Source organism: Capra hircus, chromosome 26 (assembly GCF_001704415.2).
Source record: "Capra hircus breed San Clemente chromosome 26, ASM170441v1, whole genome shotgun sequence".
In the NCBI taxonomy this organism is placed as follows: domain Eukaryota; kingdom Metazoa; phylum Chordata; class Mammalia; order Artiodactyla; family Bovidae; genus Capra; species Capra hircus.
In genome coordinates, this window is record NC_030833.1 from 31,184,921 (window position 1) to 31,321,132 (window position 136,212).

The 136,212-nt window shown below is 43.9% G+C and overlaps 2 protein-coding genes across 5 annotated transcripts; one reads left to right on the plus strand and one right to left on the minus strand.

The window, feature by feature from the left end:
• Positions 17,512–40,919, plus strand: GOT1 (glutamic-oxaloacetic transaminase 1). Its single transcript, XM_005698316.3, has 9 exons — positions 17,512–17,785; positions 25,786–25,967; positions 33,748–33,871; positions 34,323–34,435; positions 34,660–34,764; positions 35,945–36,095; positions 36,181–36,346; positions 37,069–37,211; positions 40,112–40,919. Exons 1-9 carry the CDS (start codon positions 17,668–17,670, stop codon positions 40,249–40,251), a joined length of 1,242 nt encoding a protein of 413 aa, XP_005698373.1. The 5' UTR covers positions 17,512–17,667; the 3' UTR covers positions 40,252–40,919.
• CNNM1 (cyclin and CBS domain divalent metal cation transport mediator 1) lies at positions 47,117–117,823 on the minus strand. 4 transcript variants are annotated; one of them, XM_018041667.1, is made up of 12 exons: positions 115,076–117,823; positions 86,537–86,680; positions 82,338–82,478; positions 79,653–79,822; positions 77,799–77,898; positions 77,405–77,452; positions 73,902–73,964; positions 63,322–63,485; positions 53,892–54,048; positions 53,201–53,350; positions 50,969–51,070; positions 47,117–49,757 (listed from the first exon to the last, which is right to left on the minus strand). In XM_018041667.1, exons 1-12 carry the CDS (start codon positions 116,637–116,639, stop codon positions 49,678–49,680), a joined length of 2,883 nt encoding a protein of 960 aa, XP_017897156.1. In that variant the 5' UTR covers positions 116,640–117,823; the 3' UTR covers positions 47,117–49,677. The 4 variants fall into 4 exon arrangements, with proteins under 4 accessions (XP_017897156.1, XP_017897155.1, XP_017897158.1 ...); XM_018041666.1 differs by having other exon boundaries at positions 53,877–54,048; XM_018041669.1 differs by lacking the exon at positions 73,902–73,964.

A 136,212-nucleotide genomic window follows, 5' to 3' on the forward strand; every position in this document is an offset into this window, starting at 1 on the left:
CCTTGAACTTTGGACTTTTACAACTATTTGGTCCTCCTGCTGTAGCCTACTGGTGTAGCACCTACCCTGGTGGTTTCCCAGTACTGCACTCTTCACACTGCATTGAATGACCTGTTTATACATCTGGTTCGCTCATCAGATCGTGAGCCCCAGAAAGCTGGAACCATTTTTGTCTTGTTTGTCATTGTATACTTAGAATGTTATGCCACCAATATTGACACCTGATAGTCAAATTATCAGTTCAGTTCAGTTCAGTCGCTCAGCTGTGTCTGACTCTTTGCGACCCCATGAATCACAGCACGCCAGGCCTCCCTGTCCATCACCAACTCCCGTAGTTCACTGAAACTCACTTCCATCAAGTTGGTGATGCCATCCAGCCATCTCATCCTCTGTCATCCCTTCTCCTCCTGCCCCAATCCCTCCCAGCATCAGTCTTTTCCAATGAGTCAACTCTGTGCATAAGGTGGCCAAAGTATGGGAGTTTCAGCTTCAACATCAGTCCTTCAAATGAACACTCAGGACTAATCTCCTTTAGGATGGACTGGTTGGATCTCCTTGCAGTCCAAGGGACTCTCAAGAGTCTTCTCCAACACCACAGTTCAAAAGCATCAATTCTTTGGCGCTCAGCTTTCTTTACAATTCAACTCTCACATCCATACATGACTACTGGAAGAACCATAGCCTTGACTAGACGGACCTTTGTTGGCAAAGTAATGTCTCTGCTTTTGAATATGCTATCTAGGTTGGTCATAACTTTCCTTCCAAGGAGTAAGCGTCTTTTAATTTCATGGCTGCAGTCACCATCTGCAGTGATTTTGGAGCCCCCCAAAAGTAAAGTCTGACACTGTTTCCACTGTTTGCCCATCTATTTGCCATGAAGTGATATGACCAGATGCCATGATCTTCGTTTTCTGAATGTTAAGTTTTAAGCCAACTTTTTCACTCTCCACTTTCACTTTCCTCAAGAGGATTTTTAGTTCCTCTTCACTTTCTGCCATAAGGGTGGTGTCATCTGCATATCTGAGGTTATTGAGATTTCTCCTTGCAATCTTGATTCCAGCTTGTGCTTCCTTCAGCCCAGCGTTTCTCATGATGTACTCTGCATATAAGTTAAATAAGCAGGGTGACAATATACAGCCTTGACGTACTCCTTTTCCTATTTGGAATCGGTTTGTTGTCCCATGTTCAGTTCTAACTGTTGCTTCCTGGCCTGCATATAAGTGTCTCAAGAGAAACCTCTAATTATAGATATTTTAAATAAAGCCCTATTGTTATTAACATGAGCAAGGTAATATAATGGGTAAGAATTGTGAACAAGGTGATATACTCGGTAAGAATCGGGGTCTTGGTTCAAATTTTAATTCTACTGCTTAACAGCTGTGCAACTTTTGGTGAGTGATTAACTTGTCTGTGCCTGTTTCCTGTTACCTTCTGTGACTCCATCTAAAATGTTTAGAGGAAATGAAGGACTAAATGAAATAATTGTTTTCATTACCAAGCAAGTGCTTAGTAAATATCAGATAATTTAACACTTAGAAAATGCTTTGAACAGTTTTCGTAACATAGTAATAACATAATAAATATTATTTATTATTATTACTATAATTTTTGTAATGATAAAAATAATCTCTAGTTTTAAAACTTTAGATTTCTGTGTATAGATTTCACTTCAACCACAGAATATTTGTATTTAGTGAGTTAGGTAGTCTGATATCTTTTCCCCTCTAGGAAGGTTATCTGAATGCTCGAGTGGAAAGTTATTAGGAACTGTAAGACGGAAAGGAGGAGATTCAACTGTGTTTAGTGTTAGCAGTGTAGATTTCAGTTTTTCAATACAGTGGTTGGACTTTAATGTTTCTATGATTGTTCTTTTGTTCTGATGTGTGTTCTCAAGCTTTGGTGTGCATTGGCCTCACCCAGTAGCTTGTTAAATTATCCATCAACTATCTCCATTGCTGGTTCTGGGACAGGGCCTGGGTCCATGGACTTTTACAAAGAGACCCTGGTCATTCTGATGCAAAATGAGGTTTAAGACCCTGTGAGCTAACAAAAAGCAATTAGTTAAAAAACAACTACTCTGTCTGGGTGGCAGCTTCAGGCTCAGCAGGGCTTTGTTGAAGTTGCCTTCTGGGAAGGGCCCTGAGAGACTGGTGTCCCAGAGATGCCTCTGTGGCTGGGCTCGATCATTTCCTCCAGGAGACTCCTGAAGATGGCTGGCTTCACCTCTAACAGGAACAGCTGCCAAGGAACCGCCCTAGGCTTGTTAGGGGAGAGGAAGAGGAGGTCCCCCAGGAGGTGTGCTGGAAGCACCATTGGAAGCCCTTGCGGAGGCGCCATCCTATAGCAGCAGGTAACAGCAGTGCCTCTCAAAGCCAGCCCCCAGGATCACCTGCATCCAGAATCACCTAGAGAGTTTGTTAAAATGTAAGTCCTTTGGTCCTACGCCATACCTACTGAATCAGGATCTGCAATTTAAACAAGCTTCATAGATTTGTCTGAGACATGTTGTTCAGTCACTTAATCATGTCTGACCCATTGAGACCCCATGGACTGCAGCACGCCAGGTTTCCCTGTCCTTCCCTAACTCCCGGAGCTTGCTCAAACTCATGTCCATTGAGTCAGTGAGGCCATCCAACCATTGCGTCCTCTGTCGTCCCCTTCTCCGCCTGCCTTCAATCTTTCCCAGCATCAGGGTCTTTTTGAATGAGTTGGCTCTTTGCATCAGGTGGCCAAAGTAGAGTCAGAGAACTTGAGTTGATCCCAGTGCATCCCAGCCTCTGCCATCTGAAATGGACAGGTGTTTTTGTTTTGTTTTGTTTCGTCACACTGTCCTTCCCAGCAGACTGCACAGAACCTAAAGTGACTTCTCGGATTGTATTTTAAAATTTTATTTACTTATTTATTTTTTGGCTGTGCTGAGTCTTCATTGCTGTGCGAGGGCTTTCTCTACTCTTCATTGCAGTGCACGCTTCTCATTGCGGTGGCTTCTCTTGTGGCGGAGCAGCGCTCTAAGGCCAGGCTTCAGTAGTTGCAATACATGGACTTCAGTCGTTGCAACATGTAGGCTCAGCAGCTGTGGCGCATGGGCTTAGTTTCTCTGTAGCATGTGGGATCTTCTTGGATCAGGGATCAAACTTGTGTCCCCCACACTAAGGCAGATTCTTATCCAGTCTGCCACCAGGGAAGCCCCAGACTTCTCAGATCTTACATGATTACCAGCCCTCAAAGACCAGGTGGAAGGTGTAACCTCAAAAAGACTTTTGTAAACCAAAGCATAACTTTCTTTGAATTTTTAGATGTTATGCCCTTTTCTGAGGGCAACTCAAGTGGGCATTTGGTTTTCAGGGAGTGTCCAGTTAAAAGGATTTTCTGTAGAGAAATCTCAATTGTGGGCCATGTCTGGATTCCTCCTGTGGGTCCTGCAAGGGCGGCAGGGCCATCCTGGTGCACTTGGCTCCGCTGAGTGAAGCATTTTGTAGGTGACATCTATTCTCCTTATCTGTCAAAGAGAGATGAGCTGGGACTGGGTTGCCGCGGGGGATGTTACCGCCTTGGTTTTCCCATCAAACTCTGTCAGGCTTTGTAACTTAAAGGAATGAAAGGGGGGAGTGGGAGAGGGACAGTTTCTAACAAGCTGTCAGCAGGGCCCCACCAGCTTGCCTCTGCCCTGACTTTGTTCCAATGTTATTAGGGTAAAAATCTTTGAGTTTCTCTCAGAGAAAGAGAAATGGCCTGGGGCTGAGAGGCACAGATTCATAAGTAATTTCCCTCATTATACACTTCCAGTGCTTAATCACCATTTCAAAGAGGAAGAGCCATCACAGCAGACTTGGAAACCTTTGCCCGAGACAGGATGCATTGCCCTCGTACTGTAGCTTCATCAGTGTGCCCTTCTCAGCTGCCTAAACTGGGGGAGACCTGGCTTTCAGCAAGGCTGAGATATAGGAAGCCTTCTCTCCCTAGTGATTTTTACGGCTGGGACAAGGCCTAAAAATGCTTCTCCCACTTTTACAAATTGCTCGTGCAGAGATTGCTCCAGAAGTGGGATCTGCTTGCATGGGTGAGTTTTCCAAGGAACAAGAGAGGTGGTCTGAGTCAATGCCAAGTGTAACACTGGATGGGAAGGTATCTGGAAAAGTCAGAGCAACCCAATTTCAGTAATCCCAGAGTTGAAAAGCAGCAGGTTTAATAGCAAAAACCTCAGTACACTAGCTGTTTTTGTTTGGTGTAAGAATTATCGATTTATTTTTGTCAGTCACTCTACTATTTATTATAAAATTACACACTCAAGATTATAATGTTAAAAAATCATAATTATCTTAAGTAATCTGTAATCCAGGATTACAGATGGTATGACAACCGATAGCCCTGGAATGCACTTGGAATATTTACACAAGTAGTACATGGATACATTCTTGTAAAATATTTAGAAGTTTACACAGCAGAAAGTCCCTTTCCCTCCCATTCCTCTTCCCAGAGGTAACCGCTGTCAACAGTTTGGTAAGTATCCTTCAGTCATCTTTCTAAACATTTATATACACATGTATGTATATGTGCACACTCATCTTTTCACATAAATGAGATCATATATCACATATTGTTATGTAACTTAAAAAACCCAAATAGTGTACATATCTTGGGGATATTTTCATGGCTGTACATATGAGTCTTCCTCATTCATTTTCATATCAGCATAGTACTGTATTATAGGGATGAACCCTTCTTAGGGAATCACTCACTAACTGGTGGGCATCAACATTTTTTCCAATGTGTTTGCTATTTTAAACTTTTAAAAACAAAGTATGCCCAAGCTGCACCCAGACCCACTGATTCAGAATCTTTGAGAGTAGGGTGTACATTTTGGATTTTCTTCGGAAAAAACACAACTAAACTAAACTAAATTCTAATGTGAAGCAAGGATTGAGAATCATGATCTATACATCAAACAAAATAGAACTCTAGAGCATTTTAAGGTAGTACAATTACTATGGAAGCAATCAGAGACTATCAAATAGTCAACTGATTAAATCTGAATCATTTACTCTGAAAACAGCTTGAGTGAATCAAGTTATCCAGGTGAAAATAAATTTGATGTTTAATAGCTACATAACATTTTTAATCTTTGGAAATGCTTTCCTTTTTTTAATCTCAGCATCTTGTATTTGAAGCTGTGAGCAAGGTAGGCCAGGAATGAAACAGTCCAGGAAACTGATGGGGGTAAAAATGATGCTTCTCAATTTTAATGTGCTTAGTAAACATCTGGGAATCTTCTAAAAATTCATATTCTCACTTAGTTGGTCAGGAGTGGGGCCTGAGATTTTGTGTTTCCAACAAGCACGTGGGTGACACTGATGCTGCTGACGTGAGGACTATACTCATTATAAGCAAGCACCTGGGTAAAAGGTAGTAAGCTACATACAATGGAGAACCCAATTTAACAGAAGAAACTGAGTGTCAGTCATCAAAATGCTGGACACTTGGCATGACAAAGAAGGAGATGAAAGGAGAAGGGAATACACAGTGCGAAAGGATGAAGGGCAAAGAAGCTCTTCCTCTGCATTAGCTAAACAAGGATACCTTCCATCTTGGAATCCCATGCCCTAGACAGGGGCACATCCTGAATATGGCACTAAAAGCGTTCCAAGACTATTGGCTGTCATAGCAGCTGTAATCCTGGAGCTTGCCCAGTACTGTTTCTTGTCTCTGTAACTTTCCCTTCTGGGGAATCCTGACGGTAGCCCATGGGTCCTGAAGTGCTCATGCCACAGCCTTTCATCTCATTTGCAACCCACTCCTTCCCCTGGGAACCAGAGGCCCTAACTCTGAACTTGACTTGCCTCTACCCATCATTTACTCTCTTGGTCAGTGGTCCTCCAGAGGAGACTTTGCGGCCCAGCACTGGCTGTTATACCCATCAGACATGAAGTAGACACCATAAGTCTCTTGGCAATACCCACTCACTATCTAGGATAGTTCTGTCCTCTTTGGGCAGTGCCTGTCATCAGTTCTCCTCTCACCCTTTAGAGATTCTTGTTCTGTGTAGAATAAAAATAATAAGCATGTAAGTACCTGTTTCTGATCCTTCCTTTTTCTTAATGTTTGTTTTTTTTCTTTAAATTAGTAAAGATCTATGTGATTCACAATACGCTTTTTAACTTGCTTCACACTTCTTAAGTAAGTTACAAAGATAATATACTTGTATCTTACTAATAGAAATTAGATTTTTTCAAATACTATATTTGTGTTTTTATCATTGGAAGCTAGGAGCACTAATACAATGATAAAGGTATTATTTTAATGGGCCACTTTCTCTTGAAAATACGGGCCGCCAAAACAGATTCCAGAAATTCAAGATTAATGTATACAAGCTTTAGGGTCTGAGAGGTGCTACTGGGGTGGGAATTAGAAGGGGAATGCCCTCCATACTGGAGGGGACCTTCTGAGGGGGAAAGAACTGGCCTCAACTAGATGAATTCCTTATTATATGCTGTCAGTTCCTTTTCCATGAAAAGACAAACAGCACTCACTATGGCTGTAATTTTAGTAATTTTATTTGTACATTGCTTTAATTGTCTGTCTTCTCCATTAGATTAGCGAATTCATGAGGACAGGGACTTTGTCTTTTTTTTCACCATGTAATCTCTTTTTGGCCCCGCTAAATGGCTTGTGGGATCTTATTGTTTCTCGACCAGGACTGAACCCAGGCCATGGCAGTGAAAGCACCAGGTCCTAATTACTGGGCTGCCAGGGAATTCCCTCACCAAGTTGTCTTTAGAACCTAGTGAAATGCCTGGCACATAGTATTAACAAAAAGTCAATAAGTATTGATACAATGAATAAGTGAATGGAAAAAATAATGAAGAAAAGAAACAGTGGTACTATGAGATGAAGTTAAACTGGGTTAAAACTAAAATTAAAACTAAAAAAAGGCTCTCAAGTCTACAAAGCTGATAAATGTATTATTGCCTGCCATATTAATAAGCAAAGGACTACACTGTCATCAGTGACTGGGGCCACAGCCTAGGGTGAACTGGTGAACTCTGAGGAAACTCAGGAAGGAAAAGAATACCAGCCATCTACCTGCCATAGGACTGCAGCTACTCTCTATGGTGAGCTCTGAGAAAACTCAGGATGTGAAAACACAGTATTTTGGCCCCAGATAGCTGAGCACATATCAAAGGAATGATTTCAATGAGCCCAGACTCTTGCATCTTCCTATATAGAAGAGCACTAGATTCCTTAATTTGCAATTTCTGTTAGTAATTTTCTTTAATTAACAGTGATCTTTTTTTCCTACTACCTGCCCTTTGTTGTGAAACTCCTATCTATCCTAGCTCCCTGCTTACCTTCTTGGAGCAGTTCTCTCAGGGTTACTAGAGATGCTGCCTCCCTGGCTTGAAGTCCTAAACATTCCCACCGAATGAAGCGTAACACTTGACTTTTAGGTTGTGAATATTTCTTTAGCTGACAAAGCTTAGCTTCGGAAGAAAGATTCCTGATTGGAAAAGTTGGAGACCCATTCCTTCAGTCATGTGGAAGATTGAAACATAGCGTACCCCTTTCAAATAATTTTGACATTGTTATGCCATTCTTTGTAAGTCCTATGTCTCTTCCATTTCTAGAGCACAATATTTCTCTGTTCAGAACTTGGAACTCTTGTATGGAAATTAATATAATGTCAGAAAGCAAATACAGGGATTTCATTACAGGATAAGGACTTCCTGTGGTCTTTTTAAACACAATTAATGAACCAGTAATACATTTAAAATGTTTTTTTTTAAATACAATTTAATTTAAGGGGAATTATCAGATTAATATTTGGTATGCATTAACTTAAAATATTCTTTGCTCCCTGGAATAAAGCACAATATAATATCTAAAATCAGAGCATCTCATTCACCCTTTCATTCAAGAAAATTTTTTGACACCAGAGGCCACACGGCAGAGTGGAGCAGGGACCCTGAAGACAGACTACCTACATGCCTATCCCCACCATTGTATCAGTTCAGTTCAGTTCAGTCATTCAGTCGTGTCTGACTCTTTGCAACCCCATGAACTGCAGCACACCAGGCCTCCCTGTCCATCACCAACTCCTGGAGTTTACTTAAACTCATGTCCATTGAGTCAGTAACGCCATCCAACCATCTCATCCTCTGTCATCCCCTTCTTCTCCTGCCTTCAATCTTTCCCAGTATCAGGGTCTTTTCCAATGAGTCAGTTCTTTGCATCAGGTAGCCAAAGTACTGGAGTTTCATCTTCAGCATCAGTCCTTCCAATGAATATTCAGGATTGATTTCCTTTAGGATGGGCTGGTTGGATCTCTTTGCAGTCCCACGGACTCTCAAGAGTCTTCTCCAAAACCACAGTTCAAAAGCATCAGTTCTTTGGTGCTCAGCTTTCTTTATAGTCCAACTCTCACATCCATACATGACTACTGGAAAAACCATAGCTTTGACTAGATGGACCTTTGTTGGCAAAGTAGTGTCTCTGCTTTTTAATATGCTGTCTAGGTTGGTCATAACTTTTCTTCCAAGGAGAAAGCGTCTTTTAATTTCATGGCTGCAGTCACCATCTGCAGTGATTTTGGAGCCCAGAAAAATAAAGTCTCTCATTGATTTCACTGTTTGCCCACCTATTTACCATGAAGTGATGGGACCAGATGCCATGATCTTAGTTTTCTGAATGTTGAGTTTTAAGCCAATTTTTTCACTCTCCTCTTTCACTTTCATCAAGAGGCTCTTTAGTTCTTCTTCAGTTTCTGCCATAAGGGTGGTGTCACCTGCATATCTGAGGTTATTGATATTTCTCCCGGCAATCTTGATTCCAGCTTGTGCTTCTTCCAGTCCAGTGTTTCTCATGATGTACTCTGCATATAAGTTAAATAAGCAGGGTGACAATATACAGTCTTGACATACTCCTTTCCCAATTTGAAATCAGTCCATTGTTCCATGTCCAGTTCTAACTGTTGCTTCTTGACTTGCATACAGATTTCTCAAGAGGCAGGTCAGGTGGTCTGGTATTCCCATCTCTTTCAGAATTTTCCACAATTTGTTGCGATCCACACAGTCAAAGGCTTTGGCATAGTCAATAAAGAAGTAGATGTTTTTCTGGAACTCTCTTGCTTTTTCTATGCTCCAACAGATGTTGGCAATTTGATCTCTGGTTCCTCTGCCTTTTCTAAAACCAGCTTGAACATTTGGAAGTTCATGGTTCACATATGTTGAAGCCTGGCTTGGAGAATTTTGAACATTACTTTACTAGCGTGTGAGATGAATGCAATTGTGCGGTAGTTTGAGCATTCTTTGGCATTGCCTTTCTTTGGGATTGAAATGAAAACTGACCTTTTCCAGTCCTGTGGCCACTGCTGAGTTTTCCAAATTTGCTGGCATATTGAGTGCAGCACTTTCACAGCATCATCTTTCAGGATTTGAAATAGCACAACTGGAATTCTACTACCTCCACTAGCTTTGTTCATAGTGACGCTTCCTAAGGCCCACTTGACTTCACATTCCAGAATGTCTGGCTCTAGGTGAGTGATCCCACCATCGTGATTATCTGGGTCATGAAGATCTTTTTTGTACAGTTCTTCTGTGTATTCTTGCCACCTCTTCTTAATATCTTCTGCTTCTGTTAGGTCCATAGCATTTCTGTCCTTTATTGTGCCCATCTTTGCATGAAATGTTCCCTTGGTATCTCTAATTTGATTGAAGAGAGTTCAAGTCTTTCCCATTCTATTGTTTCCCTCTATTTCTTTGCATTGATCACTGAGGAAGGCTTTCTTATCTCACCGTTGTATGGATGTGCCTTTTTTGGCAAATTGTTTTAGTGCTTTTTGCCTCAATTTGTTCATCCATTAAATGGAATAATAAGACCACCTACTTCAATTGTTTTTGTAATTTAAATGAACTAGTTTTTATTGAGCTGTTAGGACAGCACCTGGAGTACAATAAGCAATATGTGCATGTGTGTTCATTCACTCAGCAGTGTCTGACTCTTTGCAACCTCATAGACTGTAGCTCACCAACTCCTCTGTCCATGGGATTCTCCAGGCAGAAATACTGGAGTAGGTTGCCGTTTCCTTTCCCAGAGAAATTTTCCTGATGCAGGGATCAAACCTGCGTCTCCTGCATTGCAGATGGATTCTTTACCCACTGAGCAACCTGGGAAGCCTGTAAGCACTATGCACATGATTTTAAATAAACAAACTCCTGTAATGTGCCAAGCAGGTATCAAGCACCAACAGGCTCCTGGGAAGGTTGTGAACTAGTATCTACCGAACACTTGAGATGTATCAAGCACCAATCTGTAGCAGTTTTGCGTCAGTTTTTATGACAATTCTGATGGCGACACCATCCTTCCTCATTCCTTCAGCCAGTACTTACTGAGTGTCCACTAGATGTCAGGGGCTGTTTTCGGTTCTGAGGCACAGCATCTTCGGATTTATGTTTTTAAAAATTATTATTCTACTAACAAATACTTTTCAATAGCGCCCTCAATTTCCAGATCAGCTCTAAATTGTAGTGTATCTCACTAATCTCTATTAAGACATTCTTATAATGTCTGAAGTTTTAAATTACTACATTCCTAGAGCTTTGTAGAACTATTTTCTATGTTCTACTTAATTATCATTGTTAGAGACTGTCTTAATTTTGTATTCTTGTGAAATCACTTTCAAATCTGTTATTTTTCAACAAAAACTTGATTTTTTTTAGGTTATAAAATAATATATTTGTTGGAGAGTATGTCATTTTTCTATTGAAGCAATGCTGTAAGCATAGTTGTATATCTCTATGCCTATCTATCTTTGTAAACTGATATAGAAGTCTTTAGGATAGATTCCTAAGAGGAGAAATTGCTCGGTGAAATGGTATATGCATTTTAATTTTGACTGATATTGCCAAAATACATCCTAATAAGAGGTTTTTATCTATTGACACTCTCACCAATAGTGCACAAAAATGCCTACACCCCTGTACTCTCAACAACATGATTTGACAATATTTATAAATATTTTTGTCAGGCTCATAGGCAATAATGGATAAATTGGTGTGGTTTCAGTTTTATAATGAGAATGACTTTTTGTCCATTTATTGGCTATTTGTATGGATTCTTGGAATTTCTCTATATCCTCAATTCATTTTTATATTGATACAGTGAAGCTCTGAGTAGCTAACACATGTGACTGATAAGCAGGCTGCAAGTATTTTTTCCAAGTCATCATATTTTAATTTATGGTATCTATCATCAATTTTTTCTTTAGGGCTTCTGAGATTATGTCATGATTGGGAGAGTCTATTCCACCCCAGTACTGTTTCAAAAATCTCCACTATCTTCACTATTTTGTTCGTAGTTTAAAATATTTAAATCTCAAAAAATTGCTGCTGTGAAAGCAATAATGATTAACAATAGTACTTAGTTTTCAGTCATTAGCAGAAGTCACATCTTTGGAAATCAAATAATAATAAAGTGAGTTTGTTTTAACGTGGTGAGTTTCCTTCATATAAATGTTTAATTATGTGCTAGACATAAATGACTTGTCAAAGCATTTTATAGAGGCGCCTCTTGTTTCTTGCATATATTCCCATGTTTATAGAAAATGGCTGAGAAAATGGTTGGGGAGAGACCAGGGCAGAACCTCTATGAAGGGAATAAGAGTTTAAAACAGAGTAGAAGTGTTTTGATTACCTTGTTCTTTACATCCTTGTCCACAGAGTGAAAGTCCTGTATTTTTTCCTGTTTTTGCCCAATCAACAAAGACGTGCTTTGGAAAGCAGATGATGTGGAAGATGGTTATTAAGAATTAATTCTGGGTGAAAAAGTTATTGAATCTGTCGCACACAATGTGCATGTAGCTAAATCGACTGTATTAAACATTTTAAAATGGATAAGACGGTCAGTTGTATGTTATTTTGTTTTTTACCATAATTAAAGAGTTAATTCTGTATTATAGTGTATGTTTTTAATCAATCAACTAGTATTTGAGTACCTATTATGTATCAAATATCTTGTTGTGGTGGAGGATACCAGGAAATATGATTTCGGTCCTCAAGGAACTAACAAGCAATCAAGTTGGAGAAAATAGTTGAGTATGCATGAAAATGTACAGTCTCAGGCAGTGTGATGATACCAAATGAGAAGAGAGACACAAATTCTTATAGGGGTTTTAAAAAAGCAGAAATCTGACTACGGTGATAGAAATGTTAGGTACTTAAATGGCTTTCAAAGCACTTTAACATATATTTTCCAAACTAACCCTTTTACCAGATCTAGGAGGCATTATCTCCATTTAACAGATGAGGAAACAAAGCCTCAGAGGTTGTAATTTTTCCGAGTTCACATGGCAGAGCTGGGAACTAGATCCAATGTTTTCCAGTTCTTACTCCTAGTGGGCTTTTTTTAATCTGGCACTGAAGATTTATTGCCCGAAAGTTTTGAGGATTAGAGCAGAATACAAATGTGCTAGGGACACTGTGGTTATGTATTTGTTAGAATTAGGATTATTCTCTCCTCACTGTCATCATGCCAAAGAATATAAAGTAATTTTTATTTATTTATTGGTTATGCTGCACAGCATACGGTGTCTTAATTCTGCTACCAGGGATCAAACCTGGGTCCTCTGCATCGGAAGCTCGGAGTCAACCACCGGACCACCAGGCAAGTCCCTCGAGTAACTTTTAATATAAAGTAAGGAATACTTTTTTTCTTACTATTTACTGCAAAAACTCAAATCAAACTGCAATTGAATGAGGACTAACGTGCAAGTCTGTAGTTTCACCGCTGTATATACACAGTTGTTTGACCAACTGCAGTCCATGATGGACATTCCTTACCCATCACGTCTGACATCATTCTTTAAGGTCATAATACATGTGGTACAGTTAAAATCATTCTGATCTGACCCAGGTGTGACAGAAATGAAAACTAACACAGGTAGCAGAATAAAGTCAGTGAATTCGAATTTAAAAGCAGTTCTCAGGGCTAAGACCACATGAGTTACACACATTTTCTTAAACCACATCCTGCTGGTTCAGTGAACTGACTTCTACCCAGAAAGTGCAGAGCCTTAGGTCTTTTCATACAATAACCCTATCTGATTGCCCAGGGTCAAGCTACTGTTTATCTTTGCCAGACACAACCCATATCCTGAACAGAACCCATATCCTAAAACCTGTTTTTCACCAATTACTTCAGGGCAATACAAGCTCTGACATTCTTTCTACATAATCACCTAAACAAGAGAAATACTCTAATTTTTTGTTTTTTAAGTTTTAGGTAAAAGTAGCTCAGTGGTAAAGAATCTGCCTGTGCAGGAGCCACAGGGGCTGCAGGTTCAATCCCTGGGTCTGGAGGATTCCCTGGAGGAGGAAATGGCAACTCACTCCAGTATTCTTGCCTGGAGAATCTCATGGGCAGAGGAGCCTGGCGGGCTATATAGTCCATGGGGTCGCAAACAGGCAAACACGACTGAGTGACTGAGCACCGACACAAACACACACACAGCGGTCAGAGCTTTGCTTTCCATTTTCTTTCTCGTGAGCGCCCAACATTTTGCAAAAGAAGGGCCGTGCTGCCCTCTACTGCAGGATGTTGAAATATTCACAATACACTTTGATATCTGCCTGCCACCTCCACCACAACCCAGCTATGTGGGATAGAGGAAGACAATCTATTACAATGTTTTACACTATCCCTTTAGGAGGTGTTTAAAAGAAATGTGAACAACAACAAACAGAAAAAAAGAAATGTGCTCTTGGAAAATACATTGAATTTGTTTCCATCATTATTTCTTTATTTACCTTCATTTTGTACCAAAGCGTAGGACTTTAGGACATGATCTAACAACAAAAAAAGGATATTACAACTTGGGCAGGGGGAAGCTTAAGACATTGCTCTAGAGGTAAGAGGCTGTGTTTTGGTGCATTTAGGGAGAAACAAAGCAAAGGGAGGAAATTTAATTCTGACTTTAGGGTCTGCGATCTTTTGGTCTCCTTTCATTTGGAGTGTTGTCATTAGCTTTCTGCTAAGGTGGTCTTACTAAGTGTCCAGTACAATTCTAAGCATTTTAGAGTCAATTGTTTAATAACATTAAATCATTTAATCCTCACAGCAATCCCATGTGGTAGAATTATTATTATCTCTGTGTTAAGGTAAGGGAACTGAGGTATACAGGGGAAATCTAGTCCCAGAGGCCATGCTTTTAACCATTATACTGCACTGCTCCTTTAAATAAAGTACAAAAATTATATAACACAACAATTTTTAAACGGTGCTCAAGAACTTAGTTACATTAACAAGTAGATAAAGCCCAGCCATACTTTTCAGTCTTGTTGATATCTCTGTTATACAAGGGCCTCAGCGGTTTTTAAAAAGTTCTGCCCATGTAGGTGCCTAGTTTAGGAACTAATGTTAGACCATGTCCACCCCAGGCCTCACTGGACACACCCTTCTATGAAACAGGAAACAGCAAGAGACCTTCACTTGGTCTAATCCACGTGTGCAGGTTGGAAGAGAAGTCATACAGAGGGAGGGAGGGACTTCTCTGTGGTCCACTGGCTAGACTCCAAGCTTCCAATGCAGGGTCCTCAGTCTGATCCCTGGTCAGGGAACTAGATCCCATGTGCTGCTATGCAGAGTTCGAATGCCACTGAAGATCCTGTGTGCTGCAGCTACAACCTGGCGCAGCCAAATAAACAAATACTTTAAAAAGTATATGAGAGAGAGGAGAGAAGTGAGGGAGAGATGCAAGGAGATGGTTCCACCAAGACACACCCAGGAAACAAACGAGTTAAGTTGAAGAGAGTGGTTGATAAGCAATCACTTTTCTTAGCAAGAGTAATCTCAATACAGTAGGAGGACAGCATCAGCTTAGGGCCTCTACACTTATCTTCTCGGCCACAATTTAGCCATATGGTGACTACTGACCAGATCTCCTCGTACAGCTTTGATTTTTATTGTTTAGCACACACCTCAGATTCTAAATATCCTACCCTTTATGACAGCATACACCCAAACACAATAATTCCAAAGCGCTTTTGTGCTTGAATGCAAAGTGTGATAAACTCCTCTGTCCCTTGACTTGTTGCTAAGTGTAGATCTGGGCATCAGGAGCAAGATTAACTGTAATAAGCAGGTATAGATTTACTTAGAGATCCATGCAGTGCCCACTGCTGCCCTGGCCTGCCTCTTACACTATGGGGCAGTGCTGTCTAGCCCTGAAGGCTTCAGATTTCTAAGTGAGTATATTGTTAAAGGGATTCATTCCTGATCAAGTTGTTGCTGTATGGTTCCCACCTCTTCCCTTTCAATTCTTTTGAAGAAAAAAGAAAAAGGCAGAAGGGAGATGGTAGGTACAGACGGTCCCTTGAACAGATAATCCTAATGAAGTCAGGAGGCAGGGGGAATACCTGCCAGTCTTCCTTCTGACCCTCACTGCCCTTTTCCTGGGCTCTTTACCCTGGCTGCCTATTTGTCTGGGCAATGTTTGCTTCTCAAGAATCCTTTGAATTATCCATTGGCAGGGAGGCAGTCTTAAATTCATTCTAAGTGTTAAAATTAGCGATGGCCTGGAAAGCATTTTGTTTACTTCAATATACGGAGTTTAGTTAGAGGGGCAGCTTGCAGGGCTCAAGAGAGGAGTACTGAACTTAATCAAAAAAACTTGAGACTTGGATCCCACATAATACATAATCTCCTCCCCTAACACCCAGTAACTGTCCTTTTCTAAAACTCAGAACAGATATTATGAAGACATGAAGAAAAACTGCTTAAGGTACTTTACCCTCATCAGCACTGATTTGGTTATGGGGTTGTTTAGGTTGCCAATCAATATTTATTTGGACTTAGCTAAGCTGATAATGTTGAGGTAACCTAGGGTTGTTTTTCCCCCCAGTGAATGACGTAAATAGTGACCATGATATTTTTGGCCAGTGCTGTGAAGACCATACTTTTAAATCAAACTTTGGGAAGGCTGGGCTATAGAACATCCCACTCAGCAGTTGCCCTTTGCCTCTGCTTAGGGAAGTACGTAAAGTTCATTGTCATTTCACCTTCAGTGTTGAACTTGCAATCTTAAAGGAAAGCGCTGTCAATGAAACACTGTGGACAGTTACCTTTAAAACTAGAGGTTAAATTTCTGAAAAGAAGCAAATGATACAAAGGTTGGCAGCTGTTGCACAAAGGTCTTCTGGCTTTGTTACTTTGAATGAAAGAGTCATTTTGAGATGTGTCATATTATCCAATGAAGCGAGGCTGAAGAACTGTGTTTTTTTCTGAAAAACCAAAAGAACAGGTTCTTCCACCATTTATTGAATACTTACTAAGTGCAAGAAATTAAGGGAGACTAATACTAAGATCTCTAGCCAAGGGTGTGCAGATGTGCAATGATGACAATAGCCAACATTTAGTGAGTGCTTACTATGTGCAACTAAACACTTGATATTTATTAACTCATATAATCCCCACAACAACTCTTAAGGAAAGTACTATTGTCTCCATTTACTGAGAGGTTAAATAACTTGCCTAGACTTGCCCGAGTTGGTAAGTGGTAGGGCTAGACTCTAAACCTAAGTAGTCTGCCTCCAGAGCTGGGTTCTTAACTGGGCTTTTTCTAAAATATTGCCAACAAGATACAGAAGCATAGGAAAGAGAGATGGATTTTAAGCGGAGTGAGGGTTAAAGTAAAGCTTTATGGAAAAGGCATTTGCTCTGGATCTTGAAGGTCAACAGGTGAAGAGAGGGGCTGGGGAGGAAAGAACAGCCTGACTTAAAGAAGACAGTTTGAGTCCGGGCCAGCTGACGACAGCAAGATGTGGTTGAGTGCCCGCTTGGGAGAAAAGCTGGAGGGGGAGGCCGCGCCCGGATCCGGAAGGTCCTTGAGGACCAAGCTCTCAGTAAGGCAAGGGGAGCAAAAATCTCAAACTGTAAGGGTGGCAGAAAGGAATTCCTGGACACTTCTCCTTTTAGTAGGATGGCCCCCTGTCTGAAACCAAGGCAGGTGGCCCACTAATATTTCTCTCTGGGGACAACAGCCGATCGAGATGGTCAAGGTCGTCCACGAGGGCTCCAGAACTGCACGTCCTGGCCGAGGACTCACGTCCCGTGCGCAGAGGCCGGATTTAGCTGCCAGCCGAGCCGGGCCAGGCTGGGTCAGGAATGTGCGTACTCCCGGGCCTGGCAACGAGAACACCAGCTTCGCGGGTACCGGAAGGCCAGTCCTTCAGAATTCCCGTCAGCTACCTCTCTCTGGCCTCTTGGCCCTTGAAGGTCGAGGAGGCCGCCTCCTCGCTACGCAGCTTGGCTCCTCCCTTCAGCCCCGGGAGGGCCAAGGAACAACGGCCTCAGCGATAGGAGCATGCTCTGCCAATCAATCCTATCCCCGCCCCCCCCCAGCCGGCGTACGTTGCATTGGTTGCATCATTACCGGCCTCCGATAAGAGTCTTTTCTTTGATTGGCTAATAGCATCCCCGCCCTCCTGTCCTTTTTGAGTCAGAAGCTCGCGATTGGTTAACCGCGTTGCCAAGCTCCGGACGCGGCTCGACCATTGGAGGCCGCGGGCCCGCCCCCGCCGGCTAGGTGAAGGTGAGAGTCTCCTCCAGTCGCCGGGGTTGGACCAGACCGAGACTCCAGGCGCTGGGTGGAAGCTTTCAGTCGACTCCTGCTTTCTAGCTATGGCGCCTCCATCAGTCTTTGCCGAGGTTCCTCAGGCCCAGCCGGTCCTTGTCTTTAAGCTAACTGCTGACTTCCGGGAGGATCCAGACCCCCGCAAGGTCAATCTGGGTGTGGGAGGTAAGGATGCAGTGCCTAAGAGTGTGAGCAGCGTGGGAGTGGAGCGGGCTGTGGGAGACCGTAGGAGATGCTGAGGTCTAGCTTGGAGACAAGGCAAGATCCCCGAGGCTTAGTTCAACCTGCCCCTTGTATATGGAGTCCCTGGAAAAGGGAGATGTATCTGTTTACACGCAGAATAGGTGTAGCAGTCATGACACAAACTCATGTTTTCTGATTCTGCATTGTGTGTTCATTGTGTATTACACAGCATTCTTTCGCCTCTTAAGAAATGGGGCAGTCAGGGATTGAAAGGAGAAAGAGAAAAATAAGAAGCCTGATAGGCTTGGAGTCCTGACTACTGGGGGATGGATAAAGGAGACTTCTTAGCCCTACAGAGCTCTGTATCAGCCGGGTACTTTATCAAGCTTCAGGAAAGACTGAAGCTTGGTTTTAGCCCCAAGGAGATTAAAATCAGCAGGTGTTAAGTGAAATAATAAAGATCTAAAATGCTTCTGAGACAGGATAATGCTCCCTTGGGATCTGGGAAGAATGTTTTGGCTGTGGTGGAAATGGGTAGAGATGGTGGAAAAGAGAGGAAAGAACGTGGACAGTAGAAGCTTCTTTCCACACATCCTTATCATAATTTCTTGCATGTATTTCTTGGACCTTGGACAGCTGAGAGCACTGGGTTCTTTTTTATTACTACGAAGAAAAAGATCTGGACTGGAGTGCCTCTGAAGTTCCTTTAACTCTTAATCTTCTCTGAATTTGTTATTTCTATCAACGTCGTTGGGATGTTAGCAGCCGCACCAACACTTACCCAAGGACATACAAAGCAAGCCAAGGAAAAGAGCACGAGTAGGATCATGTTCTGTGCTAGGGAACAGACAGAATAGAAGGACCAGAAATTTCAGAAAGAGAAAAATTGAAGTGTTTTGTAGAAGAGAAGCAGTGGCAAGAAGGAGGTTCAGAATCAGGTGTCTCACAGTAATGTCTGTTCATAGGATCTGTTAAAGTTTTCACCAAGGAGTATGGGGGAGGGATGAGGAAAAAACAGGTAAGGGGTACATGGTAATGAAGCAGCAAGTAATGAAGCTGGGTAATGGGTACATGGGCTTCCATTATATTATTCTCACAACTTTTGTATATGTTTGAAATTTTCCACAATAAAGCATAAAAAGCCAGTTGTACATAGTTTCACTCACAGAGGGAAAGTGATGCTTTTAGCAGGCAGCAAAGTGGGGGTGATATTGAAAGATCTTGAATTGAATTGGAATGAGCACTTTTCAAGCTCTTAATTTAAAACCAATCCAGAACCTCCAGGTATTTCTTCAGAGCTGGGTATAACATGATGAACTAGTATTGATGTTAATCTAAATACATCTTTTTAAAACCTCAGATTTTATTTGCTCAGTTACCTTTGAACTATCCTACAGCCTTTTGGTGAGGATTAAATGCATTTAAAATGCTTAGAACAGTGTCTGGCACCTAAGTAGGAATTATGTAAGTACTAGCTATTACTGTGGTTGTTTTGGCATTTCTTTGTGTGGGTCGCATAAAAGATGTTGAGTAAAAATTTTTAGCTCAAGAACTGCAAAATGAAATAACCTTGGTTCAGAAATAAATGCAGAAATTAAGTACCCTGCCAGCTAAGGCTGGAAGTGATTGACTCAGAAGCGCTTTCTGTGGCCCAGATGGGGGTCACTTTAACTGTGAAAATGTCTTTGTCATGTGAGAACTGAGGAATTCTTTCTCTTTATTACAAGCAAATGAATTAAGTGCTCAGGATGATTCTGGACGGTTGTCTCTTACTATTGCTGTTTTAGAGGTAAGAAAGCTGAAGCCCGGATTGATGAAACGTTTTGGCCCAGGTCATAGGCTGTAAGTGGGAGAGCTGGGATTACAGGCCATGTCAAGTACCTGGGTCTCTGTCCGCTTCTCTATTTTGGGTAGCTTCAGGTGGTCCAGATGGAGCCAGTGCACTGTAGTGGGAAGAGTGAGAAGACTTGGGTACAGGCCTGGGTCTGTAGTCCAGTGATGTGACCTTGGGAGTGTTATTTAACATCCCAGGCGGGACTCCGTCTATTAAGTGAGGAGCCAGAAAGGAATGACCTTCCTCTAAAATTCTACTCTTAAGATTCACAAGCATGTTACATGACTATAGTGTAGGATAATAATGTTACTGATCTAATCAGATGACTTTGAAGTAAATAATTACGTGTGAAATGTGACATATAAATGAAAAGTGCTATATAAATGTTATTTTTATTGATCACTGTGACCCATTGTTTTTTTGTGGATTATGGGTGTTCAGATAAGGGTCTCATTAAAGTATAGTATTGTGAGAAGTCTCTTTATGGCTTTCTTATGTTCTAGCTCTGTTTATACACATACCTTTGTGAAGGAAATGTAATTTATATCCTTTGTGAAGGAAATGTAATTAATCTTGCTGACTTTGGGGAAGATGCTTTTTTTTTTTTCTTTCTTTCTAAGTTACGATAAAGCCTAATGGAAGTTATCCAGCTCAAGTTCTAGTGATGCTGGGCATTTAAAATAAGCTGCAACTATAATCTCAGCTCATTCCACTTGCAGATAGTTTCCCCAGGAATTTTCTTCCTGCTGTTACTATTTGCATCATTTCCATGTAGTAGCAGAGCAGAGGATCATATTTTCCAGTGTTGAATATGATGCTAAGTTTCAGACAGTAGCAGAGGATCATATTTTCCAGTGTTGAATATGATGCTAAGTTTCAGACAGTAACTTTAAGGGCAGGGGAAATATGTGTCTAGCCTGGTGCAGCCTGAAGCAAGACATTTCTTCACAGACTCCAGTCCATTTATCATGTAAACTTTCTTTTGTTCCAGATAAACTGTGCTTGCTTTTATATTTGTTGCTTTTAATGTGGTTTCCTAGCATTTTCAAATAAAATTGTGGGTGAGATGTGCTGTATCAAGTGTTTCTGAGTACCCCCAGCCCTTTCCCAGGGACTCTAGTTGGAGAAGGGCCTTAAAGAGGCATATGTTCATGGGCTCTTGGGTGGGGATGGATGAGAAAAGAGGGGGGGTGATGGTTTGATCACTTAATTTTCCATGTTCTTCTGGAAATTGAGACCGCTGTACTGACCTGAAATCTGTGTGACTTCTTAAGAGCTGGTCCTTGGGGAGAAGGCAGCGGTGCATGGAGTTGGGGGGGGGGTGTGCTGGTAGAAAGACCTCATGCACAGTCAGTCCCTTGGGGTCTGCTGTCTTCAGGCTTTCCCTGAACATCTCTTGCTCATTAGAAAAAGCACAGCGATCCATGCACTTAATAGTATGACAGCCTAGCCTTTACCATCCTGTGATCTTGGGGAAACTTCTGGCCTCAGTTTCCAGATCCCTAAAATAGAGATCATAATATTATTTTGTGAGTGGTTATAAGACTTAATGACAGTTTTTTTAAAAAAGGTGAAGTGTTTAGCACAGTGCCCTGTATATACTAAGTATTCAGTAAGTTCTTGTTATGACTATGGCTTCAGCCACTGTCCATGTCTATATATATAAAATGATGTCTATATATATAAAACCTTTTTTCCATCCTGTACTACTTCCCTGAATGCTGGACCCATACTTGCTACAGTTTGCTGGACATGTACAACCATCTCAAATTCAGTGTGTTTAGAACAACACGTGAATTCTACCCTCCCACCCCCATCTTTTCTTTTCCTCTTCTGCTTACTTGGTTGCCCTCTCTCCCACCTCACCCCGACCAGTCTTTATTCAGACTGGAGAGACTTTGGAGGTCGCTGGTGACACTTTCATCAATTCTACATCTATTTATTTGGTCATTAGGTTCTGTCTTTTCTTTTCCTCCTAAGTTTATCATGAATGTCTCCCCTTTTGTTTATCCCTGAGGCTGCTGCCTTAATTTAGGACATCATTATTTCCTTTGTGGATTATTGCAGAAACCTCCTTGCTTAACCATCTACCTCGGTCCTCCTTCCAGTTTGTTTTCCGTCATGTCACTCAAATGATTCTGTTTAAATGTACAGCTGTCCATGTCACTCACTTAAATGCTTTCAGTGGTTTCCCCATTGAGAACAGTGTTCCTTCAAAGAGACTCCCAAGACTCCTTGAGCCATTCCTTGCTGCTTCTCCATGGATCTTATTTCCGAGCCACGAAAATGCAGATCCTCAAAAAACCTCCTCTCTGTAAGCCCCTGGGACCTTGCACAAGTGTTCCCCCTGCCTGGAATGCCCCCTTTCCTTGTCTGTCTTTGAAACTCTTATCATCTGTCATACTCTGTCTTTTGTAAAACCTTCCCGGATCACTTACAGGGGAATTAAGGACTCTGCTGTTTCCTTGGGGGAGACCAGACAGTATCTTGTTTTATGTTACTCATCTCTATGTAGCTGCTTCTAGTCAGTGCCTGCTTTATGGTGGATTCAGTGAGTACCTGTCAAACAAATGAATGAAAGAATGAATGACAAGCTCATAGGTCCAGCAAATAGGAGTAAAATCCCTCTGGCAGAGCAAGAATAGTGGTTGTTGATAGTGCCTCTTCCTCACTGCTCTGATCAACTGAGAGTGACTGCAGGACAGTTAGGACATTCAGTAGGACAGTTAGACAAGGCATTGAGAATAAATCTAGAACTGAATCTGGGGGAAACTGGACAGTGAAGAAGGAAGCAGAGGTGTGAATTGGCCAATTTCTCTTTTGTCACAATATGGACCCAGTGCTTTCCTGCCTCCAGTCATATTACAGGATTTTTTAAAGTTGCACGGAGTATGTTTGTTACTGGTAAGAGCATTCGTACTAGGACTTTTTCTTTATTTTTCATATTTTATTTATTTATAATACATGATTTACAAATGACATAAATCTATGTAGCATAATTATATAATATATTAATAGAAATCTTCTAAATATAGATGGGAAGCATAATAGAATTAGTTTTTCTATGAGCACCCGTATTCTTGTACGTCTAATTAGTATCCCCTCAGTGCTGTAATCTGTGTATACTGCTGTTGCCCGAAGTTTTCTGGAAACCTTTTCTAGAGCATGTTAGACCCACAGAGGAGGCCATCTTTTTATAGCCATTCTCGATTCATATTATTCAGTCCATTCACCCGCCTACTCTGCTGGGCATAATGCAAGTACTGTTTTCAAAGATTAAATTTATGTTCAAAGGATGAAAATATGGGACTATTGAGGATATGCAAAATGATGAGATGTTGCCTCTAAAAACAATTCCAAGAGAATAATTCCAGGAATATTTAGAACAATGGTAGCATTGTGATCATAGATGGGGTGATCTCTTTCAGGGACAGTGATTATTTGAGAGTAAGTTATTTTGGTATCTCTTTGAAAAACCAGACCAAACCTCGCCTGATAAAGCAGGATTTTTGAACTCGTTGAGAGGGAGTTAGTTTGGTGGCCCAGTGGGTCTCATGTGACTGATACGACTGTATTGTGCATCAGATTCACCTACTCAGAGACTGGTTGTTGATTCATGGCTGTGTCCGTCTGGAACTCTGTTCACATTTTTATTACCGGCTTGATATGCTTATCAGTTTTGCAGATGACACATTCCTGGAGGATAGGGTTAGTGGACGGAATAGAAGACAGACGCAAAATCAAAATATCTTATTAAGTCTTATTTGTTGTCTGACTTTTGATCTAGTAATTTTACATCTAGAAGTTTTTCCAAGGAAGCCCTCATGAATGTGTATAAAGATATAAAAACATTCATTACCTTGTTTATATTAGCAAATAATCAAAAGTAACACAAATAGTTACTAAACTATATGTAGAAAGGAATATTGTCTGGCCAGTAAAATTGTGTTATAAATGGCTCATGTGTATGAAAAATGCCCAATTACTTCTATGCTAAAGAAAGGCAAATTTAAACTACCCTGAGATAGCATTTTCACTCTTAAATTGACAAAAATTCACTAAGTGGCTGAGGATGTCGGGAAGCAGACACTCTTATACACTAATGGTAGAAATGTCAACTGATAAAATCCCTAACCTATGGTAGGAATGTGTGACCAGACAGTATAAGAATCTGCCTGCAGTGCAGGAGACCCGGGTTTGATTCCTGGGTCAGGAAGATCCCCTGGAGAAGGGAATGACTACCCACTCTAGTATTCTTGCCTGGGGAATCCCATGGACACAGGAGCCTGGCAGGCTACAGTTTATGGGGTCGGAAAGACTCAGACACAACTGAGCAACTAACACACATGGTAGGAAAGTAAACCTATAAAATCCCCATAAAAAAGCCAAAGTGGTCATATCTATTAAAGCTACAGATAACACAAAGTATGCTTAAAGGTAACATACTTGCGTTTAAAAGGACCATATTCTTTAAACTTTTCATCGATTGCCACCAGTTTCTTCCAGTCAGTTGTCTTAACCATATTTGTCACACAACCATGTGTTGTAAATGAAAATCAGTTGAAAGTAGTAAACTAATGTATACGCTCAAAAACAACAACAAAGCTACAAATACACATACTTCTCAACCTATTCTTCCATTTTCAACCCTGCCTCTTACAGCTATATTTACGTACATGTAAGATGACGTATGTACAAGGCTCACTGAAGAATTGTTTTCTAATAGCCAAGGATTAGAAACAACTCCAGTGTCCGTCAATCAGCAGGAGACTGAATAAACAAACTATGGTGCATTTATCAGTTATGCAGCTCTACAAAGAATATAGACATAGTACAGAGATTTAGGTAGTTAATGATGAAAGATATTCATAATATACATTTAACAAGTGGAAAAAAACATGCTGAAAATTCTATATAAAAATGATACATAATTTATAAAAGAGTATACTCATGTAAAGTTTGGAAGGTTATACACCAAAATTTTTATATTCCTCATCTCTGAGTGCTGGAATTACATGTTAATTATAATGTTTATTATTTTGTTTTTAGGCTTTTCTAAATTTTCTGCAATCAACATGTGTTGTTCAAAAAACATCAACTACGATAAAAAGTGATTAGAAAAAAAAAATGTCAGGGATTAAGGCTGAGCAGAAGTCAAGATAAGACCTATTTTAAAAATTTCAGTTTCACCATCCCTTGCCAAAGTATAGGCTTATTGGAGACCTAAACATTCCAGCAGAAGCAAAGTCCTGTCAGGAATCCTGCTCAGAGAGGTCACTGGCTTGGATACAGGCCAAAGCAGCTGTCCTCTCAAGCTGTAATCTCAGAATGATCATAAAGTACTATAGGGAGAAAAAAGTCAGTGATAGGATAACCCAAAGTAGACTGAAAATAATTGTAGCATAGAAGAAATGCTTAGAAATGTGCTTTAATCACTATTAAACGTTATGAAATAGTTAAACTTACATCAGTGAAAGTGTGAAGCTGAGGAAGTGAGTGGTAAGAACAGTCAAATTGGTAAACACTGGCTGTTATCAAAAATCAGCAAGAGGACAAAGATGTGTTTAAATTGGATGTTGGATGATTGTGTAACCAGTTGGAATCTTCAGTCACAGAGTGTCTCCTTGCCATTTGTCCCATTTCTGCTCTTATAGGACCTCCCTCTAGTGTCCTCTTTCTCCGTGTTTGTGTTTGCAGGTGAGGCGTCCGTCTGAAGTAGCACTGAACCCTTCTCTTGGGGAGATGCAGAAAGAAGGCGGTTGCAGGGCCGGTGGCCTGGAGACCTCAGTGCCCTAGTAATACTGACATAGCTAGCATTTGTACGGTATTTCTAATTTGCCAAGTGCTTTTGCGTGTTCTCTGTCACTCAGTCAGGCTCTGTCATATCCCAGTTTTATTTCAGCATTCTACTTGTCGGAGGTAAGAGCTGTAATTTCCAGAAGGACAGGAATCACATCTGTCCTTCTGCCTGTCCAGCACCTAGGCTGGTGCCTGCCGGAAGCAGGCAGTCAGTGAGTGAAAAAACTTTAATTCCTCTCACAGTTCTGTTTTGATTGGAAGGTAGAACTCCCCCCTGTTCACAGTTCCAGACTCTTCCTTGGATCAAGCCTAAGGCTCCCCCGTCGTATGTCTCTTTCTTGTGTCCTAGCTTATCGCACCGATGATAGCCAGCCCTGGGTTTTGCCAGTCGTGAGGAAGGTGGAGCAGAGGATTGCTAACGACAGCAGCATAAACCATGAGTATCTGCCCATCCTGGGCCTGGCAGAGTTCCGAACCTGTGCTTCCCGCCTGGCCCTTGGGGATGACAGCCCAGCTCTGCAAGAGAAGCGGGTGAGTTTTGGGTAAGGATCTGTTTTCTCTTTAGAAGCTGTGAGGGTAAAAGAGGTTAAAAATTAGATGTCCTGTCTATTGAACTGTCAGTGAATAAGGGTTTAAAGAGCGTGACCTCAGGAACCTGACTGTGGAAGTAACATGCTTTTGTATAATGCATAGGTTCTTTAGTTCACTTTTGCCCAAGAAATGGTCAGATTTCAGCTGTTGGGTTTGAAGCAGTCAGTGGGAGTACCAAGCCAAGGGAGTTTATTTTATTTTATTTTATTTTTCAAGGGAGTTTAATAGAATGATCAGGACATCAGGGTCTGGATCCAGCTCTGCAACTACTTCTGACCAAAGGCAGCCCCTCCAGCCACTACGACTCATCTATGAGCTAGAGAAAGACTATGGTTCATGGTCCCATAAGGAGTATTTGCATAGGGAATCATTTAAGGGACCTCTGAACGCCCCAAATTCTGAATTTCAGAATTCTGTGTGTATGTGTATTCTGTACCTTTTATCAGATTTTCTGAAGGAGCCTGTGGCCCTCCAGAGTCCAAGAGCCACTGGTCTAGATGCTCTCTGAAGATCCTGCCAGTTCTAATATTTGATTCTTCTAGTCTTGGTCTCAGCATCTCTCATTTAAGTGCTTCCTGGTACATAGTCTATGTGTAACTAGAGATACATGGAAGAACACATTTGGCCAGAGGCTGTATGTGACAGAAAGTAGTGTGATAGAGGTTATCAGTGTTACAGGAATTCAGAGAGAGAGACTGGTGGAGGCTGGAGGTGGGGCTTGAGCTGAACCTTGGGGAATGAGGCCAGGGCTCACTCTGGGTCTGTATTCTGACTCTGTTACCTGGGTGGTTTTAAAAGCATACTGGTGCCAGGATCCCATACCAGGTCTGTTAGATCCAAATCTTGGACAGTACCACCCTCCTCTGCCCTTTTATTTCCTTTCCCTCCAATTCCCTTCCTTCAAGGGTATTTTTAAAAAGCTCCTCAGTGTGACTCCAAACGACGGCCAAGGTTGAGAACCACAAAGTGCAGAGGAAGAAAAAGAAATATTTGTCTAGAACACTAGGAGTCCAGGGACAAAGGTTAGAGGCAAACAGGTCTGCTGCTGCTGCGTCACTTCAGTCGTGTCCGACTCTGTGCGACCCCATAGACAGCAGCCCACCAGGCTCCCCCCATCCCTGGGATTCTCTGGGCAAGAACACTGGAGTGGGTTGCCATTTCCTTCTCCAATGCATGAAAGTGAAAAGTGAAAGTGAAGACGTTTAGTGGTGTCCGACTCTTAGCGACCCCATGGACCGCAGCCTACCGGGCTCCTCCGTCTGTGAACATGGGCATAAGATGTACCAGGCAAGAGTACTAGACTGGGGTGCCATCGCCTTCTCTGAAGCAGGTCTAGGTTGTAAAAAGACCTACCTGAGTAGAGCTGGGAACATGTTGGATAGATCAGGCAGGCTGATTTGGCAGCCGGGGCAGGGGAAGCCCCTTGAGGGTTTGCACAGAAGAGTTACCCAATAAGGGTATTTGAAGAAGATAGACCTGGCTGGAGTGCAGGAGGTGGACGAGCTCAGGTTTTTGCAATAGTCCAATTAGGTATTGTGCAATTTAAACCAACTGCCCTATTGCTCTGCTGGGCCAGTGTCAGGCCATTGGAGCAGCCTTCATGTATGAAAGGGACCATGTCTTGGAGTCATTGATTTATTCTCATGCTGTTACCCACACGCCCTGATAAGCACATGGCAGGATAAAATGAACACTGCACACTCTTAGATATGTGAGGAGACAGGGAGGCTCTGGATGAAGATCTTGGAATTCAGATTAATGATTAGGTAAGTATCAATAATTAACTTGATTAGGGTTTTATCTGGATTGGTATGAGAGACTGTGAAGGAATACTGATAGAAATAGGATAGAAATGGTAGAGATTATGGTTAGCATTGGGAAGTTGCTCTGAAAATCCAGGGTTTCCACGGAGGAAGAGAGAGAGTCCTGATGAAGTTTGAAAATAGGGAGCTTTGGTGACTGGGGGTGATCTTTTGAGAGATGGTTGATAAATTAGTTTAAACTCTATTGTTAACAAATGCAAACAGAGATTCTGTGTTGGCAAGCTTCTTCCTCCGAGACTGTGCATTTCTTACGTGCTTGTTAACTCTGCTGGCAGACAGATGCTCGTTCCCCTGCCCAGTGTCACCGTTTTCCTCACTTAATACTCAGGGCTGTTGCTGGTGGAACAGAGCCCTTCCTCTTAGTCTCGTTCATCCTGTGTTGTGTTTTTGATCATAGAACAACTTTGAATGGCAGTCTGTAAACATTCGAAGACTTTTACTCTCTTCTTTTTTTGGTAATGGTTTAGGGTACCCTCTTGGCATCTCCAACACCCTAGGTACCCATTGATACTGAGTTCTGAGTACTTCCTCTTTCCCTGCACCTCCCCCAGGTGACTGTCTTGTTCAGCCCATTGTCATCCGATTGGATTCTCGTAATAGCCTCTGGCCTCTAGTCTCTTCCGCATTCTACTGTATAATGCACAATGCAGCTAGAATGATCTTCCTCAGCAAAAAAAAATAAGCTAATCCCGTCACCTGCTTCCCCTGTCACACACACAGTGCCTCCCCCATTATCTACAGGGTAAAATGCAGACTCTGCCCTGGGCATGCTGCGTGTTTTGTAGCCAGGCTTCATCCTGTTCTTCCAGTTAGTTACTCTTGCTCCCGGGCCCTGCCGTCCGAAGAGCCTGCTGTTTTCTAGACCCGCTGGGCCCTGCCATGACTTGGCACTTTTGCCTCAGCTGTTCCCTCTGCTGGGAATGCCTCCTTCACTCTCCAGTCCCACCTCCAAGTCCTTCAAGGCCTCATCAAGAGTTATTTCCATGTTGAATCCTGAGCTCTCTCAGGGGGAGCTAGCTGTTTGAGTGCTTTGAGTCATCACAGGACTGCATCGCTGGGGAAATAGCAGTGCTTTCTGGATTTAACGTACAGTTAAATTGTCCCTCAATGTCCCTAATGTACAGTTAATCTGTCCCTCCCACAGATCCTACCTTCTTCCAGGGTAGGAGTGATGGCTTATTTGTTGACCTCGCAGATCTTTAGCACTTAGCTCCTAGCCTGGCACCTCAGAGACCTCAGATGTTTGAGTTCCCTCATTCGCTCAGTTAACAGATGAGTGTTCACCACTAGGCACTGTTCTAGATGCTGGAGCACAGTGGTGACCAAAACACCCACCTGGCTTACAGTTTTGTGGGGAGAAACCAAGACTAAACATAATAAATAGCAGCACAATATAGTATATTGAAAGGTGATAAATGCTAAAAAAGAAAAAAAAAATAGGGCAGGGGAAGGTGTATTAGGAGTGCTGAGGGTTGGAGTGAAAGTTTAACTAGGGTGGTTGTAGAAATAGAAATGACATTGGAGCCAAAACTCGTAGGAGTTGAGGCGTGAATGAAAGAATGAACCAGAAAACAAACAGTAATCATGTCTTTTCTTAGACTGTTCTCAAGATTTCACGTTACCATATCCATTAACCACTTTGAGGAGCCCTGTTTTCTAGACTCGTCACCGCCTCCTACTCCTTTTTCCATCTTCAGATCTTAGAATCCAGACTAAATGTCCAGCTTTCATCTCAGCTGATAAACATTTCAGCTTCTGAAATTACTGGGCCCCTGCGGGTAGGAGGTCTTGTGAACCATGAGATGACATCACAGTTTCCTGGCTTGGACCATTGCATTTCGGAGACTTGGGGTTTTCTCTGTGGCTCTCACCTTGTTATTGTTGTTCAGTTGCCCAGTCATGTCTGACTTTTTGTGACCCCATGGACTGCAGTGAGCTAGGCCTCCTGGTCCCTCACCATCTCCCGAAGTTTGCCCAAGTTCATGTCCATTGCTTTGGTAATGCCATCCAGCCATCTCATCCTCTGATGCCCTCTTCTCCTTCTGTCCTCAGTCTTTCCCAGCATCAGGGACTCTTTTCTTCATCTAGTCCAGTCCATGTTTATTTAGTGCCATGTGCCAGATACTGCCCGACTAACTAGGGGCACACAGATCAACACATGATAGCATTGACTACAAGTGGCTCCTAAACGGCTCTCCTGTTCCTCACAGGGAAGTCATCACATCAGCAAATCGTGACTTTGGACAGGCGTTCTAGAACCAAATGGGGATTCCTTCCGGCAGTGTGGCTAAGTTGGGAGTGCAGATTATATATTGGCATAGTTTTCTGCCAAGTCTTAACTGCGTTTCTCTTGTTCTGGATACCCTTGTTTAGCCACTCAGGCCCCATTGCCTGCTCCTTTTGAAGTTTGCATTTATTTTCTTTGCTATTATGGTTTTTCCTTCATCCAAAGTACAAGACTTTCTTGGGCTTTAGAGCAGTTTGCCAAAAATCAGTTCACAGGATGATCAAATTGACATATTATTGATTCACCCAAAGTTTGTTCCTGCTAGTTGTCGATAAGTTTAGAATAACTTGTGTTTCACTGAATTCATCTAGCATACAATATATTTTTAGAGAGAATGATAATTTCTTGAGAATTTGATATGTCACTGTCATATACATCATGAATGTCAAGGATTGGTTAATGTTAGTGAAGTGGGTTTATCTCTTCCAAACGTTTTTAACCTAGTGTACTGACTTTCCAGGGAAGCCCAGGTGGCTCAGTGGTAAAGAATCCACCTGCCAAGCAGGAGTCATGGGTTTGATCCCTGGGTTGGGAAGATCCCCCTGGAGAAGGAAATGGCAACCCACTCCAGTATTCTTGCTTGGGAAATACCATGGACAGAGGAGCCTGGCCGACTACAGTCCATGGGGTGGTAAAGAGTTGCTTATAGCTTAGCGACTAAACAGCAACAATTGACTTTCTGACTTCTTTTAGTTAACAAATTTGCTTTCTGGAGTGAGAAAGGGTAGAGTTGGAAGCTGAGCACAGAAAATAAAACCTATGCCTGAGAATGTTTTCACTGATATCCACATGCACCTGTCACATATCCATGGTAACTTAAAAGCCCTGTTCAAGGGAAACCTTGCTCATTTGTGAAGGAAATAACATGCAAAGTGCTGAGGTGTTTGAAATATGAAATAAGGAATAAAGTTGACATTCAACTTAGTTGATGAGAAATCCATTTAAAAAAAATGTGCATTTGGGTCACATGACCCTTGGTAGCCATTTGCACAAGGAATCCAGGTGGATCACACTGTGAAGGTGACACCTTTAATGGGAAAGTACCGGTGTGCGGGGGCGGGGGTGGGGGCGACTCCTGTGAGGAGCCTCGTCGGATGTGCACTGACCTTTTCCACTCCAGTCGGCGGCCTTTGCTTCTCCTTGCAGTGGACGCCGTGCTCCGTTCCTTGTTTCCCTGAATGTCAGTCTCATTTCTGTTTCATGTTTCAGCGTTCTTTCTCAGATGCTCAAATCTCTGAATAAAAATAGAGCAGTGGGGAATAAGAGCGACAGTTGGTGTCATTGCATGGTTCCAAGCTTACAGGGGATTTCTGCTCATGATTCAGTATTCATCATGACATGTGGCTGAATCAAAATTTTTTCAAGTTGTTTTTAGGATGTCTCCATTGGTTCTTGTTTTACTGAGCATTTATATCAGAAATAGCTCTATTTTTCTCTCCTGTTATGGTGGTCAGTTGGTGATCATTTTCTTTATCTAGCAGTATAACAAACTTAATATTTCTTTTCTCTTTTTTTTTTGAACATGAGAGGATCAAAGTTTAGTGACACATATACATGGGAGAGGCCTAGGAAAACTGACTCACTCCTATATTTGTTAATAATCACATAGTCAAGGGATAAGTCATTTGACCAAGGGGTATTTTTAAATGTGCTGTTGGATGCATAGTGTTTAGTAATATTTATTTGGGACATTAATATCCATATTCGTGAAAGAGAGCTCTCTTTTTTGCTTTGTCATCTTTTCTCATTGGTGTTATGCTAGTTTTTTTTAAAAAGATTTTGGAAGCTTTTTTTCTTTATCTACAAAGATTTGGTTTTTTCCTTTTTTTGTGGAAAATTTCATACATATAGAAAAGTAGATAAAACAATGAACAACCCCCCCCATGGATCCATCAGTTAGCTTCAACAATGCTTTATATTTGGTCACCAAAGTGGAATTATTTTACAGCAAATTGCAGACATCTAAATATACTTTTTTAGTTATTAAAAAATTTCCAACCAATGCATGAATAGATTCTCCTTATCTTAAAAAAAGCCAAACATAGATTAGGCCAAAGTCCCTTTGACTACTGTTCCCACATCCTAGTGACTTAGCAGCAGCAGCTACAGCCCCCTCCCCAGGGGTTGTCACTGTTATTACATTGGGACATGTACTTCTTTTTCGATAGACTTCCTTATGTGATCTTTTTCTCTCTTTTCTTCTTTAGACATTTAAACAATATGTAACTTATGACATTTCTCTAGTTAGAATTGTGAAAGGGCAGGATTAAAGATGTTCAGATAGAACAGCAGAAGTAGGGCCTTGTGACTAGATGCAGAGTGAGGCGATCTGGAAGATGCCCAGCTCTGCTGCTCACCAGCTATAAATCCTCTGGCAAACCACTTCTCTGAATCAGTTTCCTCATGTATGAATTGGGGATCTAGTACTTATTTTATAGGGCTGTATGAAGGTCAAATAAGTATGTATGTGAAGTGAAAATCGCTCAGTCGTGTCCGACTCTTTGTGACCCCATGGACTACACAGTCCATGGAATTCTCTAGGCCAGAACACTGGAGTGGGTAGCCTTTTCCTTCTGCAGGGGATCTACTCAACCCAGGGATCGTTTGCAGGTGGATTCTTTACCCGCTGAGCCATCAGGGAAGCCCACGAATGCTGGAGTGGGTAGCCGATCCCTTCTCCAGCAGATCTTCCCAACCCAGGAATCGAACCGGGGTCTCCTGCATTGCAGGTGGATTCTTTACCAACTGAGCTATCAAGGAAGCCCATGTGTGTGAAGGTATTTTGTCAGAGGCAAAATATAGGACTTTAATTATTGCTCAAGTGAGGCCATTCTAAGATGAGAGGAAGCCTGAGGAGAGAAAAGTAGTGTCTGCATAGCACCTTTGTTCTATTAGGACATTTCCAAGGATTAATAAGCCTTCATTACAGCGATGAGAAGGGGCACTGCAGGTTGATGTTGATGGCAAGCTCAGAACATTATGTGACAGGTTACTGTTGGAGGGCAGTTTTGATCTTAGGATGGGTGCAAAGGAATGAGTTTGCCTTGAAGGGCCCACTTAATGTGGCCTAGGGATGTCCTCTACCTCTGTGTTCAGAGGGATGCTCTCTTGGGAGTCAGACTTCTAGACTTCCTGGGTGAAGACCTGGCCATTCTGCTCAATAGCTGGTAAACTGAGGAAAGTGCTTCACTTCTTAGGCTTTGTTATTGTTCAGTAGGTCAGTTGTGTCTGACTCTTTCCAACCCCATGGATTACAGCACGCCAGGCTTCCCAGTCCTTCACTATCTCCCAGAGTTCGCCCAAACTCATGTCTGTTGAATCGGTAGTGCCATCCAAGCATCTCATCCTCTGTCGTCCCTTTCTCCTCCTGCCCTCAATCTTTCCCAGCATTAGGGTCTTTTCTAATGAGTCAGCTTTTCCCATCAGGTGGCCAAAGCAGCTTAGCCTTAGTTTCCTTATTTGTAAACAAGGGCAAATAATACTTCTTCATGTACTTAAGACATTTTATAGAGATAACACGTTTAAGGAAGTGCTCATCATTACTGTATTTTCCCCAGTGTTATCTGACCTCACCCTTAAGTGACCAGCAACCCTGCTGTTTCTCTTTCAGGTAGGAGGTGTGCAATGCTTGGGGGGAACAGGTGCACTTCGAATTGGAGCTGAGTTCCTAGCGCGCTGGTACAATGGAACAAACAACAAGGACACGCCCGTCTATGTATCCTCACCAACCTGGGGTGAGTCCTATAGCTGTAGTGAGAGGAGAAACAGAGCAGCCAGGGGAATTATCCTCATGAGTCTCACTGCTTACGCTGAAAATGTATCCCAGCCCTGGATCAACTAACAGTGAATGGCTTGAGCAGTGGATTATGGCAGTATATGGGTAACCTGATGCTTAAGTTCAGACTGGCAATACTTTTTCCCAAGACTCTTGGCGAACTTGTGTTTTAGTGAATGTTGAACCTTCCCAGAGGAGGGAGATCCCTCTGCAGTAGGATGTAAATCAGCATGACGACAACTGGTTGAACTTGTTCTTGGTTACAGTCATTCCTCTCAATCTTAACCTCTCACCTCTGTGTCCCCCAGTGGACATGGAGCCTGTGAGGCCCTGGAAGCTGCCTTGTGTCCTTTCCATTTATACCTCCTAGTGTTTGTAAGACATTTAATATTTCACCCCTTTGCTTGCAGAGAATCATAATGGTGTCTTTATTGCCGCTGGATTTAAAGACATTCGGTCCTATCACTATTGGGATGCAGAGAAGAGAGGACTAGACCTCCAGGGTTTCCTGAATGATTTGGAGGTGGGTGATTAGAAGAGAAAAGTGGACAGAATGCCAGGGTTTCAGGCAGAGTGGGGGACAGTCTTTGGATCAGTTGATAAGTGAGAGTCTGATACATCCTCCCCAAGCCAGGTACTTTTTTCTGAAATGGCATGTAAGGAGGGCGTGCCTGTCCTGTGTGCCCCCGACTCTGCCCCGCCATGTCCCTGCTGGTGTCAGAGCTGACATGGCTTCCTTCTCCCCAGAAAGCTCCTGAGTTCTCCATCTTTGTCCTCCACGCCTGTGCGCACAACCCAACTGGGACTGACCCGACTCCGGAGCAGTGGAAGCAGATCGCCTCCGTCATGAAGGTAACTGCCTTTTCAGAGCCACTCTTACAGTGGTGTGTATTAACAGTTGATCTATTCAAAAGAAGTACCTGTTTACTGAAGAATTTGGAAAGTGGAGAAAAGCCCAAAGAAGAAAGTAAGTATTAACTATGAATTCTATTACCCAAGGAAAGCCACTGAGAGCATTCTGACATACAGAGCGTCAGGCTCTTTTCTTTTTTAATATTTTTAGTGTAGTTATACACGCTTAAGTCTGTCACATTACGCATTGATTAAATCAGTGGATGGTTGTTTAGAGCCCAGGTTTCTTATTCTTGTGAATATATGTAATAAACCTTTTTATGATTTCTTTGGGATAACTTTCTACATTGGAGTTTCTAGCTCAGGGTGTGTGTGTGTGTGTGTGTATTCATTAACGTGTTTAAAGAATGCTTCTTGATAAGAGTTTATCAGATGCATTCTCTAAGCACGTTAATGAATACACAGGTACCAGGTGCCATGGGGTGCAACAGTGAACAAAGCAGAGGTGGTCCTACCTTCAGAGCGTATGGCCTGTCTGGGGAGAGAGCTGCGTTGTTGGGGTGCCGTGGAGGCACATATCCCAGACTTTGGGGAGTGTGTGTGTTTTGGGAGGGCTGATGGTAGCAGAAGAAGCTTTCCTGGAAGAAATGATTCCCCTGTTTAACTTTGAAGGATGAGGATAGATTGGGGCTGACAGGGAAGGAAAGTTTCCTACAGAGGGAAGAACACTGTCAAAAGCCCAAGACAGAGGTCTTGGCCTATTTAAGGAAGAGAAAGTAATTCTTGCTATGGGCTAGAGTTCCAGGGGAGGGGGTGAGTGACAGGCCAGGCCCTGTGCTGAAGCCTCAGACTTGATTCTGAGAGCAGTGGGGAGCCCCTGGAAATCTTTGATATCCTGGAGTGACGTGATCAGTTGTACCCTGTTGGCAAAGCAGCGTCATGACATTCTAGGACTATAGACTTAAAGAAATGAGCTTCACTGATGCCATTAGATTTGTCGGTTGGTATTTAGATGAACAGAGAAACAGATGTAAAGTGGAGTTGGATGCAGAAAGGAAAGATGTAGGAGGAATGGACAGAATGAGACGTTCCTTCCAGGCACCAGCTGGGGAAGGAAGGCCTGTGTCTGAGGTTGGTTCCAGGAGCATTTCCTGCCCTGACTCGCTTTGCTTCCTCGCAGCGCCGGTTTCTGTTCCCCTTCTTTGACTCGGCCTATCAGGGCTTCGCATCTGGCAACCTGGAGAAAGACGCCTGGGCCGTTCGCTATTTTGTGTCTGAAGGGTTCGAGCTCTTCTGTGCCCAGTCCTTCTCCAAAAACTTCGGGCTCTACAGTGAGTGCTCTCCTGCATTACAGCCCAGCCACCCGGGCCCTATCCCTACTGGAGCCCCAGGACTGACTCCTGTCCTTCTTTTTAGATGAGCGCGTGGGGAATCTGACTGTGGTTGCCAAAGAACCAGATAGCATCCTGCGGGTCCTTTCCCAGATGGAGAAGATCGTGCGAATCACATGGTCCAATCCACCAGCTCAGGGAGCACGGATCGTGGCACGTACCCTGTCTGATCCTGAGCTCTTTAATGAATGGTAAGGGGCTCACGCCCGATGGGTGAGGGCTAGGGATGCAGAACAGAGATTGTCCCATTACATCTCACTGTCTCTTCCTTTTACTTTGGCAGAGGCACGACAAAGCTGCTTGAGCCTCTTTGAATGTCAGTTATTTCTCTAAAATAGGGCTGGCACCTATTCTGTGTGTAACACAGAATCAGGAATGTAGGAAGGAGGCCTTGGGTGAATAGGAGTTTCCTCTCCTCTCCCGCCTCCCAGGCTGCCTCCTCTTAAAGTCAGGAAATACACGGAGGGATTTCTGTTAGAATAGAATTAAGTTAGTGCAACAGTTTGGGGGCCTGTCGTTCTTACCTAATTTATATGTATTTTATCCTGTTTTGAAATGGAGTAATTTTTGTGTAGTAGCTGAATCTGCAATCTCTACTTAATTAGGCCTGATAAAATATATTATTCTGTCTCAAGCAGCACCTTGCTGAAGTGTGAGTTAAAACATAAGTGGTATTATAGCCAGTCTCCCCGAGACTAGCCATAAACTCCATCAGTGAATATAGTTCTTCCCTTCTGTATAGTAAGTCCGTCTCTCTGGTCTCCTTATCCACCCATCTTGGCATCAGCATACCTTAATAGATAGGTTGTGACTCTGTTTTTAGCTTATAGATTAGATCACATTTGAAAGATATTTACGCTTTTGGGTGCCATCTCCACTGCCTGTGTTGGTATTCACGTTGCTGTCTACTCAGGACAGGTAACGTGAAGACAATGGCAGACCGCATTCAGACCATGAGGTCTGAGCTCAGGGCACGATTAGAAGCCCTCAAGACCCCAGGAACCTGGAACCACATCACAGAGCAGATCGGAATGTTCAGCTTCACCGGGTTGAACCGTAAGTGGCCCCACCACCTGGAATGCTCACCGCTGGACAGGGCACTCCTCACAGGCAGTGTTCTTGGGCTTGGCTCCCTGAGCCGTCGCCCATTTGGTCAGCCATGACTTTGGACTGGAACAAGTTGGATTTTCTCCATGTGTCCCCCCCATCTCCTGGACCCCTGGGGTTTCAGAAGAGCACTGTTGTGGCCCACTGTCCTGATCATAACTCAGATACCTTCATTGTGGTGGGCTCGGGAAGTGGCTCAGGGCTGACTGGGAAGTAATAGGATGTGTACCTTGGAAGCTTGATTTACGAAACATCTTTTATAAATGCTCAAGCACCTTTTGGCTTGTCCTTAATCTTAAGTATAAATATTACATATGATTTTCCAGGGACTTAATTTCTTAACAGGTCTTTCCTAGTCTCCAAGCATTGCCTAGGTTATAACATTCTCTCTTCATAAAAAAGAACTTAGATTTGTAGTTGGAATTAAAAGCCGATTGGAGGTCTAGTAGGCAGCCTTGAGTGATCTTGGTCAGCCATCAGTGGAGCATATCAGCGATGGGCCATCCTGTCTGATGAGAGAGGATGCGTTCATTTAGTAAATTATTCCCAAGTACCTCAAGTCAAGCCACTGTTCACATGGTGCAGATATGACCTCGGTGTGGCACTTGTGTCTGAGTGGCTCTAGAGACAGATACGTGCTTTTGGGTAGTAAATGGACCGTCAGAAGTGCTGGGGGGTCCTTTAAACCAGGGCCATCAGTGCACCTGTTTGAAATGGGCTCAGAAAAAAATGAAAGGTGGTAGAGATTATATATTGTAGACCCACAGAGATACTTTGGGTAAAATGAGGCTACGTAAGAAAGTAAACGGATAGCTTAGTTAACCTTGGGTGTCCTCACCATCCTGGTGTGGGGAATTAGTGTACTGGACTAAGGAAAATCATCCTTATACAATTTTTAAGATATTACGTGTAATGGAAATGGTAGTAGTAGTAAAATGGCAATGGCTTAGTAGTAATATTCTGAAAGCTCACAAGGTGGGGATATCTTCCCATAAAATATCCATATTGTCCTGCTGTCCAGAGTAGGGACTTAGTTTTATTTTGGATTGGAAAATGGTGAGAATAGATGTGGGCTTATAACATAAAGCTATATATATAGAACTTGGCATCATTTACCCACCCCTCCCTTTAAAAAAAACAAGAGAAAGGGTTTTTTTCTTTTGGCTCCTAACATTTTATTAGGAAAAATTTTACACATACAGAAAAGTTGGAGGGATTGTATACAACCTGTGCACGCCACCTAGTTTTTCCCGTTCTCATGTTGCAGAGCTTCCGTTACTACATTTTATCTATCAAAACAGGGGCTTTCATCCTGAAATGATATTTTTAAAATTGTGTATGTTACCCTTTTTCTAGGGAAGGAGTCCCTAACTTTTATTCACTTCTCAAGTGTGGTACTCCCCTCCCCCACAAAAGCAGAGGAGTTTCGTTTCTATTTAAAAAATGAAGGTGGAAGTCCTGTATCCACATCTGTCTCTGGGGCATGGGCTTAACAAGTATGCTCTGTTGGGAGTTACAGTGCCTACCTCAGAATTCCAGATCCAGTGAATAGCTGTGTGGCCTTAGGAAGGTCATGTAGCTTCCATCTATGCCATCTGTAAAAGGGGATGATGACTAAGCTAATATAAAGTGATTGGAACACTGCCTGGCACAAAGTGTTTGCCCCTCTGATGATTATGATTTTATTACCACGTTGGTATGCTTGGGCTGCTGTAGCAAAATGCCGTAGACTAGGTGGTTTGAACAGCAGAGGTTTCTCTCTCTCAGTTCTGGAGACTGGGAAGCCTGAGCTCAGCGTGCCAGCACCGTCGGGTTCTGGTGGGGCTCTCTCCCTAGCTTGTAAATGGCTGTCTTCTTGCTGTGTCCTCTCATGGGGTAGAGGCGGGAGGCAGAGAAGCGGGGAGAGAGAGCGCGTCCGTGAGTAGGCTCTCTGGTCTCCTCTTAGAAGGTCACTGCTCCCATCACACATGCTTACCCTCATGACCTCGTCTAAACCTGACTCCACTTCCTAACACCATCATATTGGGGGTTAGGTTAGGACTTCAACATATGAATTTGGGGGGGGGACACATTCAGTCTATAGCTATTTAATATTATCCTATTCTCTCAAACTGATGGTGTCTTAAGGGTGCTAATTAAGGGGGGAAAATTACCTAAAATCCACTAAATGGCTTTACAATAAAGCAAAAAAGCTCTAGAGATTATGGCAGAAAGGAGGTACAGACAGTCCCTTCCCATTTTGTCCACAAGCGTTTCTGCAGACTCAGGCAAAAGCCCTCCTGCGTGTGTGTGAATGACAGTTGAGATGCGCCAAGCCTGAGAGGTCTGCAGTTTACATCCTGTGAGTTCACATACACAACATTTATCCAGTAGCTCTCATCTCAGGGCCTTGTCCAGTGTACTGTGAAAATGAAGTGTCAAAAGGAAGTTGTTGTAGGTGCTCAGAGTTAAGCAAATACAGTTGAAGAAACATAAATGAAGCGATTCTTAACAGTTTTTCATATTGGTGGGTTGGTCTTGAGTCTGTGGGTTTGGTTGGGTTGATGGGCTATCCCAGTGAATGTACCCTTCAAGGTTTGATGGACAGGTAGTCCCAGATTAAAATTCCCATCAGGAAGAACCATGTTAAGCTTTCTGGGGACTAGAAACTTAGCTCATGAGAGTAGCTTCCAGAATCTCCTGAGCATTAGTTACTTCTTGCTGTGTCAACCTAACAAAATAACTCCTATTGTTTTGCTTCTGTGTGAAGGGGGAAAGGAGGAAATTATCACTATAATGGACTCTTTGGACCTCCATTGCTTAAAGGATTCCTTCTGCTCTGATTATATGTCTTTTTTGGTTTTCAACAGCCAAGCAGGTTGAGTATCTGATCAATGAAAAGCACATCTATCTGCTGCCAAGTGGTCGGATCAACATGTGTGGCTTAACCACCAAAAATCTAGAGTACGTGGCCACCTCCATCCATGAAGCAGTCACCAAAATCCAGTGAAGAAACAGCACTCAAACCAGTACCACCAAAGCGGTCCTCTGTTTCTTGTGTTCCCTGCCTGCACAGACCTGGTTGTAAACATCACAACTAGCTTAGAGACTGCTGAGGGACAGAAAAGGCTACTCTGGTGAAGTGGCTTCTGTTTAAACTGGCCCCCCAGGAAAAGAGCATCTCTTGAAAAGAAATAGGGGCCTGGGATTAGAGCCATTTTGGAGGTCAGAGCAAATTAAGGTTTTTATTTGAAGAATAAAAAGGTACTTTGATAATGAAACGTAAGTGTCTTGCCCCCTCGCTGGAAGCAGGAGTATTGCCCATGTCACTCACGTGCTCCCGTGTGTTGGTTTACTTTGTATCAAGTCGAGTCCCAAAGATGAAGCTGTCTGAAGAGCCAAGTGTGCTTGTGGGTGTTGGCTGTGTCATTAAAGCTCCTCATCTCGACCCAGAGTGTCTGTCTCCCTGCTTTTTCTGCATGGTTGTGCCCCTAGCCCTACGCTTGAGTTCTTTAGGGTGACCAAGGTTAAGAAATATATTTATATCTCACCCACACATGTAACTGAGATGAAAGTTTCACAGAACAGGATTTACCCTTACTGTGTGCAGTGGATTCTGTTTTCTGTTCGATCATGTTCTATTTCACTAAAGTAATAAAAGTAAAAGTGCTGATTGAACCCATGGACTTGATTTTGTCATCCTCTGATGGGTTGTAACCCACAATTTAAATGCTATGGTGGGACTTAGCAGTTGCCAAAGAAAATACTAAAATGTATTTTTGTGGTCTGCCTCCCTTTGTGAACTCACCATCCCACAGCCTTTTGTCAGTTCTGTCCTTCAGAGGCCAGCCATCGTCTTATATCACATAAGAAACTGAGCTTCATGGATTCATAGAAGGGTTGACATCACTCAGGGTGATTCTGAAACGCAGTCCCTCCCACTGTAGTTGGAGTACCTCTTAGTCTATTGAAACGATTAGAGCCACTTAGACATAGATCATAGTTTTCCAGGGAGTCCAAGGGCCTCTCGAGATGATGGTTTAGTAGAATTTCAGCCTTACCTCAAACAAGAGGGCTACTACTTGGCATTTTAAAATATTGAAAAATAGCTCTTGTTATGTTAACAGGATCTGCTGTGTTATCCTGCTATAAGATCTGTTATGTTAACAGGCATCCTTTTTAGGATGCCTTTGAGTTGTTATAAAATCCTATAGATTTTTTTTTCCAGACTAGAAGAATATATTTGCCATGCATGTCACCGACAAAGGATTACTATTCTGAATTTCAAAGGATTACAATCCAGGATTTTTTAATTTTTAAAATCCTACATATTAAACATTTAAAGAAAAATACAAATAACTAGAAAAAAATGAACAAAGGACATGAATGGGTAATTCAGAGGGAAAGCTCAAATCAAGTATAAACAATGAAAAGGTTCTGAATATTCCTAGAATAATGGAAATGTAATTAAAGTAGCAAGATACCATTTTACTTATTACTGGATTGGGGAAATGGAAAATATGGCACAAACATGTTGGAGAGCATTTTGGCAACATTTTGAAAAGCTGAGGATGTATGTACTTTGCATTCAAGGGATCATAAGCAGCTTATGTACGCACTTTAGAGAAACTCACATGTGCACATGGAGAGAGGGTTAGGGCTGGAAAGTGACCAGGGCGCAGTGAAGAGCACATCTGGGCCAATCTCAGGACTGGACGTGGTACCGGAGCTGTGTGTGTGAATGAGGGTAAAGCTCGTGAATAGTTCTGAGTGGATGAGAGGTGAAATGAGATGCTGTTTATGATATCATCTCTTAAAATGTGCCACGAACTGTGGTTGCTTATGAGTACATACGTATGTAGTAAGTTTTAAAATATAGGTATCAAAGGTATACCTCAATCTCGAGAAGGTGGTTACCAGTGAGGAGAAAGGGAGTAAGACGGTGAGATACTTCACCTGTAGCTAATAGTTTCTTTAAAAATTACATATCTAAGGGAAATCTGAGGGGCTTCCACGGTGGTCCAGTGGCTAAGACTCCACGCTCCCAGTGCAGGAGACCTGGGTTCGATCCCTGGTCAGGGAACTGTACCCCATCTGCTGTAACTAAGAGTTTGCACGCTGCAACTGAAAGATCTTGCATGCCACAGCTAAGGTCGAAGATCCCTGTGCTACAACCAAGACCTGATGTGGCCAGATAAATAAAACTAAATATTTTAAAAGCAAAGTTCTGAGGAAAGACTTTATTGAATATGATTTATTGTCAGGCACTATTCCAAGCCCTTTATATATATCTATGTAGGTTCACTTAATCCTCAATGAGAAATCAGTGCAGTGGGCATTAATGTTATCATCACCCTCCACTGAAGAGAAAACAGGCGCAGTGAATCAAGTGATTTGCCGAATACCAGGATCAGTCACGTGACTCACAGGTGATAGGGATCTGAAGCCAGGAAGTCTGGCTCAGAGTCCACAAGTTTAACCTGTTCCTTAACCCTGCTGCCAGGCCTCCCTCGCTGAATCTCCAAGAGCAGGAAGGGTGAGTACCGAGCAGCTCTCGGGGTCTCACAGCGTGGCCTGTGACACGCTCAGTGTCAAGGGCAGAGTGGATCACAGGGCCTTCTCTGTCAGAATTCAGTCTCTCTGGAGCCTCGTCTGAATCTCTTCCCTTTGTGACTCAAAAAGGCACAAGGTGACCACGTCTATCCAGGGCTGCCTCCTTCACTTGCCTCTCCCTTCCTAAAAATACCTGTCCAGTTTTTCACTCTTCCCTCGCAGGAAGAGGGAAGACACTCCTCACCAATTCCTATCCCTCACCAGTTCCTTCTTCAGCATCTGCCTGGAATAGGACACCATTTATCTCCTTTTGGTTCCTGACTTGGCAAACGGCACAGCAACGCCTTTGCCTTTCAAGGGAAGAACTACACATCCCTCGCCAAGAATCCAGGTACGTTAGAAGCAAACTTTCCCTCAGTGCAAGGCGAGAGCTCCTCCCCATTCCTCATACCTGACAAGCTGTGGCTGGAAGCATCTTTCAGACAAATCTCATGTCACGATGGAGGATTCTGGAAGGATCAGAGGACAGTGGGAAGTCACTGGAATCTGGGGCTCTTAACATTACTCAGGAATTATCTCAGTTCTCAGTTCAGTTCAGTGTCTGTCATGTCTGACTCTTTGCAACCCCATGGAATGCGGCACGCCAGGCTTCCCTGTCCATCACCAACTCCCGGAGCTTGCTCAAACTCATGCCCATCGAGTTGGTGATTCCATCCAGCCATCTCATCCTCTGTCATCCCCCTTTCTTTCTGCTTTCAATCTTTCCCAGCATCAGGGTCTTTTCCAATGAGACAGTTCTTCACATCCGGTGGCCAAAGGATTGGAGCTTCAGTTTCAGCATCAGTCCTTCCGATGAATATTCAGAACTGATTTCCTTTAGGATGGACTGGTTGGATCTCCTTGCTGTCCAAGGGACTCTCAAGAGTCTTCTCCAACACCACAGTTCAAAAGCGTCAATTCTTTGGTGCTCAGCTTTATGGTCCAACTCTCACATCCATACATGACTACTGGAAAAACCATAGCTTTGACTATATATGGACCTTGTTGGTAAAGTAATGTCTCTACTTTTTAATATGCTGTCTAGGTTGATCATAGCTTTTCTTCCAAGGAGCAAGTGTCTTTTAATTTCAAGCCTGCAGTCACCATCTGCAGTGATTTTGGAGCCCAAGACAATAAAGTCTCTCACTGTTTCTATTGTTTCCCCATCTATTTGCCATGAAGTGATGGGACTGGATGCCATGATCTTAGTCTGAGCCACCCGGGAAGCGTCTTAATCCTCATGATTACCACAAGTAAACCGGAGGAACTTCACACCCACTCCTTACATGAGGCTGAGGCTCAAAGGACCACTGCCAGAGTCATGGGGCTGTCTTAGAATGGGAAGTTTCTGGGCCGGGGGAGGGGCACCCAGCGCCTCAGCCTGCAGATCACTCTGAGGCTTAGCAACCTCCAGGAGCTCCTGGAGCATAGGTACATGGCACTATTCTATAAATCTTGTTAAGTCAGCAAGTCAGGAACAGTCAGTGTTGGGCTGCACCCCACAGGCCTGCAAGCCCTGTACTTACCCAGCCTCAAGACAAAAACAATGAAATTTTACAGTCTGTTAATTAAAAAAAAAAAAAAATTGGCTGCATTGTGCTGCATGTGGAATCTTAGTTCCCCAACCAGGGATCAAGCCTGCACCCCTTGCAGAGGAAACGTGGATTCTTAACCACTGGACTGCAAGGGAAGTCCCTAAAACACTACAGTCTTGAGGGCCGATCAAGATTTTAGAAGTCATCAGCTGCAGCCTCTCTCTTCCAATGCAAGGGTCTCTTCCATGTTGTCCCTGATTCACCACTTTTAACTGGGTTGGGTTGCAGGTGTTGGGGGGGGGGGTTGTGTTCTTTGGATACTTGGTGAAACATCCCATTCTACTGATGGAGCATTTTCATTAAAGAGGTCTTTTACCTTGATCCAGAATTTGATTTCCATCTACCCTATCCCCTGGTTCCCCTCCTCCCTTCCTTTAAACCACACATACTAAATCTCTGGGTACTTCTGATTGATGACCTTTCAAATATTTGAGAGTAGTAGTTAGTATTCCTTGCTTTTGCTTCTCCATGTGAAACTCCGCCCTCCATGATGCTTCAGTGTTTCCGCACAGATTATGGCTTTCGGATCCTTCACCACCCGGCTGGTTCCCCGGAGTCCTTCAGAGAACTCGTGTCGGTGCGTGACTGGGTCTGGAGGAAGCGAATGGATACGACCTCACACTCATCTCTCCATTACCTTTCATTTTCCTTTCTATCAATATTTGTTCTCCTTCCTATTTAAAGATGCTTGTCCTTCATAAGGGAATGAGAAAAACTGGAGTCCACTGATTTCTACCTTCTGTCAATCTATCATTCTTCCCAAACATAGCTTTAAACTGAATTCTCAACAGGGGTGATAGGACCTCTAAGGTGGCAAAGATTGGTTCATGAGGGCAAAATGAAGGTCTAAAATATTAAAGTGGTTTTGTGGTCTTCCAAAGCAAAATCCTGCTTGACAAAATCTTATTTCTGGGTATCTTAATTTCTCTTGTTGGGGAGAATTTGAAGTTAGTATTTCTCTCTGGGGGGGATTGCTAATGAAAAATCAGTTGCAAACACTTCTCTAAGCCAAAGTATACTTACCAAAGTGCTCAAATGTTTTTAGCATATAAAGAAGTCCCAATCTCATGAGAATCTGGCCTTCTTGATTCTCTTCTTACATGTCTACTCCCTGCAGTGTGTTCCTTTTTCCCACTAGTGTTCACACGAATGGCCTTGGGCAAGTCTGGGAAAAGCTGGCCTTAGCCAGTTACACAAGGTTCTTTACTGCAGGGCTTCTCCATGCGCCTCTACATGTAGGCACACTCGTTTCTTTCTCAAAACCACCCTGGGAAGGAGCATGGTCCCTGTCCTGTGTCACAGTCTGTGGAATAGGTTAGGAATTGCTCAAGGTTCCATGGCCAGGAAGCAGTGAAGACTAGGCACATGAGTGCTGGGCCGATCCTACCTTTGAAGTTCACATAAAAATCCTCAACAAAATAGTTATTAGTATCATTTATTTAAGGCTTCCCTCGTGGCTCAGATGATAAAGAATCTGCCTGCAATGCAAGAGATCCAGGTTTGATCCCTGGGTTGGGAAGATCCCTTAGAGAAGGGAAAGTCTTCCCACTCCAGTATTCTGGCCTGGAGAATTCCATGGACAGAGGAGTCTGGTGGGCTATAGTCCATGGGATCGCAAAGAGTCAGACATGACTGAGCAATTAACATCACATCATTTATTTACTGTTAAAGAACTTTAGGAGCTTCCCAGCTGGTGTAGTGGTAAAGAGCCTACCTGCGGATTCAGGGGACATAAGAGATGCAGGTTTGATCCCTGGGTTGGGAAGATCCCTGGAGTAGGAAACGGCAACCCATTCCAGTTTTCTTGCCTGGAGAATACCATGGACAGAGGAGCCTGGTGGGCTACAGTCGAGGGGGTTTCAGAGAATTGAACACCTTGGAGCACGCATGCGCAGTGAACTTTACAGCATGTGGCAGCTCCTGGGAAGAATCCCAAGCAGTCCTGGTGCAGGCCGCTCACTAATTGTCCTGTGTGCTGGTTGGAGATGGTAGCAGGTGAGAGATTCCAACCTTCCACAAAGTCCATCAATACTTCAATGACTGCCCACCTGTTGGCTGTCCCCCTGTTCCTGTCTTGGTTTGTAACTACTCAATAAGCCCTCCTTGCTCCCTTGTTCCTTTTCCCAGCCTTTGGTTGGAAATCACTGGAATTGGGCTACTTTGGCTCCTCTCCAAAGGGCCTGCAGAAGTGAGCCAGTGTGACCAGCACATTGCTTTAAACGCTAGACTGGATCTGGCCCCCAAGACCTTGAACTTGGAAGGCACCCAGTCCAGTGCCTCGCAAACACAGGGCTCCAAAAAATTTTCTCATTTTCATCCTCATGCTCCTTTCTTGTCTAAAGATCTTACCCATCTGACATCCCAAAGCAGAGTACAGGGCTTTCCTGTAACTTTACCTGCAACCTCACACCTAGCCTTGAGAGGGGTGCCTCTTCAGGCAAGTGGCCCTTGCTGCTGCTGCTAAGTCGCTTCAGTCGTGTCCAACTCTATGTGACCCTAGAGACGGCAGCCCACCAGGCTCCCCCATCCCTGGGATTCTCCAGGCAAGAACACTGGAGTGGGGTGCCATTTCCTTCTCCAAAGTGGCCCTTAGGTAAGGTAATTATGTGTGTGCCCCACCCCACCCTACATCTCATACGAAAACCACTTTGGAACTCTGAGATGCAGGGGCAAGGAAAACAGTGATAGTCCAGGAAAAGGATTTTTATTTTATTCAAAAATTATTTACAATGTATTGAGCCTTCATAAATACTTTATTTCAAAGTCCTCTTTTTTTTTAACCTGAAGAAAATCTTGGGATGGGGCAGGGTAAAGGGGGAGGAGTGGTGACAGGCTTCTTAAGGATTGTGCAAAGAGACAAGTGTGAAGCAGCAGCAGTGGCCTAAGCGGTAATGAAGGGAAGACCCGCCAGGCAGAACCCTTGGGTCAGTGGCCAGCTGGGCAAGAAGACTGCGTGACTGCAGACCTTGTTTGGAACAGCACTCACCGGTCTGGGTCAGAGGCACCCAGCACCGAGGGCTGACACTTTGGCTGTTTCTACCAGGCAAGGGTAGGTGTTGGGGGTGGGTGGTAACTGTGAGTTATCTACGAGAAGTCATGCAGTGCTGAGCCTCAGGCAGGGCCAGGCAAAGGATGTGAAGTCAGTAATACACTGCTGAAAAAGGCAAAGTCCACTGCCACATGCTGTGCCCCTAGACACCTGCTGGGGTTTGGTGGGGACTAAGTTACGTGGGTGCACGCTGTACAATACCATAGGGTATGCCAAGGACTTCTGACGAGTACCACTTGGTGGGTGCCAGCTTTCGCCATCGAGTTGATGGACACTTGGGAAGACCATTTACAACTAAAAATCTGTCTCAAACTACCCGGGATTCACGTCATTCTGCATTGCAGAAACTCTGGGCTGAAAGTTCCACTAGTTAAAATAGTGGATTTTAATACTTTGCGGGTCTGAGAACTTTGAGAATCGTAGGAAAGCTTTAGCCCTCTGGAAAACACACAGAAGAAGGCAGACACTAAATTCTGACAGTTAGGGGTTTCATAGACCCTCTGAAGTCCAACAATGGACCCCCAGGAGTGACGGACCCCAAGTTAAGAACCCCTGAGGTAAATGTTCCCGTGGGTAAGCATTTTCTTTCGAGATGCAAATAACCCAGAGGAATGATCAGTCTCTCCACCCTCTATGTGATTATTGATTGAATGGGTACAGGGAGGTGGGAGTAATGGTTTTGGAGGAAAATGAGGGAAGCCTGAGAATTACATCCCCAGAGAAAAGTTAGGGAATGGTTTTGAGATGAGCACTGGATCACTGGATCCCTGGTCGATGGAACCCAGTGGGTGGGATATACATCAGAAAGGGATACAGGTGTCCCAAAGACAACCTTCACTTCCTTCCACATTTTCATAAGGCTGGCTCTGTGGTTTCTGATCAGTTTACTCTTCAAGCAGGTCTGTGCAGTCATCCTGCCATCTGGTGGTTACGCTTGGAATTGCACCTGTCCCAAGTGAAGTGAAGTGGGGTTCAAGTTGCTTAGTCGCATCTGATTCTTTGCCACCCCATGGACTACACAGTCCATGAAATTCTCCAGGGAAGAATACTGGAGTGAGTATCCTTTCCCTTCTCTAGGGGATCTTCCTAACCCAGGAATCAAACCCAGGTCTCCTGCATTGCAGGCGTATCTTTACCAGCTGAGCCACAAGGGAAGCCCAACATCAGGTGAAAATGGTATTGAATGTACCAGCTCTCTCTGGTACTTTATTCAGAGATCTGGTACATTCTCAGAATAAAGAACACTCAGCTGACTTGATGGAGTGGAGAAAAGGGTGGGGGTGGGGGAATGGACAAAAAAAGAAGAGTGATTCTTCAATGTTCCAGTGTAATACACACTGAAGCCACATAGAGCTTGCATCCTTCTTGGCTGACCTGGGCACTCTTTGGTTTATCATGGCTAAAACTTTTCCATATATATATATATATATATATATATATTTTTTTTTTTTTTTTTTAATTTAAAACCTGAAGTTCCATCTCTGGCTCCCAAATGGGTTTCTCTTCTTCTTGCTCCTCCTCTTCCAGAGCAGGTTTACTGATGGACTGATGACTACTAATCAGGAGCCAAAACAGATGTGTCCCTGGGAAATACAGTGACTTGAGGTTCCACCTTACATTCTTTCCATTCCAGCTGAGACACACCTCCCAGGCTGCTGCTCTTCTAACAGGAAACTGGTCACCAACAGTTTTCTGTCCTGTGACGTCACATGGCAACATGACTGAGTCCCGCTGCTCTAGTGTTCTGCAGAAATTCTTGGTGCGTCTCCCGAACTAACCCTCCTACCTGCCGCACCAGCCTCCTTTGTTCTCACCTGCCAGTGGCACCTTTTGATCTAAGGGAATCATGAAATAGGGTGCCAGGGGGCACCAAGGAACAGGAAGTGCATCAGGGGTCCTAGAGTGGCGTTGTCAGCCTGGGGTCATTCCTTCTGCAGTCCCAGACTGTGCTGTGCATGAGATCACTTCTAGCATGTTCCACTGAGGCAGCTCCTTCCGTCATGGCCACCACAAGGCTCTGAGTCAAACTGGAGGCGATGAGAGAAAATCTGCCACACTGACGGCGAGGGGTGAAGAGGTGGTAAAGAAAGCAGTTCGCTCTGTCACCAGTGGGAGGCCTTGGGGAGAAGCAGACGACGGGAGGATGGGTTCTCCCCAGAGCTCTGGAATCTCACGCCCCCAGTGGATGCCAACAGCCCTGTCATGTGATGAGAGGCGTTAAGTTGGAGTTCTCCTCAGAGGTTCTCTCTCCATCTGGTGACCTCTTCCTTTTTCGACCACCTGAAAAACAGTTTCTAAGGGTCAATCTGTAAGGCTGGGAGAACGAGAGTACTCTCTCGGGGGCCCAAGTGCTCTTCAGAATAGAAGCAGGGATGGAGACAAAGCCCTCGATAGCCTGGCAGCAGTCTGCATCGTCTCCAGGTGCTAATGTCAGCATATGCACATCTTGAAGGGTGAGAATGCACTTTTCACCTGAGATGACATCTCCAAAAGACACACGTCCAGACTAGTGCCAACATATCGGAGATTTCCTGGATGGGATCGAGCGAAGCCCACACGGTGTCCCAGGAGCATGCCTCCTCATCCCCAGCTCAAGTGGTTGCGAGACACCCTCAGAGAGAAGACTGGCCTCATGGACTTTGATGTCCCTGAGCCAGAGGTGGTGGGTGTAGCTGGGAGCCATCCCCAGGGACCTATACTCTCTAGATCAGAGGCAACCTCTCTTCTGCATTGGGGTATGTGGGGGTGGAAGGGTACTCTGTTCCCAGCTCCATTGTTTTTGGAAAGGAGTATTTTTCATCTTGTTCTCCCTGCCATGGACTTCCTTCCACAGAGGATACTGCTCTCCTTTTTTATTGAGTTTCCTGAACACAAATTTTCTTTAAAAGACCAGATTGTAAGTATTTTAGGTTTTGCAGGCCATTTGGTCCCTGTTGCAACTACTCAACTCTGCCATTGTGGCCATCAAAGACTAGTGGGTTCTATAATCCAATAAAGTGAAAGTGAAAGTGTGAGTCGCTCAGTCGTGTCTAACTCTTTGTGACCCTATGGATGGCTCCCCCCAGGCTCCTCCGTCCAGGGAATTCTCTAGGCAAGAATACTGGAGTGGGTTGCCATTCCCTTCTCCAGGGGATCTTCCCAACCCAGGGATCGAACCCAGGTCTCCCACATTGCAGGCAGATTCTTTACTGTCTGAGCCACAGGGGAGCCTCCTTATTTTTTATAGGAATGGGCAGGGGAGGAGGTCAGGATTTGATCTGTGGCCATGGTTTACAGACTCCTGCCCTAGACAACTACCCACTGAATGGGACTGATGCCCAAACTATCAAGGGTGCAGTGCCTGCCCAAACCCCATTACAGGTTTCCACAATTGTACCTCATTTGGCTTCCCAAAAGGAGTCAATGGTTTCTCCTTCAGGAATAAGATCCTAGCATGTTTTTCGTACTAACCAGCTGGTGGGTGGTTTTCATCCTGGTAAAGAAGTACTCACTCAAGGTTCTCAGCAACTTCCTGCCCATGGTTTCCTCCAAGTCGCTGCTGCAGGGGCTGGTCTCTGTGTCCAGGTTGATATGACAACATTCACTATCAGATGCTGAGAAAAAGAAAAGAAGAAAGAACACAAGCCTTTCCACCTGAACACCCAGGGATCCAGGCAGGGTGTTTTTTGTCAATGTTCCTTGGCAGATGAAAGCTCAAAACCAGAGCCAAGGCAGTGGTGGCTGTAACATAGAAGAGATGTCCAGGAAGAAAAAGGCTCTAATTACTTAGCAAGAGGCTTTTTAGGGCCACAAAAGGAACTAAGAAACAAGAGAGGAGGAGCAGGAATCCAACTCTCCAAGCACTGTTAGGTCAGACAGAGAGGAGAACATGAGCATTTCCACTCAGTATCTGCAGATAAGAAGCACCTTGGAGGACAGGTCGGGTGTCACCTTCACCTTCCTCTCCTTGCATGGACACTGGAAAATCACAGGGCTCAATAGCAACTAAGCTCGTGCTCTCTTCTTCCACCAAACCCAGGGGGGATTCAGAGAACTGCCAGATCTGAGAGCTGGAAAGGGACCCAGGCCCTGACCACCAGTGCCTCTGAATCTCATTGGGGAGGGAAATGGTGGAGTGGACTGGGCAAGTCATTTCCCTTTGCCAGGCGTAGGCCCTCATGTGTCATACGAGGAGGATGGACTGGAATAATCTCCAAAGACTGGCCCATCTCCTCTGTTCTCATTCCTTTGATATAACTTCTTGCTACATGTGTTAGCTATTAAAATCGGTGTGCACAGGAGAAAAACCATCATTCTAAATTCAGGTCCTGGAATTGTGATTATGCATGTCCTAGATTTTCTGAGTTAGCCACAAGTTCAAACACGTTGTCTCACTGACTTCAAAAGTCTATGAGCAATTGTCAGGTCACTGCTCTGGACCTGGGGGATCTCAGACTTGTGGACTGGGGCGGGTCTGGAGGCGGGATGGGTGCTGGTTTTGGGGTTGTTGGTGTAGGGGGGCGGCAGAATACATGGAGATGATTAGCTTGATGGGGCAAGCATAGAAGGATCTCAGGACTGGTGGGACGCTGGGAGCTTGGAGCAACACTGCAGTCAAGACAGGAGTATTGTCTCTGTAGGAGGTGCTATGATCTCGGAGATCAGGACAGATCCTACAGACTACTGCTAGTCTCAGGGACTCAAAGGAAGAGCAGTAAGAGCAAAGGCTGACCTCAGTTTCCTAATCTATGTGCTCAATTGCTCATTTGTGTCTGACTCTTTGCAACCCCAAGGACTGTAACCTGCCAGGCTCCTTGGTACATGGGGATTCTCCAGGCAAGAATATTGGAGTGGGTTGTCACGCCCTCCTTCAGGCGATCTTCCCAACCCAGCGATTTAACCCAGGACTCCTGCATTGCGGGCGGATTCTATACTGTCTTGAACCACCAGGGAAGCCTTTCCTAATCTATAAATTAGGCCTAATAATAACTTCCTAATATTTAGGGAGCACAATACCAGTACTGTGATGCACCCTCCTATAAATGTTATTTCATTTCTACTCAAAGTTACTTCATGAAGTAGCCACCGTGATTTTTATCTATTAACATAAGGAAGAATGGGTTTCCTCGGATGCTCAGTGGTAAAGTACCCGTCTGCTAATGTAGGGGATGTGAGTTTGATTCTGGGTCGGGAAGTTCCCCTGGAAAAGGAAATGGCAACCCACTCCAGTATTCTTGCCCAGGAAACACCATGGTCAGAGGACCCTGGTGGGCTACAGTCCAGTTCAGTTCAGTCGCTCAGTCGTGTCCGACTCTTTGCGACCCCATGAATTGCAGCACGCTAGGCCTCCCTGTCCATCACCAGGGATGCAAAAACGTCAGACATGACTGAACGACTAAAACAACATACAGAAGGAAAGATATCTATTAAGCTCAGGGAACCGAGTCTTAGGTTAGAGTAACTTGCCTAAAGTTGCCGAGCTCCTAAACGGGGAAGCCAGGGTCTGAATCCAGGGGGAAACCTAGCTAACAGTGTTCTGAGAATAAACTACCGCGGATCTGTTGCCGGGGAGGGGCACGGTAAGCCTTAGTGTTCTCTCCCTGGTAGCTAAGGAGCTGGGGAGTTTTACGTGGGGGCTATGGTCCTAGACTTCCCTCACCTGGCTCACCTGGGGCCATACCAGGACCCAATGGCCTTGACCTCTTCCCCCTTTACTCCCACGGGACTCAGTTTCCCTCCCTGACCTGCTCTAGCGGGCACAGCGGCAGGAGACAGCGAGAGCTGTTGCGTGCTCTGCTCCTCAAAGTCGGTCATTTCCTCCTGGGTGAAGGCCATCTCCTCCATCCTCAGGTACACGACCTCGCCGGGGCTTCTCAGCCCATCTGAGCGGCTGCCTGGGGAGGAGAGTAAGTGTTTCACCTCCCTGCTCTGGAGGAGACCTGGGGGCCCCGCCAGGACAAGACTGCAGCTCTGGGGCGGGGCCGAGGGGGAGGCGGGGCCGAGGGAGAGGCGGGGCCGAGGGGGAGGCGGGGCCGAGGGGAGGCGGGGCGAGGGGAGGCGGGGCGAGGGGAGGCGGGGCCGAGGGGAGGCGGGGCCGAGGGGAGGCGGGGAGGGGAGGCGGGGCCGAGGGGAGGCGGGGCCGAGGGGAGGCGGGGGGGGGGGGGGGGGGAGGCGGGGCCGAGGGGGAGGCGGGGCCGAGGGGGAGGCGGGGCCGAGGGGGAGGCGGGCCGAGGGGAGGCGGGGCCGAGGGGAGGCGGGGCCGAGGGGAGGCGGGGCCGAGGGGAGGCGGGGCTAGGGGAGGCGGGGCTAGGGGAGGCGGGGCTAGGGGAGGCGGGGCTGAGGGGGAGGCGGGGCCGAGGGGGAGGCGGGGCCGAGGAGGGAGGCGGGCCGTCCCCACCCCACAGCGGCCTGGCTCATCACCTCCAACCCGCTTACACGGCAGGCTGCTCCGGTGGCTCAGGAGGGTGGCAGCAGGGTCATCCTTGGGAGTCTGGGGTGTGCCCCGGGTCGTGGAGGCCTCCATGTCGGGAGACTGGGGTGAGCTTTCCATGTGGCAGGCGGTGAGCGCGTTCTGGTACTGCTGCCGTGTGATCTGGAAGACGGAGGCAGAGAGGTGGGTCGAGGTCAGAAGCTGGGCAGAGCCCTCCCTGGACCTGGCTCACCTTCCTGAGCTCAGAAGCACCCCCACTAAGGTGCTTTGGAACCTTTGGCCTTGGTGGTCTGGGATCCATGTTCTGGAGCCCAGAAGTTAAGGGGCAAAGAGGGAACTCCTTTGCCACCAGCGTTCTTCTGTTCATTTTTATTGGCTCTGGACTCTTACACCTGGAGGAACTTTCTCCTGAGACCCAGGAGAGGATGGAAGGCCCTTCAGTTGGCAGGCGGTTGCCCATGGAGAGGTTTAAAACACAGGCTTATGTTGTTGCCAAGGGCCCTCTTCTGCCTAAAGGGCAGTCAATGGGGACTCAGCAAGAACAAGATCCCCAACTTGTGTAGAGGCTGAAATAAGAAACCTCCATATGAAGAACATAAACTTTGGCAAAACCACAGATGAAGTCAATTTATTACTACTGTTTTTTCTAATGCCTTCCATAATCATATAGGAATCCATTTGATAAATCCTTCAAGAAAGCAGTGCCAGGAAGAAGCTCCTTTCTGTAGATGCATTGTAAACTTCCTTATATTGAATGAGGACTCAAATATCCACTAGGTTTCCTTTTTTTCCTTTTATGACAGGAAGCTCACAAATTTATTTATTTGCAGTAACAAACTCATGCCTGATAGTATTTGCACCAAACTGGCTTGTAATCTCAACTTTTTATTTAAAACATCATTGAATTATTTATTTTTGGAAATCCTATATATTACTGGAAGTGCTATAAATATACTAAAGAGATGGAACTGATGATTTGATTTTCAGATGTTGGTGAAGGCTCTAGTACTAATGTTATGCAGAAGAGTTTGCTTTTGCAGACTGACATTGGAATATGAGAATAAAACCTTCCATCCATTCAGTGCATTATGGCTTACAGAGCACCCAGGAATGCGTTATCTCCTTTGGGCACCATGGCTGCAAGGGGGTAAGCATGAGAGGTCCTGTGATGCCTATTTTACAAATAAGGAAATGAAGTTCAGGAAGGTTGGGGATTTGCCTAAGGTTTAACAGTTAGCAAGCCTTCAGAGTTCCAGCCCTGAGGTGTGCATTCTGCTTGGGAAAGTGCTATTCATCCTCAGGGGCCAGGGAGATGGAAGGCGAGGTGGGACTGTAGAACTCCAAGTTCTCTGAGGAGAAACTCCAGGGTCTGATAATGGGCAGGATCTGCCCTTGCTATCTGGTCATTTCAGTTTAAAGGGCCTTTACTCTTGCTGTCCAGGGGAAAGCATCTGAGCTCACCTCTGTACATTGTAAACGCACCTAGCTGCATTAGGCTGCCTTTCACAAAACTTTAGGGGAGGTCCCTCCAAAATTGCTATGTTATTTTGGGGGTCCATAGGCATCAGATGGGAGAAGGCAATGGCAACCCACTCCAGTACTCTTGCTTGGAAAATCCCATGGATGGAGGGTCCATGGGGTCGGCAAGAGTCGGACACGACTGAGCGATTTCACTTTTACTTTTATGCATTGGAAAAGGAAATGGCAACCCACTCCAGTGTTCTTGCCTGGAGAATCCCAGGGACGGGGGACCCTGGTGGGGTCACACAGAGTCGGACACTATTGAATCGACTTAGCAGCAGCAGCAGGCATCAAATGACTGAAGAGAAGTATGATACATGGTCTGAGCCAAGGTTATTATAAAAACTTAGTCTTCTAATGTTACCATGGGTTTCTAAAGGTGAAGCTTTCTTTGGAGTCTTGAAGGTTCTCCTGGCTTAAACGACAGGAAAATGTCCTAAATGACTTGGTAAGCCCAACAAAGCACTTGATATTATTCTATTTGGGTTCTTTTAACTAGTTAGTTTAGATTTGGCTTCCAGTTTAGTTCCCTGATGACTCAGATGGTAAAGAATCTGCCTGCAATGCAGGAGACCTGGGATCAATCCCTGGGTCAGAAAGATCTGGAGAAGGGGATGGCTGCCTACTCTAGTATTCTTGCCTGGAGAATTACATGGGCAGAGGAGCCTGGAGGGCTACATATAGTCCATGGGGGTCCCAAAGAGTTGGACATGACTGAATAACTAACACTTTTACTTTTGCACTTTTAGTTAAAGACCAAATGATTCTTTGCCTAAAAACTATGGTGTGAAACACACGGCCTGTTCAAGACAAAGGCATTGGGCAATGCCTTGGTTACCTGTTCTAGGGATCTCACAGCCTTGCTTTCACAATGCTTCTCTTTTAAGTTAGAAAAGTCACAAACAAATACGACGTCAATGAAAATGACAGTTGCTCAGTTGTGTCTGGCTCTTTGCCACTCCATGGACTGTTGCCTGCCAGGCTCTTCTGACCATGGGATTGTCCAGGCCAGAATACTGGAGTGGGTAGCTGTTCCCTTCTCCAGGGGATCTTCCCAACCCAGGGATTGAACCCAGGTCTCCCGCATTGCAGGTGGATTTTTTACCATCTGCGTCAAAAGTGTCACCTTAAAAGAAATTTGAGAAGGCACTAGCCAAATGTATTCAGGAAATCTCCTCAGCTGCACTTCTAGATTCAAGCATCACTTTTTGTCAGTTCCCCTCCTCCTGTTCACCTGTGAAGCCTTTTCTACCTAGCACAGTACTATCCAAGAAAAATATAATGTGAGATCACATAGGTAAAATTTTTTTGGCTGAGCAGCGTGTGGGATCTAAGCTGCCTGACCAAGAATTGAAACCATGCCTCCTGCATTGGAAGCACAGAGTCTTAACCACTGGATCAGTAGGGAAACCCCCACATAGGTAATTTAAAATTCTCTAGTTGTCACGTTTTAGAAAAAGTAAAAGCAAACAGGTGAAATTAATTTTATATTTTTCATTTAACTTAACATATCCAAAATAGCTTCACTTCAATGTGTCACCAATATAAAATAATTAATGAGGAACCTTACATTCTTCTTTGTATCAAGTCTTTGGAATGCAATATGTATTTTACATTCTAGCAAACCTCAGTTTGGATGAGCCACATTTCATGTGCTCAACAGCCACGTATGGCCACTGGCTTCTGTATCAGACACTGACGGTCCAGCAGATCAACTAAATAGCTCTGCCCAGTTTTGACAATCCAGCCTTGCATGGCCACAGTGTCCCACTGCTTGCTAGCACAGAATCACTGGTCCGGCTCAGCCCCTCTTTTACATTCCTTGAGTGCGCCATGTTCCCTTGCCTTCCATACCCTTTCCTTCCTTCTCCCTCTTGGCCTTGCCTTCACTTGCCTTTTATTCTTTCTTAATTCTTAAAGGTCCAGTGCTTTCTCCAGCCAATATAGCGCTTAAAATAAAGTGTCATATGATTTCGTAATCAGTTAGATACTACCCTGCATTGGTCACTGTCATTTGACTTATGGTTCTTTTCCCCAATTCTATTTCTTGAGTACAGCTCATGGTGCCTAGAACCATCGTTAACTGCTTACCAAATACTTACTGATTGGCACCAAGCGAATGAAACCACTGTTCAAAGGACATCATGTTCTTATTCTCTTTTCACTACTGTAGCTACCATTTCTTAGCAATAGCTTGACTTCAAGTTGTCTTTTACTCTCGCCAATTAAGAGCTCAGTTCAGTTCAGTTCAGTTCAGCCACTCTGTCATGTCCAGCTTTTTGTGACCCCATGAATTGCAGCACGCCAGGCCTCTCTGTCCAGCACCAACTCCTGGAGTTCACTCAAACTCATGTCCATTGAGTCAGTGATGCCATCCAGCCATCTCATCCTCTGTGGTCCCCTTCTCCTCCTGCCCCCAATCCCTCCCAGTATCAGGGTCTTTCCCAATGAGTCAACTCTTCACATGAGGTGGCCCAAGTACTCGAGTTTTAGCCTCAGCATCAGTCCTTCCAATGAACACCCAGGACTGGTCTCCTTTAGAATGGACTGGTTGGATCTCCTTGCAGTCCAAGGGACTCGCAAGAGTCTTCTCCAGCACCACAGTTCAAAAGCATCAATTCTTCAGCGCTCATCTTTCTTCACAGTCCAACTCTCACATCCATACATGGCCACTCAAGTGTCCTCTAAATTACAAAAGAAATGGAGATCAGTTGATCTTGAAACTAACAGGAGTTAAGGGTACCCTTTTAGGGCTTCCCTGGTGGCTCAGAGGTTAAAGCGTCTGCCTCCAATGCGGGAGACCTGGGTTCGATCCCTGGGTCCGGAAGATCCCCTGGAGAAGGAAATGGCGATCCACTCCAGTATTCTTGCCTGGAGAATCCCACGGACGGAGAAGTCTAGTAGGTTACAGTCCACGGGGTTGCAAAGAGTCGGATACGACTGAGCGACTTCACCTTCACCTTGGGACATTTGACTTAGCAGTCAATGCGTTTAGAAGTTCACCTTTCAGCTAGAGTGATGTTTCCAATCCTTTTATGATGTTCTGCTTACATTTTCAACTCTCGGGTGGTTTATTCATCCCTCAAGGGCTTCCCTGATAGCTCATTGGTAAAGCATCCACCTGCCAGTGCTCGAGATGAGGGTTCAATCCCAGGTCAGGAAGATCCCCTGGAGAAGGAAATGACAACCCACACCAGTATTCTTGCCTGAGAAATCCCATAGACAGTAGAGCCTGGCGGGCTACAGTCCGTGGAGTCGCAGAAGAGTTGGACACAACTTAGTGACTAAACAGCAACAGAAATTCATCCCTCAAAACACAATTTTGCAATTTAGAGATTCTGCCTCCAGATGGTGATGGGGCATCTTGGCCATGGTTACACAATTCACTATACAACATCTGCCAAATGTTCTTACTTTAAAGATGATATTAATATTTATGTTATACATTAAAGAATTCCGATGGACAGGGAGGCCTGGCGTGCAATTGCAATCGCAATTCATGGGGTCGCAAAGAGTCAGACACGACTGAGCGACTGAACTGAACCGAACTGAAAGATTCTTTGGTATCTTCATAACTTATTAACTCCTATTAATCATGGCTTTGGGGCTTCCCCAGTGGCTCAGTGGTAAAAAATCCGCTTGCAGTGCAGGAGACTTAGTAGACGAGGGTTCGATCCCTGGGTTGGGTCGATGGGTCAATCTCCTGGAGGAGGGCATGGCAACCCACTCCAATATTCTTGCTTGGATAATCCCACGGTCAGAGAAGCCTGGTGGGCTACAGCCCATAGGGTCACAAAGAGTCGGACACGACTGAAGCAACTGAGCACGCACACACACACATGCACACACACACACACACACACACACAAACACAGAAACAATCGTGGCTTTAATACCTTCCCCAGATACTCACTGGATATTGGATATACCTTTCTTTCTAATTTTATATTGAACTCAAATTACTCCTGGACTTAATGAACAGTTCTAGAATTTAGTCTGTTGGACAAGAAAAGCCTCTGCAGCCAGTCACAGGGGCTTTTGCCAGTGAAATCACTCCTGAGCTTTTTCAAAAACTCTCTTCATATTAAAAAAAGGTGGGTTTGAGGAGGTGAGTAAAAGAGCAACCTGAACATGGCCCTAAAAGTCCATTCAGTCAGGAGAAAAATGTCATCTTAACTTATATTAAAAAACAAAACAGAAAAATCAAATCCTTATGTTAAACAAGAGCTTGAACTTACAATGTTCCCTTCTGTAGAACAACCCATTGCAATCGAAGTTTTTAAGTGACTTGAACCACAAGTTGAAAGAGATTTCTGAACAATACTTTACTAGGTTTCTAGCCTTCCCTAAACTTCTACTTCTGACATGTAGCTTTCTCAATTTCAAAGTATCTAGGTAGACAAAAGGGCCATGTGCAGTGATGCCCTGCTGGCTCGGTCACAGCACAGCCCTCTGGCCTGAGATCAAGGGTAACACCTGTACCTGAGAATTGACCTCAGGTTTGGAGTTCTCAGCATGCCACTGGCTCACTGTCAGGAAAGAGACTTTCCTTTTATGTTCCTTGTTATTTATAGAAAGTTCCATTCGTTTTTAGGAGTGGATACATGAGATATATAAGATCAATTGTAAGTTTTAGGAAAATCCTTACAAACTTAGTGTTGGGTATTCATCCTAACACATTCCATTTTGAGGAATAGCCAAATCCATCTCCTAAAAGTGCTCTCCAAGCTGCGCACTCCCAGAGATGTTTCAGAAAACTCTGGGCTTATCACAGTTGCTCATTAAACATGACACCTCAAAATCTTCACTTTTCTCTCCAAAGCCTCATATGGATTTTCTCGACTTATGATACAAATGGTGTTATGGACTGGATGTTTGTGTTCCTCCATAACTCATATGTTGAAATTCTAACTTCCAAGGTGATGGCATTAGGAGGTAGAGCCTTGGAGGTAGTTAGGTCATGAGCAGAGAGCCCTCATGAATGTGATTGGTGCCCTTATAAGAAGGAAGCCTGCTTCCTCTGTTTCCCCCTCTCCCTGCTCCTTCCCACCATATGAGGATATACGGAGAAGACAGCCATTTTCAAACCATGAACTGGACTCACCAGATACCACCTGGATTGACCAGCACCTTGAACTTGGAGATCCAGATTCCAAGAACTGTGAGAAATGAATGTTGGTGGTCTGAGTCGCCCAGTCTACGGTAATTGTTATAACAGCTAAAATAGACTAAGACAAGTGGAAAGACCTGAGAAATGAATTGAACAAAAATTCCCAATGCACTTAAAACAGAATCCAGACCCTGTGCTCTGGCCTAAAGATGCCAGGTAACACTGCTGCCCACACTCTATTCCCAACTCACGTCAGCCTCTGTCTGCACATAATGCGCCAGGCCAAATATCCTCGGACCACCAAACTCTTCCCTGCCTCTGTCATTTCTATCTTGAACATTCTCTCCACAGCCCCTTCCAGGTCCCAACAGAAAATGTCCTTTTCTCAGCCTGCTCTAATAACCATTTCTAAAGCAGCCTCCTTGCCAACTCTGCCCAGGCACTGTTTATCCCATGGTCTGATTTATTTTCTTCAGAGCCTTCATCACTCTCCTAAATAACGTAGGTTACTGATGTGGTTACTTGTTTATCACCTTTCTCCTCCTATGAGCCTGGAAGCTCTAGAAAAGCAGGAACTTGCAGTCTTGTTGACCACAGTATCTTGTTGATGCCTAGACAGTGCTGAGCATGAGCAAGGAGTCCGTAGACACCTGTTGAGCCACTGACTCATATCATGACATTCAATTTCTTTTCCCACAAACCACATGCCCAGTACTACCAACCACTGAGTTAGCACAGCAGAATTTCTCTCCTCCCACTTTTTCTTACCCCACTTCTGAGGACGGTCTACAGTTACAGGGTTTCAGGGCTGGAGGCAAGAGGGAGGAGAATCGTGGGCTGTGGTTTTCTGAGGTTCAACCTCACTGTCACGATACCATGCATACTGTTGGATTCTTTACTAAAGCACTTTCCCCTGGCTCCATCAGCTCTGATTTCCCTGAACTCTCTCAAAGCCCAGCGACTTGAGGGCTTTGACTCTGGAGACAGAAAGACTTAATCTTGCAGCTTGGTTCTGCCACTTCCCAGCTATGAGACCTTATACTCCTCAAACTCCCACGTGTATGTGTGCTGAGTCACTTCAGTTGTGTCTGACTCTTTGTGACCCCACGGACTGTAGCTTGCCTGGCTCCTCTATCTGTGGGATTTCCCAGGCAAGAATACTGGAGTGAATTGCCATTTCCATCTCCAGGGGATCGTCCTGACCCAGGGATCCAACCAGCATCTCTTATGTCTCCTGCATTGGCAGGTGAGTTCTTTACCACTAAGACCACCTAGGAAGCCCCCTACAAGCTCCTACTTCATCTATAAAGTGGGGATGACAGAGTACCTACCTCTTAGTGTGGTTGTGGGACTAAGTGGATAATTCAGATCAAGGACTTAAAGTGCATGGCACAGGGCACGCCACCAACAGTCATTACCCCAGCCCACTCCACAGGTACAGCCCCTCCTCTGGTAACTCTCCACGGTTACTTTTATCAACGATGTGTATTTTAGTTCAGGGTGTCTACAGAGTCATGGAACACAGAAAGCCAGTCAGCACACACCGCCCTCAAATTATCAGGGTGAGCGTTCTGAACAGAAGGAAAGGACCTTTTCCGACCTTTGTGATTCAGCCACCATCATCTGGCCTGCAACTGGGATGACAGTCACCAAGTGAGCACGCTGGGTGTTTAGTTGGACTCAGGTAAATGGGTTCCCTTCTGATCTCAGGCCAAGTGTGTAATGATTTGTGGAATGCTAGCAAACAAAACCAACAAAATAAGACCTATCAAAGCAAGAGAAAGGAGGAAACCTTAGAATATGTTTGTCTAGTATTAAACTCAATGAGCGGTATGAAGAAACAGCTTTTCTTAATTACAAGGTGATAAGCATCGCTGCCTCTCTCATACTTGCAAAGGGATTCTCTTCAAATAGCTCAGTGGCAGGGCAAGGTGGTATGATAATTACTACAAATATTTTCAGCTAACATAACAGACTGCATTGTGTTTTAGATTTCTAGATAATAATATGTGAAACCTTATACAGATGTAAGATCATAGCTGGGATTCCCAGGTGGCTCAGTGGCTAAGAATTTGCCTGCCAGTGCAGTAGGTGCAGGAGATGCGGGTTTAATCCCTGGGTCAGGAGGATCCCCTGGAGGAGGAAATGGCAACCCACTCCAGCATTCTTGCCTGGGAATCCCCACAGAAAGAAGAGTCTGGTGGACTAGAGTCCGTGGGGTCACAACGAGCCGAACACCACCGAGCATGCATGGAGGCACTTGGGAAGCCACTATACACTACTATATTGCTGTTGATTAGTCCCTAAGTTGTGACTAACTCTTTTGTGACCCTATGGACTGTAGCCTGCCAGGCTCCTCTGTCCATGGGATTTCCCAGACAAGAATACTGGAGTGGGGTGCCATTTCCTTCGCCAGGGATACGCTACTATATGCTTGGTTTATTAATCCCCTGCACATTTATCTTGAATAAACCAAATCAACCTTGTGCCAATGATGGGGCAACTAAAGGAAAGAGTCCTGCTGGCACCTTCTCTCAGGCAAGCTAATTCCCTATCTCTTCCTGCCTCAGTTTCTCCACATGAAAAATGGGGAGACAGTCATGAACAACCAGGGTTCACATGACCAAAGGAACGATAATAGTGACAAATAATGAACAGAATAAAACTGACTGGGCGGGGGGGCGGTGAAAACAACTGACTGAAACCAGGGCCTTCGGAAAGCCGAGGCACGGTGTTCACGCCGCATTCTCTGGGAACAGAAGGCTGCAGGGTCGGGGTGAGGGGAAGGCCCTCTGCGGAGTTACCTTCACGAACTGCACGTCGCTGAGGATGTGGACTGAGTAGTCGGGTGTGTAGAGGTTGTTGCTGCTGCTGCACAGCTGGGTGTTGCTCCCCCCAAAGTCGCTGCGCTCACGGTTCGGAGACTCCGAGCGATTCAACCCACTGCAGCGGGAAGGGGACCGGTTTACTGCAGAGGAGGAGAGGAGATGAGGGGCGGGGGGGGGGAGGGGAGGCAAGGAGGGTGGGGTGGGGAGGCAGTAGGGGGAAGAGAAGGAGGGAGAGAGAGGAAGGGGTGTTGTTTACTGAGGTCCCGCAGGACATTTAGGTTATGGCAACATGGGGCCCTCACCTCTCCCCTCAGAGCCCAGGAAATGTCCTGCTCCTCCATTTGTGAGTATCAAATTCAGACCTCTGGGCTCCACTTGGCTCAGGCTCCTTCCTTCCCCACGACCTCTACCAGCGAGGAGCTGGGTGGGCCACTGCCTTTCTTGGTTCAGGGGTAAGGAAGGGAAGGAGATGAGGACCCCGCTGTGAATGGGAGTGGCTACCCCAGACCATGAGACCCTTTATTTACCAAAATGAGTTATTTTATATAAACTCCATTCACAAACCTTCTTTTAGAAAGGCTGAAGCCTTAGGTTTGCCCTAAAAACCACCTGGTAAGCACAGATAACCAGCCCTCACTGTGGTGAGGCATTTCAGAGGGAATGTCAGGCCTGCCTCCAAACTGGCAGGCAGGGACCAGCAGAGGCCCACAAACCATATGGATAAATATTTAAATCACATCAATAAACCGTTAAAATATGCTCTATACTTCTCCTTGACAAACACACCATCTTGACAACCTAGTAGGCCAGGTCAGGCTCCTTAAAGTTTTGTGTCAGAATATAGGCTGAAGGGGGAGACCCTGCCCTGCCCTAGGGCTTCCCGGCCTGGTCTCCTAGAGCTGTCTGGGTGGAAAATTCAGGATTCTTCTATCTGAAATAAGGTCTAGAAGGAAAAACACAGCTCTGGGTGGTATATCCCTTTGGCTCTGTGAACTACTCACCCCGCACAGAGGAGGTGGAGCTGGGGAGGGCTAAAGTGGGGCCCCCTCCAGGGTGGGTCTCAGGCAGGGCTCTCTTTGGGTTCACAGGCTGGAGGCCAGAACAATGCTCCAGGCCTTCTGTCAAAGGCCTCCTGAATATTCCGAGTCAGTCTCTTTTTCCATTTTCAAGAACAATTTCTTGGGAACTTTCAATTATGACCGTATAACTTGGTTTCAAAATGGACTGGGAACTGCCCTCCCAGGATCAACAGAAGAGAGATCCTAAGGTGACCCTAGCATTATCTCCACCGCAGAATAACCCTGAGTGAGACTGCAAAGCCCTTCCCACCGCTCTGCATCCCTCGGACACCACTCTGCATTTCTTCCCAAGAAAGAGAAGTGGGAAGCTGTGGCCTCTCCTAGCACAGTCAGTTCAGGGGCCCCAGTGAAGAGCCTGATTGTTTAGAGATTAGGCCCCTTGGTTCCTTCAGGGAAGAACTTTAGGAATTTAATTCTGTTTCTTAAGATAATGCTGCCATTCATCAAAATGATTAGCATCTCTTTGGAGTGACTTCCGGAGGTCTGATGGTCTGTTTAGCTGTCAAGCTGTTACTGTTGTCTGGCAAATCACGTAGTGGAAAGATTAAAATGACAATATGTTGAATCATTTTCTCATTAGAGCCAGGATAATCACTGCCTTGATCAAATTATAGAATTAAGGGTTCTACCTCCAGTCTTTCCCTTCTCAGTTAAGTGTTACCACATATACACTGTTACTTGAACCAGAAACCTGGGAATCTCCTGTGACTCCTGCCAATCCCTCAGCCCCACATCAGGCCTCTGTTTCCGCTCAAGTCCCACTTACCGTCACTCTTGCCTAGACCACAGTCTGGTCTTCCGAATTATAATCTCATAATCTGTTCTCACCTCGCCTGTCAAAAGCACATTTTCAAAACACAAATCAGGGGACTTCCCTGGTGGTCCAGTGGTTAGGAATCTGCCTTGCAATGTAAAGAACACAGGTCAATTCCTGGTGGGGGAACTAGGAACTAAGACTGCATGCCACAGCTAGAGAGTTCGTGCGCTGCAACGAAAGATCGTGAGTGCCACAACCAAGACCCGATGCAGCCAAATAAATAAATATTAAAAAAAAAACACAACAGAAAAACACACAAATCAGCTTCCAGTTGAATCTAAGCCCCCCATGACTTGACCCTAAGCCCTAAACCCCCCACGACTTGACCATCTGATCTCCTCCTGGGGCTCCCTTCCCACCATGCTTTTCTGCTCTAGCCTACTGGCCCCCTTGGGGATTCTCAATCATGTAAGCCTCCCCCACCTCAGTAGATGCCATTTCCCCTTCTCCCCTCCCCCTCATTTTGCCCTCATGCCCCCTTTTCTCCTCTCATTTTACCCCTCAATCCCTGCACTCACTTTTCAGTCATTAGGTCTCAACTGAACTATCACCTTCTCTGAAGAGCCAGTCTGGCCACCTTAAGAATATTCCGCCTATTTTCCTCTATCACTGTCCCCTGTTCATCTCTTCAAAGCACTTTTCACAAGTTTTAATTACATGTTTGTATTATTTGTAATGTCTGCTCAGTTCAAGGCTAAATTCCATGAGGGCAGAGACCTTGTCTTTCCTGGCTTGTTGTACATCTGGTATCTACCACAGTGCCTGGCCCAGAGCAGGCGCTCATTAAAGCAGGATGGAATGAACAAGTCAGCACCTAACAGTCCCTGAAGGAGTTTTTATTTAGAATCTAAATTTTGTTTTTTAAAAAGGTTTCAGAGCTTTCAGTCACTCTGGAATCAGAAAGCCTTTTCCAGCAACCTAAGTCATTCCCGGTAGACTGACTTCTTGAAGTGAGGGGTGGGCAGAAGGACATTTCCGGAACGCACTGCCAAGGCCCCATAACTCGAGGAAGAGGCCTCAGGAAACATCAGAACCTTCTGCTTGTCTATGTAATAAGAGTGTGTGAAACCAGGAGTCCTGGAGTCCTACTTACCAGCTGGGTGACACTGGAGTGACCAGGGGCCGAGAGGGACAGTGATGGTGATGTGGAGAGCAGAATAAAGCACCAACGTGACTGTAAAGAGCAGCAGTATTGGGCAGAAAAAGACCCATTTCACATTTGGCCCTGGTCCCTTGAAATAAATGGACAAGGTCTGGCTTGCCTAGATCCACTGTGGCTGTTCTGAGGTGGTGGCTGACTAAGTCAGTTGGTAGTGCCTCCTCAGGTCTGGTTGTCATGGAACAGGGGGCAGGAAGTCCTGCAGGAGTGTGGCTTCCTTGGTGCGAGAGGAGTCTGGAAAACCACACCTTGGTCTGGTAGGTTTTGTCCTCAACTCGGTTTGGAACAAAGAGAGTGGGTGTGAGCAGAGGTTTGTGGCTTCAGTAACCCTGAGAAATAACCACTGCTCTTGATAATCCTCCACTTTGCCCGGTGGGACCTGTGCCCCACAGCCCCACATCACTGTTCTACATTCTTATCCCTTATGTCATCATTCAAGACAGCTTCAGTGAGGCTGATAGGGAAATATATCGTGCCTACTAATCAACTTCTGCTTACTTACAAGCTATGACAAACCTAGACAGCGTATTAAAAAGCAGAGACATTACTTTGCTGACAAAGGTCTGTCTGGTCAAAGCTATGGTTTTTCCAGTAGTTATGTATGGATGTGAGAGCTGGACCATAAAGAAGGCTGAGCACTGAAAAACTGATGCTTTTGAACTGTGGTGTTGGAGAAGACTTTTGAGAGTCCCGTGGACTGCAAGATTAAACCAGTCAAGCCTAAAGGAAATCAGTCCTGAATATTCATTGGAAGGACTGATGCTGAAGCTGAAACTTCAATACTTTGGCCACCTGATGCCAAGAACTGACTCACTGGAAAAGACCCTGATGCTGAGAAAGATTGACGGCAGGAGGAGAAGCGGACAACAGAGGATGAGATGGTTGGATGGCATCACTGACTCGATGGACATGAGTTTGAGCAAGCTCTCGGAATTGGTGATGGACAGGGAAGCCTGGCGTGCTGCAGTCCAAGGGGTTGGACATGACTGAGTGACTGAACTGAATAGAATCAACTTCTGCCTGAATCACTTCCACTTGCTGTTCAAAACAGAGGAAACAGTTTCATCCCTGTTCTTCCCAAAGCTCTCATCTTCACTGGCACCCAGCGCAGGCATGTCACCCTGCTGTCACTCATAGGGCCCACATGTCAAACACAAGCAACATCACTGTTGTGCTGGGAGGAAAAACATGTTTCTTTTTTTTTTAAGTAAAGACAATGCTATTGAAGCTTTATTCATAATATCCCAAAGGATTCCCAACAGCAAAAGATACAGCTGTCTTACAAAGGTTGGGTCTATAAAAGCCATCTTTAGAATGAAAAAGGAATCTTCATTTCATGACAAAGAAAGTCCCAGCTCATCTGACTGTTGTGCAAGATCAATGATTTTGTGTCCCAGAGCCTGACATTCCTCAATAGGTAGGATGCTGATGACTCGGCGTTTTGGTAATTGTGCACATACACTCAGAAGTTTTTGAGCAAGGGAAATGGAAATGCTTTTAATAAAAAAAAAAAAAAAAAGAGAGAAGAAATCAGTAACAGACGAGTGTCCCAGCAGCATGGCAAACTAGTTCAAGTTGTATAATTCCCCTTGGCATTTTCTAAGAGCATAGAGGCACAGCTTGGGGGAGTGAAGAGAGAAGAAAAATTCTAAGCACAGAGCAAAGAGGTCTAAGAGGCGACGGATTGTTCAATGATGCATGAAACTGACCACAGGATCCCTCAATAGGGCGCAGGCCTGGCTGTTGACATCTCCCTCGCCCATCTTGCTCTTACATCACGCTTTCAATTTGGGTGGAGAAGTGTGGCAAGCTCATTCCTGCAGGCTTCGTGTGGTTTGCCTGTAAGGTACATCTGTCTTGGATGGCAAGTTGGAGTTTCTGAGGTTGGGTGGAGAAGACATTGGGGTAAAATTGGGTTGGGGTGAGAGAAGGGGTGGAAGAGGAGTTTAAACTGAAGTCAGGGCTGGATGGAATCTCCCCTCATTCTGCACGGATAGGCAGGGGCCCTGAAAACCCAGACACACCTCTGAGACTCTTGCTTTACTCGTGACCCCTGTGCCCAGAGATCTCACGACTCTATCCCAGGAACAGGAGCCACACATAGAAGAACACCTCACTCTCCTTTTCAGTCTGGGGATGTGAGAAGAGGTAAGGTTCAGCAGCTGCCTGCTTACATCTGTCCGAGTCTCACTGAGGACAGAGAGGAACAGCCCAATTTGGTCATCGTCACTATGCCACAGGCCATCTGTGTTTTCTAAACTGGATGCGGGAATTTAATTACACAGGCTTATAAGAGTACAAACTAGGATTATTAAAATTCATCATGCTGGGGTACTATTCAACATCAGACAACCAAATGCCAAAAGCTCTCTCTCAAAGCTATAATGTGAACTCTGCAAATCAGCCCAAGTTAGGAGCCCAGATGAACTTGCTCACGTTACATGCAGCTTTAATGGTTCCCAAATGTTGACTATGCAAGAGCCGACCCTAAGGAATATTTCCACTTACCACATTTCACGAAGTAAAAAGATTATTTTTAGGTACTTCCTTTATATTTTGGGGAAAAAAACTATCCTCACTGATCTCAAAGTACATTACAAATGCAACTGGGCATTGAAAAAGGACCCTTGCTCGTGGCCTCTCTATTGCTTTTGTTCTTTCATGGATTCAGAAGGACTGTCATGGGGAACTTGAAATCACCTCTACCATCAGGAGAAGAAAAAAGGAATGAATCTGGGGAGAGGGAATGATAACTGTAGTGGGGCTGTGTACTCTCAGTGGTTTTATTTTTAAATAAAAACACCTGCAAATCTGGCTAATTGCAGCACACTCTGGAGGTAATCCACACACACTCTGCTCTCCTCATTTCACACTAAGGCTCGACTAGAAGGAAACTGCCTATGAGTAATAGTGGCAATATTTGGAGTAGGGACCACCAGCCTCAATCTAAGGTGAGTACCATGGTTTATTAGCACAGCTGCTTTCAAAATGCAAACAAGTCACAGCCCTCTAGAGGGCACAACAGGCCCACATTCAGAAACGCAGGAAGGTCCCAGGCAATAGAACAAGGCCTAAGAGAGTTGGATTCTGGCTCTCAGCCCTCTGCATCCTAATTACACATCTGACATTGACCCAACCGCTTAATTTCTTGGAGTTGTTTCCTTACCTATTGTCTCCAAACAATTTCTGCCCATCTCCTAAGGTGGTTGTGGGGATTGAAAAAATAACCAAGTCTCTTAAAACTTAAACGCCCACTTAATTTCCAGGGACTCCCCTGGAGGTCCAAAGGTTAGGACTTTGTGCTTCCACTGAAGGGGGCATGAGTTCGATCCCTGGTGGGGGAACTAAGATCCTGCCTGCCATGCGGTGTGACCAAAAAAAAAAAAAAAGATGGGAGTAAGACATAATAATGAAGACCTCAAAGACCTTTTAGAACTAACACCCAAAAAGATGTCCTTTTCATTATAGGGGACTGGAATGCAAAAGTAGGAAGTCAAGAAACACCTGGAGTAACAGGCAAATTTGGCCTTGGAATACGGAATGAAGCAGGGCAAAGGCTAATAGAGTTTAGCCAAGAGAACGCACTGGTCATAGCAAATACCCTCTTCCAACAACACATGTCCATGTCTACACATGGACATCACCAGATGGTCAATACCGAAATCAGACTGATTATATTCTTTGCAGCCAAAGATGGAGAAACTCTATATAGTCAGCAAAAACAAGACTGGGAGCTCACTGTGGCTCAGATCATGAACTCCTTATTGCCAATTCAGACTCAAATTGAAGAAAGTAGGGAAAACCACTAGACCATTCAAGTATGACCTAAATCAAATTCCTTATGATTATACAGTGGAAGTGAGAAATAGATTTAAGGGACTAGATCTGATAGATAGAGTGCCTGATGAACTATGGATGGAGGTTCGTGACACTGTACAGGAGACAGGGATCAAGACCATCCCCATGGTAAAGAAATGCAAAAAAGCAAAATGGCTGTCTGGGGAGGCCTTACAAATAGCTGCAAAAAGAAGAGAAGCAAAAAGCAAAGGAGAAAAGGAAAGATATAAGCATCTGAATGCAGAGTTCCAGAGAATAGCAAGGAGAGATAAGAAAGCCTTCCTCAGCGATCAATGCAAAGAAATAGAGGAAAATAACAGAATGGGAAAGACTAGAGATCTCTTCAAGAAAATTAGAGATACCAAGGGAACATTTCATGCAAAGATGGGCTCGATAAAGGATAGAAATGGTATGGACCTAACAGAAGCAGAAGATATTAAGAAGAGGTGGCAAGAATACACAGAAGAACTGTACAAAAAAGATCTTCATGACCAAGATAATCATGATGATGTGATCACTCACCTAGAGCCAGACATCCTGGAATGTTAAGTCAAGTGGGCCTTAGAAAGCATCACTACGAACAAAGCTAGTGGAGGTGATGGAATTCCAGTTGAGCTATTTCAAATCCTGAAAGATGATGCTGTGAAAGTGCTGCACTCAATATGCCAGCAAATTTGGAAAACTCAGCAGTGGCCACAGGACTGGAAAAGGTCAGTTTTCATTCCAATTCCAAAGAAAGGCAATGCCAAAGAATGCTCAAACTACCACACAATTGCACTCATCTCACATACTAGTAAAGGAATGCTCAAAATTCTCCAAGCCAGGCTTCAGCAATATGTGAACTGTGAACTTCCTGATGTTCAAGCTGGTTTTAAAAAAGGCAGAGGAACCAGAGATCAAACTGCCAACATCCGCTGGATCATGGAAAAAGCAAGAGAGTTCCAGAAAAACATCTATTTCTGCTTTATTGACTATGCCAAAGCCTTTGACTATGTTGATCACAATAAACTGGAAAATTCTGAAAGAGATGGGAATACCAGACCACCTGACCTGCCTCTTGAGAAACCTATATGCAGGTCAGGAAGCAACAGTTAGAACTGGACATGGAACAACAGACTGGTTCCAAATAGGGAAAAGAGTATGTCAAGGCTGTATATTGTCACCCTGCTTATTTAACTTCTGTGCAGAGTACATCATGAGAAACGCTGGGCTGGAAGAAGCACAAGCTGGAATCAAGATTGCCGGGAGAAATATCAATAACCTCAGATATGCACATGACACCACCCTTATGGCAGAAAGTGAAGAGGAGCTAAAAAGCCTCTTGATGAAAGTGAAAGAGGAGAGTGAAAAAGTTGGCTTCAAGCTCAACATTCAGAAGACTAAGATCATGGCATCTGGTCCCATCACTTCATGGCAAATAGGTGGGGAAACAGTGGAAACAGTGTCAGACTTTATTTTTTTTGGGCTCCAAAATTACTGCAGATGGTGATTGCAGCCATGAAATTAAAAGACGCTTACTCCTTGGAAGGAAAGTTATGACCAATCTAGATAGCATATTCAAAAGCAGAGACATTACCTTGCCAACAAAGGTCCGTCTAGTCAAGGCTATGGTTTTTTTCAGTGGTCATGTATGGATGTGAAAGTTGGACTGTGAAGAAAGGTGAGCACTGAAGAATTGATGCTTTTGAACTGTGGTGTTGGAGAAGACTCTTGAGAGTCCCTTGGACTGCAAGGAGATCCAACCAGTCCATTCTAAAGGAGATCAGTCCTGGCTGTTCTTTGGAAGGAATGATGCTAAAGCCGAAACTCCAATACTTTGGCCACCTCATGCGAAGAGTTGACTCACTGGAAGACTCTGATGCTGGGAGGGATTGGGGGCAGGAGGAGAAGGGGACGACAGAGGATGAGATGGCTGGATGGCATCACCAACTCGATGGACATGAGTTTGAGTGAACTCTGGGAGTTGGTGATGGACAGAGAGGCCTGGTGTGCTGCAATTTTATGGGGTCGCAGAGAGTTGGACTCAACTGAGCAACTGAACTGAACTGAAGAAATAATATATGTAAATTAATGTATCTGGATAATACATCAAGTATGGGGCCAGAATGTGCCCAGAACTGCTTTCTGTAAATCCAATGAGTGAGGCTTCTTCTGCTGATATGGAACAGAAGCAAGAATGACTGGAAATACTAAATTATAGGATTATATTGATGAACTAGAACTAAGTTTTTTTAAGTAGGAAGTTATCATTAACTAGGTTTTCTGATGAGCTGCGGGTTAATTTTTAAAAAGAATATCCCAGCTCTCATGCTTTCTTTCTTCTTCTTTTTTAATGCTTTGATCTTTTTAGTTGAAAATATTTTAAAAATGTGCATCTTCCTTTTCTGCTGAAACTAAAGAGCACATTATTCATTTACCAAGACTCCCCACGTGGGAAGGATCTTGAAGGTCCATGATGTGGTCGTTTCTAATTTTGCTGGCATGTGGGAGTGACGACTCAGCTGGTGAGGGCACCAGAATGGCATCTCCGATGGGCCATTCTCCTGTAGTCATCATAAAGGCATGAGCTCCCACAAAGTGAGAAAAAAACCAATTATTTCTTGGTGGAAAATCACCATGAAGTAAGCGAGAAAACTGATGAAATTGGAGAAGGTGGTTAATTTGTCTTATACAGATAAACATGGGAACCAGATGGTTTTTGATGGAAAACTGTGATTTGTGAGAAAGTAGAAGTCAATATAAATAGTTCTGAAGTTGCAAATTTGGGGGTTTGAGGTCTCAGCCTATTTGAATGTTGAGAATCTACTATATACACAGTGAAATACAACTGATTTCTTGATGATGAGGCTATGGTGGGGCCTCAGAATCACTACCATAGCATTGGAATAAGGAAGCCGGGTGTAGAGGGTGTGGGAAATTGGATTGTGCTTTAACTTCAGGGTGACTTAAATAAATCCTTAGTTTGTTCATTATTTGCTCTATGAAACTTAGAGATCAACTTCTAGGGATGAAAAAAAAAAAAACACCACCAAGTTCTTAACCGATTGTTCAGACTTAGTACATTCTACTCCATCTTTGAGTTATAGTATGGAGCTGCTTTACCTGATTAAAAAGAAATCAGTAACTTTTCATTAACAGGAGAGGTTAAACTAATGAAAAGTTCTGAAGTTTTTAATATAGCATCCTTTGTGGGAGCAGAGCCAGAGAGATTATGGTCACTACATAGTAACATTTCTAGGAAGATGAGGTGGGGTTAGTGGTTAACTGAGGTCAGAGACCACATAGAAGAAAAGACAGAGGAAAAATGGAAATAAAGCATAGCCTTTCATTGTTTTCTCCTATTTTTCATCTGCTGCACCTCTTATCCCTCCTTTCTGCAGTCAGACAAACGATAAGGAAAAACTCACACCATTCCTCTTCAGCCCTCCCCATTTCTCACATGGATGCACACAGACATATCCCTGGGGGCTAAGTTCATGAGTGACACCACTGCACCAGCCATGCTTGGGCAGTGAGTACCAGTATTAGCAATGCATTGTGCTATGCCTTCGTCCTGGGCCTGTCTGTTGGGAGAGGCTAGTTTTCATGCAGAACAGTGGCAGACACCAAAGGCCTCTTATAAACCCCATGGATCTATGGAGATCAAGACCCCATGCATGTTTACCTGGGGAGCCTGCCAGAGAGTCCCCTCTGCTGAAGGCGAAGGTTCGAGACACAGAGACAGGCACTAAAGAGTCAAGGATTTGTGAGTTGTGAAGGGGAAGATAAACACAAAAGGAGAGAGACAAAAAGCAAAGTGGGTGAGACAGTCTGCTCCTGGATCCTCACAACATCCCATTTCTCTGCCAAAGGGAGTCTTGCCTCTGGAAACATGGAAATTGCATCTTCTCACAAAGTCACTCTCCGGAAAGAAGAAAATAAACAGATTTTGCTGAAGTTCTTCCAGAAAGATGCACAATAATCTCAGAGGGGATGAGACCCACCAGTGACAAGAACAGGCAGTGCCCCAGCAGGGAGTATGCCTGGGCAGTGTTTCATTTGAGACGCCTTTTTGAGCCAGCACATGTGTTGGGAGCCCAGCAGTGCATCCCCGTGGGGCCCTCCGGACTGCCTGAGGGCTTCTCACCTGCGGAAGGGCTGAAAGCAAAATGCAAGCTCCTGCTAGGGGCATCCTCGAGGAAGAAGAGGCCATCTTCTGCCTCGGACTCCTAGGAGTTCCCTCTGTGGGCCCAGTGCTGGGGAGGAACTGCGCACAGCCAGAGCCTTGGGACACAGGAAGGGCAGTTTCTAGCAATCTTAATGTGAATCAACTTGATAAACTAAATCATAGTCACTTCTTAGCCAGTATAAGTGCTCCAAAGCACCTCTCTTCCTATCACCTTTTCCTTCTCTCTCTTTCCCCGTAGTCTGAAATGGTGCTGGCTATAACTTGGGGCCTGGGTGGAGTGGAATGTGTAGTAATATTCCAGTCCTTCACCAACCTTGATCCTGATCGAGCAGTATTTCCGGGAGGGAATCTGTCTTTATCCCTCTGATCATTCCCAGAGTCCCTTCCAAGAAACTAAATGAAGTCAGTCTGCAGGTGACAGGACTCTGAAATAGGTGGCTTTGGCAGTCTTGGTTGCTGCACCCAATGATTTGCCTGAAATTATCCAATAGTGTAAAGGGGAGAGGGGAGAGCCTTATCCTACCTGATAATCATTTATTTTGTCAAGTAATCATTCTTTGTCAAGGAATATTTAAATGGGCTCCTAGTGTTGCAAGACACACTGGAATAAGAAACCCCATCGTCTCAAGAAGAATTCTAGTGCTTCCAGTCCACAAATTAAACATGTCTCAGTCAAGCGAATAGGAGACTTGTTCTCTCCCACTTCCACACCCCTGTGGGCATCTGTTCTGGTCACGCTGAGCTCAGGCCCATTCCTCCGGATTACCAGGCTCACTCTGGTCCTCCTGGGTTCCCTGGCAATCAGAACCAAGACAAAGGAGACAGTGCTGATTGTGTTCCTTCACCCAGCACAGGAAAAGCAGAGCGACTGACTGAGAACCTCAGACTCAACTTTGAGGCATCGGTCAGAGGGCCAGTGTTCTGGCAAACTCATCATCTCATTTATCACCCTCAAGGCCGACACAGCTCTAGATTGGCATCAAGGACAGGGCTAGTTAGGTAGACTGAGACCCTACAAGAATCCACCACTTTGTGGTTCAGCCTTAAGCTCTTCCTTGACCTACCAGTAAGGTTCTTGGACAGTGAAAGATGCTGGGTGGCTGGACCTGGGCTGAGAGGTGGACCGGGAATAAGCAGGGGCAGGGGGGTAGTGCGGGTGGTCTTCGCAGTTATCCACACCTAACTCTATTAGGTGTGGAGGGCTTGTGGGGGAGAATGGAAAATGTCTCTATATCCGTACACGCTAATTTGATTTCTTTTTCCTCCTGAAGATGGATAAATAAAAATGCTCAGAAGTGTGGAGAGGGAAAGAGAGGTTAACGTTTCTTTTTAGTTAACCAGTTTTGAAGGAGAGATTACTATTGCAGGTTTATTTTGTCTCAATGATAAAATGGATTTCGATAGAAAGAACTGGAGACCAGTTCTGGAAGGACTGAGGAAACCAGATAACATTTTCCTACTACTAAAAAAAATTTTTTTAAAGAAAGAAAGTCATGTAAATTAGATGGGCTTGGGACCTTTACGCAGCGATTTACCCCTAGAGTCCCCACTTCTTTCAGTCTTTTTTTTTTTTTTTTTCTTTCAGTCTTATGTAAAGGCCAACACCTCTAGGTAACACTTTGAATCTCAGTAGTCACTCTACCTTGAGCAAGCACCAATGTGATGGATGGTGGAGACCTCCTTTAGAGAACCAAGGTCTACTTGGTCCTGTAGACCATCCCTCTCCCATATCTTGACTTCTTGTTCTGTGAACTGATGCTTCCTTCACCAACCTTAATTGAGATTTGTCGGTTTATATAACAACATACCAGGGATTTTTGTTACAGCCCTCCTTCCACATATGTAGGACCACTCCTTGGGTGTGGGCAGCTATTTCAATTTCTTTTAAGCTCTCTGTTGGGCCAGGATGGGAAATTACACTGTAAATTGTCCCAATATTCCCACGTAGAAACGACATCCTGGAACACATTGCATCTAAGATCTGTATTTCATTGTGCTGTTTGAACGAGTCAGGCCACTGGAATGCATTGAGGTAAATAATTGCATTGAGGTGATTCAGAGCAGGTCATTTCTTTAGTTTCTCTGTTAAAACAGTACCTACTTTTCAGGTGCCATGGATTGTGATTTCAAGCTTTGGGACCCTCTGATAAATCCCAATATAAAGTACTATGGAAGGTTTTTTTTTTTAATGATGAGAAAAAACACCCATTTGGCATTAAAATGGCCACCATAAAAACTAAGAGCTGAAAGCAATGCAAAATTCAGACTGGTGAATCAAAGACAAATCTAGAGAAATAATGCTTTCTGGATCACACTTATATCACAACAAATGCCATGCCCTCTAAACACAAGTACGATAACTGATGCAGGAAGCAGAGAAGGTAGAGCACAGAAGGGGCAGAGAACACCCACCAGCAGCCTGTGCCAGCCCCTGCCATCAGCATGCACGGCCAGCCACAGACCCCTCCCCACCTGCTGAGATGTGGTCAATGAGCAAAGAGAAGCAGATGAGCAACATACGTGCCAGCCTGGGGTTTACATCCTAAGATCTTGCTGTTACTGCTTACTAAATGCCACAGACACAATAACAGCATATTAAGGTCTGCAAGTAGAGGACAGAGGGTGGATTACCACAGCAGAGAAGGAACGGTTCAACCTCCAGCAGAGCACACAAAACCACCTGCTTGCATTCCCTGGCAGGTGACAGCAAATGGTGCCTCCCCTCACAACCTCCCTCGCTGGTCATTCATCATTTTGCACACAAGCAGAGAAGCAGCAGAAAACATTCTAGACTCTCAGAAACTAAGCCCCCCACCCCACCCCCGCCGTGGTCTGCGGGTACCTGGCAGAAAGCAGTGTTCCTGGCAGAGCATACAAAGAGGCTGCCAGCATTTGTGTTAGTCCCAGCCCAGGCTGAGAGTGGTCGGTCCGGGTCCCCAGACTGGGCTGAGGCAGGACCTTGGCAGGGAGGACGAGGGAGGGGTTTGAGAGATACATACGAAAGACAGAGGATCCAGCCAGACTTCCAACCTTCCGCACATCGTTATCTAAGGACAGAAGGATGCAGGGTGTTTCAGAGGCAATTCAGAAAACACACCTTCTTAGAGGAATTCTCCCTCTTCCATCCCACCCACAGCACCAGTCAACTCTGCAGAAATAGGTAATCAGGTGGACGTATAAAGAGTGAAATAAATGTGTCTTTTCATATTGAAAATTACCACATCCCTACCACTGGATAATGTTACAGTCTACCATGTACTTCCACTTCTAAAGTCCAGGAAGGTAAAAGGCTTGTCCAGGGTCCACAACAGCAGTCATGACTTGGAACCCAGATGCATTTTCTCCACTAGCTCACTGCTTCCCCAATAAGCTATGGCTTGGAAACTGGAATACCTGAGCAAGCAGTGGTCATGATGGCTGGGACACCATAGTAGGTGAAGGCTCCGTTCTCGAAGCGAAGGCCTTCCTTACCAACCTCCACCTCCACTTTACCCTGGAGAAAGAAGGAAGTGTGCTAAGGGTGTGGAAGAGCATGTCCAGCCCTTTTAGTGAAGATGACCCTAAGTACTTCTGTTTGGATAATAAGTGGACCTAAAATCTTATCATAGGAGAATGTGAATTCCATCCAGATATGTTTTTTTTTTTAACTATTTTATTTTATTTTATTTATTTATTTTTTTAATTTTAAAATCTTTAATTCTTACATGCGTTCCCAAACATGAACCCCCCTCCCACCTCCCTCCCCATAACATCTCTCTGGGTCAGCAGCTTGAACTTCAGGAGCCCTTGGCACTAAAGTTCTTGCTTAGTTAATAAAGCAGTATCCAGTCATGAACATGCAAGCTTTCCTTGAAGACTCTAATGGCTCCTTCATGAGGCAGGTCCAGCTAGCTCAGGACCCCATAAATCCCATAAACTTCCAGTGGTATAGTCTAAGACTAGACCATCTCTCTTATCTCTAGCTGAGATAAAGCCAGATTCTGTGAGAAGCTTGAGCATACGGTATGCTATTAGGGGTCTGAAACCGTGTATATGCACTGCACGGATTCATCCCAGACTCTACAAGGCCTGTACTATTTTTACCCCCAGTTTTATAGATGAATCAATTTTGAGGCTCATAAAGATTAAATAACTAAATCAAGGTTAGTTAACAAGTACCAATAATGGGATTTTAAAACTAGGTCTTTCCAATTTCTGAACCTACCCTCTTGCTCCTATATTTTACCCCCGCCAAGATTTATTTGAAAATGGTTACGTTTATATTAGGCATAAGACTCTACTCGCGTGCCTTGTGTTATATAAACAATGCAAACACCCTTCTCAATTTTCAACAGTAAAGAATGTGACTCCATTTCTGGAGAAGAAGGCATTTTAACGAGGCTATCTGGAAGGATGGGTTTGAGGCATATACTGTGTAGGAGCAGACAGGTGGCAGGGGGACTGTAACAGAGAGGCCCTTTCTAAGTCAATGTGAATTTAATTAGGATTTTAAGACAATCATTGTATTTAGGGTTCACCAGATTTTATCAGGAAGAGACGGTGAGTAGGGGCAGGGCTAACGGTGGAACCAAGCCAGGAGGAGGGGCTGGAATCATGCCTGACACTTATTTACAGGCCTCTCCACTTATTTACACCCTCTCAGGGCAGGGGGGATGACTGTACTCATGTGAGTACCAGCAAGATGCTGCACCTCTCTCATTTTCTTGTTTATTCCCTCATAGTCCCCTTTAGGAAAGGATTAAGGCACTGCAATGGTTGAAGTGTGGCAGAGAGAGTGGACGTGTCCCATGTGCCTCCAGAGAGCAAAGCAAGGACCAGTGGGTGGAAATCAGAGATGGTGAGATTTTGCTTGACAGAGAGAAGAGCTTAAAACAAGGAGTGTCTGAAATTTGGGAGCCAGTGCACAGTTGTATTCCTGGGCATGGCCAAGCAGAGACAAGAGGTGATAGGGATTTTGTAGGACACCAGTTTAGGAAGTTCAGCAGCAGAACCCCTTGGCTGGGAGTTACCCACTGCACTCCCAACCACAAACATTGCTGACATCAGACTAAGTGCCATAAAGATCCCATCACTCTAGGACGCCAGCCCGTCACACCTGTCTCCTGTGAGTCAGGGACAAACGCCCGCCCCAACTGGCCTTGCTCCCAAGGCAGCCTTTGAACCTGGCCCGGAGGAGGCGTGGGCATTCCTCTTCAGCCTGGAGAAGTCCTACCTTGCCCTTGGAGGGTCTAAGCCTTTCCCACTCACCTGCAGAAGCAGCACAAAGTAGTCCACGGGGCGGTTCCGCTGGTAGAGGTAGTGTTCCGGGGCCTTCTTGTTCTTCTCATCAAACTTCAGCTCCTGGATCACATTGGGATGTTTCAAGAGCCGGAGCAGGATCTTCTCCGAGAGGTACAGAGACTTAAACGGCTCCACTTCTAGAGGAGAGTGAAGGCAGGAGGAATCGGCAGCAGGGAGGAGTCAGGGTGGACACAACCAGAGCCATTCGCGCTCCACGCTCCATCCTGCAGTTCCCTTGGGTGGGTGGGGGTGGGGAGTGTCTTAAGCCCAAGTGTGCATCTTTGGGCCCTCTGGGGACATGGGTACCTGCACTGGCATTTCAGGTCCCTGTTTTGACAGTGTCAATTTTGTTATTAATTTTCTCGTTGACTTTATTTAAAGCTGCACATAGACTTAAAAAAGAAGAGAATCCTGCCATTTGTGACAGCATGGATGAACCTGGAGGAGCCAGGCACAGAGGGACAAATACTACATGATACCAGTTATATGATGAATCTAATATAGTCAAATTCATAGAAACAGAGAGTAGAATGGGCTGGGAGAAGGAGGTAATGGGGATACTAGTCAGAGGGTACAGAGTTCCAGTGATGCCAGATGAATAAATCCTAGAGACCTACTGCACAGCATATGGAGCCCAAGAACATGCTACACTGAAGACTCCTGAGAGGCCCTTGGGCAGCAAGGAGATCCAACCAGTCCATCCTAAAGGAAATCAGTCCTGAATATTCACTGGAAGGACTGATGCTGAAGCTGAAACGCCAATAATTTGGCCACCTGACGTCAAGAACTGACTCATTTGAAAAGACCCTGATGCTGGGAAAGATTGAAGGTGGGAGGAGGAGGGGATAACAGAGGGTGAGATGGTTGGATGGCATCACCTACTCAATGCACATGAGTCTGGGTAAACTCCAGGAGCTGGTGATGGACAGGGAGGCCTGGTGTGCTGCGGTCCGTGGGGTCGCAAAGAGTCGGACATGACTGAGCAACTGAACTGAACTGAACTTAAAATTTTGCTAAGATCTTATATTAACACACACACACACACAGACAAATAGTAATAACACATATAGAAGGTGGCAGGAAACTTTTGGAAGTGATGTTTATATTTATGGCACAGATTATGATGATGGTTTTATGAATGTATGTGTATCTCCAAGCTCATCAAGATGTTTACATTAAATATGTACCATTTTTTGTATGTCAACTATATTGCAATATAGTGGTTTAAAAAGCAGCTGGAGTCGGACATGGATAAGTAAGCCACGTGAGTGCTAAGTGCTAAGTCACTTCAGTCGTGTCCGACTCTGTGCGACCCCATAGACGGTGGCCCACCAGGCTCCCCCGTCCCTGGGACTCTCCAGGCAAGAACACTGGAGTGGGTTGCCATTTCCTTCTCCAATGCGTGAAAGTGAAAATTGAAAGTGAAGTCGCTCAGTCATGTCCGACTCTTAGCGACCCCATGGACTGCAGCCTACCAGGCAATGGCACCCCACTCCAGTACTCTTGCCTGGAAAATCCCATGGATGGAGGAGCCTGGTAGGCTGCAGTCCATGGGGTCGTGAAGCCATGTGAACATGACTAAAAATGTTTTTGTTTTAATGCTATGATCAAATGAAATACAGAGAATTTGATCTGACTTATTTGTATGATGTATATCTGTTGAGTAAAATGAAATTTCAAGTTAACAGGAACACTTAATTATTTAAGTGGAAAGTTCTCAATAAGAAGCATCATTGCATTGTATTTACATATTAATAGGTATTATTCTATACTATATTATTATGTTACGTTATACTACACTATTACATTATGGCATATCATTATATTTACAGATATATCTGCTTTGTTCTAGGAAGTCAGATATTCAGTTGAGATCTGCAGTCAACATTGAAAGACTGTATTAGAACTATAATTACATGTTAGATCAGAACTATATTACATGTTTAAAACCCTAAAGAAGCTCCAATTTAAAGTTTTCTACCTTTTAGCATCTGGAACAGTACTAGCATTCATTATGACTCAATAAATACATGCTGGATTAATTAAACAGTGAACTTACTAATGTGTGTGATCGTTATAGGTCAGCACATTAATTAGGCATGAATGAGAAGATCAGACAGTTCAAAGAAAATTTTACCTTCTTTACAAGAAGGAGAAGTTTATCTTTGGATCCTCTCTTTTTTTTTTCTCTAAAGATTCTGGGATTCACAATCCACGTCTGTATTTGAAGAACTCATAGATCACAGGCCTACATGGCCCCTGGAGAGTCTGGGCCCCAGGGCCTTTGTAGCTACATAGGACATCACCTGTCCCTCCCAGATGAACCCTCTGGGCCACCAACCCCCACCATGAAGCAGGTAGAGGAAGGGAAAGTGCAGCGGTGGATTCCTCAGCTCTTTTCTCAAGTAGAAGAGAGAAAAGCAGAGTTGCATCATACTCACTTACCCCAAGAAGATCGGAGGCTGAAAACGAGCAAATGTAGGGTCCTGTTGCCCCTGCCCAAGGATAACCTCCTCTTCTGGAACAGAGGTTCTCAGTCCCTGCACTGGACTCACGTTACAAGGTATTAAGGATGACTGGTGCCTGGGTCCCACCCTCCAGAGCTGCCCTGTCTGCCTGGGGTGGAGGTGCAGGAGGGCAGGGCCATCATACCTGTGGCCATGAAGCGGTGTGTGGCCAGCAGAAGCTGTGGCGAGATCTTCACCCTCATCTCCGAGTCGGAAAGCTTAAACAAGGAGAAGTCGTGCCGCTTCCTCTCCCTGTGTGGGACCCTCTGCTTTTTCCGATTGTCTGCTGTGGGGACAGGGGACAGACGGCAACCATCTCAGAGCCACTGTTGATTTTTGGAGGTTTCACCTGAGACAGGTCCTTTGGGATCATGGGGATTTCTGGAAAGTGTCAACAAGTCTCTGTATTAATTGCGCTGAAGTGGTGAACAGTGGAAAAGAGGAAGGCCAGCCTGGGGCTCCCAAGTTCAGGCTTCTAAGACTGGCTCCCCTGCTTATGAGCTGTGCAGCATCTCTAAGCATCACAGTCTTGTGTGCTTTAATGTATACAATAAAGTTAGTGATTAATCATAACTCTTCTCATAAGTTTAGTGCCTGCATGCTTAGTCACTCCATCGTGTCTGACTGTATTTAACCCCAGGGACTGGAGCCTGGCAGGTTCTTCTGTCCGTGGGATTCTCCAGGCAAGGATACTGGAGTGGGTAGCCATTCCCTTATTCAGGGTCTTCGAAACTCAGGGAAAGAACTCAGGTCTCCTGCATTGTAGGCATATTCTTTACCATCTGAGCCACCAGGGAAGCCTCATAAGGTTAACGATTAATCGTAATTTTTCTGCTCATCTCAGGTAGTTATTATGAGACTCCCATTATAATCTATCTGTGAAATGCTTACAAATAACTGTATGCTTACAAAAAGGCCTTCACACACAAGGGACTTGTGTTCTTAGCATCAAGGACTATGGCAGGGCCTGGGGGGTTTCTGCCTTGGCCATACTCCTGTCCCCAGAGCTGGACTCACCTGGTCTCTTCCCACTGATTTAAACCATGCTCTGAGCAGTACTGAGGGATGCCACCCAAAGGAGGAGGGGGGTGGTCACTCCCTCTTTCCACTCACAATTCTCTTGCTTCAACCCTGGCCCCTCCACTGGGAGAGAATTGGGGGAAATTAAGGAAAGAAGGAGAAAAAATGCAACTAGCTCTATAATCCATAAAGGTGAGTTCTCCAGGTGGGGGCCTCAGGCAGGACTATTGTGATTATTGATAGAAAAAAATCTCTGCTTTTTCCAATTTAATTTTTCTTCTTGCTTTTTAAAATCTTCTCTCTCTCTCTCTCTCTCTATATATATATATATATATTTTTTTCCCCCAGGGGGTGACTTCCCTGGTGGTCCAGTGGCTAAGACTCCACGCTCCCAAGGCAGGGGGCCTGGGTTTGACCCCTGGTCAAGGATCTAAGTGGAGAAGGCAATGGCACCGCACTCCAGTACTCTTGCCTGGAGAATCCCATGGATGGAGGAGCCTGGTAGGCTGCAGTCCATGAGGTTGCTAAGGGTCGGACATGACTGAGCAACTTCACTTTCACTTTTTACTTTCATGCATTGGAGAAGGAAATGGCAACCCACTCCAGTGTTCTTGCCTGGAGAATCCCAGGGATGGGGACGCCTTGTGGGCTGCCATCTATGGAGTCACACAGAGTTGGACACGACTGAAGCAACTTAGCAGCAGCAGCAGCAGCAGCAGCAGCAGCAGCAGGGATCTAAGATACCAAATGCCACAACAAAGTGTTTGCATGTTGCAACTAAAAAGATCCTGAGGGCTGCAACCAAGACCTGACACAGTCAAATGAATCAATAAAAATCTGTTTTGGGGTAAAGGTCATATGTCTCTTGCTTTCCCTTAGTACTGAGTAAAATATTGAAACTTTAGCCTATCTTAACCTGTGCTAGGGGAGCACAAAAGCAGATTAGGGTTTTTCTAAAGTTGGCCTGGAGCAAAACAGCAGTGCAGGGAACTCTCAGTGCAGGCTGAATAGACACAGTAGAAATGAAAGGGAGAAAACTCCAGGGGACGGGCTCCCTGGGACTCTCCCCCTCCTGATTTCGCTCTGCCACGTGACTGAGTTCCCTTCTAGAAGGAAGAAAGTGCCTTCCTCCATACTGCTCTTCTGCTCTCTTCTGGGCCTGCCTTGGACTCCTGGCCCCAGCTTTAAGTCTCCTTGTGTCTGGTTGCCACAAATGGTGAGATCCCACAGTGAGATCCAGGCTCAGCTCCCCTCGGGGTCAGGATCTGGGGAGAAGCAACACAGTAGTCCTGGCTCCTCAGCCTTCTCACCATTCTTAAGGATTCATGCTTATTTAAAAGAGTGGGAAAATTGTAACCCTCTCTTTTAAGAGAGGATGGTTTAGCAACAGAGCAGCAAATATATCTATCAGACCATTTTATCTGGTCTGATAAAATACCATTTATCTTTTCCATTACTAGTAAGTAACCTTCTGATTTATATGACGTGTCCGTCTAAATATTCCCTCTCTCTCCTGCATCAGAATGCTACCAAATAGTTAATCACCGGAGAATCAGTTTCCTCTGATCTCCCTCTTCATTCCTTCTATTTTATTTTATTTATTTTTAAAATCATTTTTTTTGATGTGAACCATTTTTAAAGTTTTTATTGAATCTGTTACAGTATTGCTTCTGTTCTATGTTTTGGTTTTCTTGGCCATGAGGCATTTGAGGTCTTAGCTCTCCAAGCAAGGATTGAACCCATACCACCTGCGTTGGAAGATGAAGTCTTGACCACTGGACTGCCAGGGAAGTCCCCATTTCTTCTATTTTAATAATGAGTATTGGAAGATCAGGTTGTTGAGATAAATGCCCTGCTGCTGCTACTGCTGCTAAGTCGCTTCTGTCATGTCCGACTCTGTGCGACCCCATAGACGGCAGCCCACCAGGCTCCCCTGTCCCTGGGATTCTCCAGGCAAGAACACTGGAGTGGGTTGCCATTTCCTTCTCCAATGCATGAAAGTGAAAAGTGAAAGTGAAGTCGCTCAGTCGTGTCCGACTCTTCACGACCTCATGGACTGCAGCCCACCAGGCTCCTCTGTCCATGGGATTTTCCAGGCGAGAGTACTGGAGTGGGGTGCCATTGCCTTCTCCGGACAAATGCCCTAGGAAGAGCTTACTCAGACTGTTGTCACTACTATTAACGTCAGCCACTAACACTTTAGTGTGAATGTTTTCTCCAATATATCTATTGAGATATAGACTGGGATTTCTAAATCTAGAGCAGAGTGACACTCAGAGGTGGAGAAGGGAGAAAGGATTGGGGGATGGAGAGATCAACCCCTATTTTAAGGTGATGAGCTAGGCCAGGGCTCCACTGCAACAGCAGACACCGTGACGCTCCTGCTATGTTTCATCAAGGCTTGGCCCACCTTGGTCTGATCTCTTCTCACCCCAAAGGCAAGCACTCTTTCTGTACCACTCACTGCCTTAGAGTCTTGAAGTTTTTTCTACTAGGAGCTTGTCTCTGAACAGTTGCCTCTAGCAAACCAAGGACACAGATCTGGAATGGGTTCTCTGAGGGGAGGATGGGGACTGCTGTCCCACTTGATGAAATTGGGAGGAGGGGACACTTACTGGCCTAGGAACTCCCATGGATTTGATAACACTCCCATTTTTGAGGAAAGCAGGCCTTTGCAATGTTTGTAAGCAAAGCTTTGATAAGTCTCAGTAACGAAAGCAGTCACTATCGCAGGGAGGAACCTGTGTTGTTCCTGAGGGGGAGTGGGGAGGAGGGTGAGGAGACAAGACCAGAGCCAGGGATGGAAAGGGAGTAGGGGGGCCAGGCAGCAGGGCTGAAAACACACAAGAGCAGCGTCTAAAAGGACGACTTAGTTTGGCTTAGGTAGTGCTGGGTGATGTCATGAGTCTCCACAGCACGCTGATGTTGTGAGTGAATCATGAGTGAACCCCCAGGGATGCCAGGGTCTGTGTCCAGGTGGACAAAGAGACAAACCAGGACCAACACAGGGGACAGAAACAAGGGCAGAGAGGTCATCCAAGGTGCACTTCATTTCCTCCATCCAAAGGCCAGGAGGTCCCCTTTTCATAGTCTTGGCTCTGTTCCTGAAGGTTCTCTCTTGATAAACATTTAGCTAGCATACTCTCAGCGACTCATTGGTGGTTCAAACTGGGGCATCTTGCCATGCCAGGCCCTGGCAGGAGAGGGCTGACACACAGCAACACTTGGGGCTTGTCCTGACCCCCTTTCACACTGTCCATTAAATTAAGCCAGCTCTGAGAACCTCAGAGGAAAATGTGATGGCTTTGGACAAGAGCCACTTACTGTAGAGGTCAGTTTCATCCAGGATCTCTGACTTGATGATCTCCTCTATGATGTCCTCCAGTGTGACGATGCCCATCACCTCGTAGAAGGGGTCCCCTTCTCCCTCGTTATTCACCCGCTGGACAATGGCCAGGTGAGACTTTCCTAGAGACAAAGGCAGTCACAGTGAAGCATCTGGGATATTTTCAGAGAACTTTCCTCGTGAGAAAACGATACTAAATTGCTCTCTGACGAATCTTGGGACTGAACCGCTGAACCCATTCCAGGATCTCTTTAAAATATGAAGTTTGTGTAAAACCTCTTATAAATGCAAACTTTATACTTTTATATCACTATCTCTTTTGAAGCAAGTTACTTGGGCTTCCCTGGTAGTCCAGTGATTAAGAATTTGTGTGCCAATACAGGGCATGTGGGTTCGATCCATGGTCTGGGAAGATTCCACATGCCTGGAAACAGCTAAGCCTGTGTGCCACCACTACTGAGCCTGTGCTCTAGAGCCCACGTGCCGCATCTAGAGAAAGCCCATGTGTGGGAACAAAGATCCAGTATAGCCACAAGTAAACAAATAAATAGAAAGTTACCTGATATACACAATGCCATTTCATCTCCTGTAATTTTCCTATATTAAGAAGTATATCTAAGCTGAAGGAGGATGAATAATCTAATTGAGAAAATTAGAATTTGGAGTTAGAAGAACTAGGTTAGAAGCCTGCAAACCTCCTCGCCCCCATCACTAACTATCTTAGTGACTATTTGTGCGACTCACCCTGGACAAACCAGTACATTAAACCTGTACTGAATCTCAAGCTTCTCATCCAGCATTAGAGGATAATACTAAAATGGTGATTTTCAATATGGCTCCCAGAGGCTTTGATATGCCTCCCATTGAGAAGCGTGGTCTAATCAACTCCCTTGAGTCTGGGCAGGCTTGTGACTGCTTCAATCAATCGAGAACAGGGAAAGTGCAAGTGTTAGTTGCTCACTTGTGTCTGACTCTTGGCGACCCCATGGACTGTAACCCACCAGGCTCATCTGTCCATGAAATTCTCCAAGCCCAGGGGATCTTCCTGACCCAGGGATCAAGCCCGGGTCTCCTGCCTTGCAAGAAGATTCTTTACCACCTGAGCCACCAGGGAAGCTCAGAGAACAGAGAAGTGTCTGCAATGAGGCTTCTGAGAATGCATCATAAAAGGCATATAGCTTCTGCTGCAGAAATACTCTAAGAAGTCTGATGACTACTGTGAGGCCATCATGGTGAAGGGGACCTATGTCAGTGCTTAGGTGACAGTCCCAGCTAAGCCTGGCCTTTCTGCCATCCCATCAAAGTGCCAGACAGGTTAGAGAAGAAGCCTTCTATGGCAGTGGATCCTGCCCCACCTGCTGGCATTCTCCCCAGTCATCTAAGACATTTCTAATCACAGGCACAATCACTGTGAAGCAGAGAGAAGCAAGTCCCACTGAATTCCTGACACAGGAATCTGTGAGCATGATAAAATGGTTGTTGTTTTATGCTTCCAAGTTTTGAAGTGGCTTGTTAATAGCAGAGGTAACTAGGACAATCAATTTCCATCCAGTGATTGTGGAGTTCAAATGACCTAGTGGATGTGTCCAGGATCAGTTGCACAGATAGTCACTAGGGTAGTTAGGGAAGAGGGGCAGGGAGGTTTCCATGGTGTGAAGGCACTGTGTAAACTACAATATGTCATAGGCAGTTTAGTTAACTTACTGCCCAACAACTGACTAACAGCAGTTAACATTTATTGAGATAACTACAGGCCAGGTACTATTTGGAGCACTTTACATGTATCAGTTCATTTCATCCTCATAACAACCCCTGAGACAAGTACCATTATTATTCCTATTTTACAAACGAAACAACTGAGGCACAGGTTGGTTAACTAATAAGCCTAAAGTTACAGTCTGTAAGTGGCAAAGCTAGACTTTGTGAACCCAGGTAAATTGGTTTTTGGTCCTAATCTAGAGACTGTCTTACCTGAGTCCTGCTTCACCTTGGTTTATTTTCATCCTCTGATAGATGCGTTTTCTGGATATGTTTCTAAAAGGACAATCTGGGTGGTTGTTTTCCTTGGCTAAGAAAACATCTCCTTAAATTAGGAGACTATCTAGGGTACTGATTCAGATGTTATTCTTGCGCCGCCTCCCCAAGAAAGGAAGTTCATGCCTTATCACTGCTACCCTGTATAAGCTTTTGCTTGCCCACTGTTAGAAATATCAGAGTAGTAAGCTTGCCAGGGCATAATTAACCCTTAAAATTTAAACAACATGAATTTCTGTTTCAAATACTTCAAATCGCAAGATAGCTACTTATTGGGATTTTTAACGGGACAGATGGCATCTATATCACTCAAAAATAGTCTCTAATTTCCTCTCCACCTTCAACTTATCCTGCGACTTACTCCCAAACTGACTTGATCAGGCCACTCCCCCGCTCAAACACCCTCCCTAGTGTGCACAAAGTCAAATCTAGGCTCATTAGTTTGGTATTCTTAAGACTGTAAAATGTAGCACCTCCCTGTCTTTCTAACTGCATGCCCTACCACATCCTCCAAATATTCCTGCTCCAAAGGAGCTGCGTTACCTCCAGCTCCTAACTTCCTCCACGCCCATTTTCCAGGCGCTCACTCACACTGTTTCCTTTTCCCATTCTGTCTCCATTGGACCTTCAAATTTCAGCTCAGTGCCAGCTCTTCAAGAAAGCTCTCCTGGATTTGCCCCATTCTGAATCTGAAATCTGAATCAACCTTTCCTTGCCTGTGTTTCTAAGCCCTTGATAACTCCATTAAAGCACTTATCACAATTTGCTGCTTCTCATAACTTACAATGTGTGTGTCCTCTACAGCAGCAGTCCCCAAACTTTTTGGCACCAGGGACTGGTTTCGTGGAAGACAATTTTTCCATGGATGGGGAGGGGGATGGTTTTGAGATGATTCAAGTGCATTACACTTACTGTGCATTTTATTTTAATCTAATGCTGCCACTGATCTGACAGGAGGTACCAGTCCATGGCCTGGAGGTTGGGGACCCCTGCTCTACTGGGCCTACGTGTCTTCCTCAGATTGTAAGATTCTTCAGGACAAAGGCTCACACACTTAGTCAGGGTTTTCTCTACACAACAGGCAGCCAATAAGTGCCTGATGAACTGAACTAAGACTGAATAAAAGTCCAGTTTATGTAATACATGATATTAAAACCAGACAAAACCCTTTTTAAAAACTAAAATACAGTGTGTTTAAATTAACATTTAAACTGAATCAGTGGTTCTAAAATTATTCTTTGAAACAACTACATCCTGCCCAATTGGATTGAAGTGTTTTGTAGCTTAAATTAGATTATGTTAATTGTTAGGATGTGCTCAATTTAAAATTGTTTTTTTTAACACATGTTCTTAAATTTCTGGCACCTGCTCTCACTTTTCTGCTAACATGTGCTAGCAGATGACAAAACAAATGACTAGCATAATGGAAAAAGTTGGAAAAGTGATTTCTTAAAATTATTTTCTATAATTGGATAATTTTTTGTTATGTGAAACCCAGAATATATATAATACAGCCGTACTTCCTGCCACTAAGAGGTTAGTTCATATAATGGGATTACATAAATCAACATCTTATGTTGTTTCACAAGAAGTGTCCTAACTTCCATGTGAAAATCCACCTTTGGTCTACACATTTCAAGGTCAATTTGAGGACAAACGATATGATCATCAGGGAATAATGATTTCAAGTCCTAATTATATGATATTCAAGACAATGTACTTGTGTAATCTATTTAGAAATATTTTATAATTCACAATCAGCCTTTATGAGTCCGTCAAGTGCCTGTAGAGATCTACAAATGAAGGAAGTCATTGTTTCTTGGGGACAGACTGGAATAGGAATCAATAATCACATAACCCTGTTCTGAGCTGACAATGGGACAAGAAAGCCAGCTGTTCCCATGACACACATACCCCAGGTCCTTCCCCCAAAGCAGCTGGCCTTGGAGACGCAACTCCTGGCACTCCTCCTCTTCCTGGGCCCCAGAAGTGCTGGGGAGCTGTGGGCCTGGGATGGAGTAGGTTCATGTCTCTATTAGAGATCTTACCAAGCCTGAGGGATGACCTATGAGTATTCAAAACTGCACCAGTGGGGGGTCAAATTTCACAAGTGTTTCCATCTTTTGCTGGGCAAAAACTGGTTTCTAACATGCTTTATTTCTCCTCCCATGGATGAGTGCTGTGTTTACTTCCAAATGGCACACTTGAGGGAGTGGCTTCAGTCTTGGTTAATCCCCGCTGATGTCCTTCTATGAGATTCTGTGAATGCTGTCCCTCTACAGACTAGCAGAATTTCTCAAGTTCCCTCTCACAACCACTAGCCGATTGATTTCAATTTCCTTCCAACTTACTAGAAATTTGGGTATCTGTGAAAGAAATTTAAAATATCAATAACCTCAGGTATGCAGATGACACCACCCTTAAGGAAGAAAGTGAAGAACTAAAGAGCCTCTTGATGAAAGTGAAAGAGGAGAGTGAAAAACATTTAAAAAACTAAGATAATAGATTCTGGTCCCATCACTTCATGGAAAATGGATGGGGGAACAATGGAAACAGTGAGAGACTTTATTTTCTTGGGCTCCAAAACCACTGCAGATGGTGACTGCAGTCATGAAATTAAAAGATGCTTGCTCCTTGGAAGAAAAGCTATGACAAACCTAGACAGCTTATTAAAGAGTAGAGACATTACTTTTCCAACAAAGGTCCATCTAGTCAAAGCTATGGTTTTTCCAGTAGTCATGTATGGATGTGAGAATTGGACTATAAAGAAAGCTGAGTGCCAAAGAATTGATACTTTTGAACTGCAGTGTAGAAGACTCTTGAGAGTTCCTTGGATTGCAAGGAGATCAAACCAGTCAATCCTAAAGGAAATTAGTCCTGGATATTCATTGGAAGGACTGATGCTGAAGCTGAAACTCCAATATTTTGGCCACCTGATGCCAAGAACTGATTCCTTGGAAAACATCCTGATGCTGGGAAAGATTGAAGGCAGGAGGAGAAGGGGATGACAGAGAATGAGATGGTTGGATGGAATCACCGACTTGATGGACATGAGTTTGAGCAAGCTCTGGGAGTTGGTGATGGACAGGAAGCCTGGCATGCTGCAGTCCTTGGAGTAGCAAAGGGTCAGATATGACTGAGCAACTAAACTGAACTGTGAAATAATTTAGGTTAATGATGATGAACATTAACATTTATATAGAACTAACAATTTGTTAAGATGTTTCATACAGGGTACAGGAGAGTCATGGACATTGTGAGAAGATTTCCTGAGAACTGTGAGAAGCCTTCACTTTGTGAATTAGAGATGTTCGGCCCTGCTTTCTCCAGAATCTATTGAGAGACAATAGGAACTGTGTCATATACAAGTGTTTCTTATGCATATTTTGAAGCAAGATAGCTTCTTTCTCAACTTCTGGATTCTCTCTCATTGGGTGCCCACTTTACTTGAAGAATTGAAAAAGACTATTTCTTTAGGATTGTTACTGTAAACAAGATGGTACGTGGAGAACAGCAACACTGTGTTGAACTGCTGAGGGTGCTTTGCTCAGTACTTTGCTCTGCACACTCCCAGCCTATAGGTAAGGCCAAAGCAACTGGGTCCCTGGAAAAATCACTCTTCCTTTTGCTAAAAATAGTCAAAGTGAAAAAATTTAAGTTTGCTAATTCCAAGGCCCTATTTGATCTGATTAAGATATAAAGACTCAGGGCTTACTTGGTGATCGAGTGGTTAAGAATCCATCTGCTAGTACATGGGACATGAGTTCGATCCCTGGTCCGGGAAGAATCCACATGCTATAGAATAATTAAGCCTTTCCACTGCAACTACTGAGCCCATGTGCCTAGAGCCCACCCTCTGTAGTAAGAGGAGCCACCATAATGAGAAGCCTGTTCACTGCAACTAGAGAAAGCCTGCATGTACTTAAAAAAAAGATACAATCAGGCAAAAGGTAATTCTTTAAACAGAAAACTCATGAACGCTACCACTTGATGAGGTATTTTAACATGTCCCTTGACCATACTACCATGGCACTGAACATCAACAGATGAAAATCTCTGGGTTGAACTGAAAGATAAGGAAACAATGGATTTTATTGCAATGCACTTTTTAGAAATTAAGGCAACAGCTGTCTCTGTTGTACGAATACATTTCATTCTGGTTCAGTAGTGTTCTACTTCTGAACTGGTAGCTACTGGCTTGAATGCCTGCCATGTTCCTGGTATCCAGCCTCAGCAGAAGCCCCAGTCCTGTCCTGATGATTTGGCCTGTTGACATGCCTTTTGTGGCTTCCAGCAGCTGTAGACTCCTTAAGCCTTGATTTGTTGCCCTTTAGGCTACTTGCTCGGAGAAGGCAATGGCACCCCACTCCAGTACTCTTGCCTGGAAAATCCCATGGATGGAGGAGCCTGGAGGGCTGCAGTCCATGGGGTCGCTGAGGGTCGGACACGACTGAGCAACTTCACTTTCACTTTTCACTTTCTTGCATTGGAGAAGGACATGGCAACTCACTCCAGTGTCCTTGCCTGGAGAATGCCAGGGACGGGGGAGCCTGGTGGGCTGCCGTCTATGGGGTCACACAGAGTCAGACGCGACTGAAGCGACTTAGCAGCAGCAGCAGGCTACTCGCTTGGAGAATCCCAGGGACTGGGGAGCCTGGTGGGCTGCTGTCTATGGGGTCGCACAGAGTCAGACACGACTGAAGCGACTTAGCAGCAGCAGCAGGCTACTTCTTCTCAGACTCTGATTTGCAATCTTCAGCTCCATTGCTGTCTACAGCTCAATGAAACATGAAGTAGAGAATACACACCTATGGCTTAAGACTTGTTTGGACCACAGTGTTAGGATGATTTTGGTGGAAATGGAGAAGTAATCCTCAAAGAAGCATAACGGGTAAGAATATGGGATTCAGTTCAGTTCAGTCGCTCAGTCATGTTCGACTCTTTGCGACCCAATGAATCGCAGCACGCCAGGCCTCCCTGTCCATCACCAACTCCCGGAGTTCACTCAGATTCACGTCCATCGGGTCAGTGATGCCATACTAAAGCCCTCCATTAAGCAGGGCCACCTGGGGTAGAGGTATCCCAATGCTTTGGAATACATTCCACCTAGTTCAGTGTTTCTCAATGCTGGCTCTATACAAGAATCATCTAAGAAACTAACAAATACACTCTGAAGACTGGATCTCATGCCCAGACATCCTGATTTCATTTGTTTGGGATAGAGCCATGACTCCAATAGTTAAAAACATTCCTCAGGTAATATCAATGTTCAGCCAACTCTGAGAATTATTACTTGCTTTACAGTCACGGTTCTCAAAGAGTGGTCCCTGGACTATCAGCATCACTTGAAATGCAAATTCTCAGACCCCACTCTAGACCTAGTAAATCAGAATCTCGGGGGGTACAGTCCAGCGATCAGTGGTTTAATAAGCTTTTAGCTGGTTATGATGCAGGCTAAAGTTTGAAAACCACTGGTTTATAGGTAGGCTCTATGGCACTCTGGTTATTTTTCTGATGACCTCTACTGAGGAAGAGAAACAAGCACTGAGATTTCTAATACAATCCTCTTCCTTTCTGTGTACTTGGTTTAAGTCACAAGATGTTAAGTACTCATGAAAGGAGAGAAAAGAACCTCCTGGACAAATGATAGTTGTGTAGCAAGCTGATGAATGCTTTCTCTCATATGATGTGGTGGTTATGGTATTTTGTTACAGGGCACCGAGTGGCAGGTGACTCTTTCATGCTGAGCCTGGAAAGAAGTTTCTTTCTTTTTTTTTTTTAATATAAATGTATTTATTTTAATTGGAGGCTAATTACTTTACAATATTGTATTGGTTTTGCCATACATTGACATGAATCTGCCACGGGTGGGGTCTGAGAATTTGCATTTCAAGTGATGCTTTTGTACCAATGAGACAAGTTTGAAGTACTGCACCATCTATTAGGCTCTTAGTATAACTAAGGTCAATAAAATTTCCCACTTCTGAAAGTCAAACTAGTCTTTTCTGTTGCCCCAAGAATCCAAAGGGTGGTCCTAGTGCTGGTTACTGGTAGTGCCCTGTCTTCACTACCTGGCATTAACATGCCCAAGCTATAAGTCAGATTTCTTAGAAGGGTGACTAGGTTTTCAAACATTGCTTTTGAAGCAGTGGTTCTCAACTGGGGCTGATTTTTGCCTCCCAGGGAACATTTGGCAGTCTGGAGACAATCTGGCTTGTCACAACTTGGGGCAGGAGATGATACTGGCATCTAGAGGTTGCATGTAGTGTTGCTCTACAACAGCCTCAACATAAGGAGTGTCAAGGTTGGAAACCTTGCCCTAAAGAAAGTTATAAGTGTCTGCAACATTACAACTGCACTTTGGTATTTGAAGAAGTTGGAATAACCTCCAAAGGTCCTTAATAAATGTAGCTTCTAGATGGTTTAGGCATATCCACAGAGAAGAGCTCTCAAGGACCCTATTAGCATACCTCCTATGCCTTGAAAAGAAAATCAAATAATTGATTTGCTTTCTCTTTCAAAAATAGTTATAGCACTTTGGTAAGGTAATTGTTCCCAAGATAAAATATAGAAGCTGGGGGAAAGCTTACTGCTTGAAAATAGAGAACCAAGGAAAGCAGAAATCATTTTATGGTTTTATGGTTTCTGCCTCACTTATGACCTTCACCTTGTAAAATCTAGTGGCTTTGCTACATTCTTATTCTTTCTGGTATCCCTACAATATCTTTTATTCATTTGGTAGGCAGTATTGAGTGCCTCTTTCCTTCGTTTTTTTAAAAAATATTTATTTATTTATTTGGCTGTGCCAGGTATCCGTTGCAGCCTGAGGGATCCAGTTCCCTGACCAGAGATTGAAACTGGGTCCCCTGCATTGGGAGCACTGGACCACTAGGGAAGTCCCAAGTGCCTCTTCTTCCTTATTGTGGTCTTGGTGACTCTCTATCACTTGAAGTGTGGGACCAGCAGCATTGCATACCACCTCACTCAAAATGCATGCTCTTGCATTTGAGTCAGTTCTAATGAAGTGGATGCACCTAGAGCCTATTATACAGAGTGAAATAAATCAGAAAGAGAAAACCAAATATCCTACATTAACACATATATATGAAATTTAGAAAGATGGTCCTAATGAACCTATTTGTAGGGCAGCAATGGAGAAGCAGACATAGAAAACAGACTTGTGGACGTGGGGGAGTGGTGACAGAGAGGGTGGGATGAATGGAGAGAGCAGCAAGGCAATGTGCACACCGCCATATGAGAAACAGATCGCCAGCGGGAATTTGCTGTTTGGCTCAGGGAGCTCAAACAAGGGCTGGTGACAACCCAAAGGGTGGGAGGGAGGTCCCAGAGGGAGAGGACATATGTATACCTATGGCTGATTCATGCTGAGGTATGCAGAAACCAATACAATATTGTAAAGCAATTATTCTTAAATTAAAATGAATGAATTTAAAAAATGATGCAGGTTCTTGGGTTCTATTCCTGACTTACAGAATCTGGATCTTGGTGGGTGGGGTCCAGACAGCTGCTTTAATGATATCCCAGGTAATTCTTATGTACATTAGAGTTTGAGAAGCACTGCTCTTGACACTTGCTATTCAGTGTGGCCCTTGAACCAGGCATCTCAGGATCACCTGGGAGCTTGGCAGTTTGAGTCACAATCTGTAGGTCCTCAGGTGACTCTTATGACTCTTATGGAGTTGAGTATGAGAAGAGCTGGCCAAGACTACCCTGTTTTTCTTTCTATCCTTATGACTAATATTTTTCTGCTCCCATTGTGGATTCCTTTACTTTATCCTCACCTGAAGGTAAATATTGGAGAAGGAAATGGCAACCCACTCCAGTATTCTTGCCTGGAAAATCCCATGGACAGAAGAGCCTGGAGGGCTGCAGTTCAGGGGGTCACAAAAGAGTCAGACACAAATTAGCAACTAAACAACAACAGCAACAATAATAAATATATCTTAAAGACTTTAGCTCAGTGATTCTCGACACTGGCTGCCTGTGGGAATTAGCTGGGGAGTTTAAAACCTATTGAGACCTGTGTCCCACCCAGGAAAGTTCTGACCTAATTAGTCTGGCGTGTGGTCCAGGCACTGGGATGTTCAAAACATCTTCAGTTCAGTTCAGTTGCTCAGTAGTGTCCGACTCTTTGTGACCCCATGAATCGCAGCACTCCAGGCCTCCCTGTTCATCACCATCTCCCGGAGTTCACTCAGACTCACGTCCATCGAGGCCGTGATGCCATCCAGCCATCTCATCCTCGGTCGTCCCCTTCTCCTCTTGCCCTCAATCCCTCCCAGCATCAGAGTTTTTTCCAATGAGTCAACTCTTCACATGAGGTGGCCGAAGTACTGGAGTTTCAGCTTTAGCATCATTCCTTCCAAAGAAATCCCAGGGTTGATCTCCTTCAGAATGGACTGGTTGGATCTCCTTGTAGTCCAAGGGACTCTCAAGAGTCTTCTCCAACACCACAGTTCAAAAGCATCAATTCTTCGGCGCTCAGCCTTCTTCACAGTCCAACTCTCACATCCATACATGACCACAGGAAAAACCATAGCCTTGACTAGATGGACCTTATTTGGCAAAGCAATGTCTCTGCTTTTGAATATGCTATCTAGGTTGCTCATAACTTTTCTTCCAAGGAGTAAGCATCTTTTAATTTCATGGCTGCAGTCACCATCTGCAGTGATTCTGGAGTCCAAGAAAATAAAGTCTGACACTGTTTCCACTGTTTCCCCATCTATTTCCTATGAAGTGATGGGACCGGATGCCATGATCTTCCTTTTCTGAATGTTGAGCTTTAGGCCAACTTTTTCGCTCTCTTCTTTCATTTTCATCAAGAGGCTTTTTAGCTTCTCTTCACTTTCTGCCATAAGGGTGGTGTCATCTGCATATCTGAGGTTATTGATATTTCTCCCGGCAATCTTGATTCCAGCTTGTGTTTCTTCCAGCCCAGTGTTTCTCATGATGTACTCTGCATATAAGTTAAATAAGCAGGGTGACGATATACAGCCTTGACGTACTCCTTTTCTTATTTGGAACCAGTCTGTTGTTCCACGTCCAGTTCTAACTGTTGCTTCAATAACACTGTCAGTAAAATTGTTAAAAAGCTTGCTTCTTACTTAAATTTTCCGACTTGTTCAAAAACAAATCTCCCTCCCACTTATGTTCTGGCCACACCCTGGGGAACAGGCACTCAATACAGATGCCTTCATGCCTGGGACCCTCCCACTTTTTCTCAGTTCTAGTAAGCAGACGGTATCGATAGGAAGGCCCAGGCTGAGCATAGAAAGTGAAAAACAATGTGAAAACCAGTTAACAGTGTGATTAAACACGGGGAGACTCATCCACCCAGGCAGTTATTCGGCATTTTCTAGGCTGGAGAAAGACCCGTTGATGGACTGTTTGCCAACAGCTGGTGAGGACTCAGCGTTTGCGCTATGAGTCCCCTTGTGTGACCCTGCCACTTGCCCGCTAAGGGCACGGCCTGCACAGCATGGCTTACCCGCCTTCCACAGAGCCGTCCTCTGTTCGCTGTTGGAGTTGAAAGCTTTTGCAAATCTGTGCGACTCTAACAAGCAGTCCAGCAGGTGACTCTAAAGTGGGCAGTTGCGGTTAAGAACATCCACTCCAATCCCTGATCCTCTGCTCTTCTCTCTCCTCTGGATTAAATATCCCTGGGACTTCCCTGTAGTCCAGTGGTTAAGAATCTACCCTACAATGGAGGAAATGTGGGTTTGATCCCTGGTTGGGGGACTAAGATCCCACATGCTGTAAACAGAAGCCAGTGAGCCTCAACTAGAGACTGAAGATCCTGCATACAGCAACTAAGATGGAGCCAAATAATCAATTAAAAAAAAATCCCAGCAGAGCTTTTCAATGTCACCATTACCTCTTTCCTGAACTAAATTTATATCTTAACATCAGAGTCTATTTTGAACTGTCATCTTGTTTTAGACATTGTGCCTGAGCTTTCCCCCTGTCTTGTCAAAATCACTTATCCAAATAGGAACACACGATCTCCAAGACCCACTATCCCAATCTGCCTTCCTCTTCACCATAACAAACGGCACCTTCAGCTCTAACCCAGGAGTCAGTTTTTACCTTCTTTTCCTTTGCTCCTATTTAGAAAAAAAAATCCCAATAAACTTCCATTCCTTTTTCCTCTTCATTCTCTCAACTGGTATTTATTAAATACTACTATGTGCCAAGCACTCATCTAGGCACTGGGCATGCAGGAATGAACATGATGGACAAAATCACTTTCCTCCTGTAGCTTACATTCTAGTAGTACGTGGGGTGAGAGATAATAAGGCAGATAAATATACGAACTCTATTGCTCTGGCTACGGGAAAAGCACAGCAGGGAAGACTGGTGAGGGAGTGTGTAGACGGAGTGAGTATGTAGTACAGTTCTAGGCAAGGGATGCCAGATAAACTCCCTGAGAAGCTGGTGTATGAATACAGATCTAAAGGCGGTGAGGTAGGGAGCCCTGTGGATACCTGGGGGATATCAGCAGCATAAGATGCAAAGGCCTTGAGTTTTGGAAGTGTAACTGATGTGCCCGAGGAACGGTTACAGAGTGAAAGAGGACAGTAGAGGGCCAAGGTCAAGGAGGAAAGGGGTGGGGTATTTGCCACTTTGATAGATAGAGCCTGAAAGGTCTTTGTGAGGACTTAGGCTCCTCCTCTGGGTGAGATAAAGCCACTGTAGAGTTTTGTGTTTGTGTCTATGTTTGGTTTTGGCAAAAAAGTGATATGATCTGACTTCCATTTTAAAAGAATTTCTCTAGCAGCTGTCTGAAGAGTGGACACAAAGTGGGCAGAGGTGGAAGCAGAGAGACCTCACAGCTCTGGTATGCATCCAAATGAGAGATGGCTGATGGCATGGACCAGGGTGTATTGGAGGTAGTGAGATGTAGACAGGTTCTCTATATATGTTGAAAGCAGAACCCATATGAGGGACTGGATGTGTGGCAAAAGAGCCAGAGAAGTTTGGGCCTGAAAAATTAGAAGAATGGAACTGCAATTTAGGGAGTTGGGGCATATTGCGCAAGGCGTAGATTTAGCAAAGAGAGCAGAAGTTCAATTCTGGATAGTTTGAAGTTTGAGATGCCTTTTAAACCTCCAAGTGGAGACGTCAAATGTCAGTTAGAAATTAAAGTCTGGTTTAGGTTGGTGATCTTTGGGAGAATGAAAGAAATAAAGGGAGTAAGAGAAGACAAAGAGATTTATTTCTCAGCCCTGGGCACTCCCAACATTCAGAGGTCATAGAAATGCAACATTCAAGCAACAGAGATTTGAGTGATAGGGGTAGGTTCTGTCCCAAGTGCTGACAATGTATCAGTGAATATGACGTAGGAGGAACTGAAAAGGAGACTGAGCAGGAGTGTCCAGAAGGCAATGAAGCCTCATATTTCCCTCTTTCCAATTGCAAGTATATCGTTAATTTCCATACTCTCATTGTACCCTGGAGAATTGCACCAATATCCTACCCAGTTCTCCTGTTGGTTTTTTTCTGCTGTAATCAATCCTATCCAGTAAAAACAGATTGACTGTCCCCAAACACTACATTCATGAGGTTATTCTTCATCTCAGTAACATGGACAGGTAACCGGGGAAGATCATTTCTGAACTCTTCTTCCTGCCATTAGAGGCCTCCATGGCTTGGGGTATATGCGTTGCCTTCTTTTCCACTAACTCTATCAAAATACGTCTTGCCAAAGAATTGAGGCTTTTGAACTGTGGTGTTGGAGAAGACTCTCGAGAGTCTCTTGGATTGCAAGGAGATCCAACCAGTCCATCCTAAAGAAAATCAGTTCTGAATATTTATTGGAAGGACTGATGCTGAAGCTGAAACTCCAATACTTTGGCCACCTGATGAGAAGAACTGACTCATTTGAAAAGACCCTGATGCTGGGAAAGATTGAAGGCGGGAGGAGAAGGGGATGACAGAGGATGAGATGGTTGGATGGTATCACCGACTTGATAGACATGAGTTTGAGTAAGCTTCGGGAGTTGGTGATGGACAGGGAAGCCTGGCGTGCTGTGGTCCATGGGGTTGCAAAGAGTCGGACACGACTGAGTTCTGAACTGAACTGAACTGCAGCTTTAAGAGCTTTCATTGATCTGGTATGATATTTGTTCGTAGATTATGTTTTTTTATTTACCGTGCCTGAGGAAGGTCACAGTGATACAGAAGGAAACCTAACTGATGACAGGATAAAAGAAATGCAAGGAAATTTCCACAATCAGTTTGGTCTCTGGGCCCTATCCAAGGTAAACAGCTGTCATTCTTATTTTCTTATTATATACAATGACTTCCATATGGGCTGAATCAGGGAAAGCACTTGTTACACAAAATAACTAACTAGATAGAATTCATTTAGCTAGATCAGTGAGGTGAAAGGCAAATGGGGGAGTGTGTTAAGTACTATATAAGCATAATCTTTAGCCTTCATGTTAATCTTACAATGTAGGATCAATATTGCCATTTTAAAAATATTGTCATTTTAAGAAGGAAGGTAAGCCTCATTTGGAGTGGTGGAGTGACCTGCCCTAGGCATACAGCTAGTAAACAGAAGAGCGGGGCCCAGGTTCCTGTGACTATGTCTGGCTGTGGCTCTCTGGTCTGAGACAGAGAATCACAGATGTGGCTTCTGGTTCTGCCTCAGTCACTAACACTGAACAGGACACTTGTGTCTCCAGATCCCATGTGCCTCTTCAACAAAATGGGGATAAATTCTACTGACTTCACTTGCATGGTGAACACAAAATGAATTACTGTTTGAAAAGATCTTTGCAAATGTAAATGCTTTGCAACTATAAGGGATTATCATCGCTATTTTTATAATTTGTCTTTTCTGGGCCTCAGCTTTCTCTTCCTTAAAATTAAAAGACAAGGGGATTTACCTGGTAGTGTAGTTGATAAGATCCTCCTGCCAATGCAGGGGACACGGGCTCAAGCCCTAGTCAGGGAAGATTCCACACACCTTGCAACAACTAAGCCCTTACCCTACAACTGCTGAGCCCCCATTCTCGAGCCTGTGAGCCATAGCTACTGAAGTGCGCATGCCTAGAGCCAGTGTTCCCCAACAAGAGAAGCCACTGAAATGAGACGCCTACACACCGCAACAGAGTCAGCACAGCCAAAATAAATAAAGAAAAATTACAAAAGAATTAAAGGGTGGGATCAGGTGAGCTCCAAGGTCATTTTTCATGCTCTAAAATTCTATACTAAACAGTCCTGGGCCACAAAACCAGTTTGGCTTAACAGGGTGCTTCTTTGTGATGAGATGTGCTTTGCTTAATCACTTAGTCATGTCCGACTCTTTGCAACCCCATGAACTGTAGCTCGTCAGGCTCCTCTGTCCATGGGGATTCTCCAGGCAAGAATACTGGAGTGGGTTGCCATGTCCTCCTCCAATGTGATAATATATGACATACCAAAATTTTAACAGTGCCAATAATTACAGCCTCTTATGTTTACAAAGGAGCTTGAACTCCTAAGTTTTATATTTTAGTATTAAAGAATAAGATCAGAAATGTTACCTTGACACAAGCTAGACTTTTTTTAAAAATTTATACAATCATATCAAATCACTTTCTATCAAATCAGGAAGAGTAACACAAAAAATATCCTACCAGTCCTGCAGCAACCACCTTAATCTGGAAAAGCAAAACAGTCCCTTTTTCTAGTTTTTTTTTTTTTAAAGTCTGTACTTTATAGTAATCTTGCCTTACTTCATCAGAAATAATCAATGCATTTATCACAAAAAAACTTCTCGAGCCACTAAAAGGCAGTTATTAAAAAAAGCCAGCCATGTCACCCAGAACACCATGGTAACCAGCATCACCAGGGCATGAAGAAAATAGTTGTTAGTCACTAGACTCTAAGCTGGCTGGCAGTCTGTTCTTGCTAAGCAACACTACAAAAATAGCAGCGTAACCACCCATTATCTGGAGGTGACTTCACACGGTTTTGAGTCTGGTCCCAGGAGGAACTATTCTAGGTCTGTACACCAACCCCATACCTGAGACTCCCAGTCCAAGCCTAACTAATCATTTATTCAACAAATATTTATTGAAGCCTACTGTACGTCAGGCATATGATTCCCAACCCGTGTATTTACTTGGTTTCTCAGTTAAATAGAATGATTTTGTGATGAGCGAGGTGGGGACAGGGCTTTGCTTGAGGCTGACTCAAAAACAACTAGCAGCTGACAGCTAAAGGACAGAGAAAAATAAAGAGCAGAGAACTGATTTATAATGCAGCATAAAATAACTACACTCTCATGACCGTGCTCATGCGTCATCAAGAAAAAGTTGTTATATTTAGGATCCTTTATTAAGGCAGGCAGGAACGGGCATAAAACATTTTAGAAATATCACCACCAAACATGGTGAAAATATACAGTTTGGGCACTTGGAGAGAACATAAATTATGTTTGACAAACGTCTCGATCTGCCTAGTTTCCCATTTTGCTGGAAGAAAAGGAACAATATAATCACAGCTTTAACAGCTTTTGAAGGTCCTCTCGGCTCCCTTTCCTTTTCTCGCTCAAGCTCCTGCCTCAGCTAGAATGTTCTTTCCCTTCATAACTGCTTATCAGAGTCCTTCTTCACTCACTTTCTCAGAGAAGTTTTCCCAGATCCTTCCAGGGAATCAGTTCTCCCTAGCAGCCAACCCTCCTCGGCCCCCCATCACCCATAGATGTTGTCTGGATGCCCTTGTCTGTGCCCTAGGCTACTCTGTATCATTTCCATCAGGGTCCTTCCTCTTTTCATGCTCTTGGATATTTATATTCAAATCCATCTCCCAGAGCCCTGGTAGCCCAGCATTCTGATAACGTCGATAGAAAGAAGACTGGTTGGCAGAGGTGGCGCTTTCCCCACTGGGTGTCAAATGGCCCAGGAACCCTGCAGGACACCCACTTGGCCCTCTTTCCTCAGAGCTTTTTCAGGTCTGTTGCCTTCTCCTGGAAAGCTCTGGTGAACTCCTCTCTACCCTTTAGGATTCAGCACAAATATCACTTGGGGAAGGGGTAGTTTATCCCAACCTGTAAGACCAGGTCAGGACCCCCTCTTATATGCTCTCAGAGCTCCCTATGTTTTCCTTCAGATAACTTGTCTTCCTTTGTAATTGTTTATTATCAGTGTGTATCTCCTTATTTGACTGCAAGCACCAGGAAGACTGGAGGCCTCATAGAGAATAATGTCATACGGAAGGAAGGAAGCGGGGAAGGGAAGAATGGAAGGAAGAATTGAGAAGAATCTAGTTTGGAAAGGAATAGACAGCAGCAAATAGAGGATTGAAATTGTTATTCAAGGTCCAGGAATCTCTAAATATGGGCCTAGAGGTAAAACAGTTTATGCTGCTGCTGCTGCTGCTGCTGCTGCGTCGCTTCAGTCGTGTCCAACTCTGTGCACCATAGACGGTAGCCCACCAGGCTCCCCCGTCCCTGGGATTCTCCAGGCAAGAACACTGGAGTAGGTTGCCATTTCCTTCTCCAATGCATGAGAGTGAAAAGTGAAAGTGAAGTCTCTCAGTCGTGTCTGACTCTGTGCGACCCCATAGACAGCAGCCCTCTAGGCTCCTCTGTCCTTGGGATTCTCCAGGCAAGAATACTTGAAAAATCTATTCACCACTAAAAAACTAAGATCATGGCATCTGGCCCCATCATTTCATGGCAAATAGAAGGGGAAAAAGTGGAAACAGTGACAGATTTTAGTTTTCTTGGGCTTCACAATCACTGTGGACAGTGACTGCAGCCATGAAATTAAAAGACGGTTGTTCCTTGGAAGGAAAGCTGTGACAGACCTGAAAAAGTGAAAGTGAAAAATATAGTGAAAAAGAGAGTGAAAGCTCAGTTGTGTCCAACTCTTTGTGACCCCATGGACTATACAGTCCATGGGATTCTCCAGGCCAGAATACTGGTGTAGGTAGCCTTTCCCTTCTCCAGAGGATATTCCCAACCCAGGGATTGAACCCAGGTCTCCCGCATTGCAGGCAGATTCTTTACCAACTGAGTGACAGACCTAGAAAGCTGTATTAAAAAGCAGAGATATCACTTTGCCAACAAAGGTCTGCATAGTCAAAGCTTTGGTTTTTCCAGTAGTCATGTATGGATGTGAAAGCTGGACCATAAAGAAGGCTGAGCACTGAGGAACTGATGCATTTGAATAGTGGTGCTGGAGAAGACTTTCAAGAGTACTTTGGACTGCAAGTAGATCAAACCAGTCAATCCTAAAGGCAATCAGTCCTGAATATTCATTGGAAGGACTGATGCTGAAGCTGAAACTCCAATCTTTTGGCCACATGATATGAAGAACTGACTCTTTGGAAAAGGCCCTGATACTGGGAAAGACTGAAGCCAAAAGGATAAGGGGACAACAGAGCTTGAGATGGTCAGATAGCATCATTGACTCAATGGGTATGAGTTTGAACGAACTCCGGAAGATAGTGAAGGACAGGGCAGCCTGGTGTGCTGCAGTTCATGGGGTTGCAAAGAGTTGGACATGATTTAGTGGCTGAACAACAATAGAAAAATCTACAGAACCCCTGCCCTGAGACACCAAATGCTTTAAGGGAGCCAAAAACACGACCAAGTGTATCTGGTTGTTAAAAAGTAGAATAGAGGTAAGCTACTGTGTCCTCCAAGTAAAAGAGGACCCACAAAACATGATAAAAAGAGGAAACAGAATTTGACTGCAGTCTGTGGGGTTTAGATTAGATATAAACAGAGTCTGATAACAAAGGCTGTTATGTCCTAGAAAGGATAAGTCAATCTAAAAAAAAGAGTGTGAATTAGACTCTCTCTCAGGTCTTTCAGTGCTTCCTTCAGTTCAGATTCTCTTGTTACCTGGTGTATCTACTGCTAGGCTAAGAAAAAAAGAAGATTGCTGCTGCTAAGTCGCTTCAGTCGTGTCCAACTCTGTGCAACCCCATAGACGGGTGGGATTCTCCAGGCAAACTGGAGTGGGTTGCCATTGCCTTCTCCAATGCGTGAAAGTGAAACTGCTCAGTCGTGTCCGACTCTTAGCGACCCCACGGACTGCAGCCTACCAGGCTCCTCCGTCCATGGGATTTTCCAGGCAAGAGTACTGGAGTGGGGTGCCATTGCCTTCTCCAAAAAGAAGACTACTGCGTAAAAATATTAAAACAATCATAATGAAAAGTTGTAAAGAAAGAAATATAAATCAGCAAGTGTAGCACCTTGTATAATTAATTATTTTCACTTTTCCTTGGTTTCTTTTATTCTTCCTCCCTGGATATGATGGACTATGCTTTGTTTACTGTTGCTCTAATTATTGTTTAGAAGGTAAACATCTTATTCTAAGTTTTACTAATTATTATATAGCAAATGTTTAACACATTTTAAAGCATATTACCTCTAATTATATTGGTGAAATATAATTTTGAGTGAAATAACTTTTTATTTTCTTTTATAGAAGACAAAAAAAAAGGAGCATTAATGTTTTGGCAGCTTTTTAGAGAATTAAACAGTGGGATGATTATTCTTTCTGCTAAAATAGCTCACAATAGAATTTGGAGTGATGAAGCAAAACATCGACTTTTCAGATTATTCCCCAGTGAAAATGTTACACTGTGTGTCTGTGCCAGAAGCACTTACTGGCTGGTTGGCTGTACTTTAGGGAACAAATCACATGCAGTAGACCAAAAATTGAAGTGGACCTTTTTCAGCGCCATAATTGCTGCTCAATGTCTTTCTTGTTCACGTCTATATTCCCAAGTCCCACCCAGGTGCCTGGCCCAAGGAAGGAATTCAATAAATATTAATTGAATGAATGAATGAATGAATCAATGAACAAAGGCCGAGTTTGAAAACAGCAACAGGCCATTTACATAATTTTAGATGGCTATGCTTGCCTACAGATCGAGTAACCCAACATTATATGGATTTTGCTGTCTTTTGTTTAGGAAGACAGAGCTATATTGTCTAACCAAGTTAGATACTGGAGCTATAGTACCCAGAGGCCTTCAACTTTGGAACAAAGCTTTTTTCCTTCCCCGTGTTATCTATACAAGATTAGTTTTCTCCTAAAAACAACCCAATAAATAGAAGAGTAAATTTTAGAAATGAAGTTCAGTAAATTTCTAGGGCTGTGTTTTATGAAGTAGTGTTCCCAAATTATAGAACTCAACTCAAGGAGACTACTGTGAAAATAATACCACCTCTTCGAAAAATCACTGTTCAGATTAGAATGAGATATTTGATCTCTGGAAGAAAGTTAAGACCAGAGGGTTTTTCTTTTTTTCCTGTTTAAGAATTTAATTAATGTTGTTATTGCATGCAACATATTTTTATCATGACAAAATATTAAAAGTTATTATTTCAGGACAGTAGAATGATTATCTTCTGGTGATTTTCATACTTTGTTCCACAGTTTTCAATTTTCTAGAGTGAATAAGTACAGAAACTTAAAACTTTAGTAAAAATTTTGTAAAAGCAAGATAACCCTATTATAATCACTGTCTTCTCCATAGTCTCATTGCACATTAATATTTCTATTATTTCATTTTTGCTTTCTCTGGTGGCTCAGCTGGTAAAGAAGCCACCTGCAATGTGGGAGACCTGGGTTGAATCCCTGAGTTGGAAAGATTGCCTGGAGAAAAGAATGGCTATCCACTTCAGAACTCTGGCCTGGAAAATTCCATGGACTATATAGTCTGTGAGGTTGTAAAGACATGACTGAGCGACTTTCACTTTCACATTTGCTTTAACAATTTATGTACAGGTCTGTCTTATCCACATAACTTACATGCTAAGCTATGACTTGTGAAATGTAACATTGTAGGAAGTTGGGGGGAAAGACCAGTTCAGGCTGCCTTCTAGCTTTTCAAAGGGGAAAGCTATTTTCCCATTAGGCTGAAGGCTCCTTGAGAGGAGGGATTGTGTCTCATATACCCAACTCTTAGCACAGTGTTTGGAAAGGGCTAAATAATTGTTACCTAAAGAAGTAAAGGAACATAATGCTGCTGCTGCTTAGTTGCTTCAGTCGTGTCTGACTGTGCAACCCTATGGACTGTAGCCCGCCAGGCTCCTCTGGTCCATGGATTTCTCCAGGCAAGAATACTGGAGTGGCTTGCCACACCCTCCATCAGGGGATCTTTCCAACCCAGGGATTGAACCCGGCTCCTGCATTGCAGGTACATTCTTTTACCACTGAGCCATCAGGGAAGCTCAAAGAAACAAATACATAACACTTTCCCCCTAACATTTAAACTTTGACTTTGTTCTTCTGCATGGTCCAAAGTGATTAGACTAAAGATAATGAATGATTCATTTACTAGAGCTCTGCAGATCCCTTCCATTATATTCAAGTTTAACTCCTTCCAGTCATTCATTCAGTCATTCAATAAAGACTTATTGAAAACTTACTGTGTCATATCCATTGTTAGGTGCTACAGCTACAAAGGTAGATATGACAGCCTCTGTCCTCCAGATGCTCTTTATATGGATGGGTAGCGCTTTTTAACAGACACTAATAATACCCCGTTAGTTCAATAATGGAGATATTGAAGAATTAAGTTGGCTAAATCTGAGGTTTACAGGAGAAGTTTTGCAGAGGAGGTGGCCCTTGTGCTGTGTGTTAAAGGAGGGGCTAGAGTAGGAATTGGGCTTCCCTGGTGGCTTACATGGTAAAGAATCTGCCTGCAATGCAGGAGACCAGGGTTTGATCCCTGGGTTGGGAAGATCTCCTGGAGTAGGAAATGGCAACCCACTCCAGTATGTTTGCCTGGAGTAGGGATTAGTCGGGGGATGTATGTTTCTGTCAAAGAGGACAGCATGAGTAAAGGGACAAAGGCAAGAAATAGCACAGTGTGGCCATGAAGTTTGGCCTTGCTGGAGCATAAAGCTGTGGGAGTGATAAGTCTGCAGGGGAGGGCTGGGAGCAGTTCCTAAGGGCACAGCTTAGACCTCATCCTGCAGGCAGTGGAGAGGACTGCAGAAGTGTTTGAAGCAGAGGATGATGACACCAGGCATTATGTATTGGCTCCAGAGAGGATGGATTTGAAGGTGGAAAAAAAATTGGAGGATGTAGAACTTCTCAGGAGGCATTTGAGCAAATGAGTATGTAATAGATTTGTATTTATATTTAGTAATCAGAGCTAACATTTATTTAGCACTTATTATATGACAGTTACTAAATAAGCTGTATTATGGAATATTGTTTTGCTGGTGCTGCAATATTGTCTTAATATTATCTTAATATTTCAAATAATCCTGACTCCAACAGGCACTCTGTATCAACCTAGAGGGATAGGATGGGGAGGGAGATGGGAGGGAGGTTCAAATGGGAGGGGATATATGTATACCTATGGCTGATTCATGTTGAGGTTTGACAGAAAACAAAATTCTGTAAAGCAATTATCCTTCAATAAAAAAATAAAGTAAAAAATAATCTTATTATTACCCTTATTTTACAGTTAATGAAGCAAAGAGTTAAATAAATTGCCCAAGGCCAGGATGCAACCCAGTGGGGTCTGGTACCAAAGCTTATGCTCTTAATTCCTATCTCATTTGTTTAATTTCTGTCTCCTGTATTAGTATGAAAGCTCCATTCAGACAGGGGCCCTGTTGGTAGTATTCTCCACTGTGCCTACACAATATTATTTATTGAATAAAATTAAAGAATAACCTAAGTGGAATAAATAGTGGATTAAATTATGCATAGGTATTCAATAAAAGAAATATGCAGTATTAGCAAACTTTTTTTGCAGACTTTGTTCAAATATGGGGCTGACTTTGGAGATTATTATGGACTGAATGCTTGTGTCCTTTCCCCTCTCCAAATTAACATGTTGAAGCCCCAACCCCCAGTGGGCCTCTAAGGTTCAATGAGATCAGAAGGGTGGGGTCCTAATCCAAAAGGACTGGTAATTTCATGAGAAGAAGAGAGACCGGAGCTGTTTCTCTGTCTCCCTGTGTGTGTGCACTAAGGAAAGACCACGTGAGGACACAGGGGGAAGGTAGCTGTCGGCAAGCCGGGAAGACAGCTCTTATCAGAGAGCAAATCAGTTGGAACCTTGATCTTGAACTTCTTGCCTCCAGAAAAGTGAGAAAATAAATTTCTGTTGTTTAAGCTATTCAATTTGACATCTGTTGTGGCAGCCTGAAATCACTGTGGCAGACAGTGATTAATAGGATGAGAGTGAGGGGAAGGAGAGAATTTCTAGCCTGGTAGCCTGTGGGCACAGTGATGCCACAGACTGGGGTAGAGAACCCGGGAAGAGGAAAGATTGGTCACGGTCCATGGAACAACACTAATTATTCTGTACTTAAAGTTCACCTCACTCACAGAAATAAAGTTGAAATCAGCCATTTAAGATCATTTATTCAATAAATACTTATTCAAGCTCTTGTCATGATGGCCAGGACTTTCCTGGTGGCTCAGCAGTAAAGAATTTGCCTGCCAATGCAGGAGATGTGGGTTCGATCTCTGGGTTGGGACGATCCCCTGAAGAAGGAAATGGCAATCCACTCCAGTATTCTTGCCTAGAGAATTCCACGGACAGAGGAGCCTGGCTGGCTATAGTCCATGGAGTCACACAGAATCAGATACGACTTAGTGACTAAACAAGAAGAAGAAGAAGTAGTCATGAGGGCCACTGTGTTTGTTCTGAGCACATAGAGTAAGTAAGATTCATTCTCTGCCCTCAAGGAATTCAGTCTAGTGGGGAGAAACATTGTTCCTTTTTGTAAAGCTAGCATGCTTGCTTTCCTTTCCCCCACTTCTAAAGACTTGGAACTCCTAAGAAATATATAGAGAAAATCTTAAATGGATATGAGCTTTGGAGTCACAAGACCCAGACTTGAATCTGGGCCTTGGAATATACCAACCAGGTGAGTGATGATCTTAGGCAGAGCAAGTAACTCTTCTGATTCTTATGGTCCTCACCTACACCCGGAGAGTTGTTTCACAGATAAGAGAGGTAGAAATTTTTTGTAAAATGCATATTAGCAATTAATGTAATTATAAAAAGCTACATTTTCAACCTGCAGAAATAGGAGGTGAATCAGTCATGGGCAGCAAGTCTGAAGTGAAAGATCAGCTTTGAACTCTTTGGATGGCAGGAGTTTTGGGATGACATGTGGTGGGGAAAAAATGGGCTTTCTGGTCCTTCAATCTGGTTCAAATCATGATTCAGGCAATTATTAGCTCTGCAAAGTTGAGCAAGTCATGTAATCAGTCTGAGCTCTAGTTTCTTCATCTGTAAAATAGAGTTAATAATTCTTACCCAGGAGGGTTGTTCTGAGTATATAAAGAGCTTGGTGTGGTGCCTAGTAGAGCTGTTGCTCAATTAACGGTAACTGTTGTTCCTATTAAAATGACCATTTTCCTCTCCTACCTCCTATGGGGTTTGTTTAGGTGGTTAAATTACCTGAAGTACAAGGGAGTGAGAGAAATGGAAGGGCTGTTATGACTTGACTAAAATGTTATTTTTAAAGGTAAAGAAAGATAGTTCAATTCAGTTTTCCTCTCCTAACCTATGACAGAAACATAACTCATAAAAAATTACCACTGTATTATATGGCTTGGAGTCAGAGAAGACCTACCTTAATAATTATACCTTATATTTATTCTATTCTAAGTTAATCTACCAATCATTGTTAATAAGCTCCTCATAAGGCAACGCTTCTCAATATTTAATGTACACGTGAGTCTCTTGGGGACTTGCTAAAATGCAGATTTTTATTCAGTGGATTTGGAGTGAGGCATGAAAATCTGCATTTCTAAAAAGGTCCCAGGTGAGGCCCATGCTTCTGGTTCATGGACCACACTTTGAGGAAGGAGGGAGGTTCTAAGGGGGTATGGAAATATTTTCCTTGGTGTAACTACCTGCTTCTCTTTGGAGATCTACCTAACTGCAAACTAACCACTTGATAGAACACTACCAGGCCTCTTTTAGACCAGATTTAGAAATTCTGCAACAAGACTCATATCTAATCAATTCTGACTTTTTCGAGCAACATACTTATGTGCGAGGCACAGTGCAAGGTGCCAGAGATAAAGTGGTTAGAAAGGCACAATTTCTGCTTCAGGAGACTGCCTTTATTCTAACACTGTCCTCCCTTGGAGACTGTTATCATTCTTAGGGCAATCTTATTGTCTCCCCTGTTCCCTAGCTCCATATAGATGCCCAGGAAATAATCAATGAATAAATGAGTTCCCAGGAATTTCATTAAAAATGTTGTCTGGCAGAGAAAGGCAAATGCTGTATGATATCACTTATATGTGGAATCTAAAAAATAAAACAAAGTAGTGAATATAACAAAAAGAAACAAGACTTATAGATACGGAGAATAAACTGGGGATTACCAGTGGGGAGAAAAAAGAGAGAGGGGGGCCCCACTGGGGTAGGGGACCAACAGGTACAAACTATTATGTATAAAATAAACAAGCTACAAGGATGTATAGTGCAAACCAAGGACTATAGCCAATATTTTACAATTACTATAAATGGAATGTAATCTCTAAGAATTGTGAATCACTATGTTATATACCTGAAACTTTTATAATATTGTATATCAACTATGCCTCAATAAAAAAAAAATCTTGTCTAGCAGTGCATGACAATGAACACTATCTTGGCTATCATGTGTAGAAAGTGAAAGTTGCTCAGTCATGTCTCATTCTTTGAGAGCCCATGGATCTGCCAGGCTCCTCTGTCCATAGAATTCTCCAGGCAAGAATACTAGAGTGGGTTGCCATTCCCTTCTTCAGGGAATCTTCCTGACCCTGGGACTGAACCCATGTCTCCTACATTGGCAGGTGGATTCTTTACCATCTGAGTCACCAGGGAAGCCCAATCACATGTAAGAGGTGCTTAAATTAAAAAGGGGCTAATAGGGTGAGCCTTAGGGCTTCCCAGTCCATTCTAAAGGAGATAAGTCCTGGGTGTTCTTTGGAAGGACTGATGCTGAAGCTGAAGCTCCAATACTTTGGCCACCTCATGCGAAGAGTTGACTCATTGGAAAAGACTGTGATGCTGAGAGGGATTGGCGGCAGGAGGAGAAGGGGACAACAGAGGACGAGATGGCTGGATGGCATCACTGACTCGATGCACATGAGTCTGGGTGAACTCCGGGAGTTGATGATGGACAGGGAGGCCTGGCGTGCAGCATTTCATGGGGGTCGCAAAGAGTCAGACACGACTGAGCGACTGAACTGAACTGAACTAGGGCTTCCCAGGTGGCTTAGTGGTGAAGAATCTACTTGCCAATGCAAGAGATGAGAGTTCAATTCCTGGGCTGGGAAGATCCCCTGGAGCAAGAAATAGCAACCCACTCCAGTATTCTTGTCTGGAAAATCCTATGCAGGAGCTTGGTGGACTATAGTTGATGGGGTTGCAAAAGATTTGGACACGACTTAGTGACCAAACAACAACAACAAGGGTGAGCTGATTACTGATTGGTCAGTAATCCAATCTGACTGGTGTCCTTATAAGAAGAGATTCACACACACACAGAGACTCCAGGTATGAGAACACACACACACACCAAGCGGCCACTCTGCAAGAGCACAGCAAGAAGGCCGCCATCTGTGAGCCAAGAACAGTGACTTCAGAAGAAATCAAGCTTGAAGACACCTTAATCTTGGACTTTCAGCCTCTAGAACTATAAGATAATTCTGTTGTTTAAGCCACGCAGTCTATGGTATTTTGTTATGGCAACCCTAGTAAACTAATACAAATTTTCATAACTTTTATGCCCAGAATCAAGACTCTGTTCTGGAGGGTACACAGAATGTCCGAAAAATGCTAAGAATGGATGGATGAACCTCCAAGTGCAGTAGGGTTGAGTCATGGAAGGACTTGGGGTAGACAGAAGAGGGTGAGACAGTAGCCCAGATTGGGTTAAAACAGCTGCAATATATGTACCTTTCCTTTCCCTTCTCATGATCAACACAAAATGCAGGATTGTTCTTGCTCCAAATCTGAGATCAAAAGTAGGTTTTTTGACTTTTTCCTCCTTCTCAGGTTATGTTTTGATATTCAATACAATTTTACTTGTTTAAAAATGTTGTGGCAGGAGGAAGACCACAGATTTCTCTCTGAAGGCAAAGTCTTCATATACAAAGAATACCTGTGCTGATAAAATAGGTAATGAGACTGAATTTTTGACAAACAGAAAAATATATCAAAAACACGCAGTCAAGTGAGATTTCTGCTAGCCACAGGGAGCTACATTTGCAACCAGATTCTAAAGTTAAGGGATTATTTTTTTGCTTTGCTTTGATTTCAATAAACATGCCAACTCATATGTATAGATGAATGCCTCTTTCAAAATTCTGGGAGGTTCTACACTTATTCTAACTGTGTCACTGTTTTCAAATAATTTCTTGAATTGCTTTAAGGGTCTGTGAGATGGTCTTCTGAAAGCTCTCAATGGTGACTCATGAAGGTAGATTTGACTTTCAAAAACAACCCAGGGTCCTTCTGGGTCAACTCTGGTTAACTAGGGGGACCAGTCAAACTGTAATGTCAAGAGGATCAGCCCTAAAGCTTTCAGGCTGATTTTTCTGGAGTGAATCATTCTCAACCTCAGAAGACAGTTTCCAAAGGCAAACCTCAGATATGTAGTAAACATATTACAGGCATGACAACAAGGGCAGGGGATGTGACTGCTCTGAAGGAAACCCCAATCATTTGGATATGCAAGTTTTTTAGTGGTTTCTTTTACCAGAATATTTCCTCAGGTCTAGATCTACTTTACTTCATGAGACCACAGATTCCAGAAATCCAAGGATGTCACTGCCTTAGTTAACTTTTCATCTCCAACCTGGGTACTTGGTCTGTGTCCAAGACATAGCTGATGGAAAGATCAATATGGGGGAAAAATAGCTAAGATGCCTGTGGCTTGCTCTATGTGATTCAAAGGGCAAATCTAGGACCCAGAAAGAAGCTCTGGAGACATAAATTTCTGCTCCTAGTAAGAAATACATTGTCAGCAGCTGGAGCTGTCCAGCAATAGAGTTTGCTCTGGAATTGGAAATGGTGAACTTCCACCCAGAGCGCAGAGTTCAAGGCAAAGACTACTTGTTACAGGAACCTTTAGAGGTTTCTCCTGCAATGAGGAGCTATGCAGTGTCCACCAAGGATTAGCCCCTGAGTCCTACCTGCACAATACCTGACAATTGGTGGGCCCTGAAAAAATACTGGAATGGAACGAATGAGGCATGCAGAGAATCTTGTGAAGAGGCAGGGACTCAATCAACCTCAAGGAAGGTAGGGAGGAGTGCAATGAAAAGACCCAGGGAGCCATGAGGTAGGACCTTCCTCGAGTTTTTGGTACCATAGGAGAGAAGCTGCTCTGGGTACCTGAAGCCTCACGTGTTTACGAAAGGCTACGGTCTACGGCGGGTCGCACCGAGTCGGGCACGACTGAGCACGCAAGCACTCCAATACTTTTAAAGAGGGGAGGAGTGGAGGGAGGAGATAGACCACATGCTCACCCTTCTTAAATTCCTCCAGCACTGTGTCCAGCCGGGTATCGTTGAAGACGCAGTGCAGGGGCCGGTTGTAGAAGCGGGTGACGGTGAGGAGCGGCGTGCAGTCGTCGGGGTCCACGAATGCCAAGTCCTTGACAAACAGAATGTCCACAATGTTGTGCCGCTGGTCGCCCTCGTATACGGGGATGCGCGTGTAGCCGCTGCGCAGGATCTCGGAGACTGTCGCAAAATCCAGCACCGCGTCGGAGCGCAGCATGAAGCAGTCCCCGAGGGGGGTCAACACTTCCTCCACCACTTTGGTGCGCAGCTCCAGGGCGCCCTGGATGATGTTGAGCTCCTCTTTCACCAGGTCGCTGTAAGGGTCCGCGGCTCGCAGCGTCTCCAGCAGCTTCTCCCGCGTGTAGAAGGTGCTGATCTCCTGGCGCAGCGCCCAGTCGAGCAGGCGGCCCAGTGGGTAGCACACGGGGAAGGCGGCCGCCATCAGAAGCCGGGTCAGGCACACGCTGTGCGAGGCGATGGCCAGCCCGTGCCGCGAACACACTGAGTAGGGGCAGATCTCGGCGCCCAGGAACACCGCGCCGGTGCACACGAGCGCCGGCAGCCAAGGGAAGTGAATTCCCGCGTCGCTGTAGTCCTCCCCCGTGCCCCCGAAGCCCGGCGGCAGCGAGGCGTACAGCCAGCCCGCCAGGGCTGCGTTGGCTCCGGCTTGGCCCAAGAGCAGGGTGCAGAGCAGATGGGTCCCCCTGCCGCGCACGGCCTGCACTCGGCGCGCCTGCTCCTGCTCGGCGGCCGAGCCGCTGTTCCGCAGCACCCGTAACTCCACCGGGTCCAGCGAGAGCAGGCTCAGGCGTAGGCCGCTGAACAGGGCAGACAGGGCGAGCAGCAGGAGTGCTCCAAGCGCCCGCAGCCAAGCGGGGGGCAGCAGGTCCCCGCCGGGGCCGTACAACCGCGGGCGGACGCGCAGCAGGAAGCCGCCGGCGGCGCCGTGGTGGTGCCAGGCGCGCCCGTCCCAGGCGCACAGGGAGAAGAGCTTCCCGCCACCGCCCGCGCCGCCTCGCTCCGCCTCGCCCTTGCGGAGTTCCCGCACCCGCACCTGGACTAGGGCTGAGCCCGCCACGCCTCCGGGGCGCAGGGGCCCCAGGACCTCCACGTCCGATGCCCAGTCGCTCTGCTCGCGGCAGCGCTGCGGCCCCGGGGGGCGCGTGGGCACAGCGCTGGGCGCCGCGCCACTCCCTCCCGGAGGCTCCTCGATAAACACGAGCCGTGGAGCCCAGTCGCCGGTGCTGTTCTCCCCCGGGGTAAAGGTGGGTGCGGGTACCGGCGCCGCGGGCGCCGCGGGCCCGGGCTGGAAATAGACACGCAGGAGGAAGCTGGTGCCTTCGGCGGCGCGCAGGGTGCCCCCCTCTAGGGACACGCGGCCTCCGGCGGTGTCCTCGGGCCGCAGGCCCAGTAGCCAGGCGGCGGCGGCCGGGGGCCGAGGGGATAGGGAAAAGAAGAGCAGAAGCACAGCGCCCCGGCTGCAGCAGTCTCGGAGCCTGACACCCACCGCTGCAGCGGCCGCCGCCATCCTGCACCCGGCGCGGCTGCACGTGATACTGCAGAAAGCCGAACGAGAGCTGGAGGGAGGAGGAGCCGAAGCCGGGAACCCGGCCCCGGGCAGGTCACCACGTGTACGCCCCCCCGCGCGCGTGAGCCGGAGGCCGTGGGGGTTCAGACCCAGCCCGGGCCATGGGTCCCCACGGGAAGCTGGAGATGGTCATGCATCATTGCACTGTGACCCCGACCCACTTGACTACCCAGAGTCGCAGCCTAGGGAAAGCTGGTCTTGGAGCATGGCCTCCTTCTAGAGCATTAGGGCGCCCCAGGCGAGCTCCTACCAGGCAGTAATTTCCTGCTGGTCCTTCCACTTCACCATTGACCAGGGAAATTTCCCAGCATTTCGCCTCTCCTCCTGCCTCTTGCGTTCCCCCTCCTGGTCAAAAGATATTCTGGAGACAAGTCTTGATTCTGTGTTTCGTCTCAATTTCAGCTGACCTTTCATGTTTTAAAAATTTACAGATTACTTAGGTTAAATCCTTTTTAAGATCCCAATGTCCATTGATTGGAAATTGTGGAATGAAGCTGTGATTCCACTGCGTGATGGAATACTATGCAGCAGGAAAAATAATGATGTGGCTCCACGTGTTTGTGATATGGAAATACCTCCAAAGTAATCGTTGAAAATATCAAGGTGCAGAACAGTGTGTGTCATATGCTACTGTTTGTATTAAAAATATGTAAGTATAAATGTTTATGTACACACATACATATATAAAATAATAGATTTAATACGCAGAGGATACACAAGAAATTTGTAACAGTGTTCAACTCAGGGGAGTAAGCCTATAATACAATGCCAAAAGCAGGAAATTGGCATTGAAGAGTTTTGTCTCATTGTACCGCATGTATAGATTTATATAACCATTGCTGAATCAAAATGCAGAACTATTCTATCACCATAAAGAGCTGGGAACGAGACTTTTTACTGAATTCCTTGTATTGTTTGAACTTACCATGGGCTTGTTACCTTATTTTACTTTTATGCATTTTGAAAAAAATTATATATAAAATTCATCTCCTGGTGTACTATTCTATGAGTTTTGACATATGTTCATATAATGACCACAATAAATACTAGTGCCATGGGGACTTCCTGGTGGTCCAGTGGCTAAGAATCTGCCTTGTAATGCAGGGGACATGGGTTCTAAGATCCCACATGCTGCGGAGCAACTAAACTAGCATTCTTTAGCTACTGACCCTGTGCACTCTGGGGCCCACTGGATGCAACAAAATATCCCACATGAGAACAAGTGGCAACTAAGACCGGAGGCAACCAAATAAATAAATATTTAAGAAAAAAAAAAGTGCCATCATCCTCCAACTTTCACTCTTTTTCTTTGTGGTTAACTCTGCCCTCCCCCCACCCCACTTCTGTTTATCATCTAGCAGCTACTGATCTGATTTGTTATCTCCTATAGTTTTATTTTCCAGAATGTCATATTAATGAAATAATACAGAATATGGCCTTCTGGCTCTAGCTTCCTATACTTACTTTAGCAATATGCAGTTGAGAGTCACCCATGTTGCTGTGTTTATCAATAGGTCATTCCTCTTTATAGCTGGGTAGTATTCTATTACATTGCAGAAGGAAATGGCAAACCACTCCAGTATTCTTGCCTGGAGAATCCCATGAACAGAGGAGCCTGGTGGGCTACTGTTCATGGGGTCACAAAGAGTCAGAAAGGACTGAGTGACTAACCACATTCTATTACATAGATGTATCACAGTTTATCCATTTACCAGTTAAAAAACATTTGAGTTAGTTCTAGCTTTTGGCAGTTGTGAATAAAGCTGCTACAAATGTTTGCATGCAAATGTTTGTGTGAACATATGTTATCATTTCTCTTGGGTAAATTTACCACAGGTCTGTATTACCTTTTAAAATATAAAAGTAACAATGCTTTGGCATACTACCTTTGGCACCTCTGACTAATTTAAAAAAATCATATGTGAAATATTATATTTCATCAAATTTCAAAGATATTGATTGAGAAAGACTTGCAAACGATGAAGCTCAATATGGTGCAGACTCAACGTTACCTTCTTTTCATAACAAACGCTTATCATCCAGAGTGGAAATAACCCCCCTCCTTCCTTGTCTGTGACTACATAGGCCTTAGTGGGCTGCTGCTCACATTCTGGTCTCATAGGCTGCCTTTCACACTCTGCAGGGAGGGAGTGTGAAGCAAAGCTGCCATTGCCTTAAAATACATAGATCCTGTGCGCTACAAGCTGCCTCTTGCATGGGCTGCTTAGGAGACTGAAGAAACATTTAATCTGGAGAAGGAACACTGAAGCATTTATTGGAAATGTAGGGGAAAGGGTGCAGGTGTCAGGCATGTGATTGTTTAAGTTGGCAAAAAACACATTCTCACTTTCGTCCTCACACTTAGATCTTCCTCCTCTCTCAGCACAAAGGTACCTGTTATCATAAGGGTTCTCCCACCTCTTTTAGGTCACAGGACTTTATCATCATTATGATACCACCTGACACCTTTAGCAAGCTTTAGAGTTACAAAGGGATTCCATATCTATTATCTCACACACACACACATACATGCACACAGCCTTGTGAAGTAGATGTAATTGTACCCATTTTACAGATCGGGTGAAATGACTGGTAAAACTTCTTTGAATTTTAGGTTGATGCTCCCTCGCCCCATAGGGCTGACATGTGCCAAAATAGAAGCTATCAAAAATATTCAATTAGCAATTTAAAAACCTAAATGTCTAATATAAAGTATTCCATTCCCATTGAAAATAAAGTTTTAATACAGAAAAGCTTACATAAAAATAAACATAACCCCACCAAGCAGAGATAAACATAAATATTTTGACACATTTCCTTTTTTATTTTCCACATAGATAACTGGGAAGAACACATACATCTATAATTGAATATATATTATGCATACAATTTTAGTCTGCTTCTATCATTTAACATATCAAGAACATTTTCCCTAATGTAATAAAAATTATTTGATAAGCATATTTTTTAATATTAACAAGTGTTAGGCTTCGGAAAGTCAACTCACAATTCTGGACCCATTTCCTTATCTGTGAAATGAAAGACAGTTTTAAGGTCCTTATTCTTTCATGAATCAGTGAGTATGGACTAATGTACACCAGGTGAAGATAATCTAAAGAGACTGAGTACTTTTCCTTTTCTGAACAAGAGGTTCTGGAAAAGTACTGGGTTTCCAAAGCTTTACTGTAGCTGAAACGATTCCTGGGGACAGATTCAGGCAGTGTGATTCTAGGAAGGAAGAGCTGCCAAAAACAGTTCTCCAGAATCTGGATGTTGACAATCTTTTTAGCCTACAAAGTGGGCAAATCCTCAGTTCCCAGAGAGATGGAGGAAATGATACTTGCCTTTAACCTCATGACTAAGATATTTCAGAATATATGTATTAAAATGCTTTTATTTACTTCATTACTTGTTCACTCATTCAGTAAATACTTGTTAATATTCAATAATCCTTGCCATCATTGAGTTTAGATTCCCCTAAGAATGACAGATGTGAACCAGAAATTGCTTACCTATCTATGAAAGAGATGTTCAAAGTGCATTCAAGTATATAACCTAGGACAAAGAGGAAAGCCTGGGCAGATTATACCCAAAATGAAATAAAATGAAAGTGGAAGAATTTAAACATTAGGAAGAACATGAAACATGTATTTTGTATCTTTTTTGTAATACTTTTAGAACTATGACAATGTATTAATAATATCCCTAAGAATGGTGGCAAAGAGTTGGACACGACTGAGCGACTGAACTGAACTGACTGAACTGAAGACTATAATCTGTTGACATTTATCAAGTGCTTACCCTGTGCCAAGTACATTATCTCTTTTAATTCTCACAACAGATGAGACAACTTAGGCTCAGACTGGGTAACTTTGCAAAATTCCTGTTGCTGGTGGGTAGTGGTGCTCAGTTGGATACACAGTTTGAGTTCAGAGAGTACAGCTTAAAAAGTTAAGAAAACAATACCAGTTAACCCTTACTATGTATTAGGCATAAACTAACTCATTTAGTTCTCAGAAGAACCTTTGGAAGTAAGTGTTATTATTATTTCCACTTTATATGAGGAAGCTAAACTACAGAGAGATTAAATACCATGTTAGCCAAGATTATACAACCAAGGGCAGAGTTTAGATTCTCTGCTTGAATCTGTTAGATTCAAGCCACTGTACCACACAATTTTACGCAATACTCTACTACAGCTACCTGTCATATCTTTGTCCATTTACATACACCATCTTACATAGTCACACGTATATTTCTACAACTATAGTATTCTGTTTCTTTTCATTCATCATTATAACATGTTTTCCCTCATTAAAACTAATTGTAAACATGTTTTTCCTTTTTCCTCCCCACCTCCAAGTCCATATGTGCTCAGTCATGTCTGACTCTTTGCGACCCCATGAACCGTAGCCCGCCAGACTCCTCGGTCTGTGGGATTTCCCAGACAAGAATACTGGAGTGGGTTGCCATTTCCTCCTGCATCCCACCTCTGTATTCTGTTGTTGGTGTTGATTCTTTGCTGGTTTTACCACAGGCACAGAGGATTGAGTAAATCATCTTTCTCAGTTCACGGGCTTTGGAAACTCCTCCTCCACTCCATCCTAAAAGTTCCCTGGTGGCTCAGTGGTAAAGAATCTGCCTGCCAATGCAGGAGACGTGAGTTCAATCCACGTGTCCGGAAGATGCCCTGGAGAAGGAAATGAAAATGCACTCCAGTATTCTTGCCTGGGAAATCCCATGGACCAAGGAGCCTAGGGGGCTATAGTCCATGGGGTTGGCAAAGAGCTGGACATGATTTAGCAACTTAACAACAACAACAACACTACATCCTAATCCCAATCCATCTCCTCCCGCTTCAGGCAGCCATTCCAACTTTTTAAATATGTCCTTAAAACAAGTATAAAATATTGTTTGGGGCTTCCTTGGTCGTCCAGTGATTGAGAATCCATCTGCTAATGCAGGAGATACCGGTTCAATCCCTGCTCCAGGAAGATCCCACATGCCATGGACAGAGCAACTAAGCCTGTGTGTCACAACGACTAAACCAGCACTCTAGAGCCCATGCTTCACAACAAGAGAAGCCACTGGGTAAGAAGCCCGTGTACCAGAGCTAGAGAGTAACCCCTGCTCTTCGCAACTAGGGAAAGCCCTTGAGCAACGACAAAGACTTAGTAAGCCATAACTAAATAAATCTTTTAGGAAATACTGGTGTGTTTTTTTCTTTTATTATAATATGTTTCCCATACCATAAAATTCACCCTTTTAGGATATACAATTCCGTGGTTTTTAGTATATTCATAAAGCTGTGGAACCATCATCACTACCTAATTCCAGAATATTTTCAGAAACCTCCCCAAAGAGACCCTTATTTATTAGATGCTTCTCTCGCCCTGACCCAGCCTGTAGCAACCACTGGTCCACTTTCTGCCTGCGCTTTTAATTTTCATTAGAAGTGCTGTAGAACTTGTTCTGCTTATCATGTTTTTGCTCAACACTACATTTGTAAAGTCTGTCCGTGTTGCTGAATTATGACTGATATGATGATTCTCAATGCTCTTCCACACTGCATTGCTACAACATTAATTTCATTCTAATGTCCCTTAGAGAGGGACACTTAGATTGCCATTGATTTTTATCTACCACCAACAATGCCACAGTGACATCCTTACCATTGCCTTCTGGATCAGTGGGGGTTTCCTCTGATATGTACCCACTGTGGGACTGTTGGGTCACAGTGTGTACGTATACTTGGTTTTACTCAGTACAGCCAGATTGCCCTTAACCAGTAATGTCTGAAGTTTTCTGTTTTCCTACATCTTCAGTTCAGTTCAGTTCAGTTGCTCGGTCGTGTCCGACTCTTTGCGACCCCATGAATCGCAGCACTCCAGGCCTCCCTGTCCATCACCAACTCCCGGAGTTCACTCAGACTCGCATCCATCGATGTTGTCCAGACATCTCATCCTCTGTTATCCCCTTCTCCTCCTGCCCCCAATCCCTCCCAGCATCAGAGTCTTTTCCAATGAGTCAACTCTTCGCATGAGGTGGCCAAAGTACTGGAGTTTCAGCTTTAGCATCATTCCTTCCAAAGAAATCCCAGGGTTGATCTCCTTCAGAATGGACTGGTTGGATATCCTTGCAGTCCAAGGGACTCTCAAGAGCCTTCTCCAACACCACAGTTCAAAAGTATCAATTCTTCGGCGCTCAGCCTTCTTCACAGTCCAACTCTCACATCCATACACGACTACTGGAAAAACCATAGCCTTGACTAGACGGACCTTAGTCAGCAAAGTAATGTCTCTGCTTTTGAATATACTATCTAGGTTGTTCATAACTTTTCTTCCAAGGAGTAAGCTCTCTTTTAATTTCATGGCTGCAATCACCATCTGCAGTCCTGCATCTTAGCCTACACTTAGTATCATTCACTTTTCAAATCCGGCCAAGCTAATGCGCATAAAGTGCTTTTTCATAAAACAACAACAACAAAAACTTGCCTGTCTCTTATTTCTAACAACTTAAAGCATCTCTTTATATACTTGTTAGCCTTTCAGTGTGAAATTGAATGGATTGGGGCTGAAGTTTGTTCTAGGACATATTTTCAACAGTGTTCATATCTGAAAACACTAACTCACGCTTTACTTGGCTTGAAGCCCTGCAGCAACCCAGACAGAAGCATGGAGAGGAAGCTTCCTTATAGAGCAGGGGTAAAACAGCCTGGATTTGTTAATATTTACAATAAACAGTTAATTGTGTGCACAGCATTTCTCAGATAGAGGCATTTCTAAGAGTTAATAAGAGAAGCCCCTTCCCAGGCAAAGAGAGTTTTATCCCCCTAAAAAGGTCAAGAGCTTTTGAGGGGAATGATTACTCTTCAGCATCTGGGCAGTCAGAAGCTTAACTGATTAGTCAGCTAATCAGTTCATTCAACACCTGAATCAAGTAATACAGTGGCGGGATACCAGCCCGGGTCACAAAGAGTTGGAGCCAGGGGCAATAACCTCCAGTCAAACAGAAAAAAATATTAATAACATTTTCTTTACTGAGTGGGGATGGGGATTGATTTTGTGATTGGCTTGATGTTGCTTTCCAGGATAACCTGGTTCTCAGATGGGCAGGAGAGAAAGTAAATCTTATTAAGATAGTCTTTAATGCACTCAAACATTATTTTTTTCATAGCTCAATGATTCTCAAATTTTTTATGCAGAAAAATCTTGGGAGTTTTTTTTTTTTTTTGACAGGTTCTAGAAGAATAGATCGGAGAAGGCAATGGCACACCACTCCAGTACTCTTGCCTGGAAAATCTCATGGATGGAGGAGCCTGGTGGGCTGCAGTCCATGGGGTCGCAGTGTCGAACATGACTGAGCGACTTCACTTTCACTTTTCACTTTCATGCATTGGAGAAGGAAATGGCAACCCACTCCAGTGTTTTTGCCTGGAGAATCCCAGGGACGGGGGAGCCTGGTGGGCTGCCGTCTATGGGGTCGCACAGAGTCAGACACGACTGAAGCGACTTAGCAGCAGCAGTAGCAGCAGAAGGGTAGGAAACTGTTAACAGTGGTTGCCTCTCTGAAGAGAAACTGGTCGCTGGGAAACAGGGATAGGAGAGACCTTTCCCTTTTGATCTTTTAAATTTTGTACAATTAATATACATTTTCTATTCAAAATAATTTACATTTTATTAAAAAATGCACATACCTATTTCAATTCTGTGAGTCTGGAATAGGACCCAAGAATCTGCATTTTAATAAGCATCTCCTGTGGTTCCAATATAGCTGACTGTTGGTTCACTTTTTGACAAAAGATGATATAAAAGAGTGGCTTTTATTCTTGTTTGGATTTATACACTTCTGTGAATTTCTAATGAAAGCTATGGGCCTTTCCCCTAGAGAACTGCACCTGTACTCAAGGACATAATCATGTGAATATGTTGTGAATACAACTGCAGGCATTTGTGCCATTCCAGTGGCATTATGCCATCCATGTTTCTTATGTCAGGGACCCTGATGTAGAGGTTTTGTTCTATATCATGGCAAGCAGTCTTTATTTTAAGAGAGGGAAATTCATAGAATTGAGAAGAATTTCAAGTGGGGGCATTCATGTGTGCATGGGTGCGTGTGTAAGAAAAGAGCAGAGGCAATTTCTACTTTTGATGATGGGGCTCCTTCTCTATTTCTAGAATCAGTTCCTAATTAATAAGGGACAGAAGATGGATCCCTCAACAATTCTCTTCCAGCTACATCCTGTCCACAAACATGCTAATGAAATCTGCAGACGACCCCAAAAGAGGATATGCTCCAAACACCAGGAAAGCCAAAGAAATTACAGAAAACATTAGCAATATGGCAAATAGAATGACTCTCAGCTTGGAAAAATTTCAAGTTGAAGTATCTAGGGAAAAGTAATCAGAAAGAAAATTTTTCATGGGGAGGGCAACACCTGGAAAATAGTAATGTCTATAGAAGGCCCAAGGGTGATGCTAAATGGCAAATTAGATACATGTCTGTTTTATAATATTGTGAGAAAAATAAGACACTGATCTCTTGTCACAAAGCAGGGAGATAATGGCTCTTTCTGTTTGGCCCTAGTGAGATAGCACCTGGGCTGCTGTGTTTAGTTTTGGACACTTCATTAGTGGAAAATTGTTGATTAGCATTTGGGAATTTGGAGGCAAGAAACAAGAAACAATTAAAAGCATACATTTGAAATGACTCAACCATTAAAAGCCAACAGCAAAGAGAGAAAAAGGAATAAGGAAGCTGCACTTAGATGCTGCTGCTGAGAAACCAAAAGTCTCCTCATTTCAAGTTCAGCATAGAATCGCTGATTATTGGAGTTGGGAGGGACTTTGGAGATGACTTTTGCTTACCTTTAATTAAGTTCTTGGGCAGTGCCAAGATTTTTAGCTAGGCAGGTTGCTCTTGAGTGATGGATCCCACAGAGATCTAGAAAGGTTCCTCTTAAAATATAGATCTGATATTATTCTCCTAATTAAAACCCTCCAATGGATTCCACAGCATTTAGCATAAATTCAGCTTTTTATCAGGGCCCACACTGTTCTACTGAATCTGGCCTTTACCTAAATCTTGACTTGTACCACTCTCCACTGAGCTCACCAATGTTTAGCCACAGTGTGCCTTCCCCCTCCACATCCTGCTGTTTCTAGAACTCTCCAGGATCTTTTCAACCTCAAGACCTTTGCATTTCTTGTTTATTTCTCCAGTTCCTTGCATTATTGATTCCTTCTCATCTTTCTTCCTTCCATAACCATGTTATCTAAAGTCTCCATCCCTACTCCATCATCCTGCTTATAGTGTTAACACAATTTGTAATTATTTGCATTTAGTTACTTGTTTATTATCTTTTTCTTCTATAAGGATGTAGAATGCAGGAGAGCAAGGACCTTTTCTATCTCATCCATTCTTATATTTCCACTGCCTTGAATGAAGTAGTAGCTAACGTATATTGAGTTCTTGTTTTATTTCTGAAACTGTTCGGTGTCTGACATGTATCAGCTCATTTAATGCTCACAACAACCCTATGAAATTAAACTGATTATCTCCACTTTCCAAATGAGGACAATGAAGTGCACAGAAGTTAAGTTAAATTGCCCAAGGTTAAACAGCAAGTGCTAGGGACAGGGTTTGAATCTTGGCAGTGTGACTTGCCCAGGGTCTGAGAAGTTAATGGAACAGTCAAAGATAGCATCTAATACTTTTGACTCATCTGCCTGGAAAATTGGCAATGGATTAATTACTGGGATAGTTACACACTATAACTTTTTCCCCTATGAGAAATTCTAGTAAATGAGAATTTGCTTCTATATTTGAGAATGTGTGATCTTGAGTCATTCCTTTTGGGGATAATGAGGAAAAGAGGCAATATAGGAAGAGGGACAGGAACAAAAACAGACGGTTAAATATATGGTGAAATGAGATTTGAACTTTCTGTGATACAGTCTTGTGAGAGGCAAAGGAAGCTAAGAGGAAGTAAAGTAAGGACATATTTTCCTGGACCATTAGGAAGCAAGGAAGTGGGCTGGTATAAGAATAATTAAGGGCATATGCTTTGGCATGAACTTATTATGGGCCAAAACAAGACCTATATAACCCCATATTTTAGAGAGACGATTGAGAAATACCTGTTTAGTTAGCCCAAACAGACTAAACAAAATATGTCAAAGGACTTTTTGCATTGAGCATCCAAGTGCCGCAGTCTCTGTGAAACTGTGAGATCAAGAATGTGGGAGTCAGTGACAACCTGGTGTTACAAAATATGGATAGAGCCAACAGGGACAGCATTTTCTTAATTTTCAGATTATCTGTTATCAAACAAACCAAATTCCAAGCCAGCCAAAAAGAAACTGGCAAGTGTTTAGCACACATGGTAATTTTAGCACACAGTGTAATTTCAATTACACTGAAATTATTTGGACATATCACTATTATTTATACAGTTCATGAGGTTCTCATGGCAAGTATAGTGGGGTGGTTTGCCATTCCCTCCTACAAGTGGATCACGTTTTGTCAGAACTCTCCACTATGACCTGTCCATCTTGGGTGGCCTTACATGGCATGGCTCATAGCTTGAGTGACATAAGCTTCTTCACCACGAAAAGGCAGTGATCTGTGAAGGGGATAACTGCCCAGTATTTTGGTCATCTGATGCAAACAGCCGACCCATTGGAAAAGTCCCTGATGTTGGGAAAGTTTGAGGACAGGAGGAGAGAGGGGCATCAGAGAATGAGATGGCTGGATGGCATCACTGATGCAATGGACATGAATGTGGGCAAACTTCAGGAGATGGTGAGGAACAGGGAGGCCTGGTGTGCTGCAGTCCATGGGGTCACAAAGAGTCAGAAACAACTGGGTGACTGAACAACAATGAACAACAACATCACTATTATACACAGAAGTGAGGTGAATGTCAAGAGAGTTCCAGAAAAACATCTACTTCTGCTTTATTGACTATTCCAAAGCCTTTGACTGTGTGGATCACAATAAACTGGAAAATTCTGAAAGAGATGGGAATACCAGACCACCTGACCTGCCTCTTGAGAAACCTATATGCAGGTCAGGAAGCAACAGTTAGAACTGGACATGGAACAACAGACTGGTTCTAGATAGGAAAAGGAGTACGTCAAGGCTGCATATTGTCACCCTGCTTATTTAACTTCTATGCAGAGTACATCATGAGAAACGCTGGGCTGGAAGAAGCACAAACTAGAATCAAGATTACTGGGAGAAATATCAATAACCTCAGATATGCAGATGACACCATCCTTATGGCAGAAAGTGAAGAAGAACTAAAGAGCCTCTTGAGGAAAGTGAAAGAGGAGAGTGAAAAAGTTGGCTTAAAGCTCAACATTCAGAAAACAAAGGTCATGGTATCTGGTCCCATCACTTCATGGGAAATAGATGGGGAAACAGTGGAAACAGTGAGACTTTATCTTTTTGGGTCTCCAAAACCACTGCAGATGGTGATTGCAGCCATGAAATTAAAAGACGCTTACTCTTTGGAAGGACAGTTATGACCAACCTAGACAACATATTAAAAAGCAGAGACATTACTTTGCCAACAAAGGTCCGTCTAGTCAAGGGTATGGTTTTTCCAGTAGTCATGTATGGATGTGAGAGTTGGACTATAAAGAAAGGTGAGTGCCGAAGAATTGATGCCTTTGAACTGTGGTGTTGGAGAAGACTCTTGAGAGTCTCTTGGACTGCAAGGAGGTCCAACCAATCCATCCTAAAGATCAGTCCTGAGTGTTCATTGGAAGGACTGATGCTGAAGCTGAAACTCCAATATTTTGGCCACCTGCTGCGAAGAGCTGACTCATTGGAAAAGACTCTGATGCTGGGAAAGATTGAGGGCAGGAAGAGAGGGGGACGACAGAGGATGAGATGGTTGGATGGCATCACCGACTCAATGGACATGAGTTTAGGTAGGCTCTGGGAGTTGGTGTTGGACAGGGAGGCCTGTCATGCTGCAGCTCATGGGGTCGGAAAGAGCCGGACATGAATGAGCAACTGAACTGAACTGAACTGAGGTGAATGTTAACGTTAACAGCCTTAACAGCTTTATTAACAGGAATAAAAACATACCTACAAGAGCTTTCATTGGTTCAATCTTGATAACCTTGGATTTTTCAACTCCCTTTTCCCTGACTCCAGTCTTCACAAAGCAGAGATTGATATTTTTAAAAATTTCTCTTTAAAAAAACTATTATATTGAATTATAGTTGATTTACAATGTTGTATTAATTTCTACGGTACAGCAAAGTGATTCAGTTATACATGCATACTTTCTTTTTCATATTTTTCTCATTATTATTTATCATAGGATATCAAATACCATTCCCTACAGTCATTTTACAGTTCAAAGTGATTTATACCATCATTACAGTATTAGAGTATAATAAATCTCACTGTATGCTTTCTTTTACCTATTAATTTTAAGCTTTCATGTTTTCTGATTACTTATTAGTGTCCTTTCATTTCAGCTTAAAGAAATTCCTTTAACAACTCTTGTAAGGAAGGTGTAGTGGTGATGAATTGCCTTCAGCTTTTGTTTGGGAAGAGATAGGTATTCATAAAACAAATCTGATTACATCAACCCTCTGATTCCAAAGGCTCTCTATTTTTCATATGTGGCTTATCAAAGTCCTTCGTGAACTGCCTTCTCTCTGCTTTGTCACCCTGCTTCTCCATGATGATAAGTGGCAGAGCTGGGGTTTGAACTCAGATAACTGACTTCCAGAGCCAATATTCTTAATGGCTTGCTTGCATTGCCCCAGCAGTCAGGCATACTGAATGTTCTTTATCGTCTCCAGGGAGCTATGCTTTTTCTTGTCTCTAGGCTTTATGACATGCAGTTGCTTGTGCCTGAAACTTTCTCTGTCCACTCTCTTGGCTTGGAAAACCCCTCTATATTATCTTTCATATTTTATCTTTGAAGTTTCTCTGAGCTTTACGAGATACCCCAAGTCTGGGTTAGAAGCCCTTGTCTTATAGTCCTATAAATCCTTTCTCTTCCTCTGACATGTAACTTATTTGTTGTATTATAAGTTCCAGTTTATTTACCTCTTTAATGAGATTTTTAACTCTGTGATTTTCAGGGGCTGGGCTATTTTATACATCATTACATCCCCAGTGCATATAGGAGGCACTGGTAAGATATCTTGTTGTATAAACGAACAAAAAGATCCTATTCTGCAAGTTTTAGAAACTTAATACCGGGGGTTGAGAAAGGAGTAATTCTGTCATTTTCCTGTTTGGATCTCTTGCTGGGGAGGTTATAAGAACTCAAAGGCAGTCGTGATGCTCAGAAGAGAGATCTGGGATGAGTGGAATTTGGTGCTGCTTTGCTCCTAGGGTTTTCGCTCCGTGGCCTTTCTTTGCGGGTGGACCAGTTTTTTTGGCTGGGCGGAGCCAGAAGCCCCCTCACAGCCCAGAATGTCTCGCGGTGTCTCATCATCAGCGAGAGCAGCGCAGAGCCTCCTCACAGCCAACAACGGTCCAGCGTCGTGTCACTGAAAGTACAGGAACTTTCCACAGGTCGTCGTACATGCGGTGACTTTCCAACACGTGTTCCGCCTCTGCTTGACTTTCTGGGGCGCCCAGAACATGGAACTGAAACCGAGGAAGCCTGCGGAAGAAAGATGGTCCTCTAATTGGCGCCCCCTGAGGGGAAGAAACCCGGCGAGTGAGGAAGAGCCCACCGAGACTTGCAGGCGTTGCCTCAAGCGGCCACCCCACGCCTGACTCGGACCCCACCCTGTGCGCTCCGATGGGCTGAGGACAAAAGGGAAAGCCGGAGTAGGGGAGCGAAAAAGAGGAACCTGCGAGGGGGGTATTTTTCCCTGTCAGTAGTGGTGAAGAGTCCCAGGGTCGGTGGACAGAGGAGGCACTGAGCCGACACCCGACCGTGGGCTGAGGGACCCTGGGCTGAGGTCGGAGAGCAGCAAGTGGCGACTCAGAAGACAGGTGAGCAGCACCCTCTTTTGAGGACTCCGGGAGGGACTAACGGAAGAGGGGGTGAAAATATGGACTCCCTGTTAATGAAGGGGATGGGGACCAGGGGCACAAGATTTGGGGTGTGGTCCTGAGGGAATCAAATTTATACTCACCATTCTGGAAGATCGTGGAAAATACTGGTTGTATTTAGACTTACATGTGATGCAATAGGGTGACCCTTTATGGGACTAAGTGGATAGAACTCAGCTGAAGAAACTGCCTGTTGTAAAACGTTAGTATAAAATCACCGGAGAAGTAACTCCAGTACTGTCTGCGAATCTCCAAGCGTATTTGCTTAGCCGGAGTACAGAGATGTAGCTGTATTTATTTTTTGCTCCTCCTCATTCTATTTTGTCCTCCATCCTGTCTTCCTGTCCTCGATTTTCATTACTCTCCTTGCTTCATCTCCTCCTCCTCACTACCTCCTTCCTTCCATTAAACCAGGAGTTCTTAACCTTAGAATTCTGGTGGTCTCGTGAACTGTTGTGGAAAGAAAATCACATTTGTTTAACACGTAAATAAAATATTTAATCTTTATTAATTATGAAAGTGATCGTAACCACAGGAATATTAGCAGTACGCAGACTGTCATCAATAGAAATCAAGTGATATTAACAGTGCCTGTACCTTTATCACAAATCACAGATGTCATTCATTTTGTGGTATGTAGAAATATTTTTGCTCACTACTATAAAATTGAGTTATTTGACTTGCCACCTTATCTTTTATTGACTACATTGACACTGAAACATATTTAATGTTTTCTCATTAATTTACAAAATATTTTGACAACTATGTGTGCATGCTCAGTCACTTCTGTCATATCTGACTCTGCGACCCTATGGACTGTAGTACAATATAATTCATTGCCTTTGCATACTTTTAATCCATTCCTGATCTTGCTATGATGCTTAGAAGGTAAATTGATGATCTTGAAAAAGTGAATGACCCAAATCACTGGACCACAAATCTTTTCCTAATTTAGTTGGTTTGCAGTTCTTTCAACAAAGTTGAAGGAGGACCTAATGTAGCTGTTAATTGATAGATAATTAGAAGTAATTTTTAGTAATAGGTCACCATAGGATTTTTGGCAAATAAGTCTGGAGATCAAAGGATTACATGCTGTTCCCGTAGCAAACTGATTATTCCTAATTACTTATGTAAACAAGCTTTTTCAGAATTTATATTTAAAAATAAATAAATATAGGAAAGGGATTGATTTTCTAGAGCAGTGATTACCAACTTTGCTACTAGGGAAGCCCAGAGCAACTGTTACTGTGGGTAAAAGCATGAATTCATAAAATAAAAGCTACATTCATCTCACTAAGAAATATGATGCAAATACAATTTTTCTTATGTTTTATATTTACGTAAATTTTATTATGTTTATACTGTTTTGTTCAATTGGATGCTGATACTAATTGTAATGACAATGTAATTCAGAAGAAAGTTTTAATGCTCAGAGCCGTCAGAGCTATGAGAGGATAAGTTTATTTTGTTTTAAGCCAACAAAGCTATGATCATTTGTTACAGCAGCCACAGGAAATTGTTCATTGTTGTTGTTTAGTTGCTAAGTTGTTGTTTGATACTGCGACCCCATGGACTGTAGGGGTTTGTAGTGTATATATTTGTTCAGTTTTTGTAGATAAACCAAATAGTCTTCCAGAGCAGTTGTACCAATTTACACTCCCAGAAGCAATGTATGAGAGTTCTGGTTGCTCTGTGTCAAGGGTTGGGGTTATATATTGAAGAACTGGATAGTAAATATTTTAGGCTTTATAGGCCATGTGATCCTATGGCAGACACTCAGGTCTGCTATTGTAGCATGAAAGAAGCCATAGAAAGTAATAAAGAAAGTGAAGTTGCTCAGTCGTGTCCGACTCTTTTCAACCCCATGGACTGTAGCCTACCAGGCTCCTCTGTCCGTGGAATTTTCCAGGCAAGAATACTGGAGTGGGTTGCCATTTCCTTCTCCAGGGGATCATCCCGACCCAGGGAATGAACCTGGGTCTCCCGCGTTGCAGGCAGACGCTTTACCATCTCAGCCATCAGGGAAGCCCCTCTGAGCCACCAAAGAAGCCATGGACAGTATGTAAATGAATGAGTATAGGAGTTGCATTCCTATAAAACTTTATTTATGAGTAAGGCAGTGATGAGTCTTATTTTGTTGACCCTTGCTCTTTGTCTTCACTAACACTTGGTATTTTCTGTCCTATTCATTTTAGCCATTCTGGTAGTGTGTAGTGGCATCTCACTATGGTTTTATTAAAAAAAATCACACATCTCTGATGACTAATGAAGTTGAGCATGTTTTCAGGTGTTGAATACTTACATATACACTTTTGTGAAGGGCCTGTTCGAGTGTTGCTGATTTTTAAAATGTGAGATATACTGTGAGATATAATCCACATACTATCAGATTCATCCTTTAAAAAAGTATACAATACAGTGGTTATAAATATATTCACAGAATTGTGTTACCATCGACATTACCTAATTTCACAGCATATTTAAGCCCCTTGGAAGAAAATCCCACAACCATTAACAACTGCTTTCCATTCCTTCTACTCCTAGCTCCTGGAAACCACTAATCTACTTTCTGTCTCTATGAATTTCCTTATCCTGGACATTTCATATAAGTGAAATCATAGAATATGTGATCTTTTTTGTCTGGCTTCTTTCACTTGGCATAGTGTTTTCAAAGTTCATCCATGTATCTGTAGTAGGCAGAATAATGGCCTCAAAGATGTCCATGTCCTAATCCTTCGCACCTTGAATGTGTTACCTTATATGGCAAAGGGGCTTTACAGATGTAATTAAAGGCTATATGGAGAGATTATTCTGGATTATCTGACTGGTCCAGTATAGTAACAGGAATTTTTAAAAGTAGGAGCACTTTCCTGGCTGTAATTGGAGGGAGATTTAATTATAGAAGAACCGTCAAAGAGGTGCAATGTTGCTCGCTTTGAAGATAGAGGAAGGACCCTTGAGCTAAGAAATCTGGGCAGCTTCCAGAAACTGCAAAGACAAGCAAATGGATACTTCTCAAGAGCCCTACTGACAGCTTGATTTTAGCCTAGTAAGAGCTGTGTTGGGTTTCTAATTTGCAGAACTGTAAGATAATAAATTTGTGTTGTTTTAACCCACCACGTATGTGATTATTTGTTATGCATATGTGCTAAGTTGCTTCAGTCATGTCCAACTCTTTGGAACCCTATGAACTGTAGCCTGCCAGGCTCCTCTGTCCATGGATTTCCCAGGCAAGAATACTGGAGTGGGTTGCCATTTCCTCTTCCAGGGGGTCTTCCCAATCCAGGGATTGAATCTGAGTCTCCTGCATTGGCGGGAGTGTTCTTTACCATTAGTGGCACCTGGGAAGCCCAATTTGTTATGAGAGTAATATAATAGAAAACTAATAAACCTTCACAGTGAAGTAGCTTCAATTATATTGAATTTTGAATAGATTTTAGAACTTTAATTATAGGGAGCTCAAAGTGAGCCAACTTGTGATCATAAATGAACGTCAGTAAAATTTGCTGGTGAGAAAAAAGACCTAAAAGATGTTGGGCTTGTTTAACACTATGAGTGCTCAGAGGATCATTAGCTATTTCTTCACAGTGTCAGGGATGGAAACATACCTGTTTGCTCTTTGTCCTCTATTTTATTTTTGGGTAACTCCCCAGTGATTATGGGGCTTCCCTGGTGGCTTCGACGGTAAAGAATCTGCCCATAATGTGGGAGACCCAGGTTTGATCCCTGGGTCAGGAAGATCCCCTGGAGTAGGAAATGGCAACCCACTCCAATAAGCTTGCCTGGAGAATTCTGAGGACAGAGGAGCCTGGTGGGCTATAGTCTATGTAGTCGCAAAGAGTCGGACACGACTGAGTGACTAACACATTCATGATTTTTTCTATGATTTAGGGGGTATCTTTTTTAAATTTTGTGGGATTTCCAGGTATAACTAAAATTTGATCCCCAGTATCAATTAAGGCCATGGAGATTTGTTAGTCTATTTCAATAGGTGTTGATGTTAATTCGAAATCTTTGTTGTAGAGGCACAAAAGCCAGTTGGCATTCTTTTTATCTTTTTTTGTTGTATAAATTATTTTAATAAATTTTGGATTTTGCAATTGGCTTAAATTGTGAACCTCTGTCCCAGTTTTTTGTTTCTTCCCACTGTTACAGTGTATGAGTGTGTTTACTAGATATATTTCAGGGGGAGTGTGGCTGTCTGTTCTGCTCATATTTGTAATTTCCTTCTTCCAGAGATTCTCAAATCTCTATCATCAAGGATCAGGGCCTATTCCATGACAGTGATGTATGTATATTAGTTGCTTAGTTGTGTCTGAGTCTTCGTGACTACATGGACTATAGCCCACCAGGGCTATAGTCTGCTCATGGAATTCTCCACACAAGAAACTGGAGTGGGTTGCCATTTCCTTCTCCAGGGGATCTTCCCAACTCAGGGATTGAACCTGGGTCTCCTGCAGTGCAGGCAGATTCTTTACCATCTGAACCACCAGAGAAGTACCATGACAATGGAAGTTTCATTAGATTTAAGGATCTTGGGCTTAACTCAAGTTTGAATTAACTCCTTGGCTGTGCCACAGGGACACCATAGGTGTTTTTCTCTATAAACCCAAGAATTAGGGTTGTTTTGGAAACTAAGGCCTGGATGGCAGTAACAGCAGTGGAGATATTTAAGGCATAGGATGCTAGTGAGCCATATACTCTTAAGAGGGTGGACCTTAGTATGCTAGCTGGTGATTAGTCTTCCTTCACACAAATGGTGACTGGGGTTGTGTATTGCAATGTATTGGTCTTTTCCCTGAGTATTATATAGAACAGGGATCACACACAACCATTAGTTATAGGGTAAGAATAATTTCCCTGAGTCTAGTGTTAGTCACGGCTTGTGCTGGAGTTGAGACACAATTCAGTAGGAGACACACAGGTCCTGGTCAAGATACATTATCCAGGACCACTTTAAGAAGGGATCTATTCCTATAGTCCTGTCTCTAAATGTCAATTATTGAAATTACTAATTTAGGTAAGTTAAATCTCTAACAAAATCTTAGTGTGTGTGTGCTAAGTCTCTTCAGTTGTGTCCAGCTCTCAGCGACTCCAGTGGACTGAAGCCCACCAGGATCCTCTGTCTATGGGATTCTCCAGGCAAAAATACTGGAGTGGGTTGCCATTTCCTCCTCCAGGGGATCTTGGATTGAACCCTCTTCACTTGCAGCTCCTGCACTGCAGGCAGATTCTTTATCGCTGAGCCACCAGGGAAGCCCAACAAAAGCTTAGTAGGAATCAGCAAATGCAACACAAAGCAGCAGCTAGCAGACAGCAACATGCAAGTAAAGTGCACGCACGCCAGCAGTCAGCAGAACTAGTTAGCAAGCTAACAGAAGGAAGGAAAGACCCTCAGTGGCTGTGGTCATCATCTGAACATTCTACTCACAGCACCAGTTGTATTATGGTGTCCTGTGAGGGGCAGAATCAA

Coding starts and splice junctions, on each gene's coding strand:
- GOT1 (XM_005698316.3), top strand. CDS start 17,668: ATGGCGCCTCCATCAGTCTTTGCCGAGGTTCCTCAGGCCCAGCCGGTC. Junction 34,436..34,659: donor GTTTCCTGAATGATTTGGAG/GTGGGTGATTAG, acceptor CCTTCTCCCCAG/AAAGCTCCTGAGTTCTCCAT. Junction 36,096..36,180: donor CAAAAACTTCGGGCTCTACA/GTGAGTGCTCTC, acceptor CCTTCTTTTTAG/ATGAGCGCGTGGGGAATCTG.
- CNNM1 (XM_018041666.1), bottom strand. CDS start 116,639: ATGGCGGCGGCCGCTGCAGCGGTGGGTGTCAGGCTCCGAGACTGCTGC. Junction 73,965..77,404: donor GGCTGGATCCTCTGTCTTTC/GTATGTATCTCT, acceptor TTGACTCTTTAG/TGCCTGTCTCTGTGTCTCGA. Junction 63,486..73,901: donor CTCTCTGGCAGGCTCCCCAG/GTAAACATGCAT, acceptor CCTCCTCTGCAG/TAAACCGGTCCCCTTCCCGC.